Source organism: Coregonus lavaretus, assembly GCF_964263955.1.
Source record: "Coregonus lavaretus genome assembly, chromosome: 4".
Lineage (NCBI taxonomy): Eukaryota > Metazoa > Chordata > Actinopteri > Salmoniformes > Salmonidae > Coregonus > Coregonus lavaretus.
Window position 1 is genome coordinate 7,160,654 of NC_139991.1, and position 144,179 is coordinate 7,304,832.

The following is a 144,179-nucleotide window of genomic DNA, read 5'->3' on the forward strand; positions in this document are numbered from 1 at the left end:
GTTATGTTAATTACAGTCCCTTCAGAAAGTATTCACCCCCCTTCACTTTTTCCACATTTTGTTGTGTTATAGCCTGAATTTAAAATGGATTAAATTGAGTTTTTTTTGTCACTGGCCTACACACAATACCCCATAATGTCAAAGTGGAATGATGTTTTTCAAAATGTTTACAAATTAATAAAAAATGAAAAGCGTAAATGTCTGGAGTCAATAAGTATTTAACCCTTTGTTATGGCAAGCCTAAATAAGTTCAGGAGTAGAAATGTGCTTAACAAGTCACATAATAAGTTGCATGGACTCACTCTGTGTGCAATAATAGTTTTTAAAAAATTGTAATGACTACCTCATCTTTGTATCCCACACATATTATCTGTAAGGTCCTCAGTCGAGCAATGAATTACAAACACAGATTCAACCACAAAGACCAGGGAGGTTGTCCAATGCCTTCGAAAAGAATGGCACCTATTGGTTAAGTCACTGAATATCCCTTTGAGCATGGTGAAGTTATTAATTACAGTTTGGATGGTGTATCAATACACCCAGTCACTACAAAGATACAGGTGTCGTTCCTAACTCAGTTGCCGGAGGGGAAGGAAACCGCTCACGAATTTCGCCATGAGGCCAATGGTGACTTTAAAACAGTTACAGAGTTTAATGGCTGTGATAGGAGAAAACTGAGGATGGATCAACAACATTGTAGTTACTCCACAATACTAACCTAAATGACAGAGTGAAAAGAAGGAAGTCTGTACAGAATAAAAATATTCCAAAACATGCATCCTGTTTGCAACAAGGCACTAAAGTAATACTGCAAAAAATGTGGCAAAGCAATTCACTTTTTGTCCTGAACACAAAGAGCTGTGTTTGGGGCAAATCCAATACAACACATCACTGAGTACCTCTCTCCACATTTCCAAGCATAGTGGTGGCTGCATCTTGTTATGGGTGTGCTTGTAATCGTTAAGAAATGTGAAGTTTTTCAGGATAAAAAAGAAACGGAATGGCAGTATCAAAGGAATATTAAACTATTTTTTATTGTTTTACCCCTTTTTCTCCCCAATTTCGTGATATCCAATTGGTAGTTACAGTATTGTCCCATCGCTGCAACTCCCGTACGGACTCAGGAAAGGCGAAGGTTGAGAGCCATGCGTCCTCCGAAACACGACCCTGCCAAGCCGCACTGCTTCTTGACACACTGCTCGCTTAACCCGGAAGTCCGCTGCACCAATGTGTCGGAGGAAACACCTTACAACTGGCGACCGTGTCAGCGTGCATGCGCCCGGCCCGACACAGGAGTCGCTAGAGCGCCATGGGACAAGGACATTTCTGCTCAATTTAGAAGGAAAGATAAACTTGTAAAAGCTATCCCATGAGTGATATAAAAGTATCATGAAGTGTATAATGCTTGTACAATATGGTCCTCTTTCAGAATAAATTCTTATCAAATTCAAAGCTCTTATTTGTCCGATTTGATTGGGCCGCACTTTTTACCCAAAATCATCTGGTGGGATTCCCTCTGGAGTGACGCGTCCAGATCCCGCTCCTATTGGCTGAGGGCTAAAGACGAATTTTCCATTTATGGATTGTTTGGTCAGGCTGCTCAGTCAACTACCAGCCTCGAAGTTTAACTTCAGCGCTCAAACATACAGCAGCATTCAGAGCCTGAGTTCATTTACAATAGTTACAGTATGGACAGAGGAACCAGGTCCTGAGGAGAATCCGTGCGTTCCTGCTTGGAAAGCATCTGGGATCCTATTGTTTATTTGGAATTTGTCTTGTTTTTTTCTTAGAAGCCGACCAACTACGTTTTACAGGTTTTAGTAATAGACGACTACTGAGACAGCCCCTGTTCAATACGGAATAGAAGGATACATTGTAACTGTCTGGGGAAAGAGAGAGAATGGTAAGAGAATTGATCTGATACAGACTGTTTTTTCTGTATAATCATGTCATATGGATATGAAGGAACACGATATTATGTCTTCTTGAAAGGGACTTGAAAGTTCTTATAGATTCTTAAATATAAAGAGATCTAATGGATTCGTAACACTATGACGTTAAATTTCCCTCACGTCATAAAAAAAAAAAAAAGATCAACATATTCCTATTGCACAGTATAAAGGGTCAATACAAGGGGACAATGTAATTTTATGAAATATATTATTATGTTTTAGCCTAATGACCATACCATTTGTATAAATTGTAAAATAAGGTTGATATTGCATCCTGTAAATTGTCACCAGACTATTTGGAGACATTTTTAGTTTAACATGGCTAGTCATTCAACAATTTCATGTCGTCATGAGTCATAGCCTACTGAGATGCTGCAAGGGTCATTTTTAGAGGCTGATGTGAAGTTGCCTATTATTGTAACCAATAGCCATTATGTGTTTAATTGCCATAGAGAATAATAACATAGCTGGATGTAGGAGTGCCTACTTCACGGAATTATATATTTAAGGAGACAGGAATTGCAATCATATTAGGTTTTGTTTTGCTACAGTGTAAAGTTCAATTCAAAGAACAGCACTGACTAAATGCTGCTTCTAGTCTCCTTTATGTCGTTAATCCAATCTAGCAGGTTGTATGGAATGTTAAGAATGCAACAACAATCCAATCCACTATTTTCCCTCTCCTATTTGAGGAGTAGCCTACCTACCATATGTTTATGATAAAAGTTCTCTCTCACACTCTCTCCTGCTCTCCCTCTCTAACTGGGCAGGATTTTTTATGTGGACGAGAGATATAGTAAACCATTAAACATTGAACCAATAAAATGTTTTGGACAACAATGTGTATTGGATTCCAAAGCCTTAGTGAGACATGCTAAAGATGAAAATTGCGATCTAGAGGGCCCAGTTGGAAACAGTCTGCCCTGTTCATTGTTAAACTTGTTTGTTTACACTCTGTGATACAGGTGGAAAAAAGCCAATATGGCATAATGGAAAATAACATATTATTTGTAATTGTTATCTACTCAACAACTTTCATCTGACTTACCATACAATTATACATCTGTAGGGGAGGGGGAGGGGTGTTGTAAAAGAAAGGTATCCTGCAGATAGTCACTATAGCAACCACCTATATTGAGGGACACAGTCACATGCACCTCCCACTTCCTAGGTACAGTGTAGGTGCATGAGGCACGGCCCTACTTTGAATAAAACAGGTTGGTCATGGAAGAGGAGACAGAGAGCAGCGCGTGTGTGTTATCCACATGGAGACCGGTTTCTCCTGGTTACTGAATGTCATCCCAGCAGCTGAAGCGTACCGGTGAGAGTTATGGAGAAAGTTGTCCCTGTTGCATGGCCTCTTCCTTTGTGTTTAGACCACAGTTCATGAGGCCATTGCCATTGTGGCAGATATCCCACTGTGGGTGTCAGCTAAAGTACTGTTTATTGAATCCAACAAGTCATCTGCAGTATTGCATTCTCTTAAAAGGCAGAGGTTGGGTCTAATCAATGATGGATATTTTCTTTTGTTTGATTTAATTAAATGAGCAAGATTTATCACGTTGTATCATTTGTTCCACATGAATTGCCCAAATCCACTGAATGACTTTGCTTGACTTGTAATGTCCTGTACTGTACACTGAGTGTACAAAACATTAGGCACACCTGCTCTTTCCATGACACAGACTGACCAGGTGAAAGCTACAGTGAGGGAAAAAAGTATTTGATCCCCTGCTGATTTTGTAAATTTGCCCACTGACAAAGAAATGATCCGTCTATAATTTTAATGGTAGGTTTATTTGAACAGTGAGAGACAGAATAACAAAAAAATCCTGAAAAACGCATGTCAAAAATGTTATAAATTGATTTGCATTTTAATGAGGGAAATAAGTATTTGACCCCCTCTCAATCAGAAAGATTTCTGGCTCCCAAGTGTCTTTTATACAGGTAACGAGCTGAGATTAGGAGCACACTCTTAAAGGGAGTGCTCCTAATCTCAGTTTGTTACCTGTATAAAAGACACCTGTCCACAGAAGCAATCAATCAATCAGATTCAAAACTCTCCACCATGGCCAAGACCAAAGAGCTCGCCAGGATGTCAGGGACAAGATTGTAGACCTACACAAGGCTGGAATGGGCTACAAGACCATCGCCAAGCAGCTTGGTGAGAAGGTGACAACAGTTGGTGCGATTATTCGCAAATGGAAGAAACACAAAATAACTGTCAATCTCCCTCTGCCTGTGGCTCCATGCAAGATCTCACCTCGTGGAGTTGCAATGATCATGAGAACGGTGAGGAATCAGCCCAGAACTACACGGGAGGATCTTGTCAATGATCTCAAGGCAGCTGGGACCATAGTCACCAAGAAAACAATTAGTAACACACTACGCCGTGAAGGACTGAAATCCTGCAGTGCCCGCAAGGTCCCCCTGCTCAAAAAAGCACATATGCATGCCCGTCTGAAGTTTGCCAATGAACATCTGAATGATTCAGAGGAGAACTGGGTGAAAGTGTTGTGGTCAGATGAGACCAAAATGGAGCTCTTTGGCATCAATTCAACTTGCCGTGTTTGGAGGAGGAGGAATGCTGCCTATGACCCCAAGAACACCATCCCCACCGTCAAACATGGAGGTGGAAACATTATGCTTTGGGTGTGTTTTTCTGCTAAGGGGACAGGACAACTTCACCACATCAAAGGGACGATGGATGGGGCCATGTACCGTCAAATCTTGGGTGAGAACCTCCTTCCCTCAGGCAGGGCATTGAAAATGGGTAGTGGATGGGTATTCCAGCATGACAATAACCCAAAACACACGGCCAAGGCAACAAAGGAGTGGCTCAAGAAGAAGCACATTAAAGTCCTGGAGTGGCCTAGCCAGTCTCCAGACCTTAATCCCTTAGAAAATCTGTGGAGGGAGCTGAAGGTTCGAGTTGCCAAACGTCAGCCTCGAAACCTTAATGACTTGGAGAAGATCTGCAAAGAGGAGTGGGACAAAATCCCTCCTGAGATGTGTGCAAACCTGGTGGCCAACTACAAGAAACGTCTGACCTCTGTGATTGCCAACAAGGGTTTTGCCACCAAGTACTAAGTCATGTTTTGCAGAGGGGTCAAATACTTATTTCTCTCATTAAAATGCAAATCAATTTATAAAATTTTTGACATGCGTTTTTCAGGATTTTGTTGTTGTTATTCTGTCTCTCACTGTTCAAATAAACCTACCATTAAAATTATAGACTGATAATTTCTTTGTCAGTGGGCAAACGTACAAAATCAGCAGGGGATAAAATACTTTTTTCCCTCACTGTATGATCCCTTAGTGATGTCACTTTTTAAATACACTTCAATCAATGTAGATGAAGCGGAGGAGACAGGTTAAAGAAGGATTTTTAAGCCTTGAGACAACTGAGACATGGATTGTGTACGTGTGTCATTCAGAGGGTGAATGGGCAAGACAAAAGAGCCTTTGAACAGGGTTTGGTAGTAGGTGCCAGGCGCAATGCTGCTGGGTTTTTCACGCTCAACAGTTTCCTGTGTGTGTCAAGAATGGTCCACTACCCAAAGGGCATCCAGCCAATTTGACACAACTGTGGGAAGCATTGAAGTCAACATGTGCCAGCATCCATGTAGAACGCTTTCGACACCTTGTGATGTCCATGCCCCGGCGAATTGAGACTGTTCTGAGGGCAAAAGGGGGTGCAACTCAATATTGTTTTGTACACTCAGTGTATATTCTGACATTACCATCCCTGCCCTATGTCCATATCCCACGCATTATCTCTAGAACAGGTCAACCCTGTTATGCAGTCTCACTGCTCTGCTCCCAGTGCACAGTGTATGGAGCCTGTAGATCTGGTTTCCCACAAGGGAATCCAAAGAGAGAACCTTTACATAATACACACTCAGTAGCACATAAATGAGCTCTGTACCTTGGCTAACAGTCAAGCTGAGAACGTAAAGTATTTTCATGTTATATCAGAACAATGAGGTACGATTATAGGAGTTCTAAAGGAAATATTGTACGTGAGCTTCCATTGGGGTAAATCCATATGAATTTAATCACTTTTTGACAGCATCCCTTTTGATTTAAACAAAACTTTCCATACATGTTTGCCCATGGAAGAAGTGCTCAGAAAGTGACTTTTTGGGCCTGAATGCTAAAACATTCAGGAGATAGAGCCGCTCAAATTTGACCCATTTTGCATACCCCATCACTGGAAAAGAGAAACTGTTGAGTTTGATATCATTTAAAAGCTTAGGAACAGGGTTGTCAAACGATTTGATAATTTCTTAGACCCTACTTTACATCATCTGAGGTTTTTGTGTTGTGCCCGCCATCGGTTGAGACACAACATGCTCTTGAATACAGAGTGGGCGTCATTTCAATCATGGAAATATCAATCCTATCCCTTCAGACCACTGCAATTTAACTGGTACACTGTTGAAATTGGAATTGAATTGAAATTGTAACTTTTTACTACCACAAAGAGGACCGCCGGTCCACCCACCGTCCAATGTCAACATAAATGGTCATATCTATTCTACTGTCTATATTTCTATGGAGGATTATTGACAGTATAATTTAAAACAGATATTCACATTTTAAGTCAACGTTGTCTGATTTGTGGACCTCCAACCATCTTTGTGGTACCATTTGAAAGTCAACATTTTAAATTGTATTCCCATTTTAGTACATTTATCAGCTAGACCATGACACCTACCCTGTATTCAAGAGCATGTTGTGCGTCTCAACCGATGGCGGGCACAGCACAAAAACCTCATATGATGTAAAATAGGGTCTAAACTACAACATATGCAAATAATTTAGTTGTTGTTGAGTTTATGCAATTTTAGATAATTGACGTTGAAAAATATATAATCATAAAAATTTATTTTTTTACAAAGTTTGACAACCCTGTTTGCAAGCTTTTAAATTATAACAATCTCAACCGTTTATCTTTTCCAATGATTAAGATATGGATGTCTCATGGTATGGTGGGGTAATCAAAAAAGGTCAACTTTGAGCACCTTTATCTCTTGAAGCACTCTTTATCTCTTTCTGACCACTTCTACCATGGTCAATGATGTATGGAAGGTTTAGTTCAAATCAAAAGGGGTGCTGTCAAAAAGTGGTTGAATTCAAATGGATTTACCCATTGTCCTCCTGAGGGTACCATAAAAGGCATGCACCTGATGACTGGACGACTACCTCTCTGTAGGCTCATAGTGGTTTTAAAAACTTTTGTCTTTCTGTAGTAGATTCCAACGAATAAACCCAGATATGAGGATAGATTGATTCAGCATGCTGTGCACACAACATCTAGATGAGCCAGCATTAGAAAACTTTTAGCCTTGAGGCACAATCTGACTCACTTCAAAGGTAATATGCTGCAGTGAACCCAAGTCCCTTGGATCTGCTGAAGTTGGAGATATTCTTATTTAGACTAGAGCTTGTGGGCGGTTCCCTGGCATGGGTGCTGAATTTCATGCTGAATGACCAGAAGGAAATGGAGTGGTTTCCTTCTTGTGAGGTAGCTTTAATGACAGTATATACAGATCCCTTCATCAGTGACAGATTTATTGAACATAATATTCTGTAAGCAGAGAATGGAAAGGTTGAATTCAAAACAGTATGAAACTGTTGGACACAACTGAATGTATCCTTTCAATGAACCAGGTGGAATACATTTAATACGTCTTGCATCTTAGCATTTTGCACCACTGGAAAAATTGGACATGAAAGGAGCAATTGTTTTTCCAGGTTTGCTCCAAAAGTAGGTTTGCTGTTTTGTGTACAAGATCATAGTACGTGATCTGGATGTATCAGAACCTGGCTCGTCAAAAACAGAATTTCTGTCAAATAACAAACTTTCCCCAGATATTCTCCTCTCTTTAGTCTGATGATGTCAGAGTTAAAGAATGAACATTATGCACCAATGCGAAACACACTGCAGTTACTCAGTGCAAAACTCTTCATTTTGAAAGGCTTTTTGGGGCCACATTGAGGGAACTCTAATATTTGGCTTGTATGGAGAGAAGCCGTCTGTCACTCTGGAGCACCAGACGGTAGCATCACTCATAGGCCCCACTCTGCCAGATGCTGAATACTAGGTCAGTATGACAGCATATGGTTTTTATCAGCTTTTCCTGCAGGGAGGTGCATGCTCAGTAACATCCCCCCATTTCAAAGCCTGCGCTCCATTTTCCACCCTGCATTGCTGAAATGATTTTTGCAGGAATTCGAGCACTTCTCTAGAACAGGGCGAACACCCCTTCTGTAGAACTGGGGAACTCGTTAAATTTGTTCACAGAGGTCCAGTAAACCTACACTCTCCTCTTTATCAATCCCACACATATTGGTCTTTGTTAGAAAGCTCCATCTTCATGTTCGTGGCGTTCCATAAGCCATCACACAGGTTCTAAGTTCCGACTCACTGACTTCCAGAAAAGATAGCTGAATCACACTGGATCAATGCTCTGCCATTGTCCTCTGGAAGGTATAGAACCAGATTTATCCATGGATGTTAAACGCTGGTCTGGGCTATACTAGTCTGACAACGTTCTCACAGAAGCTCCTCTGAATGATATTTACTCATTAGTTGTAACCCCTTGCGGTTTGTTTGTGCAAAATGAAAAGTTAAAAGGACTAATGAAACATCAAACAGGCTAAAATGAGCATTGCTTTAATTTAGATTTTTATTGAAGGTTTAACATTTCCACTAGTTTTATAAAGAGCTGTTGTTGACCTTTCTGTCCTCAAACAGATATGCTGTCTGATGTGATGCCACATCCTGCCATGTCTGTTAAAGTGCATCACATTAGAGGATACCACTTCATGGTGACCATTCATGATGCCATTAACACAGCAACTTCCTCTGTTTGGCACTTACTTAGTATTCCTCAGTAGTTGATCATGGTGGCAGTTTGTTCTCCAAACCAAAACCCCATTGTTCTTTACTGACAAGTAAATGTTCCCTTTATGCAAACTAATACCACCTGTTAACTGTGCCATTGACGCCTTTATAATGTAGGGTTACCTGTCATTCTAGTGGTTTTGTAGCAAGCAAAAATATAGAGGATTCTCCTTTTAGATCCAATTGTATATCCATTTTCTGCCTCACTTTTGTGTAGTGAACGTTTCCATAAATCATTATTTTATTTTCTGCTTTCCTCAGTCGGTTCAGTGATGACACAGGGATAATGCAGGCCTTTGATATTCTTTGAAATCTGAAACACATCTCTCTGCATCCTGGGCCAGCCGTGAATGTGGTGGTCAGGTGAGGAACAGCCAGCTGCATTTTCCTCTCTCTGTAAAGTGATCTGGGTCTGTGTGTCCCGGCCAGCTCACTGTCAGCTCCCCTCTTCTCTTCTGGCTCGCCCAGGTTTCCTGCTGCCCAGCCCTTGGTACAGCACACCGTTTGTGAGCCTGGCTCTTGCACCACTACCCACAGGACTGGGAGCCCAGCAGGCCTCTACCCTCACTGGGGTTGCAGCCCAATGGCGAGCACAGTCTGTTCTCCCAGCGAATGTCACCCATTACCCCAGTGAGGGATGGGGAGAACTGTTCCAGGCAGCTCTTTGATCCAATGTAGTAGAGGCCACTTTTGATCAGACTTCGAGGTTGATGTGATATCTTCTCTCTCACAGACAATACTCACCTGTTCTAGTCTGGGCAACAATTAAACAGCTGCTATGTTTTATGGAGGTATCATGTGTTGTAAATGGAAACTCATGTTTTTCCCTTGAAGTATATAGGTTTGACATATTTTAGGCAATTTCATGCTGTGAGACAAAGATTTCACAACATTTGTCACCATAATTTTCATATTTTCCAAACATAGTTACCATGATATCAGCCCCATCAGCTGGAGTCTTCTGTCTGCCTCTGGATTTTTTCTGTATTGTCTGTGGGTCTGAGCTGAAGTAACAGGGTTCTGTTTGCTCACTAGCATACAGACAAACATGCCCTGAATTCAATGGATGATGACTGTGTTCCAGTAAATGGATAGCTCATCTCCCAGGTCTATCCATCTCTTTCCTGGATGCACAGATGAATCATCAGTCACATGTCAATGTTAATGTCACTTTAGTGTTACTGGTGCATAACTATAATAATTCTTATTATAAACTGGGTGGTTCGAGCTCTGAATGCTGATTGGCTGACAGATGTGGTATTTTAGGCCGTATACCACAGGTATTACAAAACCATTTCATTTACTACTCTAATTACATTAGTAACCAGTTTATAATAGCAATAAGGCACCTTGGGGGTTTGTGGTATATGGCCAATATACCACGGCTAAGGGCTGTATACAGGTACTCCGCGTTGCTTCGTGCATAAGAACAGCCCTTAGCCGTGGTATATTAGCCAGATACCACACCCCCTCGGGCCTTATTGCTTAATTATAAACAAGTAGCACCACAGTGAGAGACAAGTACATACTCTAGATGTCCTAATTTGCATTATCTGTTTTCCTTATTTTGTGGTTGGTTGCTTTACCTTTGTAATTTTCAACAGATATCCACTGTCTGTCTCCCACACTAAGGAGGTGTAACTCTGTTCAGCAAGCTCTGACCTAACAAATAACTAACCAAAGTCCTATCTAAAGCTTCTATTTGCATGTGTTTTCTCACCCGTCAGGACAGATATGGAGAGGGAAAATGTCACGCTCTGCTGGAGCTGAGTTCCCTTTATCTGTTCAGCTTGTTTCCTTCCCACTGTCGCATTATGTCAAAAGATCATAGGCCTCTGATTCAGTGTTTGGGCTCCAGCGCTGCCCCATGGAGACTTTATCAACCCATCTCAGTCTCAGTCACCGTGCCCTAGGTCACCATTGTTTTCACCCTGCATCACTTCTCAGATGAAGTCTAATGGCTCATTATGGCTTTCCTATAATCATAAACTAGCACACTATTGTGCCACACATTTTCCCACTGCATTGTGTCAGTAATACCCATAATCTCATTAGCTATATATGGCTTAACTATGCATATCACTGAACCAAACATCAACTGTAACCCTCAATGAAAATATCTAAAGGGTGTGATGTAGCTCTGCAATCTTTTAGCAATTCTATAGTGACCAAGAAAATATATGATTGTCAGAGAATCAAGAGATCGTCAGCTGGAAATAATTGAAACTGTGCTATGTTGTTCCCTCAAAGCTGGAGAGGACTACAAAAACCCTGCTGCAACATCTATCATTTTTATTCTTCTCACATTTTTACTGCACCAGAACCCTTTGAAAGAAGATTTTATATGAGAATTGTGTCCAAAGGATTGCAGTGAAATCTGGTATGTGAACAATTGCTTTGTGACAGTGAAGCTGATTGTGATTCATTAAGGTTGTCTTTGTGGAATGTAAATGTTTGTCATTGGATTCATTGTGCATATTCAGAACAGTAAGTCATGAAGCTGTATTTGGGATCACTTTTCGATGAGCGTGTGTGTGTGTCTACAGCAGTGACTGAGTTTGAGCTATTTTCCATTTCTTTTTTAGACCTGGTCAGCTGCTTGGGCTATTCAGACAGACACAAAGTAAGTCGGTGACAAAACAAAGTATTCCAAAATAAGTGTTTTCTATTAGTTCTCTCTGGGCATGTGATGTGGAAACCCAGTGACAGACAGCAGCCTCATACCCAGTCCCAGACAGACTGTAAATGGATGGGTGTGTAAAGTAAAGGTCTGTGCCAGTGTTCTGTTGGGTAGGCCAGGTTATTAGGCCATACTCGGGGAGGGTGGAATTCTTTCTGGGGAGAGGTCGTTGTTGCTGACTTCCTGAGTGTTTAACGTCAGCTCAGATGGGAGTTGTGCTGCTCTTGGTCGTCAGCCAGCACCCATTTCTCGGGGCGACTGGGAGTAAGATGCTTTAACCAGCATCGTTACTCTGGCTGTTGTCTATACCATCAGGAGTACACACAGCCCATCAGCTCTCTGATGCTACCTTCCTGTGAGCCATGCTAGATATGAGCATTTAGATTAAATTATCAGCCAATCTGGCTCTACTGTTCCCAGGACATCCCTGTTTTTCTTCATGCACCCAGTTGAATTTGAGTATGACGATGGTTAATGCTCACTTTTTATTCAGGCCAAAAATAGATGGTTGAAAGAGAGGTTGAGTTCTTGCTAGTGTTTAATCAAGCTCCCACACATGCCTGGCTTTGATTAACTTCTCAGTTATGCTTCCCTTTTGTGGGCTGCTAATATCTCTTAAAAGCTGTTGTACAGTGGGGAAAAAAAGTATTTAGTCAGCCACCAATTGTGCAAGTTCTCCCACTTAAAAAGATGAGAGAGGCCTGTAATTTTCATCATAGGTACATGTCAACTATGACAGACAAAATGAGTTTTTTTTTCTCCAGAAAATCACATTGTAGGATTTTTTATGAATTTATTTGCAAATTATGGTGGAAAATAAGTATTTGGTCAATAACAAAAGTTTCTCAATACTTTGTTATGTACCCTTTGTTGGCAATGACACAGGTCAAACGTTTTCTGTAAGTCTTCACAAGGTTTTCACACACTGTTGCTGGTATTTTGGCCCATTCCTCCATGCAGATCTCCTCTAGAGCAGTGATGTTTTGGGGCTGTCGCTGGGCAACATGGACTTTCAACTCCCTCCAAAGATTTTCTATGGGGTTGAGATCTGGAGACTGGCTAGGCCACTCCAGGACCTTGAAATGCTTCTTACGAAGCCACTCCTTCATTGCCCGGGCGGTGTGTTTGGGATCATTGTCATGCTGAAAGACCCAGCCACGTTTCATTTTCAATGCCCTTGCTGATGGAAGGAGGTTTTCACTCAAAATCTCACGATACATGGCCCCATTCATTCTTTCCTTTACACGGATCAGTCGTCCTGGTCCCTTTGCAGAAAAACAGCCCCAAAGCATGATGTTTCCACCCCCATGCTTCACAGTAGGTATGGTGTTCTTTGGATGCAACTCAGCATTCTTTGTCCTCCAAACATGACGAGTTGAGTTTTTACCAAAAAGTTATATTTTGGTTTCATCTGACCATATGACATTCTCCCAATCCTCTTCTGGATCATCCAAATGCACTCTAGCAAACTTCAGACGGGCCTGGACATGTACTGGCTTAAGCAGGGGGACACGTCTGGCACTGCAGGATTTGAGTCCCTGGCGGCGTAGTGTGTTACTGATGGTAGGCTTTGTTACTTTGGTCCCAGCTCTCTGCAGGTCATTCACTAGGTCCCCCCGTGTGGTTCTGGGATTTTTGCTCACCATTCTTGTGATCATTTTGACCCCACGGTGTGAGATCTTGTGTGGAACCCCAGATTGAGGGAGATTATCAGTGGTCTTGTATGTCTTCCATTTCCTAATAATTGCTCCCACAGTTGATTTCTTCAAACCAAGCTGCTTACCTATTGCAGATTCAGTCTTCCCAGCCTCGTGCAGGTCTACAATTTTGTTTCTGGTGTCCTTTGACAGCTCTTTGGTCTTGGCCATAGTGGAGTTTGGAGTGTGACTGTTTGAGGTTGTGGACAGGTGTCTTTTATACTGATAACAAGTTCAAACAGGTGCCATTAATACAGGTAACGAGTGGAGGACAGAGGAGCCTCTTAAAGAAGAAGTTACAGGTCTGTGAGAGCCAGAAATCTTGCTTGTTTGTAGGTGACCAAATACTTATTTTCCACCATAATTTGCAAATAAATTCATAAAAAATCCTACAATGTGATTTTCTGGAATACTTTTTTTCCCCTCTGTATATCTGTATGAGTCTGTCAAACTTTGTTTAGGCAGGGCAGTTTTATGACAGGCTGTAATTTATGCACTCTAGTAGTCGACTTACTGTACAGTTGGCACCTAGTGTGGCTTGCTCTCTGTATACGGACCCAGCAGCAGCAAGGCCCAAAAAACAAATATTGACTTGTATAGAAGTCGCTTTGTGTTCGTTCACCTCTGTCGGACAGCTTATCACACAGCTGATGTTATTGACATAGGCGATTTATGTGTCTTTGTGTCCTCTTAGCGAAATGAATGTGTTCTCTAGCGGTTGCCCTGTTGGACTGATCACTATGTCAGACATCTATTTGCCCCCTGAAAGGACTGGTTCATAAGTGGAAGAATGAACTTGGTGGCGCCAAAGGAGGAAAATGAGCCATACATCCAATGTATAAACTGGGCCCTTTTTCTATTTATACCATGAACAAGCACAAGGCATGCTTTTCTACACACCCAGCCAGCCACACCCCTTATGACAAGGTTCCTTTTCACATTTCTTTCTGACATGTCGCACCACCACCACCGCCTGTATCCCTCCTGTTCTGTCACTGTCGAAGATATCTCTCTCACTCTCCATTGCGGTGATACAAATCCAGGCACTGAAAGCACTCAACGTGTCTTAGAGAAAATACATCCGCCTCTCTTTTCTCCAGGCACATTTAACAGTATGTCTGACCTTCACAGACCTATCCCACAATAACTTGAGGCACTCTGGGCTCATTTTAGCTGTGTTGTGCCACTGCAGTACTGTACCCAGGACCCAGACAGTTTTGGGACACATTGTAAAAACAACTCCTGCTGCATTGATGTGTTTTCCAGTGAGGGGCCCTCCCACTTCTCCTTCTCCCATTCAGGAGTTCTCCCGTCCATGCCTGGGAGGTCCTTTGTCATATATCTGTTTAAATGGGCCAATTAGTCCAGACCATAACCCATGACTGCTGCTGGGCTAAAACCTCACTATTTCAGAGGAGGGTTTGCCATTTATGGCAATTGACTCTCCTCCTGGCAACAGTCTCATCACAAGAGGAGATACCAAACTTCTTACTGATGCAGGAGGTGTCTCAGACCCCGAGGATGGAGGCTTTACCATGTCATGATTTATAGAGTTGAATTCTGAAGGTCTATCTTCAAGATACCTAGTGGATATTGAAGGGTGTATTGTGTTTATGAGAAGTGGTTGGATCCTGACTAGCAGGTGATTTCACAGCTGAGAAGCAGCATTTGGCGTAATCCTTTAGTCATTTCTTTGAGAAAACATAATTTAGAGTGGTAATTTATACTATAAAAACACATTGCTAACGGGCAGTGTTGTAGCTTGTAGTTTTATTCCAATACTGACTCCTAGAGTGCTACCCATATCCCTTATGAATGAGTATGAATGTCAGACCACCCAGATGTGTTCCACAGTCCACTGAAAAGGGATATTGAATGACATCAGCTGTGGGCCATTTTTTTTTCTATCCTTGAGCGGATGGTCGGGGGGCCGGAACATAGTTATAAATCATTTGTACACTGCAAATTGACTGCAAGAATCCCAAACAGACATTTTAAACCTTGATTACATTGGGATACGATCACATATTCCTCTCTATTTTTGCTTAGGAATACTTGGGAACAGATTTCCTAAATAAAAATTACTTTGAGCTGATTTCCTGGTGACTGTACCGTCTTTTATGTCCAACAACAAAACTTTAATTTTTTTGTTCAAAACTTGGGGGGACAAATAAAATCACCCAGGGGCTGAATTTGGCCTGCGGGCTGCCTATTGGGGAACTCTGCAGTATGGTATTACTTGTTGGGAATGGGAGGGTATCCCTGCAGGTGTCACACCTCACACAATGGCATTTTCTTATCAGCCATGTTTACAGGAGATAATTGAGGTCTACCTGATTTTAGAGAGTGTGAATGTTGTTGCCACAGCAATATTAAGCAGTGCCATGGGACCCACATAGGAGATCTAGTTCAGGGAATTCTATGTGTGGCAAGCATCTACCCGGTAATGTATGGGAATCTGAAAAAGGAGGGAAGGTTCTCTCTGACAGAAAGATCCAAGGAGATATTGTCTCTGCAAAAATATATACTTTCTATTATAGGCACTGGACATTTGCAAAAATTCCCTTCCTATTGGAGGGCTCCTAGCTGGGAGCTGTGTGACTGAAACCTGAGACTGGTCTGGACAAATAGCAGCCGCTGTGTGGCACAGAAAATCATTGGTACGAATGAGAGCCCGGTGCAAATGGTTTGTTTACATTCAAGCAGCAAGAAAAATAGTGCGGCTGTTCTTAAAAAGAGTAGGCCTACCCACGTTGACATATAGCTTTTTTTAGGCTTTATAAATTCCACCCTATACCATAGCATGTGATATTACATTTAATTGTTATTTTTGTGTGGCTAGAAGTGAATCTTAACATAAATATTGTCATGTATTTGAGGGGGAATTATAAACTGTAGATGTATTCTCATGAAATGTGACATTTCACATGAGTTTCCATGGATCAGTACATAGGGGAACCTCTCTTTTGAAACCTCTCCTCCTATCTCAGCTTACACCTCTCCTTATCTCTCTGTTTGTTCTCCCTGGGGAGGACACCGGCACCCAGCTACCCAGCCCTACCTAGCCCTGCCCTGCAGGCTACAGCTCTCTCCAGCTCAAACTACCCTCCGCTACCATCTAGGGTTGATTTAGTACAATTATGTAACCAACTCTTGGAAAAATAGGGCCTTTTCTTTTCACTTGTCTTATGTAAAAGCTTATTAAACGTGTACGTCAGCCCTGGCCCAGATAAACAGTATAAGAACTTAGACAGTTAAGGAGTAGTGGTGGTTTTCTCTGCATTATTGATGTTGCTATATCTTTTCTAAGCAGGTGACTTCAGGGTAGCTGCACAGCAGAATGAGAGAAGCACTGCAGCTTGGATTCTCATGTCTACCACCTCCACCTAATAGATCTAGACCAAACTGCACGTTTACAGGTGTTCATGTCTCTCAGAAAAACACTGAATTGACTCTAATTGGTGTAAGTCATATTTTCATGCCCATGAGCTTTGGTAGCGGGGACAGTTTCCACTGGCATTAGGCTCTGGGTATTTTCATTAATGGGGAGTTATGGGTGCCAGACTAAGAGACCCAGACAGGGTCAGAAATGTTTTTAGTTATTGACGCGAGACAACTATTAGTCCAAGTCTGGGTAGTGTTCTTAGGCTCGGCATGGACGTCTCCTCTACTGGCATGGTGCTGAGCAGTGGTGAAGCTGGCTCCTCATTGGCTGTACCCTGGGTGTTGCTGCCACTCATATACATATATATATATATATATATATATATAATATTAGAGACACTACAGTAGTCTGAATCATCATCCGGGGGTTTTCAACCTCTCTTTTTGATGATTGCTGTGTTTTCTCCTCTTGACTTGTGGAAGGTTTACTCTCTGTCAGCACTCTGTTCCTGGCACTGCTCTGAAATGAGTGGTTTTTAAAAGTGCAGATTCAGCAGTTAATCCAGAGCAGTGATAGAGTACAGGTGGAAGCACTGCTTAGTGTTGGACTTGATTTAGTTATATTTAGTTTATGTCAGTTAAAGGGGCAATCAGCAGTTGAAATAATAACAAAGCGCCCCTGTTTCGGTAAAAAACTGAGGGATGGGGCTGGAGAAATTACATTTACATTTTACATTTTAGTCATTTAGCAGACGCTCTTAACCAGAGCGACTTACAGGAGCAATTAGGGTTAAGTGCCTTGCTCAAGGGCACATTAACGTCATTTAGCAGACGCTCTTAGCCAGAGCGACTCACAAATTGGTGCGTTCACCCTATAGCCAGTGGGATAACCACTTTACAATTTGGGGGGGGGGGGGGGTTAGAAGGAATACTTTAGCCTATCCCAGATATTCCTTAAAGAGGTGGGGTTTCAAATGTCTCCGGAAGGTGGTGAGTGACTCCGCTGTCCTGGCGTCGTGAGGGAGCTTGTTCCACCATTGGGGTGCCAGAGCAGCGAACAGTTTTGACTGGGCTGAGGGGGAGCTGTGCTTCCGCAGAGGAAGGGGAGCCAGCAGGCCAGAGGTGGATGAACGCAATGTCCTCGTTTGGGTGTAGGGACTGATCAGAGCCTGAAGGTACAGGGGTGCCGTTCCCCTCACTGCTCCAAAGGCAAGCACCATGGTCTTGTAGCGGATGCGAGCTTCAATTGGAAGCCAGTGGAGTGTGCGGAGGAGGGGGGTGACGTGAGAGAACTTGGGAAGGTATGTAAAAGCTTATTGTAACCACACTCAAATTCATAGACCGAGCTATGGATGCAAGGACTGACCATCCATGATATCAACATTATAGATTAGTTTTAACCATGTTTTGAGGCTATATAGTGTTTGTTTACATTTACAATGTTTACAAACATTGAAGTAAAACAAGCTTATATCTTGGGTTCTGAAGGGGTATGACAGTTGAACTAAGCTCATGAGGTATTTATAAGTTATATTCTTCAAGAATCAATTGGTACACACCAAAGATGGATGTAGCAACTTCAGATTTCCCCTTTAATTGATTGGATGTAAACAGAACCAGGAGGTATTAGTTCAGGCAACAATGGGAATTCATGTCAAATGGACAGGGCCGTGTAGTGTCGGTAGGTGATAAGTTAGAACAGAGAAATGTGTTGCTCTAGTCTAGTCAAAGGTCATAGCTGATGTATGGCTGTGTGACCTGGCAGTGACCCGGGGTCATGGAGACAGGAAGTACTAACTGACATCATGCCTTCCAGTGCTAGATATAGTATGGGTGGGGTGGAGGATCACAGATTCTTTTCTTCAAGGTTTGAGGTGGGGGGGTTGGGTTTTTTTAATCAACAAAATGCATGTTGGCATTTCATACTATAAGACTTAGTATATGTGCATCTGTCCAAAGCTTCTCAAATCTGTTTAAATTAAATCAAAAATCTGTTATAAAATCCTTCTCTGGGGAGGGAAACCTGAATCAGAATGGAGCTGCTTTCAGAAATCAGGTCAACTAAACTGCTACATGGTAGCACATGTATGCACTTATCCAACACTGGGTAAAAGCCTTGCATGAACAAAATAAATGTGTAGCCTGATCCTGGCCACATCCCAAGCAATATCCACCAAGATGTCAGCATTTTAGGACAGTTTAGCTATGGGGCATTTCCATGTAGTCCAAGACAGTACACGCAAACCGGCTTTGGACACTGCAGCTGGGTTTATGTGTCTTAGTGAGGTTTACTGTAGACTCCACGTCCAATAGCTTCTATGTCTTCATCTGGACCAAGAGGCTTGGAACAAGCTCTCTCCTGCAGTTTGCACTGAAGACCATCACTTCATTAACAAACCCTGTCTTAATCTGTTGATGACAGCCATGAGTCTTTGCTTGGTCCTGGGCCAAACCACAACATGCTGGACAGCTCAGCCTACAAGGCAGCTGTTGGAGGGGGGAGGGAGGGAGGAGGCTGCACATCAGCCTTTTATTGTTTTGTAATATGATATCACACAGTTATTCAATTTATCTTTTCAGCTGACAAAGACTATGAAAGACATATTTGAAGCTGTTTCAAATGTCATATTTTCATGTTTCAAATCTTCAAACACTCAAGTCATCAATAATCTAGGCTAGTAAAGATAATCAGATTTATCGAATGGAGGAGAGAGTTTATTCTCATAGATTCTTACTGGAAAGAGATCCAGTTCTGTAGTAGAGTGTAGCACCCAGAAAGTGGTCTGCTTAACACATGGTGGGCTCTGTGTCAAATCCAGGGTTGGAAAAGGAGAACAGAGTAAAAGAGGGGAATGGGGGGGGGGCTGTTATACTGAATCAAACCCAGCCATTTCCTGAGCTCAGCTCCGCTCGGCACTCTCCATATATGGTAATGGTATTTGCATGAAAAAAAGCCTGACATTATGAATCTGGGGCTGGTGCAGAAATTCCTCAAATGCTGTCGTGGTTAACTTTAAGGAAAAGGTCTGGTCCCAAACCTGGGAGACTTTAGGGAGTTGATTGTTATTTCCGAGAGAGAATGAGATCAAGTAAAGAATCAGGTTAATCCTAGATCTCTTTGGACAGAGGTCCCAGTCATACTTCCTGGGATCAAGGTTGTTTTGACATCTGTGAAACACATACTATGTATGTGACTGGAATTGTACAGAAGCAAAAATCATTAGTTATGACTGATGCTCTGTAGTATGTTGTTACCAAGGGCGGTCTGTGTGTAGAAGGTGGTTGTTAAGATGTGCTCAGAGGGAAGTCAATGCTGGTTCCATGTTGATGTTATTATTGGTAGCTCCCAGTCCCATCTGTCCCCCTAAGGGACTGTATGCTCTCAGACCTCCAGCACGGACTGACGCACCTCATCTTTTCCACTAACCTGGGGAATCACTTACCATAGAGAACAGCATCCAGCGCTAGGCTAGATCTCAGTCAAAACACATAGGTAGGTTTCAACCAGAGCCATATACTAGCAATCTATCTCAAAGCATCCAACAAGCAGTCAAAATGATTGGGATTATAACCACTGTGATCAATAAGCCATTATACATTCTTATCAATGTTTATAAAGATTGTGGTCCTCTGTAGCTCAGCTGGTAGAGCACGGCGCTTGTAACGCCAAGGTAGTGGGTTCGATCCCCGGGACCACCCATACACAAAAATGTATGCACGCATGACTGTAAGTCGCTTTGGATAAAAGCGTCTGCTAAATGGCATATTATTTATTATTATTTATTTATAAGTTAATTTATTGGTGCGTATTGATGATAGTTATTATAAAATGTTAGCAAATGATTGTTAACATCTCAAAGTACCCAATGTTCTCCTCTAACCCCCATGGAAAATACTCTGAACTTTTGGCTCCTGTGTTTCCGGCTTACAACCTCTCCCTCTTCAAGTAGAACATTATCATTCCCAACAAAGCAGCAACAGGATAAATATAGCACTCTAAATAGCCTAGTGTGGTACTTCATTTTCATTTTTGGATGTAGGGTTCTGTCCTACAGCATAAATGGGGCCAGCTTTAATAAGATTTGCCTGGGGTTGGGCTATAGACCTGGGCTGTTGTATGCATATTTGTGGTGGGCTCCAAACTGCGACATCTGCAGTAGATTCCAAGCACAATGCAGTTAATGTCATTGCTACTGCATTAGAGCATGATAATGAGATGAAGCCAATGTTTTGGATTTCAGATGAGTATGGAAATATAACAGAGAAGCTCATAATAATATGACATTATTATATGGAATTGATCAACTAGTCCTTTTCTTCTGAATGTTTATGAAAGCTGCCTGGAAGACTGGACTGTTTCTCCCTCACTTGGCTGTTCTTGTGTAAAGGTCTCTGTGAACCTCTGACTTGGCTCATGCTTTATCAAGAGCATGTGGAAAAGTGAGGGTGTCTGAGTGAGGGTGAGTCAGTCTCACATACTATGATTGTGATGTAGTCAATCATGGAAATACAGTATAACAAATCAGCTGTCTGTGAGCAGGTGAAAAAACCTTTCTAAGCCAAACCTTCATATCATAACCGCTCCACACAGCCTACATCGTTGTCACTGTATTAGCTAACGTCATAGTCAACATAGCTACTAGAACTAACGCGTTAGTAAACCCGCTACAATCATGCAGTACAGTCGTGGTCAAAAGTTTTGAGAATGACACAAATACAAATTTTCACAAAGTCTGCTGCCTCAGTTTTGATGATGGCAATTTGCATATACTCCAGAATGTCATGAAGAGTGATCAGATGAATTGCAATTAATTGCAGTCCCTCTTTGCCATGAAAATGAACGTAATCCCAAAAAACATTTCCACTGCATTTCAGCCCTGCCACAAAAGGACCAGCTGCCATCATGTCAGTGATTCTCTCGTTAACACAGGTGAGAGTGTTGACGTGGACAAGGCTGGAGATCACTCTGTCATGCTGATTGAGTTAGAATAACAGACTGGAAGCTTTAAAAGGAGGGTGGTGCTTGAAATCATTGTTCTTCCTCTGTTAACCATGATTACCTGCAAGGAAACACGTGCCGTCATCATTGCTTTGCACAAAAAGATATTGCTGCTAGTAAGATTGCACCTAAATCAACCATGTATCGGATCATCAAGAACTTCAAGGAGAGAGGTGCAATTGTTGTGAAGAAGGCGTCAGGGCGCCCAAGAAAGTCCAGCAAGCGCCAGGACCGTCTCCTAAAGTTGATACAGCTGCGGGATCGGGGCACCACCAGTGCAGAGCTTGCTCAGGAATGGCAGCAGGCAGATGTGAGTGCATCTGCAAGCACAGTGAGGCGAAGACTTTTGGAGGATGGCCTGGTGTCAAGAAGGGCAGCAAAGAAGCCACTTCTCTCCAGGAAAAACATCAGGGACAGACTGATATTCTGCAAAAGGTACAGGGATTGGACTGCTGAGGACAGGGGTAAAGTCATTTTCTCTGATGAATCCCCTTTCCGATTGTTTGGGGCATCCGGAAAACACCTTGTCCGGAGAAGACAAGGTGAGCGCTACCATCAGTCCTGTGTCACGCCAACAGTAAAGCATCCTGAGACCATTCATGTATGGGGTTGCTTCTCAGCCAAAGGAGTGGGCTCACTCACAATGTTGCCTAAGAACACAGCCATGAATAAAGAATGGTACCAACACATCCTCCAAGAGCAATTTCTCCCAACCATCCAAGAACAGTTTGGTGACGACCAATGCCATTTCCAGCATGATGGAGCACCTTGCCATAAGGCAAAAGTGTTAACTAAGTGGCTCGGGGAAGAAAACATTGACATTTTGGGTCCTTGGCCAGTAAACTCCCCAGACCTTAATCCCATTGAGAACTTGTGGTCGATCCTCAAGAGGCGGGTGGACAAACAAAAACCCACAAATTCTGACAAACTCCAAGCATTGATTATGCAAGAATGGGCTGCCATCAGTCAGGATGTGGCCCATAAGTTAATTGACAGCATGCCAGGGCGGATTGCAGAGGTCTTGAAAAAGAAGGGTCAACACAGCAAATATTTGTGGTCCTCTGTAGCTCAGCTGGTAGAGCACGGCGCTTGTAACACCAAGGTAGTGGGTTCGATCCCCGGGACCACCCATACACAAAAATGTATGCACGCATGACTGTAAGTCGCTTTGGATAAAAGCGTCTGCTAAATGGCATATTTATTTATTATATTTTTATTGACTCTTTGCATAAACTTAATGTAATTGTCAATAAAAGCCTTTGACACTTATGGAATGCTTGTAATTATACTATACCATAGTAACATCTGACAAAAATATCTCATAACACTGAAGCAGCACTGCACAGTCAGCAAGCAGTTTAGCAGTTACACCGGCTGGCCTCGGGGGTAATAAATTAATACAACCAAAAGTTTACCTTGACTTGGAAGCAGGGCCTAAAATTAACACCCGCCACCTGCCAAATGCGGGTATATTTTGGCATTGGTGGGTAAGATGTATATTTCATCAATGATTACAAAATAATGTACTCCATATTAGAATACGGCTGTAACGTAACAAAATGTGGAAAAGGGGAAGGGGTCTGGATACTTTCCGAATGCACTGTATATCTTCACATTCCTGAGACACCAATTTCCCAGTGTCCCATCAATATTCTCTTCATTCACACATCATCTCCATCGAGGTGTTTATGAGCTCCCAGGGTATGGAATCACATGTAATGCACCTTGCTCAGCTCGCCAATGAGAGGAGAAAGCAGCCTTTTCTTCTTCTGTTTTAAAAAACATGATAATGGGAACCGTCTGGAAAATTAATGGAGCAGTAATTTATGTCTTGGCTCCTGAGTGAAAATGCACATAGAAATAGTCTGAGAAGCTATTAACATTACTCACTATGTTCCATGCTAAGAGTGAGTCTGTAAAGAGAGGTTGTGGTATTTATTTAGTTGGTGTAAGAAAATCGAGCCACCCCTGAGAACGTTAAGGGTTCATTTGAGCAGTCTCTCTGCTTGACTTTGTACAAGTAAATTACTGAAAGTTACCATGGCTTTCCATTGCTCAGTTAAATCTACTGTGGTGTTGCTTTATTTTCCTGTAATTTCACCATGGTTTTGCTCTGTGTTGCTTTGGTAGAGAAAATCTTAGTGCAACTGTGCTTTTTGTCTTCATCCACAAATTGCCATTTAACAAGTGATTGTCACATTGCACCATTCAGTCTGTTGTAGCCTATGGAATTTGAAATATGGAAGTGTTGCTGCCATCTAATCTATGCACAAGCTCTTTCCAATCTGAACCTCTTCAAAAGTTGAATCAAAGCATTCCAGAACCAGGGAGAAAAAACAGGAGTAGAAATACAAAGCGTTCAGCTGTCTGTAAAGCTGCACTCCAGTTGAAAGGTAAACTAAAATAGAATAGGAGGAATTTAAAATGCTCTTTCTCAGTGGAATCAGGAGGCAAACAAAGCGTTAAATGGCATTGAGATGTGTCCAGTGTTGACTAATGATCTGGATCTGGTCTGTGGCTTTGATTGGTTCTCCATCCAGGAGAAAGAGACTCACTCCTCACAGCACATTGTAATCCTTTCCCCAGTAGCCAGATGACATTGACTCACAACACATGATGAATGACCTAAGCTTTCTGGAGACCCGCTCTCAGCAAAAAAAATTGGAGGGAGGGAGGAGAGGAAGAGAGAGGGAGGGGGAGGGAGCTAGGTAAAGGGAAAGATCTGACAGCAGTCAGAACACAACATCAAAGAGCCAACACACTGAAAGCACTTTTCCTGACCTTGCACCTATTAGAAATAAAAATAAATAAATAAACTCTGTCTGCATGGGTGAAAATTAGATACTCAGGGGAAAGCCCAAGTTCATTTCAGTTGTTGGACAGTTTTCTGCAGGCTAAAAGTTTTGGCTGCCTACTCCAGTACTCTCACCAAATGTGATAATTAAAATCTTAGGTAAAGGAAATCTTATGCTAATGAAGTTTCAATGAGATTATTAGGACCAGAATTTTTTCCGTTTCAGGTCACATGGTCAGGATAAACTCCGAGCCTAGATATTATTCTGTGCTTTATAGTTTGATGCGGCTGCGAGCAGTCTGAAGGCACTAGTCTGAAGGCACTAACAGATGTGTATTGTGTTCTGTGTGTTCCAGGGGAGCCGGGGCCACTACCGGTACCACTGGCAGAGCCACAATGTCAAGCAGAGTGGAGTGGACGACATGGTGCTCCTCTCCAAGATCAACGAGGACGCCATTGTGGACAACCTCAAGAAGAGATACATGGATGACTACATCTTTGTATCCTTCACATTCACACACAGTTCACACCTAGATGAAGAATGGCTAAGCCCTGCCATTGACACACTCCCACTGTTCCCAGAATAGCTGAGTGATCATTCACAGTGCTGTAATAACTCAGATTAATGATCTAGTGTTTGAGGCTCCAGATACTGGGCTACTCCCACCATGTACCGCCAGTGGAGAGGGGGAGACGGGCCTCTTTGCACCCCTATCTGGACCCCTGACTTCAGCTTCCTTCAGCTTCCTTCTCCTCCAGGCTGGAATAGATCTTAATCAGGTTTACTCTGGTTTAATCTCACCATGCAGCAATATGGAACGAGGTTGGGGGGAAAGGTTCCTGAAAGATGTACAGTACGCCTTGCACAGTGAATGTGAGCAGTGCAGCTACTTTCCTACAACTGCTGTGCTGAGAGCATTCAGGGCCAGATCTGTAAATGCCCCAGGCCCCGTAGGCCAATACAATCCCTAAAAAGACTAGCTAGAGTATTCAGCTTCACTCTTACAGACCTCAAGAATATATTGAGATTTAAAGTTTTGTTCTTGTGCCCATATAATTTATCCAAGTAGTGTTGAAATGTTTGGGTCTCTGAATAACCCTTTTGATGGAAGATGTTGAAAGTTCTCGAAGGAGCTCATTAATTAAAACCTCATCTGTGTCCTGGCAGTATTTAGGATTATAGAGTTGAGCGGATGCTGGCCATTTTAGATTGAAAACTCTGAGTCAATCCTCTGATTGTGGTCAGAAAATAGCAACAACACCCGAGTGTTCCAGCCAGTGGTGTACTGGGGCTGGGGTCACTGCAGGGCGCCCTCAATACCAGCTTTATGTGCCGGGAGCTGCTTTGGGCTGCAGGGCCAAAACCTCACATCACTACACTGCTGGGCTGTTCAGTCTGATGTGTGAACACTGTGTCTTTACAAGGCTTGGGCCCACTCACCACACACTCCAGTGCTACCACACAGATGCTTATTGCAATGACATCATGGGCCCAATTACTCACAGTTAGGTCATTTTTCTACATCTACTCCACGTCAAGATTTATAAATATGTTCTGAAACTGCATTGTCTTAAAGAGTAAAATGAGTGGAGGGTTGTCATTGGTGCTCAATGCAGATGACTAGTGAGCTCTGGGAATTCTTAATGTTATTTTGTCCTTTGACCATGTGAGTCACTGGGACCTGAACGGTTGATATTACTGGTACCTATGTGTCATTAGTATGACCCTTAACCTATAACCTCTACAGACTTACATTGGCCCTGTGCTCATCTCTGTTAACCCGTTCAAGCAGATGCCATACTTTGGGGACAAGGAAGTGGAGATGTATCAGGGCGCGGTGAGCAGCCTTTTCTCTTTAGACAGGAGTTTGAGACAGGGTACCAATACTTCGGTAAAAATACAATTCTGCTATCACTGTATTCAACTTGTATCCTAATTGTTTGCACAACGTCACCTCATACCTCATAGCAGCTTAGCGTAATTGTACTTGGAAAAGTTAAGATAAGTCATGTTTTTACGATGATAACAGTAGAAAGAACAACGTTTGAAATGAACTGGGTTAGGTGTGGTTCAAATACCTTTTCCAGCAGCACCCCTTAGTTGGAGCAGATGTAGAAACTTGCCTTACCCATTGAAAAGGCCTGGCAATACCTTCAGTACAGCCTGTTCAAGTCTGTATTATTTTAAGTGTTCTTGGCCAGCGTAGTGAAAGTGGCCTTGGCTGCCAAATCAGACGTTAACTATGCTTGATAAAAACAGTTAGCCCACTGACTTTATTACTTCATTACATGAATTACTCCTAATTCTTTACAGTCTTGCCTTTACAGTCAGTTTTCCACTTAGGACCAAGAACATCGACCCACACAGTTTTTTACGAGATATTCTTAGATCCTGATCTCTGTTGAACCCCCAGGCCCAGTATGAGAACCCTCCTCACATCTACGCCCTGGCAGACAACATGTACAGAAACATGATGATCGACAGGGAGAACCAGTGTGTCATCATCAGGTGAGTCTGCCTGCCTGCTTGTCTCGTTATGATGTCTTAGCCACCTCCTCTCCCTTTCAGTGTTTGTGTATGGGGAGAAAGGCTGACAACCATAACAACAGAGCTGGTATGTGGAAAATGCCTGTGAATGAGGGAGAAGTCGAGAGGGAGGGAGGGGTAGGGGGAGACTGCATGGTGACACAGGTGGAAGAGTGCTGCTGTTGAATATGATGATAATAGATGGGAAGGGGACAAACAGACCCAACAGGATCCACCACCTGACTGGGAGGAGTGCTGCTGACTGACAGTGCCCTGCTCAGTCTGGGTTCGTCAACCAGAGTCTTAATCCATATATCACAGCCTGCTGGGAAAGGCAGACTGGGAAAATACACCTTCAAGTCAAAATATATGGCCTCAAGGCTCTTTTCATGTGGCAGCTGGTTGATTTTAGAAAAAATTATCAGGATGTGGAATGAAAACAAAACACAGCATCTATTTATGCATTAGCTTCCTGCTTTTATAAAACAGGAATTGCACCTGCATAGTACTTTGTGGCCCATGCATGGGTCCTCTCTCAAGGAAAGGGAAGGAACTGTTCCTCTGCTGTTATGGATTGAGAGCGGAGGAGTAGTGACAATTAACACATTTGGGAGTTACACTCGGATATGGATTATTCGCCTCAGACCGAAAGAGGATCACAAGACTGTTTGAAAACTTAATGGACTCTTTGGCCATGCCCCAAATACAGCTTCCTTTCCTCTTTAGACCACTCAGCTGAAAAGACATGACAGTTGAAAGCAATATGATTGAACCAAACCAAAGTCGGTCTTACCCAGCAGTGGTCAAGAAGGAAATGTAAAGTGGCCTAACTGGCCATTAAAATGTGTTTGGTCACAGCCCTGGATTCCTGGAAGCTAGTGGTAGTCCAAAGATCCTTCCCCTGTGTTTTTGAAGCCTGTAGTGGGTAACGTTACTGTACAATGTGTTCCCATGGGAGGAGGCCTCCGAAGGGAAAAGTGTTGTCTCATAGTTGGGGCTTTATGCTGTGGGCCAGTCACCTGAGGCCCGGGGCCCGGACGGTTACTGTAGTGCTTACCTCATGGCGAATGGCCCATGGTTCAGCACTTTCATCCCGTTGTTTAGACAGCCAGCAGCTGCCAGTACAGTTTCCCACATAAAAGGAATGGAAGTGGATTTGTGATGCACTAGATCAGCAAACAAAGCCCTCCATGAAATTGCTGTCCAGGCAGTGTGGTCAGCAGTGCACTGTGTGGGACCTTTTCCTTTCCCACTTATTAAAGAAGTATTTCAACATGACATGAGTCATCTGACGTGGTCAAGTGGTGTTGACTGGGATTTCTGTCAATGTCTGACTTCGCCTATTTTTCTCCACTAAAATCGTTTATTTGTATTTTTTATTAACTAACTCCGTGAGTGGTTAAAACACAAATGATGCCATATGAAATATTGCAGTGCTTGCGCTTCTACAAACACTGACACTGCAATATTTCAAATCACATAGCACCATTTGTGTGCACAGTTTTTACTGTCCATTTCTACCAAGGCTCTGGCCAGTTTACAGCTCTATCCCTGGAAGGGTGGCTGAAATGTAGTGTCTAACGAGACACTATATTCTACCCTCTGCTCATAAAACAGTTTTCTTTTGCTTATTAATGTTACCATCATACTGAGTAGAGTAGTCCCTTGGGTCTAGTTCTGCAAAGAAGTGTGTTTTCTCCCCCACTGATATGAAAGGCTTGCTAATGGATCATTGTTTCATGGAAACAATGACATGGGAAATGGAGAATCCATCTCAGTTTTCCAGTTGTCACTGTTAATGGATGGACCCTTCAGTTGGAGGAAATGATGCTATGCAACAAGTCGAAAAGAAGCCAGACTTCAGTCACACCTCATCTCTGTGTGTGTGTGCATGCGTGCCGGCCCATTTGTTTGTGTCATACTGTAGTGGCTTGGGAACACAATGTGCCTAATCATACAAATATGCCATAACTGGTATCCAATGTTCCACATCATACTCTGCATGCATTCCATTTCACTCATAGCTGATGTCTGTAATGATTACTTCAGGTGCTTTCTTTGTCAAGCTGAGCTGTGAGTGACATCAGTGAGCCCAGTGATTCAGCGCTGAGTGTAGTACTTTACAGTAAGCCGTCTATATAGCCCACGACATGACTCTCCTTCTGTTCTTGTTTGGCCAATAAATGGGAGAGGAAGTCAACAATGTGTTTAGCATCTGAGTGCTGTGTAATTACAACAATGGGGCACACCCCTCAGGAGGGTAAAAATAGGACGTGAGTCAAAATTCAGCCCCTAGCCTGCTCCAGCTGAAAGGAACATGCCTATAGGTCCACCGTTTACAGATGTTCTCTTGAGGGTGAAGGTCCTACAAATGCTTTTTGGCAAAGATTAGGAACATTGGATCACATTTGGTCACTGTACTGACTGTATTTTGAGTGCATTGTAGTGACCATTACATCTAGAACTGTTATAGTTGTTTTGGTTTTGAATAGCTGTGTAACAAGCTAGACTGAATACTATAGAGGAGTCTAGTATCGGCCTAAGTGAGATGAATAAGCAAATAGAGTTGCTTCGATTACTTATTTTGGCTTCCTCTAACGGTCTGCAGCTGGGTCGTCTCAGAAGGGCATTACCGACATGACTCCCCTTCAAAAAATGAAATAAAAAACAGACTCCTCTGTCATCCACTGCCAAACCACATATGTCAAAATAAGTATGACCCTGGCGAAGTGAAAGGACAGGAGGAAAAATACAAGGAGAGGTTGAGGAAAGAGAAGGAAGAAAAGAAACAGAGGAAATGTGACAAAACAGGATTACCCTTCTAGAGTGTGAGGTTTACTGCTGAGCTGAGTCTGATTTTGGTTGGCATAAACCACAGAGAAGGAGAGCTGAGTGAACACAGGAATTGGAGTCTCTGTGGACAGGAAGTGAAAAGATGGTGTTTCACCTGGTAATTCTGGATGTTTGAAAAAAGTTGCTTTGAAGTGAAGAGTTTGGCTCAGCTGGGAGAATAAGAGGAAGAGCATTTAGACTGGTTCCAAACTTCTGTTCCTACAACGCACATTGATGTGACAAGAAAAAAAGCCATTTGTCAAATTGAGAAATCCCCTCCTTCAGTAGTAGGCCACCTTCATGCTAATTGGGGATAAGAAGAGGCAATAAAGGAGCATTTTGGTAAACCCCCACTGACCCTCTTAAAACCAGGCTTAGAGGAGATTTTCATGGTGTGTTATTTAACATGCTACTGTCTGGTACCATAAACCTACAACTGCCTTTTCAGCTTCGCAGTTCAGTTGAATTTCCACAGAGAAAATGTATACTCATTAACTTATTTCCAGAATTGTGTGTTGCCAAGTGTGCTAAGAGGGACGTCCTCTTGAATAACAAGGCAAGGCAAGCAGAGTAATTATAGCATCTTCTTACTGACAGCTTTTAACTGTCAACTGATACAGTTGACAAAAACGTGGGCATCCTTGAATTGTACATTGTGTTTCAGAGGAGTGCCCTGTTATATGCACCGTTCTGACCCCTCTACTTTGTGTTTCAGTGGAGAGAGTGGTGCAGGGAAGACTGTTGCAGCCAAATACATCATGGGCTATATCTCCAGAGTGTCTGGAGGAGGACCCAGAGTACAGGTGAGTCCAGAGAAGCTACTTTCATTTTACACTGTGAAACACAGCTCAACTACAGTTGTGAACATGTGATTCATCTCAGACGATCACACACACATCCACCGTCATTTACAATGTACCTTATGACATCAGTCCTTCCTAATGACCAGTTGCTGTTTCCTGTCTAAACCTCCCTTTTCCGCACCACCCAATCCATCTCCTGTTATCCCTCCCTCCCTCCAATCTCCTATTATCATTATCAGGCCATCAGCAGCCCATCCAACCCCCATATACCCTCTTTCCCAACCCCCCCCCAGCAGCCATCTGGCCCCCACACTACTCAGCAGATGTCCAGTCCCCAAGCAACCCCTCTCCACCAGCCTCCCTGGTATTATTGGCCCACTCAAAAGGGCTTGGAATTTCCAGTCTGTAGGAATATAAGCTGGATCACAAGATGCTTCCACTCAGACGCGATTGTGATGGTAGTCATTTTTTCAGTCTGATTAGTATAGTGCTTTTTCCACCCAGGAATTATTGTACTTTGGTCAAGGTTTCAAGTTCAAAGCTAATGTTAGCTATCACGCTCTCAGTGAGTCTTGTGTAAAAGGGTGTATGACTATTTACTGCACATTTTCCATGTACAGTGCATTTGGAAAGTATTCAGACCCCTTCCCTTTTTCCACATTTTGTTATGTTACAGCCTTATTCTAAAATTGATTAAATTATATTTTTTTCTCATCAATCTACACACGATACCCCATAATGACAAAGCAAAAACAGGTTTTTGGAATATTTTGCTAATTTATTACAAATAATATACATTTGACAGCGATTACAGCCTCGTCTTCCTGGGTATGATGCTACAAGCTTGGCACACCTGTATTTGGGGAGTTTCTCCCATTCTTCTCTGAAGATCCTCTCAAGCTCTGTCAGGTTGGATGGGGAGCGTCGCTGCACAGCTATTTTCAGGTCTCTCCAGAGATGTTCGATCAGGTTCAAGTCCGGGCTCCACTCAAGGACATTCAGAGACTTGTCCCGAAGTCACTCCTGCATTGTCTTGGCTGTGTGCTTAGGGTCATTGTCCTGTTGGAAGGTGAACCTTCGCCCCAGTCTGAGGTCCTGAGCACTCTGGAGCAGGTTTTCATCAAGGATCTCTCTGTACTTTGCTCCGTTAATCTTTCCCTCGATCCTGACTAGCCTCCCAGTCCCTGACGCTGAAAAACATCCCCACAGCATGATGCTGCCACCACCATGCTTCATCGTAGGGATGGTATTGGCCAGGTGATGAGCGGTGCCTGGTTTCCTCCAGAAGTGACGTTTGGCATTCAGGCCAAAAAGTTAAATCTTGGTTTCATTAGACCAGAGAATCTTGTTTCTCATGGTCTGAGAATCCTTTAGGTGCCTTTTGGCAAACTCCAAGCGGGCTGTCGTGTGCCTTTTACTGAGGAGTGGTTTCCGTCTGGCCACTCTACCATAAAGGCCTGATTGGTGGAGTGCTGCAGAGATGGTTGTCCTTCTGGAAGGTTCTCCCATCTCCACAGAGGAGCTCTGTCAGCATGACTATTGCGTTCTTGTTCACCTCCCTGACCAAGGCCCTTCTCCGCCGATTGCTCAGTTTGGCCGGGCGGTCAGCTCTAGGAAGAGTCTTGGTGGTTCCATGCTTCTTCCATTTAAGAATGATGGAGGCCACTGTGTTCTTGAGGACCTTCAATGCTGCAGACATGTTTTGGTACCCTTCCCCAGATCTGTGCCTCGACACAATCCTGTCTCAGAGCTCTACGTTTTTGCTCTGACATGCACTGTCAACTGTGGGACCTTATATAGACAGGTGTGTGCCTTTCCAAATCATGTCCAATCAATGGAATTTACCACAGGTGGACTCCAATCAAGTTGTAGAAACATCTCAAGGATGATCAATGGAAACAGGATGCACCGGAGCTCAATTTCAAGTCTCATAGCAAAGGGTCTGAATACTTATGTAAATAAGGTATTTCTGTTTTTTTATAATTAATAATAGCCATTTTAGAATAACGTAACAAAGTGAAGGGTTCTGAATACTTTCTGAGTGCACTGTACATGGTTCTGAATTGTTACTGGCTATGAGTCTTATGTGCCTTGCATCTTTTAAATCATTTTAAGATGTGTGCTTGTAATGTTTGTTGAAGAATGTGGAAAGTATCTCTATGGACTTAGAATACGTCTATGTGCGGTCTATGTAGTATATTACAGAAATTGCCCTTGGAATTTCTATTGTTTTATTGAATAAGGTCTCCATTGTGTTGGAAACCCCCTACCTCTCTCAATACCCTTCCTGCCCCATTTAGCTTTGGCCAATCCCTCTGTCCCCATGTCTCATTCACATATCCCCAACTCCTGTGTGCATGTGGGATGTGTAAGTGCTTGTGGAATGTGTGTGGGTGGGGAGGGGGTAATGTTTTGTGAGTGACTGTCACTTCACCACCCCTGTCTACTCAAACAGACATACTTCTCACCTGACTGAACAGCAGAGTTGTTGTCTCAGATTATCATCACCCTGTATCAGTTTCTGACGGAAGGATGCAAATCAGATTACCATGCCCCAGAATCATATGCATGAAAATCGATGTTAGTGACAGACACAGTATGTGTTTTTAACCTGGGAATTGTAAGTGTTTTGAAGTCTCAGGTGGCTCTCACAGAGCTGTTTGATTAGTGTCATAAATATGTAAGGTTTAACTGAGCCCTGGGGTAAGTACAAAAATCTGTTATAGTAGAACCGCCATGCTACTAATGTTTTTTCTTCATAGAGGACAATAGTTCAGGGACGCAAAAGGATTCCAAGAAATCCTACCACTCCACTTCAGCATTCAGTAATAGAGGGGATAAATAGTTCTGTCTCCACGACGCTGTGCTGATTTAAAACTCATGGTCTCCTGATATGCAGATGGCTCATGGGAAAGATAATGTGCTCCAGACGCTATGAGAGCGGAGCAACGGTGGAAAGTTCCAAAGACGGTGCATGTTGCTCTGCCAGCATGGATGTGGATAACTGCAGAGTGTAGTAGTGTCTCCCTACCCACTATCTCTATACCCTACCTGTCAGTCACTAAAACGAGCCTACTGTCTGTCTGCTCCCTCACAGCACGTCAAAGACATCATCCTCCAGTCCAACCCCCTCCTGGAGGCCTTCGGGAACGCCAAGACAGTGAGGAACAACAACTCCAGCAGATTTGTAAGGGTCCCACGTCTTTCCAAATCTCTTTTTTTATTAGCGGAATGGGGGCGCCTAACATCATATGGTTGGCACTGTGTTCTGCCCTGGATTGATTTGAAACTGCTTCACAGTCGTTTCCGGAACCAAAGAAAACACAAGGACGTCCAGTGCAAATAGAGAAGAGAAAAAAAGGAGATAGTGAATTACAGTGTGCTCCACTTTTTATAAGCCGTGTTACTGCCTTCTCCCGTCTCCTCTTGGCTGGGGATGCTAGCCTCAAGTGTGGCCTCAAGTGTGGGCTGTGGGGACACACTGTACAGAAAGAGTGGGCACTCCACTGCCAGTAAAGATGCAGATAGAAAGACACATACTATACTTTAAAGACAGTTAGTTAGCTTGGAAAGAGGTTTAAAGGCAGACTTTAGTGCTCTCTAAAGCCAGTTTACCCACTTACAGCATTCACAACAGAGCTTAGTGGTAAGTATTGTATTCAGGTTGACAGAAAAGGCAGTATTGTCTCTGTTCTTAGTTTTCCTGGTTTAGTTTGGGGAAAGTAAATGAGGTTTGACACATGGTCTGAGAAATGGTTGAGGTAGTCTCCCTGTATGAATAGTGTCTGTGTCTCAGTGCACTCTGGGCTTCAGACTGGCTAGGAATGTGATAGACATTACAGAGGACTGACCTGTCTGGAGAAAAGAGGGAAAGAGCGAGGGAGAGAGAGAAAGGGGTCAAGCCTCAGGACACACACCACTGGGCTGCAGGTGTGCACCCTAAGTACAACCTGTGTGATGGTTGTTATTTCCTGCTCGGGGAGCTCTGGGTTTCAGCTGATACTAAAGCGCCACACTCTCCTCCTTCAGGGGAAATACTTTGAGATCCAGTTCAGCTCCGGCGGCGAGCCAGATGGAGGGAAAATCTCCAACTTCCTGTTGGAGAAATCGCGCGTCGTCATGAGGAATCCTGGAGAGAGGAGCTTCCATATATTCTATCAGGTGAGGGACTCTGGTAACATGGTGTGTTTTTATCATTTTCCTGTTTAATAAGAGTGTTTTAGAACTGGGGAAATGTGGACAGGAATTGTCTCACAGTGTCCATGAGTGAAATTCAGCCTTCAGGACACTAACAGTAACAAGTGCCATTTGGCTCCTGAAAGCAGGTTGAGTTGTTCTCACTGTGAACCGCTTGAGGTCTCTGGAAGAGAGGTCCTATAATGCCACTTTCTTGACACATGAAAGGAGAATAAAGCATATAACTCTAAATTGGGTGGAAAACGTGTGGTGCTGGTCACTTAATGAGCATGCGTGTATGGTGCTGACTGTCTAAAAGACTTCTGACATGTAGAAATGTGAGGAAAGGCAATGCGAGTTCACAGGTTGAAAGCTCCTGTAGACCTTTGAGTCTAGAATGACTGTATACAGGTTCTTACTCTTACTTGAAAGTAGTGTAATCATCTAACACTGTCTTCTGTTTGTGCAGTTGATAGAGGGAGCCACTGGAGAACAGAAGAGCAGCCTCGGAATCACAAGCCTAGATTACTACAATTACCTCAATCAGTCTGGGTCCTACAAAGTGGATGACATCAACGACAAAAGCGATTTTCAGGAAACTGTGGTATGTTTACTTGGGATCATTGTTATGGTTCTCTCTCTCTCTCTTTGCCTTTCTTTCTCTTTTCTCAGTCTCTCTTCCATTCTCCTCTGTTGTTTGCATTCTGTACCCTGTACTCCACATGTTTTTGTTTTACCAGTGAAACCACAACAGGAGTAATTAGAGGACGTGGTTTGGGTACCACAGCAGTAAGTAAACACACGTTTCAGCCCTGGGTTCATGTCTCCTGTTCTGTCTCTGTTCTCTACCAGCATGCCATGGAGGTGATTGGCATCTCAGGGGAGGACCGCGGCCTGGTGCTGCAGATCGTAGCCGGAGTCCTGCATCTTGGGAACATCAACTTCAGGGAAGCAGGGAACTACGCCGCCGTTGAGAGCGAGGAGTGTACGTACCTACCCTCGTAACTTTGTTTATGTAGAGGGCTAGGTAGAGCTTGTTGCTTACACCAATCCAGTCCTTTCACGTCTGTGAGGGGAGTCAACAGGGAGTGGGAAGGGAGAAAGTGGTCATGTTGAAATGCAGTTAGACTGTCTCTGTGTGTCTCCAGCCTGCAGATTGGCATGTCCTGCTGGCGTTCCTCTCCAATGTCCTGGGCTGCCCTTTATGGGACGGTTAGGTTAGGAAGCACATTTCTCAGCACGCTGCGCTGACTGTTTTCACTCCCCAAAGCTTCATTGTGTTAATGCATGGCTGCAGCCAAGCTCCAGGCCACGCTGAATTACCAGAGAAAATAAAAAACAATTTTCAAGGTCTGGGCGTATTACATCACAAACTAAAATGACTCAGAGAAATGCAGCCTCTTCCTGCCCCACCCCTTCTCTCCCCCTGCACCTCTCTTCCCTTTCCTCCCTCCCTCCTTCTCGACATCTCCTTGCCCGCCTCACAGCCACCCATCCAGGCTGAATGATGCAATGTAGCCCCTCTGGTTAGCCAGGGTACAAAGCGGCGTTGTGTAGAGTCAGACGTTGTGTAGAGTCTCAGCGTTTCCTCTGCGTTTCCTCTCCCCCCCCCATCTCACTTCCTGTCTGACTGCAATGTGTTTCACATATCAAGTGGCGCAGTGGTCTAAGGCACTGCATCGCAGTGCTAACTGTGCCACTAGAGATCCTGGTTCGAATCCAGGCTCTGTCGCAGCCGGCCGCGACCGGGAGACTCATGGGCGGCGCACAATTGGCCCAGCGTCGTCCAGGGTAGGGGAGGGAATGGCCGGCAGGGATGTAGCTCAGTTGATAGAGCATGGCGTTTGCAACGCCAGGGTTGTGGGTTCGATTCCCACGGGGGGCCAGTATAAAAAAAAATATATATATATATATATATGTATTCACTAACTGTAAGTCGCTCTGGATAAGAGCGTCTGCTAAATGACTAAAATGTAAATGTAAGACCCCTGGTGCCCCATATAAAACCACACCAACACAAGTCCACATAAACATCTGCTCACGCTCAGCCAAACAAATCCCTACCTCAGATCCACGAGAAAGAACACTCCCTTGTACTGTACATATGAACCTCTAACCATCCATCAGACTGGTATGGATCGTTATTTTGGGTATAGATGAACTGGCTGCTTGTCATTGATGCTATATCCTCTTTGAGGAAGAGTGCATTGGCAGGCTACAATAGGAGATGCAGCACGGTCCTGAGGATAGACTTGGCCTGTGCTGTGGTATGGAGTACAGTCGGTCACACCCTCATTTCCCAAATGGGGGCTATTTGATCCATCTGATGCATTCTCAGACACCGTCAGGCCAGAGTCAGACCAAGAGGCTGAGAGCAGTTTCCTTCTTGGGAAGTGACTCAGTGTAATGAGGCAGGGAGGTGCTCTCAGGAGAGCCCTAATGGCCCTCTTCATGCTCAGGCCTCTGCTAGGAGAACCCATTTGTTGTGGCTATGGCAGGGAGGAGGGAGCAATGAGTCATCACCAGACTTGATTGCGTTCCGTTTTGTTATTGAACCCTTTGTTTTGTTGTATCCAACGTCTTCAGAATGTACTGGTGTTTTGTTTCATGAGGAGGGTGTGTGCCACACGTCTGTAGAATGTCTCTTAGTCTCTCTTTCTTCATTCTCTCTCGTCTCTCTCTCTGCAGTCCTGGCCTTCCCTGCGTTTCTGCTGGGGATTGACCAGAAGCGGCTGAAGGAGAAGTTGACCAGCAGGAAGATGGACAGCAAGTGGGGCAGTTCCATGGAGTCCATCGATGTGACACTGAATGTGGAGCAGGCGTGTTACACACGGGACGCCCTGTCCAAGGCCCTGCACTCACGAGTCTTTGACTTCCTAGTGGAGGTATGAATGGACACTCCTTCTCCATGACCTGTTGACCTTTAGAATAATACCCGGTCCTCTCCCCTCTTAAATGGCCAAATGTAACAAAGCATTTTTTTTTGTTTCAGTCCATCAACAAAGCCATCGTGAAGGTTCATCAGGAGTTTAATATTGGCGTGTTGGATATCTATGGATTTGAAATATTCCAAGTAAGTTTTATGTACATTTGCCCTTTTATATTTTGTGATTTACATATGGAAATCATAACATAAGGTGATACATGGTCACTACATCTCAATAATCATAGTAAAGTTTGGGTAGTTAAACAGCTTAAAGACAGAGGATCAGACTGATTTTGTAAAGTGTCCGGATTATGTCCCATCTCTTGATTGGGACAACAGTCTTTAATGGACCTTTCTAATCTGATTAGCTGTTTGTTTAGGTTGCATTATTGGGGGTCTCAGTGATGCCCCCTGAAAAGGACTGTCCTTGATTAAATAATGAAATGGGACAGCTTCAGTATCATAGCGTGGCTCCAGTGTTAAACCATGATGAACGTGTCCTCTGATACCTAACAGGAGCTAATGTTAAGTTGTATGTTTAGATCGCATACAACTGTTATCTAAACAGTTTGGTTGGGTGAGGTCCAGTTTGTCCATCCACAGTCCTTATGTTAATACACAGGCCTATTATTAACGAAGCACAGAGAAATGAAACCTCCTGTGTTAGTGCTCAGAGGGCCTGACAAGGGAAACAGTGGGTTTCTTTAGATAACACCATAGTCCCAGGTCCATTGTGGTGTAAAGTATTATGTAGATGTTTCCTCCAGCCATGCCAGGCTGACTGGTAAATAACCTCTCCTCATAAACAGGGCCCATTCAGGAAGCCCAGAGGATATCCCGGTCTCTCTGTGGCCATATGGATGACTTAACTCTCACAGCCTCTCTGGTTTATCACTAATACATCATCTCTTCTTGTGTAGAAAAATGGCTTTGAGCAGTTTTGCATCAACTTTGTGAATGAGAAACTGCAACAGATCTTCATTGAGCTCACACTTAAAGCTGAGCAGGTAATATTTTGGGCTTTTCACTCATTGTTCTCACACCTTTTCACCAGCAGAAGCTACTTTTCTCATGTTTAAGTAGCGAATCATCGTCTGACCAATCACTCTCCTCCCCCCTCTCTCTCTAGGAGGAGTATGTACAAGAAGGCATCCGGTGGACTCCTATCGAATACTTTAACAACAAGATCGTCTGCGATCTCATTGAGAGCAAACTGGTAAGCACAGAGTCCCCAGTGCCCACTATTCATGTAATGCACACCTTGAAGTCACATATAAATGGTATAACACGGAACAGTTGCAAGACTGCTTTAGATAGGTCTGTCAATTGTTATGCCTGCCCTCTTTATGCACCAAATAAGCACAAACACTCTGTAAATTGAGTTACAAAGGGCCACAGAAGCCTCCCCACTCTTCCCATGACCGGCAGTCTAACATCCTCAAACGTGCCGACATGCCTCTTAATTTGATTTATCCGTCCTGCTGAGGGGCTTAATCCATGAAATCCACAACAAGGGCGGCCCTTAAACAAGCTGAGATCTGAGGCAGCCAAGCAGGGAGTCTGTCAGTCTCTGACTCCTCTGTTTGTAGACCAGGCCCAGTTGGCTACATCTGTGACTATGGCAACTTTACAAGAGCTAAAGGGAAATATTTTTTTTTAAAGGATGTGTGTATATATATGTGTGTGTGTGTATGTATATATATATATATATATATATATATATATATATATATATATATATATATATATATATATATATATATATATATGCGAGAAAAAAACATATGGGGGATTGGAAGTGATGCAGACAATTACATTGATGGAAGTTTCAATCTATCTGCAATATTAAAGCTGATCTACCCCCTGGAAAAAACAACAATAATAAATAATAATTTACAAGAGCTGCATTTCCACTGGTGACAGAAACCTGTGTTCTCTCTTTGTGACTTTGCCATATCTAAAGAGCCAGAGACACTGCAACTACTGTCCCCAGTGAAGGCCACTGGCCGCCGTGTACATGGACACCGTGTGGAGCCAGATAGGGCAGCAGTTGTGTGTGTGTGTGTGTTGTGATGACATCATTCAGTGTGTGGGTGTGTGATGTTCTGGGATGCAATGTGGTAGCTAATTCTGAATTGGCTCTGCTGTTATGCTTCGAGCTGGTCGAGGACACAAACAAATAAACCACGTTCATCACTTTAGTCTATCCATGACATTGATGGATCGAAAGTTGGCATTGTCAGTTATAATCAAGATGGTCATAGGGGGCATGTTAATGTTTTAGATCTAATATCTTGGCTGAGGTTGTTCTCTGTGCTCATCTCTTTGGTTCTACTCCCAGAACCCCCCTGGCATCATGAGCATCCTGGATGACGTGTGTGCCACCATGCATGCGGTGGGCGAGGGGGCAGACCAGACCATGCTGCAGAAGCTAAGGGTGGCCATCAACTCCCATGAACACTTCAACAGCTGGAACCAAGGCTTCATCATCCACCACTACGCTGGCAAGGTCTGCAACACTGCAGTATACCTCTCTCTCCTCTCCTCTCCTCTCCTTATCCCTCTCTCCTCTCTTGCCTTGTCTCTCCCCCTATCTTTCTCTCATTCTGTCTTTCACACCGTTGTGCTCTTTCTTCTCATACCGTCTCTCTCTTTTTCCAGTCCTTTTCTCACTGCCTTTATCCATTTCTCTCACCCTTTCATTCTCATGGTCTGTGCTGTGTTTGTTCCATCTACTGCTTCAGATGTGTTTGGGTCTCAGCCTGGTACACTCTACATGCCACAGGCCTAATGAGCCATGGCATAAAGGCTTGGAGGGGTCCCAAGCCATCATGGCTTAGAACATTCCTACAGTACCACCCCAGTGGCAATAACGATGATCTATACACACTCTATGTATATGAAGCTGTAGTTGGGAAGCAAGCTTAAAAGTTGAACATTGATTAGTGGTCTTGGTGCCCTGACTTGTTTCCCCGTGTAGCTCAGTTGGTAGAGCATGGTGCTTGCAATGCCAGGGTTGTGGGTTCGATTCCCATGGCGTACCAGTATGAAAAAAGTATGAAATGTATGCACTCACTACTGTACGTCGCTCTGGATAAGAGTGTCTCTTGCAGAGAACATGTCATCAACCGATTCTCTTTTGTCAATTAATTATTTGTTATTAACATTCTCTCAGTTCATTTTGATTGGGCACCTGGACTGAGCTGAGGGTACTAACTGCTATCTGAATGGGTTAACTGTGTGCTGTGATCATCACTAACCCTCTAACATCTCTCCTCCAGGTGTCCTACGATGCAGAGGGCTTCTGTGAGAGGAACCGTGACGTCCTCTTCAGTGACCTCATCGAGTTGATGCAAAGCAGTGAAATGTAAGTCACTCATCACTTATGCAAGCATTAGAGAGCATATGCGGCTGCCTGTTCTTTCTGAGACCGGGCTGAGCATTTTGTTTAGAAATCCACAAAGAGAGATCTTCTATTATGATGTATATGAATGGATGTATCTGAATGAGACTTGCAGATTACTTGCAGCTGGAAAAGGCAGTACAATAGGAGTGTGCTGGGGGTGCTCTCCCCTGTCTGTCTGCCCCTCTCTATAGCTGTGTTTTGGGGGTTTGCTCATGACTTTTCAGGTCTGGAGAGTGTCTCACAGTCTCGCTAGAGAGCCACATTGAGGAGTAGACTCCCCTGCCCGTCTTGTGCGTTCCTGGGCCTCCTTTGAGCCGCCAGTGGCCATCTGTGCAAACAGCCCCAACAGCCTCTAAAGCCCTTTTGTGTGTAGCCTGCAGGGGGGCTGCAGGGTGGGCCACGCAAAGACCCCAAGACCCCATTCAGACACGTGCTCTCAGACACCCCCCCCCACACACACACACACTTATAGACACACAGACACAAACGTGTGGAGGGAAAGGAGCCTCATTCCTTAGCTCAGCAGGTCTGCTCAGAGAAGAAAGAAAATATAATTATAGTCAGCTGGACATTGTTAGCGTGCTGCTGGTCCATCTGCACACACAAAGCCCACTGATCCACCCTTATGTCCCCATGGCCTTGATTAAAAAGTTTAAGACCAGACAAATACTCATGCAGGGAAGATGGTAGCTCTTATGTGTAAACGTTTGCAAATGTTTTGTCCTGAAAGGCCCTGTATTTGTTTCTACTTGACTAGTATGTTTGTCAACAACAAATAAATAATTCCTCAAGCAGTAGATTTCTTGAACTTGAACCTTGTTAGTTGTTATTTACAACAGGTTTATTTGAGAACTGTAAAATGAGCACTTTGAGTACTTCAAGTGATAAACAGAAAGGTTGAGATCAGAACTGTTGAGAGGTTCCTGAGGTTCTGGAATGCTGGCAACTATGTGCTACATTCTGACCAGCACACATCCATCATGGGTTTAGAGACCATGTTGTGAGCGAGGACATTGACTAGCATGATTTAAAACGAATGAGAAAATACCATATTTGCTGGTATAACTTTCCAGTCACAGTTCAATAAAAATTCACATTTTCGAGGAAGTGAAAGTCAGTTTGGCAGGAGAGCAGATAAAAACCACAGTTATTCAAACTCCAGCTCAGTCCCTTGAAGCTAAACAACAATGTGAATTGAGTCAGTGGCAGCCAGCTCAGAGATTCCACAGACCAGAGTTTGCTGCTTCTAAGAAAAGTGGAAAACAGTCCTAGCCTGGTCTTCTATACACGTTGCCAATGTTGTCTATCAGTCCTTATTATACCCTGTGTCTGGTTCTCCTCTACAGAGCTTTCATCAGGGCCCTGTTTCCAGATAACCTCAACACCGAAAAGAAAGGCCGGCCGACGACAGCGGGGAGTAAAATCAAGGTGTGTTGAGCAGCTGTGAGACGTGTGTTTGCACGCCGTACATCTGTGACATGGGTATATCAATGGGCCACGCGCCTACCTGCCCTTATCACTCTCTGTCAGGTGCAAATCCAGAGCCTGCGGATGAAAAGCTCATTCACTCCAGTGTTGTTTTAGTGTCGTCTCTATGTAGTTCTAGTGATGACAGATTTAATCAGGGACGTGGTGCCAGGTTTTCTCTCTGACACCCATCAGTATCTCTCAAGCACAAAGATACCACCTTGTAATCAGTCTCGTCAGTGCTGTGTCCCTGAACACTACAGCTTGGAGTACAAACAGTGATTCAACAACAACATCTAGATACAGTTGATATGTTTTAAACACAAACTATTCTTCCTCCTCTTCTTCCTTCTCCGTTCAGAAACAAGCGAATGACCTGGTCCAGACGCTGATGAAGTGCACCCCTCACTACATCCGCTGCATCAAACCCAATGAGACCAAGAAGCCCAAGGACTGGGAGGAGAGCCGGTGAGTGTCTGAACACTGAAATGTCAGGGAACTGCAAAATACATAGTCTTTGAGATGTGTGTGAAAGTGTCAAACTAAACTGGTTTTTATTACATAATTTACAGTCCGTTCTGGAGATTGTCAAATGATATTGAGCAGGATATCACATTACTCAACTCAATGTTGTTAGGTCTGCTTGTTGAATCACTCACTGGTATTGTATTTAGTCCCTGTTCTGGCCTCTTTAAGACTGTGATGGAGGAAGTCTCTGAGACACTCTTACTCTAACTCCCTCTGTTTTTCCTTCCCGCTCTTTCTTCCCTGGCTGGGTACGAGATGTACTGATGCAGGGGGCTGTATTGTTCAGGCCTAATGGCCTTCCTGTTGTGAGCAGCAGTGAGCTGGGCTCAGGCTCAGGTTGGAATGCCTAATTAGCACCGGAACTGCCGTTTTCACAGGAAGCCTGGGTGCATAAAGAGATTCCTTAGTTCCTTATTTTATAGCCCCACCATAAGTTTCAACATAAAATAGAATTGATCTATTTAGATGTATCTTAGAAATGGAAGTAGATAGATGTGCTGACAGATGAACGTTTTCACCAATATATTTTTGTGGTGAAGGGTTGGTTGAGGCATCTGACCAACCTTCTTCCTACATCCCAGCCAGACTGACCCTGTATTCCCCTCTCTCTCTTTTTTCCTCAGGGTAAAGCACCAAGTGGAGTACCTGGGCCTGAAGGAGAACATCAGGGTGAGGCGTGCTGGCTACGCCTACCGCAGAGTCTTCAGGAAGTTCCTCAACAGGTAAGGCCCTTCCTTCTGGGGGAAGAGTGGCATAAAGGAATGAATTAATTCTACACTTTCAGTGTATGAGTCACTTTCATGTGACACTATCTGCCCTGCCCTCCCAGAATAAGGACAGCGGTTAGTTTTGTATGCCCCTATCCCAGTCAGCAGCATATGGTAGGGCGGCCTCTCTCTCATCTCTCTCAGGAAAAGGATATGCAGGCAATCAGGAAGTGCTCACTTTGCTAATGTTAGTTTTGGCAGGGTCGAGGGCCTGCTGATGAGAACCACTGCTATAGAACACAGGGAGAGCTCAGGGCTTCTGTTGTAGGCTTTACTGTATCATACGCATATGAGAGTCGTCAAAAAAGCACTGCTGAGTTTAGAGTTTGGTTATTCTATTGTTAGACTTGTGGTGTGGTGAATGTATTTTCTTAATGCGCCCCAGGCCTCTTCCCCCTCCCTTGCATCATATAGGGCAGGTATAGCAATAGCATACCGCTCCTTAATGCCTAGCATAGGCCTTACATTGCTCATACGCTTAACATATACAATCCCTCGCAAATGCTGCAACAACATTTCCAAAATTCAAAATGAGGGTTTGGTTGTGGATATTCTCTCTCTCTCTCTCTCTCTCTCTCTCTCTCTCTCTCTCTCTCTCTCTCTCTCTCTCTCTCTCTCTCTCTCTCTCTCTCTCTCTCTCTCTCTCTCTCTCTCTCTCTCTCTCTCTCTCTCTCTCTCTCTCTCTCTCTCTCTCTCTCTCTCTCTCTCTCTCCTGCCCTCTCTCTCCTGCCCTCTTTGTCTTCATGTAATTATCTCTCTCCCCCTCATTATGTTCCTCAGGTATGCCATCCTGACTAAGGAGTCGTGGCCTACATGGTGTGGAGATGAGAAGCAGGGTGTTCTTCATCTCCTACGTGCGGTCAACATGGACCAGGACCAGTTCCAGCTTGGACGCACAAAGGTCTTCATCAAAGCACCTGAGTCGGTAAGACCACCCCCCTCTGACCTGCCTGCATACAGTTAGACCACCCCCCTCTGACCTGCCTGCATACAGTTAGACCACCCCCCTCTGACCTGCCTGCATACAGTTAGACCACCCCTCTCTGTGACCTGCCTACATACAGTTAGACGACCCCTCTCTCTGACCTGCCTACATACAGTTAGACCACACCTCTCTCTGACCTGCCTACATACAGTTAGACCACCCCTCTCTCTGACCTGCCTACATACAGTTAGACCACCCCTCTCTCTGACCTGCCTACATACAGTTAGACCACCCCTCTCTCTGACCTGCCTACATACAGTTAGACCACCCCTCTCTCTGACCTGCCTACATACAGTTAGACCACCCCTCTCTCTGACCTGCCTACATACAGTTAGACCACCCCTCTCTCTGACCTGCCTACATACAGTTAGACCACCCCTCTCTCTGACCTGCCTACATACAGTTAGACCACCCCTCTCTCTGACCTGCCTACATACAGTTAGACCACCCCCCTCTGACCTGCCTACATACAGTTAGACCACCCCCCTCTGACCTGCCTACATACAGTTAGACCACCCCCCTCTGACCTGCCTACATACAGTTAGACCACCCCCCTCTGACCTGCCCACATACAGTTAGACCACCCCTCTCTCTGACCTGCCTACATACAGTTAGACCACCCCTCTCTCTGACCTGCCTACATACAGTTAGACCACCCCTCTCTCTGACCTGCCTACATACAGTTAGACCACCCCTCTCTCTGACCTGCCCACATACAGTTAGACCACCCCTCTCTCTGACCTGCCCACATACAGTTAGACCACCCCTCTCTCTGACCTGCCTACATACAGTTTGACCACCCCTCTCTCTGACCTGCCTACATACAGTTAGACCACCCCTCTCTCTGACCTGCCTACATACAGTTAGACCACCCCTCTCTCTGACCTGCCTACATACAGTTAGACCACCCCTCTCTCTGACCTGCCTGCATACAGTTAGACCACCCCCCTCTGACCTGCCTACATACAGTTTGACCACTCCTCTCTCTGACCTGCCTACATACAGTTAGACCACCCCTCTCTCTGACCTGCCTACATACAGTTAGACCACCCCTCTCTCTGACCTGCCTACATACAGTTAGACCACCCCTCTCTCTGACCTGCCTACATACAGTTAGACCACCCCTCTCTCTGACCTGCCTACATACAGTTAGACCACCCCTCTCTCTGACCTGCCTACATACAGTTAGACCACCCCTCTCTCTGACCTGCCTACATACAGTTAGACCACCCCTCTCTCTGACCTGCCTACATACAGTTAGACCACCCCTCTCTCTGACCTGCCTACATACAGTTAGACCACCCCCCCTGACCTGCCTACATACAGTTAGACCACCCCCCTCTGACCTGCCTACATACAGTTAGACCACCCCCCTCTGACCTGCCTACATACAGTTAGACCACCCCCCTCTGACCTGCCCACATACAGTTAGACCACCCCTCTCTCTGACCTGCCTACATACAGTTAGACCACCCCTCTCTCTGACCTGCCTACATACAGTTAGACCACCCCTCTCTCTGACCTGCCTACATACAGTTAGACCACCCCTCTCTCTGACCTGCCCACATACAGTTAGACCACCCCTCTCTCTGACCTGCCCACATACAGTTAGACCACCCCTCTCTCTGACCTGCCCACGTACTGTGAATATGTACTGTACGCCAGCCTCTTCCAGTAAGTATACATTCAAGTAACCCATTCCATGAAACTGTACCACCAACCTGCCTTCGTCCAATGAAAATACCACCTACCTAACTTTTTTCTAATAGGTTAGAACAGGCGTAGAATTAGACCTCTCATAGGCTACAGGCTGCCATGGTGTCGTTGACATGTGCGTTGGCATGCAATAATTATGTTGTCAGGGAGAGAAAAATCCAAGACTCAACACCATAAAAGGTACTAGTATGCAGGAACATGTCAGGATGTCTGTGATTGTGGAGCAGGAAGGAGGGGGTTAGACCCAGCTCTGGTGCCCATGTCAGAGCTGTTGAGTCAACACTACACTGAAACTCATACACAAGTGCGAGGCTGTGGTCAAGGAGGTGGTGGGACATTGGAAGGTGTTTTTTCCACCATAACTGCACTTTTTTTCACTGCTCCAATGAAAGCCGTGCTTGTGGCTAGCCTGTGAGATCACTTATTGACATCTGTACACGCATACATGAAGATACATTACATAGTCCTGAATCAGGCCTTGTGTGATTGCAGCAGCAGACTGCCAAGCTCCCCATCCCCCCTCCCCCCACATTGCCCTCCTGAGCCCATGTGACTGAGGTGTGCTTATGAAACACAAATATCACACAGGGGCGGCCCCTGCGATTACCCAGCCGCCAGGTTTCTCAAAACAAACCTCCCTCTCTGATAAGGCGCTGACACAAAGTCATTAGTTCATGGCTAAAGCATTTTTTTTCTCTTCATGCAATTAGATGACATAGTTTGAGTCCAGGCCAAGAGTAGAATCACTCTCTCTTCAGAGTAGACTGTCTCACAAGGTGCTAATGGGTAGCCCTGTGAGGTACTGTCTGTCAGAGGTGTCACACTGTCAGGTGCTGCTCAGAGTTAAAGGTCTGGACGACTTAAAACACTCCCAGCCCACTGGCTCCACAGTCTCTTGAAAAATTATCTTGTTCCTTTCATAGTCATTCTTATAATCAGTATTGTTTTTTCCCCATTTTATTTTAACATGTATAAAACATTCTTCATTTTGATAAATCAATCATACTTTATATTCTATTATGAACATACTACTCATACTTGATTTTATTGCAATTTCTTTCTTGAACTTGTTATTTTTGATTTATATTGTTATTGTTATTTTACTGCATTGTTGAGGAGAGTTAACAGGTAGGCATTTCACTGCACTGTGTGCATGTGACCAATAAACTTTGATTTGGCATTGGTGAAATATGTGACAGATCTAGTTTGAATGTGTTTAGTAAGTAAAGAGTAATTTGATGTAAAGTGATAGGACAAGACTGAGCCTGTGTGGCCTGTGCCAGGGATGTGGCAGTGCCAGGGCTGCATCAGGCGCGTGTGAGTGGGCATGATGTTTAGTCTGGGACAGGGCAGGGGGAGATTTGATGCTGGGTGTCTGGGGGGCCATCAGGAAATGAGGGGGAGGGAGCAGAGCCAGGGTGGGCTTAGGGCTTGATGGCCCACCCACCCATAGCACTGCTATGGGCATATGGGCCTGGACATTGGAGAAAATAGCATATTAGGCAAGGCTCCTTGCACTGGATGGCTCATTAGCCATAACCAATGAATTTAATCAAAGTGTTATCAAAACAGTCCACTTTTCACTTAGGAGAGAAAATATTATAGTGTTATGCTATTATATACTCATAGGAATCTGAAAAAACCTGACAACTTGGAATTGTGTTTGTATATTCAGATTTCTTCAGGCATTAACAGTGTGTCTGTTCAGTCATTCCTGTCATTGTATTTGGGTGTGTCTGTATACTGAGGTATGCCCAGTATGTTATGTTCAGGTATAAATGTTTTCATATCTGTGCCTCTCTCTACAGCTCTTCCTGTTGGAGGAGACAAGGGAACGTAAGTTTGACAGCCACGCCAGGGCCATCCAGAAAGCCTGGCGCAAGTATGTGGCCCGCAAGAAGTACGTACAGATGAGGGAGGAAGGTGAGTGACACTCACGTTTTTGAAAAAAACAAAATAGCCTAATCATCATGACTAATGTTCAAGCTTAGATGTCAAACAGTATCAAGGTTCTGGTCTAATGCTTCTAAAAATGAACTGAATTGAGATTGTATGTATGCATTCTTGTCTGACTGCCTGTCCCTGTGTGTCCGTCCCCAGCCTCTGACCTGCTGGTGAACAGGAAGGAGAGGAGGAGACACAGCCTCAACAGGAACTTTGTGGGGGACTACCTGGGTATGGACGACAGGCCTGAGCTACGACAGTTCCTGGCCAAGAGGGAAAAGATTGACTTCGCTGACAAAGTCACAAAATACGACCGTCGCTTCAAAGTGGGTGTCTTGAACAGCAGACTTCTCTGTTTGTTTGTTTTTGATATTGTTAGTCCAATGACCATTTGTTTCCTCTCTGTCCATATGTGTTTCCAGGGCATTAAGAGAGACTTGATCCTGACCCCGAAGTGTATGTACCTGATTGGGAGAGAAAAGGTGAAGCAGGGCCCTGAGAAAGGTCAGGTGACCGAGGTGCTGAAGAGGCGGATTGATGTGGAGAAGATCCTGGCTGTGTCTCTCAGGTAAGACCCAGATATTATGACCCAGGTCCTGGGCTCCATGAGAGGCTGGCAGGGTCTGCCTAGCCCCATACTGAGTGTTTAATGTTTATTCCCCTTAGGCAGTAAGAACACACATGACCAGCAGACTCAAGGCCTCACAAAGTCAGCTAGTTAAAGTGTAACACTTTTCACCAGCGGTCACAAATAGATAGTTGCACAATGTACTGTACATAGATACTCTTGGTCTTGTCAGTGATGTCATTATCTGTGACTTACAATCCAAACAGTTGTACGTTCATGGTATCCGGGTTTCGGTGAAAATAGGTTTGATATTTTCAAGTACAAAAGATACTACTCACTGGGTCTCAATAAGAAACTTGATAAACAGCTCCGGAATCAGCCTCCCATTACACATTAGATTATTCTTTCAGCTCACAGAAACCCACCATGTTAAGCTACAGCTATCTGCAGAAATGCAAAAGCTACAAAGTCTGGATATACGATCACTCAAGTCCCCCTGTTCCTTTAAATGTCACACATGAGATATTAAAAACATGGAAAAGATTCAAACCTCCTCTGGTATATGTCTGCTCCTGGGTGTGTAAAGGCTATATGAATACACGTTTTCACCACAACTACATAGTACATTTGCATGTAAACGCCAAACGCTTCTGAGTAATTATTTTATTCGACCTTTATTTTACCAGGCAGGTCAATTAAGAACAAATTATTATTTACAATGACAGCCATTTGTTTTGTTGAAGTCACCAGTAAAGACAAATAATACTGACAGCGTCAGCCCAGAGGTCAGGTCAGGTAAATTATTACGACCCACATTATTCTATGACCCACTAAGCTACATTTGCATTTAACCAGCGAGAGACACAAAGCAGCAGGTAACTAAGGAGAGGGAAACCTGTTCCTGTGACTCACACAGCGATGCACTGTTCCCCCCCAATGAACTAAAGTCCTCTCCAATGAGCTTTTTACAATGCCTGCTTTCCCTCCCAGCACCACCTGGTTCATATTACCCACAAACCCCCACTCACTCACAGACTCAAAAGCCATATGTCTATGCCTCTACAAAGTCTTCTACAATGTCCCCACCAAAAACAAAGCCCCCTGCAACTCATGTGCAACATTCAAACAGGTAAGTACTGGACAACAAGCTGGAGGATAATACAAGTCCTACAGTTACACTCTTAATCTAGTTGAGTGTTAAACACGGCTTTGACCAGTCAAATTTATTTTCTTTTTTTTCCTCGCTGGTTATATGCAAATGTAGCTTAGTGGGTCATAGAATAATGTGGGTCGTAATAATTTACCTGACCTGACCTCTGGGCTGACGCTGTCAGGATTATTTGTCTTTACTGGCGACTTCAACAAAACAAATGGCCGTCATTGTAAATAAGAATTTGTTCTTAATTGACCTGCCTGGTAAAATCAAGTTAAAGTAAAATAATTACTCTGAAGCGTTTGACTTTTACATGCAGATGTACTATGTTTACCTGTATCTACAATATCTAGGCCATTCAGGTATTGCACTCTGCTCTGAGTTCTGACGATAGAATAGAATGTCGAATTCACAATCACTCTCTTCTGAAATCAATATCAGATCAAACTTCAAATCAAACTTTATTCATATCTGTCACATTACAGTGCATGTACAAAGTTGCTCCCCAGTCCCCACTGATTGGTCTGTCCCTCAGCACGATGCAGGACGACCTGCTGATCCTCCATGAGCAGGAGTATGACAGCCTGCTGGAGTGCACCTTTAAGACCGAGTTCATCAGCCTGCTGACCCGCAGGTTCGAGGAGAGGACCCAGAGGAAGCTGCCGCTCAAGTTTGGCACCACGTACGTACTGTAAACACAAACATGCCTTTAAACATACATTGTGATATATGGGTGGAGCGGAAGTAGACAACGCTATGGTCAACATGCTTTACAATACTCTGGGGTTGTTCTGGAAATACTGCTTTTGATTTGGTAGAGAAATAACGGATGACATTTCTCTGGCAATTTCCAGTGGATGGTTTAAGTCAGTGGTTGTAAGGGAGATCTCTCTGCTCTGTCTCTCAGACTGGAGCTGAAGCTGAAGAAGGAGAACTGGGGTTTCCTGAGTGGAGGTGGCTCCAGACAGGTGATGTTTGTCCTGGGCCAGGGGGACGTGGCTGTCATGAAGCCCTCCAGTAAGGCGCTGCAGGTCAGCATTGGAGCTGGCCTGCCCAAGAACACACGTGAGTATTACAGGAGTAGTGTGTACCATCCCTCCGCATCAGGATTCAATAGACATGGTGTTTTCTAAGTGCTGTCTGAAATATGCTGTTTACTGACTTAGAGTCCCCTTTGTAGGTCCCACCAAGAAGAGCTTCACTCAGAGTCGCTCCAGCGTGTCCAGAACCCATCACAACACTCCCACACGGGCTGCACCTGGGCCTCCAGGTAAAATAATCATTAGCTGATGTAGGCCTTATCATCCCTGTAAATAATAAAGCAGTTAGCAACAGTTAGCTGTTTCCACTTGATGTTGACAACCATCTTCCTCTTTGTCACAGTTGCCCATCAGAATGGTGGTCCGAAAAACGCCAACAACATGGCCAATCAGAGGAACGCCTCACAGCATTCCAATCAGAGGCCTCCGTCAACAGGCAATGGGTCCCGCCCCTTCCTTCCCAACAACGTCAATCTGAAGGAGAGGGGCAGCAGCAAGCCTAAGCCCAACCAGCCAAACCTGGACTGTCTGAAGGTTCCTGACCAGGGGGCGGCAGGGTGAGTACTGGCACCAATAGCCCTGATTACCTCCCAATACAGATCCCTAAGGATTGATAACTACAATGACTTACTATACAGATAGGTTTGCTCTTACATAAACATGTAAATACTGAGGATAAGTATGGTGTGTAACATGGTGTGTATGAGGATGTGTTTGTGTCAGTATGGTGCAGTGCTGTTTCAGTGTGTGAGCACACACACACACACACACAGTGTCCTGCTGTAACTTGGATGATGTATTCCTTTATAGTAACGGAGGAGCCCGGACAGCTTCGAATGGAGGAATGTGAGTCTGAGTGTTTGCGGTGTGTTGTGGTGATGGTTCAGGCCTTAGCCAAGCCAGGCGCAGCTCACTGGCATGATGTGTATATCTCTCCCTGGCTCTCCTGTAGCTAGATGCTCTCCTTCTTGCTTGTAGACATCTCTCTAACAGCTGATGTTGAAACCTATCATCTGATTGGATGAAACTACGGAAAAAAAGTCTGAGCCCAGTAACATGCTGTCAATCATTCTGTTGTTGAAGAGTCCTTTTGCTCCAGAATTATACCTTCGAAGGCATGATATGGATTCCTGATATGGAATCTATTCTCATAAAATATCTATGATCCCACTGCTTGCAAATTACTGGGCTTAATTTTTCTCCCAAAATTGGGTCTGGTGTCAATTAACACGGAAAACATCCATTGGGTACGTCTCAATTGTTTTGAGATATCCTGGATACAAATCTTGGGGAAGCAAGATATTACTTTTTCATTGGTGATTCCTTTGGTGTGATAGTTTGCTTATTGGTTGACTTCGTGAAGGGTTGTGTGTGCGTGTTTTTCATCTCTAGCCTTCTCAAGTTAATTCACTGAATTTACAAACAACTTTCCAGTGTTTTACACCCGATAATACCATATGGTGATTTCCAATGAGACTTACCCCTTAGCTCTAGTGTTATAGTGTTTCCACAATAACAAGTCTTTAGTGTGACACTAAAGACGTGGTGAGCATAATCAACCACCTCTGCATAATATCAAAACTGTTGCTTTGTGAGAAGGTGTTAAAGTTCACTGTTAGCCATTGTTATGTACTGTAAGTGCCAGCTGAAAAGTACCCAGGGCCTTGCCTTGGCTCCAAGTCAGAGCAGGTCCGCCGGAGCCATGGCCCAGTGAGACACGGGTGCCGGCCTGCGTAGATCGGAAACAGAAAAGTCTGAGCCTTCTGGGTAAAACACTGGGGTAAATCCTAAATGGACATGCACCAGTAGTGTTGGACATAGTTGTACTGAGACAAATCTAAGGGATGGCTCGCCATCTTGTGGTAGAACTGTGTATATCAAATTCAATTCAGTCAGGTGTCTTTGAAAGAAACAATGGAGTAAGCACATACCTATCCAATAATAACTACCACACAAACTCACATGGTATGTTATTTTATCCCAATATCGATACAGCTGTAGTCTAACTTCACATCCTTTGCTAAAGCCACACAATCACCAAAAGCTTTCCTAATGACTGACTGTAGTGTTCTAGCCGGCCAGTAGAATAGTTCCACACTAATGAAGGATAGGAGACTTTCTTTTCTTTGATGACTAAGGCTCACTCCTGTTGTCTGTGTCTTTATTCCTCAGTGTCCAAAGACAGTCTGTCAGTAGACCACCCCCAGGAGGGGGGCGACCCAAACCTGCCCCCAAACCCAAGCCCCAACCCAAGCCCCAGGTGCCTCAGTGCAAAGCCCTTTATGCCTATGATGCTCAGGACACAGACGAGCTCAGCTTCAATGCAGACGACGTCATCGACATCATCAAGGAAGGTAATACACAGGAGGCAGAAATCACACCATCATCGCACAGGGAAAATTATTGGATTTTGTTTGGTGTGGGGTGCACAAAACATTTGCACTTTAACGCTTTCACATTCTTGAAAATGTAACACTCTGGTCCCACTGTAAGCTAAGTCTTCTTCTTTCTTGATCAGACGCTTCTGGCTGGTGGATGGGGAGGCTACGGGCAAAGCAAGGCCTGTTCCCCAACAACTACGTCAGCAAGATCTAGGAGCTGCATGAAGAACACCTGACTGTCAATCACCAGGAGAGAAGTACACACCTCTACTGACTGAAGGGAGGAGATAGTGCTACCAAACCAAAAAAAGAGATTTTGTGAGACAGAGAAGAGAGAAACTGACATTTTTTCTCCACTCCTGCATTGTAGCCTTCTTCTGGATGTAACTTCCTTTTATTCTGGACAGACAAGAGCGTCAGGCTTGCAATGAAGTTGTATTTTTATGGGGATCTGAGGATAATACATTGTTGTCCAGGGGCAAATCGCTACACAATCCCTGTGAGCACTGAACAAAACTATTTATTGTATTTATATAGCTTTTTATATTCTCCCTCTGTCTTTTTCACCTCGCTATGGTTTTAAGGTGATATTTTGTATGCATATAAATGATATATGCCTGATATGTGGAACCAGGTTGTAATTAAATGTTTCATATTTCTCATTTTGGAAATGAAAGGGTTTTAACATGAATTCGGGGTTGTTGCCAAGAAGCCACTGTCTCTCTGTTTTAGATCATTTTAAATAGCCTGTAGAGTTGTTCAATATAGTTTTCAATGGGGATTTGTGCTGCTAAGCTGAATTTACAGATAGTATTGGCTTTATAAATCTTTATGTTGACACATAAAATATTTACATAAAATAGACATTTAATAGTTCATTGCACTGTGATTTTATAAACCTTCGGCAATGCATTTCACTAGAAAAACAATGATTGAATGGGTTTGATAACCAAGTGTTCAAAACAATGCCAATTCTTATTGGTCAGCTAAACAGATGCAATCACTTTTGGGAAAAGGAAATGCACAGTGTGACTTTCAATAGGTAAATGTCTTCAGGAATCCCTCCCCCCTCTTTTTATTTCCAAAATGCGAGTGATATCCCCAGAACTCTAGGGCCACACAGTGTACTGTACTCTGAGTGTATTGTCTGTGGTTTTATAAGCACTTTATCAGTAGCTAAAGGTACTAACTTGGACAGACTGGTCACTCCTGCCACAGCTAGTAATCCTTGGATGTAATGAAAGATTGCCAAACTAGTGATGGGCCTAGTTACTGAAGAGGATAATTTGTTTACGTAGATCTAAAATGGCTGTATTATAATTATATGCATACTGTATGTACATCTCAACATTTTAGAATGAAGTCTGTTACAATTTAACTTAATTTTGTAGTGTATTTTCTCTGCAGGATTTAATTTGTATTCAAAATTCTCTGCTTTTGATTTTTTTTTCTTCCCATTCCATTTTATGCAGATTTAAGTGCACAGTATGGGTCATTAGACTATGGCGTTTTAGTTATTTCAGGTGAAAGTAAAGGAAGAATTCCATTGACTTCACACTTTTGGCACTATGAAGGATATTTTATGTTCTCGCTGGTTTCCACAAGTTTTTGCATTCACACATTCCTTTGCATTTTCCAGTTTTGTATCAACTATACTTTTTATACATTATCTTCAAATCATTAAGGGCTGGATTCAATCCATATCGAAGTATCGTGGAAGATCCGCGTTAAAATAAAGGTAATTTCCGTTTCAGCCGACAAAGCGTTTACCGTGAATATGGTCTCATTGCCTTTAATTGATATATAGCAGATCTTCAGCGCTATGGATTGAATAGAGCCCTAAAACAGCTGGGATTTCTTTCACAGGCTTGAACTGTGGCATAGTTAATTGTTTGGTCCTGTATGGTGTAAAAGACATGTGCAATATCAAAAGTGGCAGGAGTCTTAAAGCATGTACTATGTAGTTCTCCTGTGCATTGTATTTCATGAAATTAAAGACATGTTAGTGATTTTTGCATAAATGCACAAAACTGGCCTCTTTCTCCTGTTCTGCTTATGCCCTAGCTGGTCAGGAAATACTCCTGTCCCTACTAGTTATCCATAGCCTGGTTCCAGTTGGTCATAGGCAAGACCGTCTAATGCTCCCAGGGCAGCTTGATATAAAAAGGTGCAGCCGTTTCAGTGTTCAGGAACACTGGGCTGTAAATCCTACAGTATGATCAATTAACAAGCTGATTATACTGTACTTAATTTAGCTGAGTAGAGGTCAAGTTATGAAATGTATAGTGCCTTAAAGATAAAAATGGCTGGCCCATACAGTTACTGCAGCACAAGCAGAACTATTAGTGGTGTATGAAAAGCATTCTACTTCTGTTTAGGTTTGTGGAATAAGACTTAGTACTTTGACTACAGGTGGCGTTTTACCCTTCGATATTCCATTAGGAAAAATAAAATTGAAACAACCAGGCTGTGTGGCTTCTTTGGATTTTGATGACTGCAACATCCAGACTAAAATGTAGCAAATAATTGATACACAGCAATGTTTTAAAGCATATAAAGTATAATTTTGTAAAGACCATATTTAAAATGGTTCAAAACTGCGTTTATTTGTACAAAGCAAAATATTTACATGTACTAAAAAGCAGCAGGCCAAAAAGGCCATCTCATGACAGATTTTCTTAAAGACAAAGAAAATAACGTTTTAAAAAAATAAAGTGCAGCAGATTAAAATTCAGTCCGTATTCACAACATATGAGATCAAGGTTTAGGTCCCGGGAGCAGAGCGGCAGCCATGCCATCTACAACAGCAGACTTCAGCTGAGGGATGAGACTGATCCGCATTAGTCTGCTGCTTGCATACTTGTTCTTGACAGCCTGGAACAAAGTTAATCAATGTTACTGGTTCTTTCCAAGATCTGACATTTAACCCAAAGCCAATGGTACAAGATTAGATCACTACAGCAAGGTCAAGCTATCAGAGGACAAATTACCTGAAGCTTTGTTCGCCCTTCATTGACAGAGACAACATTTTTGGCAATGTGCTGCATGATTGGCTTGAGGTGGTTCTCATCATAGGTAGAGTAATGCTGCTGTGTTGGAGTCTGCACAGGGAGTGGAAACAATTGTAAAAACATTGACCATATGTTGCTAGCGCCAAAACAGTTTGACAAACTAGGTTGAATTTTGTAATTTCTTTCTGATACACTTTGAGTGGACATATCCCATACACATCCCAATAATTGCCAAGAGACAGCAGCTTACCCAGTTGAGCTCATCAATCAGCAGCTGGGAGAGGCACAAGGCAGCAGCAGCAATCTCAGAAGGGTGGTAGTGCACCATGTCATAGTCAAGGAGGGTCAGTTCCATGAGGTACTTGGCTAGGGTGTGCTTCTCAACATCAGCCTGAAAATACAACCACTGGTTGAGTCACTGCATGCAAGTAACACTGTAACCTTCTGGTAACCCATCAGTTGTTGATGGCTTTTCCATCTAACAATTTAATAATTGCAGTTCATGTTGATGGGTCAATTTGAATAACTACAATAGTATGAAAACGTGCATGTCATTGAGTAACTTACATTGCCAGCCTTGGAGGCTCTCCTGAGAAAGTGTAGGGGTAGAGGCCGTCCAAGCTCAAAGTTCAGACTCTGCAGAATCAGCTGCTCCATCTCCCGAATATGGGCCTTGGTGAATGTATTGTCTGTGATGTAAACGAAATCACAAATCTCCGGGGAATACATCTCTTCGTACTTGGACGCTACCAACATGGCAGTCACCCCAACCAGCTGGAGCTTCTTGCGGCCGATAGGTTGCACCTACATAGTAGAAAGAAGTAAAAAATATATATCTATACACATACACACACTACCGTTCAAAAGTTTGTGGTCAATTAGAAATTGTTTTTGAAAAGCAATTTTTGTCCATTCAAATTGATCAGAAATACAGTGCAGACATTGTTAATGACTATTGTAGCTGGAAACGGCTGATTTTTTATGGAATATCTACATAGGCGTACAGAGGCCCATTATCAGCAACCATCAGTCCTGTGTTCCAATGGCACGTTGTGTTTGCTAATCCAAGTTTATCATTTTAAAAAGGCTAATTGACATTAGAACACCCTTTTGCAATTATGTTAGGACAGCTGAAAACGGTTGTGCTGATTAAAGCAGCAAGAAAAATAAAATAAAACTGGCCTTCTTGAGACTAGTTGAGTATCTGGAGCATCAACAGTTGTGGGTTCGATTACAGGCTCAAAATGGCCAGAAACAAAAAAAAACTATTGTGAAACTCGTCAGTCTATTCTTGTTCTGAGAAATTAAAGCTATTCCATGCGAGAAACTGCCAAGAAACTGAAGATCTTGTACAACGCTGTGTACTACTCCCGTCACAGAACAGCGTAAACTGGCTGAAGGTAGGAAACAACATCTCCACTTCTCTGACCCTCAACACTGGGACCCCACAAGGGTGCGTGCTCAGCCCCCTCCTGTCCTCCCATGACTGCGTGGCCATGCACACCTCCAAATCAATCAAGTTTGCAGACGACACAACAGTAGTAGGCTTGATTACCAACAATGACGAGACTGCCTACAGGGAGGAGGTGATAAACTCTCACTCAACATTAACAAAACAGATTATTGTGGACTTCAGGAAACAGCAGAGGTGCACCCCCCTATCCACATCGACGGGACCACAGTGGAGAAGGTGGAAAGCTTCAAGTTCCTTGGTGTACACATCACCGTCAAACTGAAGTGGTCCACCCACGCAGACAGTGGCGAAGCAGGCGCAACAGAGCCTCTTCAACCTCAGGAGGCTGAAGAAATTTGGCCTAGCACCTAAAACCCTCAAACCTTTACAGATGCACAATTGAGAGCATCCTTTCAGGCTGTATCGCCGCCTGCACCCCCCGCAACCGCAGGGCTCTCCAGAGGGTGGTGCGGTCTGCCGAACGCATTACCGGGGGCAAACTACCCACCATCTAAGACAAATACAGCACCCAATGTCACAGGAAGGCCAAAAAGATCAACCACCCGAGCCACTGCCTGTTCACCCAGCTATCATCCAGAAGGCGAGGTCAGTACAGGTGCATTAAAGCTGGGACTGAGAATCAAAAACAGCTTCTATCTCAAGGCCATCAGACTGTTAAATAGCCATCACTAGCACATTAGAGGCTGCTGCCTATTTAAAATCACTGGCCACTAAGAAATAGAACACTAGTCACTTTAATTATGTTTACATATCTTGCACTACTCATCTCATGTATATACTGTATTCTATAATATTATACTGCATCTTAGTCCATGCCGCTCCGTCATTGCTTGTCCATATATATTCTTAAATCCCATTCCTTACTAGTTGTGTGTGGATTGGGTATATGTTGAGAAATTGTTAGATATTCCTGCACTGTCGGAGCTAGAAGCACAAGCATTTTGCTACACTCGCTATAACATCTGCTAAACACGTATGTGACAAATAAAATTGTATTTCTAGGTGACCCCAATCTTTTGAACGGTAATAAATATAAAATTTCACGAGGCTTACCTGAAGAAAGCGATCCAGGATGGCCACAGTCAGATACAGAGTCTCCTGCAGTAGCTGGAACCTGGAGTGCACCTGAATCAGCCAGTCAATCAGGAGAGCACGCATGCGTTCATTGATCTCATAGCCCTCCATGTACTTGGGCCGGACAGACTGCTGGGTCTGTTGAGAAAGGAAGACATTTCAAGATTCATGTAGAGTGAGTCCCATTACAAAATATTTAACGCGTCAGCACCATGTTAGCATAGAGAGAAAGCACAAGTAACCTCAAGGCGCAGCAGATATCCATAGATATCCTTTATATATTCAGAGCACAGTTGTGGCATGTCTGAATCCCCTTCGTCAATGTCTTCTACAGCAAGCAGAGCTTCTGAGAACGCATGGCACAATTCCTCTTCTTTCATGGACACGTTAGCAGACTCTTCAGGCTGAGGAACTTGAGGCACTGGGGAACGTTTAGGGCGAACAGCTGCTGGCTGGCCTTTTTGGTTCATAGATTGTTTGGTTGAAGCCTTGGCATGAACAGTCTTCTGTAGAGAGTATAGAGAAACATGTTTGAGAAAGATCTGGATGAGTAGTTAGTGAAATCACAGACAATGGACCAAACAATGCCGTGCAAGACAACATACCTTGGACGGCACGGCTTTGCTGGCATTGGGAAAGTTGGACAGCTCTCCAAGTACAGCCCTTCTTACGCCAGTTACGTTTGCTTTTCCCATTAGTGCTGGGTTCTCTGCGTTCCTTAACTGTTGAAGACAAAATTAGCCTTCAACAAACCAACCATTTGAAAAAAAAATAAAAATAGCTAATTAAGTTAGTCGGCAGTTTCTTTGCTATGTTAGCTGGGTAGCTAGCAAGCAATGGCTAACGTCAGCTAATGACAAAAGGTTCAATTTAGCCATGCGAAATTACATTAGGTAGCTAACGTTAAGTATACGCCGGTTAAGTAACTTTATTTTAGGCAAAGCACATGCTCGTTTGCCAGTGTTTTATTTTCTAGTTGCTTACCTACAAGCTAGTAAATTGGCTAGGTAACTAAAGAAAGCAAGGTGAAAGCAGACAGCTAGGGAAGCTAACTAGCTCCGGTAACGTTAACTGTGTGAGTAACATGCACACAAAAAACACATTAGCTAGTCAATATTGTAAAAACTCACCGCAGCACGAACTTCTAATGCCATCTTCAAGCTTTGTTAAAAACAAGGCAGCTAAATAGCCAGCTATAATCGGCAAAATGACGCTTTTAGATGCGTTGTTTGCTCGCTAACTTCACAGACATAAGGCCCAAGTAAACAAACGTCCAAGGACAATTCCGCAGTCATTCAAATACCGCTCTGTTGATTCTAATTGGATACCACTTCATAGAATGCACCTCTTTCATTGGTTGCCAAAGAGGAATCACGAATGACGTCGCACAGTCACAATCAGAATGGATCTCTATGATAAGAACCCCAATCAAAGGGGTTTCCACTAGTTACCACAGCCACAAGGTCAGAATTGGCTATACGGCAAAAATTAATGAATACAAAAATTTGATTTTTGGTGTTAATTTAAGGTTAGGGTTAGGCATACGGTTAGGAGTGTGGTTAAAGTTAGGGTTAAGGTTATGTTTCAAATTATATTTTAAGCAGTGGTGTAAAGTACTTAAGTAAAAATACTTTAAAGTACTACTTAAGTAGTTTGTTGGGGTATCTGTACTTTTCTTTACTTTTTATATTTTTGCCAACTTTTACTTTTACTTCACTAGATACCTAAAGAAATGTGGTACTTTTTACTCCATACATTTTCCCTGAGACCCAAAAGTACTCATTACATTTTGATAGGAAAATGGTCCAATTCACACACTTATCAAGAGAACATTCCTGGTCATCCCTACTGCCTCTGATCTGGTGGACTCACTAAACACAAATGCTTCATTTGTAAATTATGTCTGAGTGTTGGAGTTTGCCCCTGGCTATCAATCAATTTTTAAAAAAACAAGAAAATTGTGCCGTCTGGTTTGCTTAATATAAGGAATTTGAAATGATTTATACTTTTACTTTTAGTTTTGATACTTAAGCATATTTAAAACCAAATACTTTTATACTTTTGCTCAAGTATTATTTTACTGGGTGACTTTCACTTGAGTCATTTTCTATTAAGGTATCTTTACTTTTACTCAAGTATGACAATTGAGTACTTTTTCCACCACTGATTTTAAGAAGATAAATGGTAGAAATAGGTGGGTTTTATGACTTTGTGGCTAGTGAGGACCCAATCAAAGAGATATTTACACTCCTCATCCAAAAACAACACATTCCTTTTAAATTACAAAAAGCAATGCATATTGACATTTGAAGAAAATAGAGAAAAGAGTTGCATTAATGTTTGCAACACACACCATACCATTTACACAACCTTAGGCCCCATGACTGCAGCATGGATTTACTGCTCCACAGAGGCCACATCTCAATATTGCTGATAAATCCACTTGGCCAAAATAACATATATTTTATGAATTTACCAAAATGCTAATCTTGGCTACTCTAATTAAGAAACACTATACATGGTCTTCACTGATTGATGAGTAGTAATAAGTAAGGGGAATATTCAAAAATCTACATAGAACGCATAAAAGAAAATGTATATTCTTTCTGCAGGCTCTTTGGATACTTGGATGGATACTTCAGTTAATCTTAACTTGATGCTTCGCCATTAGGCCTACATATTATAAACAGTTTGTACACATTTTACTGTCATGACACAAACCATTTTTTTTTTTGGGGGGGGGGGGGGGGGGTGAGCTGAATAGGCATTTTTACTACTGCTATATCACATCTACAGTGCCTTCAGAAAGTATTCATACCCCTTGACTTATTCCACATTTTGTTGTGTTACAGCCTGAATTCCAAATGGATTAAGTAGATTGTTTTTCTCTCACCCATCTAGTGAAAACATATTTTTAGAATTTTTTGCTAGTTTACTGAAAATGAAATACATAAATATCTAATTTATATAACTATTCACACCCTGTCAATACGTTACAGTCACCTTTGGCAGCCTTTAAGGCAGCAATTACGGAGTCTTTCTGGGTAAGTCTCTAAGAGCTTTGCACAACTGGAGTGTACAATATTTGCCCATTGTTATTTTCTGAATTCTTCAAACTGTCATATTGGTTGTTGATCAATGCTAAACAACCATTTTCAAGTCTTGCCATAGATTTTCAAGCAGATTTAAGTCAAAACTGTGACTCGCCCACTCAGGAACATTTACTGTCTTCTTTGTAAGCAACTGTGTTTTAGGTTATTGTCCTGCTGAAAGGTGAATTAATCTCCCAGTGTCTGGTGGAAAGGAGACTTAACCAGGTTTTCCTGTAGTATTTTGCCTGTGCTTAGCTCCATTCCGTTTATTTTTTATCCTGAAAAACTCCACAGTCCTTAACGATTACAAGCATACCCATAACATGATGCAGCCGCCACCATGCTTGAAAATATGGAGAGTGGTACTCAGTAATGTGTTGTATTGGATTTGCCCCAAACATAACACTTTGTATTCAGGACATAAAGTGAATTGCTTTGTCACATCTTTTGCAGTATTACTTTAGTGCCTTGCTGCAAACAGGATACATGTTTTGGAATATTTGTATTCTGTACAGGCTTCCTTCTTTTCACTCTGCCAATTAGGTTAGTATTGTGGAGTAACTACATTGTTGATCCATCCTCAGTTTTCTCCTATCACAGCCATTAAACTCTGTAACTGTTTTAAAGTCACCATTGGCCTCATGGTGAAATTCCTGAGCGGTTTCCTTCCTCTCCAGCAACTGAGTTAGGAAGGACGCCTGTATCTTTGTAGTGACTGGGTGTATTGATACACCATCCAAAGTGTAATTAATATCTTCACCATGCTCAAAGGGATATTCAATGTCTGCTCTTTTTATTTTACCCATCTACCAATAGGTGCCCTTCTTAGCAAGGCATTGGAAAACCTTCCTGGTCTTTGTGGTTGAATTTGTGTTTGAAATCCACTGCTCGACTGAGGGACCTTACAGATAATTGTATGTGTGGGGTACAGAGATGAGGTAGTCATTCAAAAATCATATTAAACACTATTATTGCACACAGAGTCCATGCAACTTATGTGACTTAAGTACATTTTTACTCCTGAACTTTAGGCTTGCCATAACAAAAGGGTTGAATACTTATTGACTCAAGACATTTCAGCTTTTCATTTTTAATTAAATTGTAAAAATGTAAATAAATGTAATTCCACTTTGATATTATCGGGTATTGTGTGTAGGCCAGTGACAAAAAAATCTAAATGTAATCCATTTTAAATTCAGGCTGTAACAACAAAATTAGGAAAAAGTCTAGGGGTGTGAATATCAAGTGTTACCAATATTTTTTGTCAGTAGTAGATACAGTGAGGGAAAAAAGTATTTAATCCCCTGCTGATTTTGTACGTTTGCCCACTGACAAAGACATGATCAGTCTATAATTTTAATGGTAGGTTTATTTGAACAGTGAGAGACAGAATAACAACAACAAAATTCCAGAAAAACGCATGTCAAAAATGTTATAAATTGATTTGCATTTTAATGAGGGAAATAAGTATTGACCCCTCTGCAAAACATGACTTAGTACTTGGTGGCAAAACCCTTGTTGGCAATCACAGAGGTCAGACGTTTCTTGTAGTTGGCCACCAGGTTTGCACACATCTCAGGAGGGATTTGGTCCCACTCCTCTTTGCAGATCTTCTCCAAGTCATTAAGGTTTCGAGGCTGACATTTGGCAACTCGAACCTTCAGCTCCCTCCACAGATTTTCTATGGGATTAAGGTCTGGAGACTGGCTAGGCCACTCCAGGACCTTAATGTGCTTCTTATTGAGCCACTCCTTTGTTACTTGGCCATGTGTTTTGGGTCATTGTCATGCTGGAATACCCATCCACAACCCATTTTCAATGCCCTGGCTGAGGGAAGGAGGTTCTTACCCAAGATTTGATGGTACATGGCCCCGTCCATCGTCCCTTTGATGCAGTGAAGTTGTCCTGTCCCCTTAGCAGAACCCCCCCCCCCCCCCCCCCCAAAGCATAATGTTTCCACCTCCATGTTTGACGGTGGGGATGGTGTTCTTGGGGTCATAGGCAGTATTCCTCCTCCTCCAAACATGGCGAGTTGAGTTGATGCCAAAGAGCTCGAATTTGGTCTCATCTGACCACAACACATTCACCCAGTTCTCCTCTGAATCATTCAGATGTTAATTGGCAACCTTCAGACGGGCCTGTATATGTGCTTTCTTGAGCAGGGGGACCTTGCGGGCACTGCAGGATTTCAGTCCTTCACGGCGTAGTGTGTTACCAATTGTTTTCTTGGTGACTATGGTCCCAGCTGCCTAGAGATCATTGACAAGATCCTCCCGTGTAGTTCTGGGCTGATTCCTCACCGTTCTCATGATCATTGCAACTCCACAAGGTGAGATCTTGCATGGAGCCCCAGGCCGAGGGAGATTGACAGTTATTTTGTGTTTCTTCCATTTGCGAATAATCGCACCAACTGTTGTCACCTTCTCACCAAGCTGCTTGGCGATGGTCTTGTAGCCCATTCCAGCCTTGTGTAGGTCTACAATCTTGTCCCTGACATCATTGGAGAGCTCTTTGGTCTTGGCCATGGTGGAGAGTTTGGAATCTGATTGATTGATTGCTTCTGTGGACAGGTGTCTTTTATACAGGTAACAAGCTGAGATTAGGAGCACTCCCTTTAAGCGTGTGCTCCTAATCTCAGCTCGTTACCTGTATAAAAGACACCTGGGAGCCAGAACTCTTTCTGATTGAGAGGGGGTCAAATACTTATTTCCCTCATTAAAATGCAAATCAATTTATAACATTTTTGACATGCGTTTTTCTGGAATTTTGTTGTTGTTATTCTGTCTCTCACTGTTCAAATAAACCTACCATTAACATTATAGACTGATCATTTCTTTGTCAGTGGGCAAATGTACAAAATCAGCAGGGGATCAAATATTTTTTTCCCTCACTGTACCTCTGAACGTGCGGTTGTGAAATATGGACCAACATGCATAAGTGAATGGTAAGAGGACACAAATAAACAGACACAGGAAAGAGTAGTCTAACTTTATTAATATTATTTTAAAACTAATATAAATCCCATGGAATATCATCCTGGTGCCATTAAGTCTATGAATGCATGGATACCTGCCATAAGTACTGCATTCCAACACTCCATTCAAAATTATTTATTTTTTCCAAAATTCAGCAATCAGAGTGGAAATACATGGCCTCAGCACACTCTCTTTAAAACACTCCTGTCTTTTCTCTCCTGTGCAAGTATATGCAAGTTAGCTAGGCGAGAATAATATTAGTGTTATCTTTTCAATGGCAGCAAAGAGGGATTGCTGCTGCACAGCTACAGAAAGAGAAAGAGAGAGAGAGAGAGTGGGTAAGAACAATGATCTGGGTTGTAAGAATAATCAGTTACTTTTTTATTATTCTGAGCTGAGCGCTGTGTATTTCCCTCTAAAGAAAAACAGGGATAAACAAAAAGCAAGGATAAACCAATGCCATTCCCAGCTTCCAAACAACAGATTTCCCCAGGTTGCAGGCTCATGTGAAACTGGTTGCATCTGTGGGCCTGAGATCCCCTTATAGAACCCAGTTTACCATCTGGGGCCTGTCTGAGGGAGAAATCCAAACAGAACACAGAGACTGTATCCTCAGCAGACCTCAACAATCACTCCAATGAAAAAGAACAGCCAAGAGACAAATGTGACATTCATTTTCATTTTCTCTAAAATACATTAGATGACGTGTGAATGGTGTTTAGTCAAATCAAGGTGGTGCAGGGGATGTGTAAGATGGCAGACACGCATCTGTATTTTCTGGGAGGTGAGGTGCAGTTTGAGTTTATTCCCAATCTAGAAATACTGGGTGAACACGAATACAGCAGCTGATCTGTTTAACATGATATTTTCCTAATTAAGGAATGTCTTGATTTACCTTCTTAGAAACTAAACGTCTTCCACTAGCAAACCACATTGTCTAAACATAAACTAATCAATACAATGATCGGTAAAATGAGTCCTGCAATGTTTTTAAATGGAGGTTGACATTCTATTCCAGTAAAGCAAGGCATTAGGTATATAGAAATGCTTCTTTACTAGAGCAGCTATCCTCACCTGCAAGTTGTTAGGCCATGAGAAGCCCACAATATATGTGCAAAGAAATGCATTGCGAGGAGCCATGCAAAAAAAAAAAAAGTATGACACAAGGAAACAATCAAAAGCTACATAAAAGCTTTATAAATACAATAACATTTTAAATCCTTAATGGAGATGTCAATTCTAGCAGTATTGTACTATGTGATAGCTGGCACTCTAGGCTCAATGTTTTTTTAGCCTGATGTTTTTTTTTCTCATAGTGGATCTGCGCAGGTATTTCATGCCCTCTTTGGTTGACTGCAGTACTGAAGAAAACTTAAAACAATAAACAACAATGAAAGAAAATTCCAACAAAGGGTTGTTAGAAAAACAGCATCAACTCTCAACGGCAGACAACTGCGCCTCGATGTCCACTCTGCAGATGGGGCACTTCTTATTGGTGAGGAGCCATTGGTCCACACACAGTTGATGGAAGAGATGCATACAAGGTAGACGTCTGTGGAAGAGAGAATATATTGTTAGACAGACTTTGAATTCCATCTTCATAATGAAAAGATCCCGTATGGAATGAAATGACAATGAATAAAATGATTTCAATTTGATTTGTTGAAAGATGGAAAATTAACATTCACATATTACAGTTCTCACATTACACCAACAGAAGGCAGAAACTCTAAAACTCACTTGATCACATGAGCACATATGTTGAGCTCCAGAAACGTCCTCTGAGACCAGTCGTTTTCAGGCACTCAGAGGATTGGCTTTTCTACTGATTACTATACTTTTGGGTGTTGAGAAAATCGCTACGGCATATCAACAGAAAATGTGGGAAAGGAGCGGTCGTTCTCACACAAAAACAGCCCCACATTAAAACACACTTGCACGCCACAGTATAACTGTACCTGACGTCCTCCCCTTCCTCCAGTATTGACAGACAGATGGTGCATTTCTCCTCTGTGTCTTCGTCCGCCCCCTCATCTTCATCTTGCTTCCCATGCAGCTTTCTCTGTTCATGGAAACATTGGAAAACACCATTATAGATACACCGCACCAAAAACAAAGTTTGCACAAAGACAACTCTTATTCACATTATAAAGATGTATTACAAACACGGAAGGCTGAGTCCATTTTATGGGGGTTACTGTCAAACACAAGAAATGTATTCAGTGTTCACAGGGTGTTAACATTACAGGTACAGACCAACTTGTGAATAAACTATCCTTTATGAATGCTAGAGGGCTTACTGTATACAGTACAAGCATTATGAGGGTTAACACATATCCCTATGAGGACAGAGATAATGGTCATTTTGTCCTGGCATCCCTATGGATCAAGGTAATATGGATTTGAAAAAATATATTTAAATCAATATTGCTAAAAATCTATCAAATGTTTCTACTGCCGAATCCCCTTGCCCCCAACACGACTACCGTTAACAACTATAAATGAGCAGAGACACGTTTCCAAATTGAATTAGTTCATTTTTTTCTCACCGAGTCTGAGGTTGCGTGCATATTTTTCCCAATAGTTGCCCATGCTTCAGGGGTTAACTGTTCGTCAATGTCTCTCTCAGTCTCCAACACCTTCTGTATTGGGCAGCAGGTTATTAGGTTACTTATTTAAATACATTTGGAAAACTAGATGGAATCTTTCCCTACAATGTTTTCTAAGGCTGCAACTTTTGTTGAAAGGGACACTTTCCAGTTTCTACAGCATCTGGCTTAAGGATAGCAATACATTCATATTTTGAAAGGAGCACAAAATAACCACTGTGAATGTGCACTCTGTCCCAGAATAAGATCTTGTGCAGACATGCACAAAATACATCACAGCAAACTACATTAAATAGGATATGTTCTGAAACACACACACACACGTTTATAGGAGTGCTCTCACCTTTTTGTACTTGTGTGGGTAAGTGCACCTCTCTATGGTTCCCTGAGAGGCCCCTCGGTTCACAGTCCCCAATCTCTCCTCTAAATGCAGCAGATCCTGAGGAAATAGGGAAGGTAAACAAACCCAACATGAGAGACTGAGCTAACTCACTTACACACAGCTCATAAGCCACAGCCATAAGATGCTCTTAGCTCCATCATAACTAATTACCAGGGCCAGGAGTGTTTCCTCACCACATGACCCGAGCAGGAAAAACTCCTGGCCCTAGTTACTATCTCTTTACTAATCAAGTGTTACCTCATAAGTTCGTCCAAATCCAGTCATTCTGGATGAGATGTAGCGAATGTGCGGGTAGGTTACTTCAGACATGCCAGTGTGCTGTGAGGGAGGAGGCAAAACAATTCCATTCAAATATGTTCACTTCTGTGGAGTACAGTCATTTGTTTCTGTGAGCTGCAGTTCATGAAGCACATATAGGGATATAGCATGATCAATTAAGTCTGCTGACACTGCTTGACTTGGGTATAAACTCTGGCTAGCATTGCCGAAAACTGCATTTTTGATAACCACAGAAGTCTCACAACTTCATATTTTCTGACATTGTGCATTAACTTTTAACATCTTTTCAAAGGGGCTTCTATTGATTTCAGGCCGCTGGTTATGTTGAATATGCACTTGAAATGCCTTATTGCCAATGCATTATTCATGTGGCCCAACAAACCATCCTTGAAATAACAGATGTTATAAATAGAGGGCTACCATCATTAATCTACACCATGCTTCAAATAAAAGCATTTATTTCTCATTTATGCTAATGTGGAACGTGTGCTTAGAGTGAGGGTGCCAGTCGTGCACTCACCATGAAGGGGATAGGGAAGTGGTGCAGTCTTGGCGGAGGGTGGTAGTGGGGCAGGTGAGGGTGCAGGTGTCCTGAAGGATACGGCGCCACGGTCACTCCAGCCTCGATACCCAGCTCCCTACAGAAGAGAACCAGACCAACACAACAGTCATCATTAACTCATAGACATTGACATCACAGGTGCCATTTCAACAGTGAAGATGAGGGCATACATGACTGACTATATCCATAGTGCACAGCAGGCCACATATACGTCAGTTCATAAACTCCTGGCTCTCCACTGCTCTAAATGGTACTGACCATGCAGTCCTCTGCTCAGGTTGGCGTGGGTGGGACGACATGGTCTGGGGCACGTGGATGTGGTGGCCATGGCCGTAGTTGGGGTGCATTCTGTGGGGGTGTGGAGGGGGGCGCTCATGTGCTCGTCTGGAGAAAGGAGGAGAAAGCGAGAGCGAGGTTTATCAGAAACACTAGAGGGAAAATACTATAATATTGTCCCTGTAATCAGACAATTGGATGCTACAGTTGTGTTGCTGCCAGGACAGGGGACAGAGGCTACACTCACGTGGGGTGCTGCATCATCCTGCGTCTCTGGACCTCCATCCTCTGCAGCATCTCGTGCTGGTGCAGCCTCTGCACAGAGGTCCCCAGGGCGGGCATGTGGTGCTGCAGGGCCTGGTGCTCCGCGGGCAGGTGTTGGGGGGCACTGGAACCTGGGAGGTGGTGGGGCAGAGGGGCAGGAGGGGGCGGGGGCACGGCGTGGCCAGGGGGGAGGGAAGGCAGGGGCGTGTGGAAGGGATGGACGGTGTGGGGGTTGACGTAGTCAACCTGTGGAGTGGGCTGAGGAGGGGGAGGAGGGTTACCATGGGAATGGGGGCAGGTGTTAGAGGGCTGGTGGTGCAGGGAGCGTGCCAGGGGGGCGTCTGGGTATCAGAGAGACAGCGAGAGAGTGTGGTGGGAGAGAGTTGAGAAGTAGTTAGTAACGCCTTACCAGATCCCCTTTAAGTCCCCTTCCTAATGAGGACACCTGATCATCATCAGTTATGACTCTCCTCACTGAAACATGCTGCCTGGCTGGCTGTTCCCTGTGCTGAGCAGGTCTCCCAACTGAGACCCCAGACAGACCCAGCCTCTGTCTGTCTGTCTGTCTCCCTACTGCAGAGAGAAGGGGTCCGGAGCATTGCTGACTGTCTGACGTGACTGAGTGTAGGCACTAGACCGGTGCGCCAAACAGCTCCAATTATCCCTCTAAATATGGCCCCACCAGGGAGCCCCGCCACACTCATTCTCATTCCACACAGAGCTATTCTGAGGAGAATCAGCAATTAACAGGGCCTGTTTGGTAGCACACCCGCAGCACTTAGCACATTAAACATCAGGTGTTTCTCTTAATTACTATTAGCACTGGGTTTCAAGACTGCCGTTGTCGGCATAATCATTCAAGCATTGGTGGTAAGTTACTGTATATAGCCTAAAGGATCACGTGTTTAGTTGAGTGGTATGCAGGTTCTGCATGGGAATAATACACTATAGTTACTACTGCAGCATTTCATTTTCCTATCAAATCAACACTTAAACAAAAGAAACCACACAAAAATCTAACCACAAAATAACTTCATCTACCAAAATAAAAGGCCATCTCCCTTTTGGTGCAGAGGTATCTCTACTCACAGGAGGGGTGCATGAAGTGCCTGCAGGTGGATAGCTGTGGCTGTGGCTGAGGCTGGGCCACCATGGCTGAGCTGAAGGAGTCCACCACTGCGCTTGACTGGCTGGGCCCTGGCCCCGTTGCATTCTGGGAGTTGTAGGCTGCGGGCCGCGACGTGGAGCCTGGGCAGCACGGGTCAAAGGCTGAGGTACCATGGAAACTACCGGCCCCGCTGCTCCGCAAGCCACTGTTGCTCAGGTCCACCGGCAGAGTCTGCTTAGGAGGGGAGAGACAGAGATAGGAGGGTTAGAGAGGAGAGGAGGGGAATGAAAAGGAAAGAATAAGGGAGAGATGTATGGAGAGAGTAGAACCAGACTATGATGTTATGGTGCTACTGTCTGACTTTGATCTCTGTAGTGACAGAATATATAAATAACCAGTAAAACACTCAACTAAAACCACAGGGCTTCATGGTCCAGCCAGCACAAAGCACAAGATAAAAGTACAAGACAATGGGCTACACAGTTTAGACTGCAGTAAACCGGCGGAGAAAATTCAATCTAAGTGATGGAGTTTCAAATCATAGCAGCAGCCCTCCCTCGTTGAATTATAAAAATAAATTATAATATTTAGACTGATGAATAAAACAGGACTTATTCACCTTATTCAGGCAGTATGTCTCCTTTCTCTGAGCTGTAGCTGAGGGCAGTATCTACATGTAGGCCAATCATCAAAGGGCACAGCATTTTGCCTAAACCATGCAACATGTTAACTACTTCCTCATTTTCATGGTAGAGACCTGATGGCCCAGTTTTGAATACTTGCCCCAGCCCTGCATGAATTACGTAGGAATCAGAGCATCCAGACAAAGAGACGGAGGTCTAGGGAGCCCCTAACCTGACCTGCAGACACAGCACTCTCAACCTCAACCCAACTACACTCATTACACTTTAACCACACAATGCTCCACTTTGATGGTAAATAATACAATTCAGCAGCTCCCAACAATTAGCAGAATTTGAATTATTCAGTGGTGAATCTGACTTCAAGGGAGGCTGCCAGCTAGATCCTTTGTAACGTTTTTGTTAAGATACCAGTTATTTGTCTGTATCAGTTCCTATTCTGTTTTTTCCTTCTTAATCCTTCTTAATCACCTTGAATCTGAGTCATTGGCTGGTGCAGATATTGATGGAGCCTTTTGTTAAGATACACAAAGATTTAGTCAAAGACACATTTGAATGCGATGGTGCCATCTGCCATGGAGAACATGGCTTGCATAGTTAACTAAAACTATAAATTATTTCTAATTTATCACCAGCTATTGTGGGAGGAAAAGGTAGCCTTATGTCTCCCCAGACTCTATTCAGTTAGCCTACTTTTATAGATTTTGGGTAAAAAAAGAAAATGATCAAATACTTTCAAAGATTAAAAAAAATCTCATTTCTAATATGGACTAGATTTATAAAATGTTACTGTTATAAGAAATGCATAAACTCTCTCTACCGGTCTGGTCGATATATTAAAGTTGTGGAAACTAAAACAGGAAGCAGAAGTAACAGCCAAACCTCCATCAATGCTGCAATGTAAAAAAACACAGGCCTACCTGGTCGTGGTACTGGGTGGAGCTGCTGCTGCTGACCCCTCCCCCTCTGCATGGTGCAGGCAGGGCGGTGGGCCTCTCCAGGGGGCAGCTGGGCTCAGGAAAGGGCAGAGTGGGTGGAGGTGGGTGCTGAGGCGCGTGGTGATGGTGGTGGTGGAAGTGGTGGGCGTGGTTGTGCTGCTGGGAGCCCGGCTGCTGGGAGGGCTGGGTCTGCAGGCAGCTGGAATGGCTCATGGTCATGTGACCAGGAGAGGGCCCTCCGCAGGGGGAGTGCTGCGGGCAGCAGGAGGGTAACCTGGGCATGGCCGTGACCCCACTCTCTCCTGCCACACCGGACGAGCCTCTTCTGCTCTCATCTGATAGAGAGAGATGGAAAACACCTTCAATCATTATTCATAGATGACCCACAGGGAAGATTACTAAACTTATAAAGGCACACAAGGTTGACATCATGGCTTCCTGGAGAGTCTATGGTCTGTCTTACCCTCTGTGCCTGCGGTACCCCTTGGCCCCTGTGCCAGCGTGCTGTCTGGGGCTGGGCCTTGACCGGGGCAGCTGGTGGAGGGGCCCGGGGCATCGTGGGGCTCTGAGGTAGAGGCATGATGAGTGGAGGATGAAGAGGAGGAGCTGACAGTCTGAGGGTGAAGGCTGTCAGAGGTGGATGGCACGACAGAGAGATCTGAGGTAGGGAAAAGAGACCGGTAAACAGAGTAAATAGGTGGGAATTCATTACGTAGCACACATATCCATCTGTGTGTGTGTAGCAGGGTTTCCGGATATTTGACAGGCAGCATTTTAATTTACCGGACATTTGAGAAATGTACTGGACCCATATGCATTGGTTGTGTAACCTGATTAGGGCGTTCACCCACGGTGCTCAGAATGACATAACTCACATTTCGATTATGGTAATTCATATTAACAGAACATGCAAGTCGAGGATGCAATGATGTGCAGTCCATCTTACCAAATTCTGATGTGCACTTTAAAGATGTTCGAATAACTGTCCACATTTACTTTTCCTCAGCCAACAAGACGAGTATCGAACAGCAAAATCACTATCCTATGTCAATTTACTACAGTATAGTAGAAACGTTTAGGCTACCTATTCTATTGGTCAGCTTGTAGAGAAAGAAATAGCCTATTCCAAACTGACTCTGGGACAGGTGTGGGACGATAAATCCCAAAATCATCCAACCAGTAGGCCGAGGCTACATAAAAAAAGCAATGAGTCTGATGCAACAGATCAGAACGTTTAGCTTAAAACGTTGATAAACTATTATTTCTTCACATTATATGCGCACCAATGTGCACAAGGAAGTAGACTATGTATGAATGTTAGTTCCATAACGCAGTTAGCAGGAAAACACTTGTCAGAACGGCACCGCACACCTGATTGCGGAAATGTAGAAAGAGGGGAGATCTAACATGCAACAACCTGCATGGGTTGCTAATATGAATAGGATTGTGCCTTCGACTACTGGACAATGAAAGAAAGGTGATATAAAATAATTGCCTCCACAGATATGGTCTGATTTTGGCTAGGCTACTTTGAAGCAAGGTAAGACTTGCCTGATAATATGTAGATTAACATTCAGGTTTCAAACAATTAACTATGTTTTAAAAATGCATACTGCCTCCAGCTCCTTGCAAAGTGGTGTGTGACGCGCGGATGTAGCCTACCTTCCACTGACTATGCATTTGCTGTTTGAGATGCTGTAGCAGCAGCAGCTCTCGCGCTGTCTGACAGATTTTCAGCTCAAAGGCTCTGTATCTGTATGCTGTAGGCATGTGATAAATAAGATATGCCTACATAACAAATATACACGGAGTGAACAAAACATGCTCTTTCCATGACAGACTGGCCAGGTGAATCCAGGTGAAAGCTATGATGGCACTTGTTAAATCCACTTCAAATCAGTGTAGATGGGGAGGAGACAGGTTTAAGAAGGATTTTTAAGCCTTGAGACAATTGAGACATGGATTGTGTATGTTTGCCATTCAGAGGGTGAATGGGCAAGACAAAATATTTAAGTGCCATTGAACAGGATATGGTAGTAGGTGCTAGGCGCACTGGTTTGAGTGTGTCAAGAACTGCAACGCTGCTGGGTTTTTCACACTCAACAGTTTCCTGTGTGTATCAAGAATGGTCCACCACCCAAATGACATCCAGCCAACTTGAAACAACTGTGGGAAGCATTGGAGTCAACATGGGCCAGCATCCCTGTGGAACGCTTTCGACACCTTGTAGAGTCCATGCCCCGACGAATTGAGGCTGTTCTGAGGGCAAAAGGGGGTGCAACTGAATATTAAGAAGGTGTTCCTAATGTTTTGTACACTCAGTGTAGGCCTTCTATACACACAGCAATTTTATTTATCTGCTTTTCTATTTATTTATTTTAAAATCAGCCAAAAGCTAATGGAAACCCTGGTGTGTAGACTGACTGCAGTGGCTTGGCAGCCAGGGAGAAGAAGAGCTCATTAGCATTCCAGAGTGTGCACTCCATCTGCTTTTAATACTCACAAATTAATTTTTCCTCCTCCTCAAAAGAAATGTAAATGCACTCATATCTCACATTGCTCTGCTATTCTGTTATCATTCACACGGCGCGAGACCATAAAGAGAATGCACCAAATTGGACTTTTAAGTCACATTAATGCTTTGGTCTGGTTTACTAATGCCTCAGGTTAGAGGGCAAACTGTTCCGGCAAAACATAGCCATTAGCCAGAGATATGTAGGATGTTGGAATTTTAAAGCCATTACAAAAACAGTCAGTCAACACCTGATACATAATAATAATAATAATAATAATACATTGAATTTATAATGCGCTTTTCATTGAAAAACTATCTCATAGAAATAAATCAAAAATAATAACAATAATAATAATAATAATAATAATAAGCCATTTAGCAGACGCTTTTATCCAAAGCGACTTACAGTCATGCGTGCATACATATTTTTTGTGTATGGGTGGTCCCGGGGATCGAACCCACTACCTTGGCGTTACAAGCGCCGTGCTCTACCAGCTGAGCTACAGTGGGGGAAAAAAGTATTTAGTCAGCCACCAATTGTGCAAGTTCTCCGACTTAAAAAGATGAGAGAGGCCTGTAATTTTCATCATAGGTACACGTCAACTATGACAGACAAATTGAGATTTTTTTTCTCCAGAAAATCACATTGTAGGATTTTTTATGAATTTATTTGCAAATTATGGTGGAAAATAAGTATTTGGTCACCTACAAACAAGCAAGTTTTCTGGCTCTCACAGACCTGTAACTTCTTCTTTAAGAGGCTCCTCTGTCCTCCACTCGTTACCTGTATTAATGGCACCTGTTTGAACTTGTTATCAGTATAAAAGACACCTGTCCACAACCTCAAACAGTCACACTCCAAACTCCACTATGACCAAGACCAAAGAGCTGTCAAAGGACACCAGAAACAAAAATGTAGACCTGCACCAGGCTGGGAAGACTGAATCTGCAATAGGTAAGCAGCTTGGTTTGAAGAAATCAACTGCGGGAGCAATTATTAGGAAATGGAAGACATACAAGACCACTGATAATCTCCCTCGATCTGGGGCTCCACGCAAGATCTCACCCCGTGGGGTCAAAATGATCACAAGAACGGTGAGCAAATATCCCAGAACCACACGGGGGGACCTAGTGAATGACCTGCAGAGAGCTGGGACCAAAGTAACAAAGCCTACCATCAGTAACACACTACGCCGCCAGGGACTCAAATCCTGCAGTGCCAGACGTGTCCCCCTGCTTAAGCCAGTACATGTCCAGGCCCGTCTGAAGTTTGCTAGAGTGCATTTGGATGATCCAGAAGAGGATTGGGAGAATGTCATATGGTCAGATGAAACCAAAATATAACTTTTTGGTAAAAACTCAACTCGTCGTTTTTGGAGGACAAAGAATGTTGAGTTGCATCCAAAGAACACCATACCTACTGTGAAGCATGGGGTGGAAACATCATGCTTTGGGGCTGTTTTTCTGTAAAGGGACCAGGACGACTGATCCGTGTAAAGGAAAGAATGAATGGGGCCATGTATCGTGAGATTTTGAGTGAAAACCTCCTTCCATCAGCAAGGGCATTGAAGATGAAACGTGGCTGGGTCTTTCAGCATGACAATGATCCCAAACACACCGCCCGGGCAACGAAGGAGTGGCTTCGTAAGAAGCATTTCAAGGTCCTGGAGTGGCCTAGCCAGTCTCCAGATCTCAACCCCATAGAAAATCTTTGGAGGGAGTTGAAAGTCCGTGTTGCCCAGCGACAGCCCCAAAACATCACTGCTCTAGAGGAGATCTGCATGGAGGAATGGGCCAAAATACCAGCAACAGTGTGTGAAAACCTTGTGAAGACTTACAGAAAACGTTTGACCTGTGTCATTGCCAACAAAGGGTATATAACAAAGTATTGAGAAACTTTTGTTATTGACCAAATACTTATTTTCCACCATAATTTGCAAATAAATTCATAAAAAATACTACAATGTGATTTTCTTGAATTGTTTTTCTCATTTTGTCTGTCATAGTTGACGTGTACCTATGATGAAAATTACAGGCCTCTCTCATCTTTTTAAGTGGGAGAACTTGCACAATTGGTGGCTGACTAAATACTTTTTTCCCCCACTGTACAGAGGACCACAAACACAAAACAAACACAACTAGACAGGGCAACTGAAACAAAGAACCCAGTTGACACTACAAGGAAAATGGGGAACACAGCTATATCTAACAGAGGACCTTCCTAAAGTGGAGGGTTTTTAGGTCATTTTTAAAAGGTGTATATAGGTGAAGCTCAATAAATTAGAATATTGTGGAAAAGTTAAGTAATTTAAATAATTCAATTGACAAAGTGAAACACATATATATCATGGATTAATTACACAAAAAGTGAAATAGTTTAAGCCTGTATTTGTTTTAATCTTGATGATTACGGCTTACAGCTCATGAACACCCCAAATTCAGTATCTCCGAAAATTGGAATATGACATAAGACCAGTGAAAAAAGGAAATGTAATACAGACATGTCAGCCTTCTGAAAAGTATGTTCTTGTACATGCAGGCAGTACTTGGTTGGGGCTCCTTTTGCATGAATCACTGCATCTATGTGGCGTGGCATGGAGTCGATCAGCCTGTGGCACTGCTGTGGTGTTATGGAAGCCCAGGTTGCTTCGATAGCGGCCTTCAGCTCGTCTGCATTGTTGGATCTCGTGTCTCTCATCTTCCTCTTGACAACACCCCATAAATTCTCTATGGGGTTCAGATCAGGCGAGTTTGCTGGCCAATCAAGCACAGTAATCCCATGGTCATTGAACCAGGTATTGGTACCTTTGGCAGTGTGGGCAGGTGCCAAGTCCTGCTGGAAAATTAGATCAGCATCTCCATAAAGCTTGTCAGCAGAAGGAAGCATGAAGTGCTCTAACATTTCCTGGTAGACAGCTGAGTTGACTTTGGACTTGATGAAACACAGTGGACCAACACCAGAAGATGACATGGCTCCCCAAATCATCACTGACTGTAGAAACTTCACACTGGACTTCAAGCAACTTGGATTCTGTGCCTCTCCACTCTTCCTCCAGACTCTGGGACCTTGATTGGCAAATGAATTGCAAAATGTACTTTCATCTGAAAAGAGGACTTTGGACCACTGAGCGACAGACCAGTTCTTTTTCTCCTTAGCCCAGGTAAGACGCTTCTGCCGTTGCCTCTGGTTCAGGAGTGGCTTGACACGAGGAATGCGACAGTTGTAGCCCATTTCCTGGATACGTCTGTGCGTGGTGGCTCTTGATGCACTGACTCCTGCCTCAGTCCACTCCTTGTGAAGCTCCCCCACATTTTTGAATGGCCTTTGCTTGACAATCCTCTCAAGGCTCCGGTTATCCCTGTTGCTTGTGCACCTTTTCCTACCACACTTCTTCCTTCCACTCGACTTTCCATGAATACGCTTGGATACAGCACTCTGAACAGCCAGCTTCTTTAGCAATGATCTTTTGAGCCTTTCCCTCCTTGTGGAGGGTGTTGATGACTGTCTTCTGCACAACTGTCAAGTCAGCAGTCTTCCCCATGATTGTGAAGCCTACTGAACTGGACTGAGAGACCATTTAAAGGCTCAGGAAACCTTTGCAGGTGTTTTGAGTTAGTTAGCTGATTAGAGTGTGACACCTTGAGTCTTCAATATTGAACTTTTTCACAATATTCAAATTTTCTGAGATACTGAATTTTGGGTTTTCATGAGCTGTAAGCCATAATCATCAAGATTAAAACAAATACAGCTTTGAACTATTTCACTTTTTGTGTAATTAATCCACGATATATATGAGTTTCACTTTGTCAATTTAATTATTGAAAATATTTAACCTTTCCACAATATTCTAATTTATTGAACAGCACCTATATGCAATGGCTTGGGGCTGTCATGAATGAATGAACTGCACTGGAGTAGGCCTATACGTCTGGTGAGAATAATGTACGTATTTGAATTGGGGATGATTAAATATACAGCTCTTCAATGGACTTTGTAATTCAATGTAGGCTATACTCATCAGGAGTCGGCTGTAGTTCCCCTGAATCCAGAGTGAAACCCTTAACCCACATAAGCTTTAATACTGCCAGGTGTATTTCATTCATTGTGCCTAATGCCTATACAGTTACAATGAAGAGCATGCTTATGGCTACTGCTCCAGGTGGCTGGCATTACTGGGACATTTTATCAAGTTACAAACATGATAGGATTTACAGTATGAAACGACATTGGGTTGATGTGTTAAACCAACCAATGAAAGAGAAGTCGCTCTCAGGGGCACGGTCGCTATTAATATTCCTCCATTTGATGAAAAGATAGATTCATCATTATTAAACGGTGCTCGCTTACGGGAACATTTCAAATTGAATTGTGATGACCGGACAATTCTTATTCAAGTTAGCGACACCCACTCGCTCCCAAGTTTGGATAGATGTGTGGAAGAAGCTAGATAATCCTATTAAACAATAGCGTGTAAATGAGAGTATTTAAATTTGACATGTCATATTTCCCAACCCCCTACGCAGTGTTGAGCCAGATCATGTAAGAAAGCATTAAACTCATCTAAATCCTAGTATTGGATGGCCACATTCATATGCTGTGCGACAGGCCGGCTATCGTATGCAGCATCTATGAAAAAGCTGTTCCCAATGTAATTGATTTTTACACATATAATCACCAGATCTATTTTCTTTCTGCCTCAAGAGTAAACTTGCTTCTCTGTATCTGTGTGTGTGTGTGTGTGTGTGTGTGTGAGAGAGTGTGAGAGACACACACACACACAGTATATGCAACCCTTGTATATGTTGTTCATAGGAAAATGACTTTGTCCTTCTTAAGAGGACAAATGCCTCAAAGGACTACTGTAAACTCGCCTTTGTGTTGAAAGACGAATGAGCCTAGCTTTGAAAGAAAAGACAGTGGAAAAACAGAGGCCTGAGTCTAAGTCTAGGAGCTCTATGTGGCTGTTATATCATATAGTCCATCTCAGAGTGGTATTGGGGGTCGTTGCGTCCTCATGCTCACCATCCTCGTCCACTGTGAGGTCCACCACCTCCCCGGCGCTCTGGCGCAGAGGCTGGATGACGGTAGAGAGGCGGTGGCGGCCGCGTGACTCCTGGGGCCGGTTCTGGGAGCAGCTGGGGCCCCAGTACATCCTGCCATGGCCTCCCACCGAGCGAGGCCTGTGGACACAAACACAGCCAGTTAGAGATGGAGGAGAGGAGAGAAGAGGGGGGCAAACAACCAGATTAAACAAGGCTTTAGTTTTCAGACTGACTGGGATCAAGCTGATAATGCCAGGTTATATGGGCCCTGGGCTTGGGCTATGATATTGTAACAATTCTATGATATTGATGACCACACAGTGGATGAGATCCAGTCCATAGGACTTCATGGAGAAGAGTGAAAATCCAGACAATTCAGCCCGTTTTTCCTCCCGAAGCAAATCTCTTGTATAAATAAATATATGAAGAACGGATCATTTTATATGATGTCATTTATCATGTAGTAAAAGGAAAGTTGAAGCGTTGTCATTTGGAGGTGGGGGATGGGCCACACTGCTCTTTCTGTGTGTTGAGCACAATCAGGCTCACTTTGGGAGCTGCTGGAACGCTCGGTGGAATGTAAATAAGAGCCAGCTGACATGAGAGCTGGAGCTGCAGCTAATTCAAAAAGACATAGGTTACACACAGCCGTGTGCATGAGAGAGACACACACACAGCTGTGCACACCTTTGAGAACCACACAGAAATATCACGTTTGTTTTAAACACGTGGCTTCATCCACCACACCCACTAACAAACTGCAAAACAACCTTGTGGAAAACACAATTCAACATCCAACACATCTACCTCATTTAACCTCATCTACCACGCACATTTGCTCAAGTCACAACCATTGTGAATAATTGACTGTGCTCTCTCTTTCTCTCTCCCTTTTGCAGTCTCCCCCCCCCCCCCCCCCCCCATCTCACTGCCTCACTCTTTCCTCCTCCCTCTCTCTCTCGGAGTGATGTGGGAGTCCAGAGAGTATCAGTGTGTCGTAAAGCAGGATGAGGGGGGGAGGAGCCTAGGGGATCGAGTGCCTGCCGTAAAGCAGCCCGTCATGGAGAGATGAGGCTGGGGAACAGCAGTGTTTTTCCCAGAGAGAGAACAGTAAACCAGGCTAAGGGAAGGGGAGTGCCAAGAGAAGAGAGACCCCTGCTCCTCTCAACACAGGGCTGCTGCTGGACCCCCTTAACCACAGGTTGCATCATTAAAACCGCCAAACAATACGATTACAGACAAGCATGGTGGGCTGCTGATATTCCAGTGAGACCAGTGTTTGTGTGCACACAACAATAGCAAGGCCATACACACACAAGGCCATGTAGGCCTAAGAAGTCCTTATAATAAGCAGGCATGGGAGAGAGTGCTGTGAGAGTGTCCACTCACACCATTCAGCAGAGGAAATGCCATTCTCACTGCTGTGGGCTGCATCGGTGCTGTGCTGTGGGGGGATTCCCATTAGCTCATACTGCAGCCCATTCCATTTCCTGTCAGACGGACAAGCTTCACAACAAAGGAAAAGGAACGGAAGGCAACAAAAACCTATTAGTGCAATTTCTGACGGCATGTCCCATGGGGCAGTTCACACTCGCACACACACCATGTGGAGCAGTGAGGGTGGTACACACAGATAACCAGTAGAGATGTGGCTTGATTGCAGTGTAATTGGCACCTGCTCCTCCTCTCTCCCACCTCTGGGCCCAGGGAACAGGCCAGCCCACCTCCTCCTCTCTCCCACCTCTGGGCCCAGGGAACAGGCCAGCCCACCTCCTCCTGTCTCCCTCCTCGGGGCCTAGGGAGCAGGCCAGCCCACCAGGGACAAGCACCTAATTACCCACAACGTAGACCTGGGATTATTTTGTAAATACCTGTTTACCACCGTGGCCTCTGAGGGGTGGAGGCGAGGGGAAAACAGAACACAGTAAACATGAACACAGTGGGAACTGGGGGCTTGGCAGGACCAGGTTTTTGACATCTCCACGCACTCTCTGCCAAATGCCTGGGGGCTTAAAGAACGCTCGACAGTGCGCTAATGTTGGGCTAACTGCAGGGACGGGATCTATGGACTGTGTACAAAGGCTATGGTAGTGGGGGGAGGGGGAGGGGCAACACAATTAAGGGACTAAATGGACTGTGTGGAAACCATAAACAATAGGAAACATCTGGCACTACATCGCAGCAAGACGGAAGAGTGAGCTGCATGTTCTGCACCAAAATCCAAAGCCTTCGCTGATACTGAATATGGCACACATGCATACAGACACATACACACACCCTCTATCCCACCCATTGGCCTCTGCACTGTAAACAAAGAATCTTTCAGCGGAAAACCGTCATTGCTCATCCTGCTGCCCTTTGACCCCCACACCTAGTGCTCCTCGCTAGCCCTCCCCCTTCAGAAACGGCCCTTCTCTGCATTCTCCTGCAAGCCAGAGCATCTCTGGGAGGTGCAGGCAGAGATGGGGAGATAAAAACACACACACACAACCTCCCCTATCTACACTCTGCTCATTCACTTCCCGGAAATACCTAGGGAGAATATGGTCAACCTAGCATGAAGAGAGAGGGAGAGAATGAAGATAGAGGAGGGAGAGAGCGAGAGAAGTGGCGAGAGAGAGCCATGGGAGGGAGGGAGATAAATGGAGAGAGAAAGAGAGAAATAGAGAGCGGAGGGAGGGAGATTAAGGGAGAGCGAGAGGGTGAGGGAGGAAGAGTGATAGAGCAAGTGAGGAAGCACCAGAGAGGGAGGATGGAGATTGAGAGAGAGGGATGGGGTGCCAGGGAAGACCAAGATATTGAGGGAGAGAGAGAGCAATGCTTACGTAAACCCATCTGTATCACACTCCAAATATTTAGAAGTTCTCAGAAAGAGACAGCCTTTTTTCATTTCTTGAAGGCCCTTACTGATCTCTTCCCCCCTGAATATTTCTGAAAAGGCCAGGCACGTTTTGCCTTATCAACTCCTGGATAACGACGTTTAAAATAAGTCACTCTGCACAACCTGAATTAATCTACAGAGGAGCACTGTCAGGGAACAATCAATCACGGGCAAGCTAATCGCGTGTCTGTGGGACAGAGGGAACATGGGGAGAGAGAGAATGAAGAGAGAGAGGAGAGAGAGAATGGGAGAAATTAACAGGGCCACTCCAGTCAGTCAAGCCAAGTGGGTGAAATTCTCCATTGGGGTTCCAGACCTGCAGAATGGGCTCACTGAGATGGTGGGCCCAGAAAGAGTGGTCAGATGAGCTGGCCTCTGGAAGGGGGGGGGGGGGGTACTTGGCTTCACTGCTAAAAACAACCGGAGGCATGTGGTCTGCTCCCCAGTGCTGCTCTTCTCTGGGTATGCTATGCACTATGCAGAGCTATGGAGAGACCCTGCATGGCCCCCTGTTATTCCACTCCACAGCAGCCTTAACTAGTCTCTAAACCTGTTCTTTAACTGCTCATTCAGAAGGCCTCACACTTCCTCAACACTACTAACCAACAGTATGTTATTACTCTTCTTGTTCCTGCTCTGGTCCCCCCCCACCCCGCTTTCACCCACTCCCTGCATTCCATTCACAGCACACAGCAAACAGAGCACAGTCCAAACACACAGAACACAAAGTCCACACACACACGCACATACACAGAGAGCTGGGAGCCTTGAGATGAGTCACATCGACAGTCAGAGCCTGAGAGAGGGAGCACCACCACTGACCTTAGGTTTCACACAGAGGGCCCCATTCTGGGAACCAGACACTACTCAACACTTCATTGCACTGCCCTACATACAGAACAAATATCCTACATCTAAAAACCTACGCTTGAAAACAACATGATCACTTTCCTTGCAGACACAATGTATTATATTATATTTTAGTGTTGTCTGTAGAGTGAGGAGGGGGCTCCTCATCCTGAAAATAATGGGGAGTGATGCCACATGACTGGTCATACCAGAGAGACTGAGAGGCTTCTAGAACCTTCTCTGGCCCCAACGGGCCTGTTTACACAGAACACTCCATGACATGGCTGTGCTGTGTATCTCCTCTCTAGCCAGCAGAGAGGAGGCCATATTTGGATGATTGTCTTCCTGAAAGCATAATGACGGGGCTTAACAAAACATAACATAAGCTTATGGCTAACAATGCTAGTATGCTATGCCATGGATTACATTAGTTAGGAGCATAATTACACAAGGTGGATTAGCTAGCAAGTTAACACACTATACAGCGACAGGAACCAACCAATCCCCTAACATGCAAGTGAATGACAGCCTCATTAAGTTAGCATTAATGTAGTTAGCTGAGTATTTACTGAAGCAAATTAGTGTCTCAGTCAAGGACACAGCAGCTTGGAGGCTCACCTGGGATTACTAGCAGCCTCTCTCTCTCTCCTCTCCTCTCCTCTCCTCTCCTCTCCAGTCAGCCATCCATTCCCCTCATCAATAGGCCTTACTACCACCCTGAACATCTGAATACCATTCAGATTCAATGGAAAACACATTCAAATGCACTGGGCTCAGTGGACTGGCCACTCCTGATCTTTAGGCCTATGGTATGCTTTGTGGACATCTAGAGATTTGTGACAGGCACAGCGTTGAGATAATTTGCCTATTCAGTAAACATGCACGATGTTGCTTGTTCAAGTATTTTTAAGTGTCAGAACAGTATTTTGACCAGCAATGGGCTAAAAAGGATAAAGAAAATCACCTATGCAGGTTTATTTGTTTACTTTACTCCCCTGATATCTAGCTATCACATACAACATAAACGCTACAGTAACTGAAACTGACCCTTTGATTGGAATTCTGCTCATTTGTCTCACGAGAGACAACGCATATCACAAACAGAGAGCAATTCATTTGGGTTGACAGAGTGACTTTGCTGGCAGGAGTGAAATTCACAGGCCTTGCTATTTCTGGCAGCAGAGGGTGGGATAATGGAATCAAGCTGGTGGAAATGACTCTCAGCGCTATGCACCAAGGCACCTCAATAACAATTAAAGAGAGGAGAGGGGTTCAAGGAGAAAAAAGACACGGGGAACGACAATAAACAGAAACAACTCAGAGAGGAACGCCACTATAACAGTGAAACAGAACAGATATACCGTAGCATAGCGCACTCATACTTGCACTGCTGTAAAAGTCCCAATGCATGAGATCAACTCACCTCAGGTCATGGCAGAGAGCATTTTCAGAAGACATCTCACAGGAGTCAGATAGAGAAATCATGTAGGCCAAGGTCTATGTAGAAAGACTACACTCTGGGATTTGACTAGAGGCCTCTGACGGTACCCACTTCACAAAGCCTGCCAAAAGCCCTGGTAACCTGTAACCAGCTGGCATTTATTTCCCATGTTTTAGTAATCATATTGGTTCAGGAGAGCGTGCCGCGAGGAGAGGAGAAAAGCAAATCCACCTGGATCTGATGTCCTGGTTCTCTAGATCAGACTGTACCAGAGAGACCCTTGAACTGGACCTGGAGTTCCCTGACAGGGGGATCAGAGGTAACTGGGCCTGGATCAGAGTGAACTGAGGGTTAGATGAGAATGCCCTGGGGGGTGAGAGGGTCTCTCGTTAGATTTGGATGGGGAGAGAGCTTGTGTATTACTGTCTGGAAGCCTTGCCCTTGAAAAAGACACCGATAGCAACAGCTTGGAGAGCTGTGGAATGCCAGCGCAATGATGCAGCCTGCCAGCTTCACGGCCAATCCCAGATGTGCAATATCTCCCCTGCCATAGTTATACAAGCAGCTTCTCCATAGGGGCCAAACAACACTGAGAGCCTACACGGCATTTCTGAGGTACCCTGGAAAACACTACCCCAGCCCTATTCAGCAGTCTCAGTAAATGTTATGACACTTGATGAGAAGCCAGTGCTCAGCAAGCCTCTACTAGACCCACCACAGTTGACTGTGATTATATCGACAGAGCCACGGTGATAAAGTACTGTCAATACTGCAGGGCCAGGCTGTCTCAGGACACCAATGAAGGCTGCTGCCATTTTGACTGCTTTCACAGCTTAAAAGCGGGGAAATATTGAGATGGATGTTTTTTCTCCCGAGAAAGAGGATTTCACAGCCAAATTACTTTACCATCTCACTTCATTCGATTTTCCACTGTGGTTCATTATCTCTGTACAGCGTTGATCTCCTCAGAGAGGAGACAGGGGAAGGTGCTCACCTGAAGCCATCTCCTACGTTGACTATCTCCACCTCGCTGTCGGTGGAGGTGACGTTGATCTCCTCGCTGGCTGGGACAGGGGGTGCAGGGGTCGCCTCGATCACCACCACGTCCTCATCCAGAGAACCTGGAACACAACACACAGTCAAATCACATTTTATTAAATCACATGCGCCGGATACAACTGGTGTAGACTTTATAGTGAAATGCTTGCTTAAGAACCTTTCCCAACGAGGCAGAGTAAAATAGAAAAATAAATAGTAACTAACACGAGGAATAAAATTAAAATACACAAGAATGGATCTATATACAGGGAGTACCAGTACCAGATCAATGTGCTGGGGTACGAGGTACTTGAGGTAGATACACTATATATACACAAAAGTATGTGGACACCCCTTCAAATTAGTGGATTCGGGTATTTCAGCCACACCCGTTGCTGACAGGTGTATAAAATCGAGCACACAGCCATGCAATCTCCATAGACAAACACTGGCAGTAGAATAGCCTTACTGAAGAGCTCAGTGACTTTCAACGTGGCACCGTCATAGGATGCCACCTTTCCAACAAGTCAGTTCGTCAAATTTCTGCCCTGCTAGAGCTGCCCCGGTCAACTGTGAGCGCTGTTATTATGAAGTGGAAACGTCTAGGAGCAACAACGACTCAGCCGCGAAGTGGTAGGCCACACAAACTCACAGAACGGGACTGCCGAGAGTTTAAGCGCGTAGCGCGTAAAAATCGCCTGTCCTCAGTTGAGACACTCACTACAGAGTTCCAAACTGCCTCTGGAAGCAACGTAAACACAAAAACTGTTCTTCGGGAGCTTCATGAAATGGGTTTCCATGGCACAGCAGCCGCACACAAGCCTAAGATCACCATGCGCAATGCCAAGCGTCGGCTAGAGTGGTGTAAAGCTCACTGCCACTGGACTCTGGAGTGATGAATTACGCTTCACTATCTGGATGCCAGGAGAACGCTACCTGCCCGAATGCATAATGCCAACTGTAAAGTTTGGTGGAGGAGGAATAATGGTCTGGGGTTTTTCACAGTTTGGGCTAGGCCCCTTAGTTCCAGTAAAGGGAAATCTTAACGCTACAGCATACAATGACATTCTAGACGATTCTGTGCTTTCAAATTCGTGGCAACAGTTTGGGGAAGGCCCATTCCTGTTTCAGCATGACAATGCCCCGTGCACAAAGCGAGGTCCATACAGAAATGGTTTGTCGAGATCGGTTTAGAAGAACTTGACTGGCCTGCACAAAGCCCTGACCTCAACCTTATCAAACACCTTTGGGATGAATTGGAACGCCGACTGCGAGCCAGGCCTAATCGCCCAACATCAGTAACCACCCTCACTATTGCTCATGGCTGAATGGAAGCAAGTCTCCGCAGCAATCTAGTGGAAAGCCTTCAAAGAAGAGTGGAGGCTGTTATAGCAGCAAAGGGGGGACCAACATATTAATGGCCATGATTTTGGAATGAGATGTTCGACGAGCAGGTGTCCACAGCCCACATACTTTTGGTCATGTAGTGTATCTACATGAAGGCAGGGTAAAGTGACTAGGCATCCAGATAGATAATAATAAGAGTATACTGCGGAGAGAGATCCGTCAATTTGACCTGTAACTTCTGATGTAGACATTTTTGAACTGATAATGATCAAATAACATTCTTTGCTACCTGAGAACCTTGGACTGTATTCATATAAAGTGGCCGGAAATTCACTTCACTTAAATACAATTTTAGCCGTTTTAGTATGCAGTTAATTCCAGAGAGGTTAGACATGTCTGTAGCTGTATATAGCAGGCTCTGTTGCTAAGATGGCTGGTTGACAACGCATCAGCTCATGTGTTCCACAACAACATAAACAACCTCCACCAGCATCCTCTGGTGTTTCTTCCTCACCAGGGGAGAAACACACCCAAAGCTAAATAGGAAGGAGTATCAGTATCAGTATAAATGAATAGTGATTGTGGCGTCTGTGTGCAGGCTAACAGTCTGTGTACTGGGCCTGTGTGAAATGTAGGTCAGTAAATGCTGCTCCGCTATCCACTGTTTGCAGGATTGGGGATTTGCAGTGCAATCTCTGCATCTGCACTTTGATTGGTCCCCCTTCCAGTATCTCTCGTTCCAGTTCTCATTCCAGCCATGCCTGACCTGTCCTCACTGTCAGGAAGAGGCCCGGGTGTGTTCAATACACTTAACATTTCATCACGTTGCAACCAGGAAGGCAAGAGGCTTGTTGTTTGTCACACCACCCCAAACAGCTAGTTCTAAATGTGACCCTTATACTCACTGTCTGTTTAATCTACAGCCATATCTTTACAGATTAAAAATAATTCATTCTAGTCCACTGTGTATTATTTACATTAGGTTCAACTGTGCCATGTATTGCCTCATTGATGCTGTGTTGTTTGTGTGTCTCTGTGCAGTGAGCAGTGCTTTGTTGCTCTAGTGAACATCAGTACTCCCCTGAGTGAGTTCTATTGCAGTGGTCCAGTGGGTGCAGCAACCCTCTCCTAGCCTAGCTACCCCTCTCCCTCATGAAACATACAGCTCTACACAAACACTTCCTGGTTCAGGGAATGTAAATAAGAAGACTATATGACCTCACATCTAAACTGAACAATGGCCGATGTGACTATTGACATGGACAAATAAGAGAAATGTCCTGGCTGCTTGCTTTGAATAGAGATTGATTTCAGTGTGTAGTGTTTGTATTCTCCATTTTGCAGTTGAGAGAAGGCAGATTGTGACCTCAGGGGTGTATGCAGTTTAGCGTAACACAAAGTATGATCAGTTGCCGATAGAAATGTCATGTATAGAACTGTCATGATTTTTGTACCCTACTGCAGGGCATATGTCTATATTGTGACATGAATACAGGAATTACAGTACTAAAACACTCCTGTCATGACCGGGAGACCCATGGGGCGGCGCACAATTGGCCCAGCGTTGTCCAGGGTAGGGGAGGGAATGGCCGGCAGGGATGTAGCTCAGTTGGTAGAGCATGGCGTTTGCAACGCCAGGGTTGTGGGTTCGATAAAATAATGTATGCGCTAACTGTAAGTCGCTCTGGATAAGAGCGTCTGCTAAATGACTAAAATGTAAAATGTAAATGTAATGTCCATGTATTTGAAGTCTGATGACTATAGGCAGCTCTGTGATTGGGCCTTTATATGTCCATTACATTCATCCCCTCCTCTAGCCAATAGAGAGCCATCTCTACCGACTGCCTCCTTCCTCTCCTCTGCTATAAACATTGGCATAGTTTCTCCTCTGAGAGCCCTTGTTGTTTCCAAGCAGGCTACAGTGGGGCTTAGAGCTCAGTGCTTGTCAGTCCTCTCCACCCACCTACTTCCCATAGCAAAGACTCTCCCCATGACCCCGTCGATCCTTCCCCAGGGCCACTTAGTGGAAACACTATTACAGCTTAGGTACATGAAGACATTCAACTGAGAGAGGGGAAAGAGGGGAAAGTAGGAATGGAAAATTAAGAGTTTCTTGAAAAAGTACATTCTTTGTCAAGTGTTGTAGCGGTGCAGCTCAGGAAACAGCAGGTGGTTGTCAGAGGCGTGCTGTGCTCCTCTCCTCTGCTGTACTGTGGTGTGATATGGGAAGACAAGCTGGGTGCATAAACCCAGACACCTGCAGCTCAGACACAGGTTTCTGGGCTGCCTGGGTTGGAGCTCCGGGTAGCAGAGCGGGGACGTGGACATTGCCCTTTTGGTGCGAGGTCGGTTATCCCCCATCAGCAATACCTACCCACCTTGCATGCAAAGTCTATTTTCCACAGGTATTCACAGGTCAGGGTGACTCAGAGGTGTGATCGAGAGGAGCCAGTGAGTGACCTTGGTAGAACAAAGCGAATGTGCTACATAATAATGAGTGAGATATGTGGGAGGGAAGGTGCTATTGCTACTCAACAGGAAATTCAAATGTGCATACATAGTCTGAAACTTGAAATGTGCGTGTGCAGCGCCGGACCATTCTATAGCGAGCGACGCACAGCCCTCATTTGTAAGTCTCAAAGTGAAACACATACATTAGAGCTCCATCAAAGCATGTATGTTCATGGTAACTGCTGAAGAGCTGGCCTCAGAGGTTCATAAAGAGGTATATGAATATGAGAGGAAAAAACTGAAATGTCTCTTGAACATAGCCCTCTTTGTTTCAGGCATTTTCAGCCTAAAAGGCTTGGCCATGGCCCAGGGGTCATATTCCAGCAAACCCTTGGGCTTAACTTGTCTGTGTGTATTCCACTGCACAAGAGCTATGAAGCAGATGCTAAGCTACAAGACTGTTTCGCTAGCACAGACTGGAATATGTTCCGGGATTCTTCCGATGGCATAGAGGAGTACACCACGTCGTCCCCACAGTGACTGTACGTACATACCCCAAACAGAAGCCATGGATTACAGGCAACATCCGCACTGAGCTAAAGGGTAGAGCTGCCGCTTTCAAGGAGCGGGACTCTAACCTGGACGCTTATAAGAAATCCCGCTATGCCCTCCGACGAACCATCAAACAGGCAAAGCGTCAATACAGGACTAAGATCGAATCGTACTACACCGGCTCCGACGCTCGTCGGATGTGGCAGGGCTTGCAAACTATTACAGACTACAAAGGGAAACACAGCCGCGAGCTGCCCAGTGACACGAGCCTACCAGAGATAAATTACTTCTATGCTCGCTTCGAGGCAAGTAACACTGAAAAATGCATGAGAGCATCTGCTGTTCCGGACGACTGTATGATCACGCTCTCCGTAGCGGATGTGAGTAAGACCTTTAAACAGGTCAACATTCACAAGGCCGCAGGGCCAGACGGATTACCAGGACGTGTACTCAGAGCATGCTCTGACCAACCCTAGACCCACTCCAATTTGCATACCGCCCCAACAGATCCATAGATGATGCAATCTCTATTGCGCTCCACACTGCCCTTTCACACCTGGACAAAAGGAACACCTATGTGAGAATGCTATTCATTGACTACAGCTCAGCGTTCAACACCATAGTGCCCTCAAAGCTCATCACCAAGCTAAGGACCCTGGGACTAAACACCTCCCTCTGTAACTGGATGCTGGACTTCCTGACGGGCCGCCCCCAGGTGGTAAGGGTAGGTAACAACACATCCGCCACGCTGATCCTCAACACTGGGGCCCCTCAGGGGTGCGTGCTCAGTCCCCTCCTGTACTCCCTGTTCACTCATGACTGCATGGCCAGGCACGACTCCAACACCATCATTAAGTTTGTTGATGATACAACAGTGGTAGGCCTGATCACCGACAACGACGAGGTCAGAGAACTGGCCGTGTGATGCCAGGACAACAACCTCTCCCTCAACGTGATCAAGACAAAGGAGATGATTGTGGACTACAGGAAAAACAAGAGGACCGAGCACGCCCCCATTCTCATCGACAGGGCTGTAGTGGAGCAGGTTGAGAGCTTCAAGTGCCTTGGTGTCCACATCACCAACAAACTAACATGGTCGAAGCACACCAAGATAGTCGTGAAGAGGGCACAACAAAACCTATTCCCCCTAAGGAGACTGAAAAGATTTGGCATCAAAAGGTTCTACAGCTGCACCATCGAGAGCATCCTGACTGATTGCATCACTGCCTGGTATGGCAACTGCTCGGCCTCCAACCACAAGGCACTACAGAGGGTAGTGCGTACGGCTCAGTACATCACTGGGGCCAAGCTTCCTGCCATCCAGGACCTCTATACCAGGCGGTGTCAGAGGAAGGCCCTAAAAATTGTCAAAGACTCCAGCCACCCTAGTCATTGAATGTTCTCTCTGCTACCGCACGGCAAGTGGTACCGGTGCGCCAAGTCTAGGTCCAAGAGGCTTCTAAACAGCTTCTACCCCCAAGCCATAAGACTCCTGAACATCTAATCCAGTACCCAGACTATTTTCATAGAGGGGGGGGGGGGTATTCTTTCTTAAAACTGCATTGTTGGTTAAGGGCTTGTAAATAAGCATTTCACTGTAAGGTCTACACCTGTTGTATTCGGCGCATGTGATACATAAAAATTGGATTTGATTTTTGATTTGAAAATAATGGAAAATGCTGGACTTTTCACTAACCCTGGCGCCTACAAAGCTGCACAGAGCTCAAACACTGTGGATAGAATCTAAAAATAAAAAAAACTGATTATTCAATCTTCACAGATACACCCACAGATATACCCACACCCATCCTAGTCCTGTGATATTGTGCTTTGTTCATAAAATAGCCTAACTCTGACTGAGCTAATTCAATCAATCAATATTTAGGCAGCTTTTCTCATTGCTGTTGTGCACACAGAGCAGGGAAGGACTGGCACAACCCAAACTAGGCTCAGGGATTAAAATGTCTCTTCCACGATCAGAGGAGGAATGTATCTTTTGATCATTTTCTCTGAACAACGTAACATTTTACTGTAGTCATGTGTTTTAGAGTGTAACGAACATTCGGTTGATGTTCACTGCCAAATCAAGTGTTTTTCCAAATAATGGAGGAGAGGGGGACAGCAAACAAAACACAGTTCTGGCTAGAGAGAGAGACAGCGAAAGTGCTGCTGGCCTGGTGAAAGAAACCAAATTAAAAACGAAATCCCAATTCTTAGTGTCTTCAAATAGCCCTGGTAGGACATCTTTCAGCAAGATGGAACAAAAACATTTTAATGGTTGCTTGGCCCCCAGGCTACACATCTCACTTCCAGAGAATAATAACAGAGAATAATAACACAAAGGCCAAATACACTGCTCAAAAAAATTAAGGGAACACTAAAATAACACATCCTAGATCTGAATGAATGAAATAATCTTATTAAATACTTTTTTCTTTACATAGTTGAATGTGCTGACAACAAAAATCACACAAAAATTATCAATGGAAATCAAATTTATCAACCCATGGAGGTCTGGATTTGGAGTCACCCTCAAAATTAAAGTGGAAAACCACACTACAGGCTGATCCAACTTTGATGTAATGTCCTTAAAACAAGTCAAAATGAGGCTCAGTAGTGTGTGTGGCCTCCACGTGCCTGTATGACCTCCCTACAACGCCTGGGCATGCTCCTGATGAGGTGGCGGATGGTCTCCTGAGGGATCTCCTCCCAGACCTGGACTAAAGCATCCGCCAACTCCTGGACAGTCTGTGGTGCAACGTGGCGTTGGTGGATGGAGCGAGACATGATGTCCCAGATGTGCTCAATTGGATTCAGGTCTGGGGAACGGGCGGGCCAGTCCATAGCATCAATGCCTTCCTCTTGCAGGAACTGCTGACACACTCCAGCCACATGAGGTCTAGCATTGTCTTGCATTAGGAGGAACCCAGGGCCAACCGCACCAGCATATGGTCTCACAAGGGGTCTGAGGATCTCATCTCGGTACCTAATGGCAGTCAGGCTACCTCTGGCGAGCACATGGAGGGCTGTGCGGCCCCCCAAAGAAATGCCACCACACACCATGACTGACCCACCGCCAAACCGGTCATGCTGGAGGATGTTGCAGGCAGCAGAATGTTCTCCACGGCATCTCCAGACTCTGTCACGTGCTCAGTGTGAACCTGTTTTCATCTGTGAAGAGCACAGGGCGCCAGTGGCGAATTTGCCAATCTTGGTGTTCTCTGGCAAATGCCAAACGTCCTGCACAGTGTTGGGCTGTAAGCACAACCCCCACCTGTGGACGTCGGGCCCTCATACCACCCTCATGGAGTCTGTTTCTGACCGTTTGAGCAGACACATGCACATTTGTGGCCTGCTGGAGGTCATTTTGCAGGGCTCTGGCAGTGCTCCTCCTGCTCCTCCTTGCACAAAGGCGGAGGTAGCATTCGTGCTGCTGGGTTGTTGCCCTCCTACGGCCTCCTCCACGTCTCCTGATGTACTGGCCTGTCTCCTGGTAGCGCCTCCATGCTCTGGACACTACGCTAACAGACACAGCAAACCTTCTTGCCACAGCTTGCATTGATGTGCCATCCTGGATGAGCTGCACTACCTGAGCCACTTGTGTGGGTTGTAGACTCCGTCTCATGCTACCACTAGAGTGAAAGCACCGCCAGCATTCAAAAGTGACCAAAACATCAGCCAGGAAGCATAGGAACTGAGAAGTGGTCTGTGGTCACCACCTGCAAAACCAGTCCTTTATTGGGGGTGTCTTGCTATTTGCCTATAATTTCCACCTGTTGTCTATTCCATTTGCACAACAGCATGTGAAATATATTGTCAATCAGTGTTGCTTCCTAAGTGGACAGTTTGATTTCACAGAAGTGTGATTGACTTGGAGTTACATTGTGTTGTTTAAGTGTTCCCTTTCTTTTTTTTTGCAGTGTATATTCCCCCCAATACAGTTACAGTGAGACTGAATAAAACTATAGGACTAGGCTGTGTACACATTGTAAATGTACATTCTGAAGGCCATTCATGCATTCCTTTGCTCAGTCTTTTCTCTGAGACTAAAAATATCAACTGATCTCAATTCTGAGCAAAGTGGATTCACAGAAATTAGCTTGCATTATATTCATTTGACATGAATGAATTTGACAACACATATTACTGTGGTGTGATGCAACACAGACTCTTACTAATGTGGACAAAAGTATGAGATGTTTGTCTCTGCAACATCATAAGTGTCCATATACCCATGACCTATGAAATGTTTGACTACATCTCGACTGTAATGCGTAATTCAAATAAAGTATTTAAAATGTGTGTGTGCAAGAGAAAAGGTCTGAAGCACGGATGGTGAGTTTACCTGTGGCCACAGCTGCGCTGCTTGGCTGGCTGCTGCTACTGCTGCTGATGTCCACATACAGCTCGTCCTCTGCCTCTGTGGACGAGGGCGAGGATGACTCGCTGGTCAGCTCCTCACTGGAGCTGCTTGTGCTGTGGAGCAGCGCGTACTTCTGGCGAGCGATTACCTCCCGCTTCTTCCTCTGGAGAAGCAGGCGCTCCTTCTGCTTCTGAGTCCGCTGGATGCCGCCGGGCCCAGCCTTCACAAACCGCTTCCTATGCAGTGGCCGCCGCCCGCTCAGACATGGCCGCTTCAGCAGCACCGGCACCGGCTCCGCCTCTGACCGTGCCCACTTATGAGAGCGGCTTCCCCGAGTCCGACCCAGAATGGTGCGCAGCCCCACCCCTGTCCCTCCCCCTGTGGTGGAGACCGGCGCCTGCTGTGGGGGCTGTGGTCCCCCTGCTGATCCCGTCCCTCCAGCCTCCACCTCTTCCTCTGAGCTCAGAGTGTCCGAGTCCCTGAAGCGCAGGCTGGAGGAGGGAGAGGAGGCACAGTCACTGAACGAGGACTCTGGGTTGCGTTCATCCTCGCTGCGGCGCTCCAAGAGATCTGGCTGGTGGCGCTGAAGGGGAAGAGAGCCCTCACTGACACGACCCTCCTTCAGGGAGCAGTCCGAGGGCCCTGGCTGTTGGCTCTTGCGCTTTTTGCGTCCGGGCAGGCCCCTGTCTGGGTCTCTGCGGGCCACTGTGTCCCTCAGGGGCCGGTGCCTGGTCTCGGCACACAGCGGTGCAAACTCGCTGCCTGCCTTGCCGATCACCTCCATGTTGGCAGGGAAGCTCTTGGCTGTCTCCATGGGCTCTGGGTTGGCCAGCGGACCCTTCAGGTGCTCCTGTCTGCCCTGGGCCTCAGAGGGCACCTCGCTCTTCATGCTGCCTGGTCCACGCAGACGCAACGCCAAGTAAACTTCCACTAGCTCCTATAGGTCCATTGGCGGCACTGCAACTAACCTAGTGCTGTGAAACAAGAGAAGATAAACGTTAGACACACATCACAAAGTGTAATCATTATTTTTCAATGGAGGCAATTTATAAACAGAAAGATGGGCTAAATGTATTATGATAATAATTACATGCTGTGGTAATATAGAGGTGCTCGCTATCTCGTTGTGTACGAGGAGAAAGGCAAAAACAGTGCACCATGGTTTGTTTGTGAGAGCAAATGAATTGAGGCCTTGGGCTGAGTCAGTTGTGTAGCATTTGTTTTATTATCCATTCCTGGCAGTGCATGACTCAGACTGGATGGTAATCTAGGACTAATCACAGTACGCTCGCTAGGCTTGATGCTGTAATGAAGGAAACTGATGAGCAGAGTAAGGTCATGCAGCCTGGCAATATGGAAAAGGGGGGGAAAAAACACTAGAGCATCTATTTTACCAGTTTAATGTCTCCAGCTCAACTCTCTATTGTAGAATGATAAAACCATGGGAAGGCTGCGTGGGGAGATTAGGAGACATTTTCATAATGGCATTACCGGAACAGAATGGACCGGAGAACTCGCTAATCTATATCTTCAGAATGTACCAGGTTACAAGCAACCAATGCTAAGCATGCATCCCTTTGATATAGATCTTGTAAATAAAAACAAGCATGCTGACGTCAAAGCACTAGCCTAGCACAAACTCTTACCAAAATGCCAGATTCTAGGCCTAAAATCGTATAGGCCTAATCTCACCGCTTTCCCCCCTCTTCATTTATCATGCTTCCCCTCTCCATCCCTCACCATTTATCACACATCCTCTTTTCCTAAAATGGTCTAGTCTAATCACACTGTTTCTACTTCAAAAAAGAAGCCTTTCACCAAGGGGAGGACTAAATAAAATGTCTTCTGCTTCAGTGCAGTGACCTCAAGTCCTTTCCTTTGAATTATGAAAGCAGCCATCTGTTTAAAAAGGCACGTTGGCTCCGTTCATTAGCCTACTTCTTGGTGTGGTGGAGTGGTATAACGTGCACACACAGCTGGCAGTGTGGTGTTTTCCTATACTTGAGCCACCAGTAAACACCTCAAACTAAGATTCTGAATAAAATCCCATTTTATGAGATGTATTTTATTTACTGACACAAGTGAACTGAATTGGACATTGTAAGCTATCCTTTAGAAGCCTTATAATGGTTGGCCTAATGAAGCCGTACTGATTAAACAGTAATGTGTAAAGACATACTAATTGCCATTCTCCAGCCTGCAATATCCTGTGTATTGACACAAGGCTCAGTATGAAAACAATGAACTCTACGTTGTAAAGCCTTGTTCACACTGCAGGCCTTAACGCTCAAATCAGTTTTGTTTTTCAAAACCACTTTGGAATACTGACTGTCCAAACAGCAAGTTACAAGTGACCAAATCGGATGTGTGGGAGTTCAGTCAAAATTATTTTGCTGACATGATCCAACTTTCAAAACAAGTCTTTTTAGGCTCGCCACAGCAGTCAACTAGCTAGCCATTTAGCTTTCTAGCACATTCACTAATTTGTTTGTGTTGTTGTCAAACTAACATGTTCTTGTCAAACTGTCAGAGTAGCTAGCAAGCAACAAGAAGGCCCTCAAAATTGTCAAAGACTCCAGCCACCCTAGTCATAGACTGTTCTCTCTGCTACTGCACGGCAAGCGGTACCGGAGTGCCAAGTCTAGGTCCAAAAGACTTCTCAACAGCTTCTACCCCCAAGCCATAAGACTCCTGAACAGCTAATCATGGCTACCCGGACTATTTGCACTGCCCACCCCCATCTTTTTATGCTGCTGCTATTCTGTTAATTATTTATGCATAGTCACTTTAACTCTACCCACATGTACATATTACTTCAAATACCTCAACTAGCCGGTGCCCCCGCACATTGACTCTGCACCGGTACCCCCTGTATATATAGCCTCCCTACTGTTATTTTATTTTACTTCTGCTCTTTTTTTCTCAACACTTTTTTGTTTTATTTTACTTTTTTATTAAAAATAAATGCACTGTTGGTTAAGGGCTGTAAGTAAGCATTTCACTGTAATGTCTGCACCTGTTGTATTCGGCGCATGTGGCCAATAACATTTGATTTGATTTGAGATATGCCAAATAGCAGTCTAAATACCACTTGAGGGCAAATAAATCAGATTTGACCGTTCAGACAAGTCGCAAGGCCAGGAATCAGATTTGTATCAGATTTCAAACCACATACGAAGGTGACTTGTAATATCAGATTCCATGTCCTTTTTGGCTGTTCAGAATGCAGGAAAATGACAGATTCGAATCGGAGATGCAAAAGAAATTGGATTTGAATCACTTCAAACTGCCAATGTGAACACGGCTTTAGTGGCATAGGCTATAAGAATGCACCCACAACACACAAGCACACATTCTAGTAAGTGAAGGTTCTGTTCTGTCTAAGCATCAAACCCATGTATTTGCTGTTAGTCGGGCCCTATAAAATCCACGATGTGGAGAATGATGGCGGAATCACCGAATCCAGACATCAAAACGCAATTCAACAATATTCAAAAACGTATTGAATTTAGTAGGGAATCAAGTAAATGTATTGAAAAGTAATACATTTGCCCAAGTTTATCATAAGACATGAACAGAATGCATCAATGATTTGTATTTCCTGCAACTTTCTGAAGAGGCAACGAGAATGCCCGTCTGTGTGAGGTGCGAGCGTCTACCACTTTGTGTTGCCGTTAGCGATGATGCTAATGAAAACCTGTCTTCTGATAGATGGAAAGGCTTTCCCAAACTTTCTCAATTAATGTTAACTACAAAGTAGCCTATGCTTACCTGGCCGAATGATATCATGAGTATTTGTTGAGCAAACTCTATCATCATGTCTACTACAAAAACAACATTCTCTTGGTAGGTGCTGTTAGATTAATTTGGATTTTAAGAATAATGACTAAAGAATTTCACCCCAAACACAGTATAAATGTTAGAATTATCATGTAGTGTCAACCCACTAACAGAGGGGGCGTTACTAACCATTCAAGGGGGAAGGCGGGAACTGTTTAAGAAAGCCACCTAAAGGTGGGAGGAGCATAGTGTCTTTGTTTGTCAAGGGGTATAAAAAACAGGATATTTGTGTTTTTGAGCAGAGCTCTCCTTGAATAAAATTTACCGATAATTACTTGTGGATTGTGGACCTTGAATCATTGATGATTAAAACCAGAGCTTTACAACCTCTGGTAATGATTCAAGCTTATGTTGAATTAGAGATAGAAATTCACTTGACAGATTGGTCCTTCTGAGCGGAGCTTAATACATCTTTATCGTTCTAAAGACACCGAAGTCCGTGCACGGCCGGGTGATTACATCCGTGGAGAATAGTCCTGGCCTTCGACGTTAAGGTTATAAAACAGGCCGGTGATTACTCTTTATGAACGATAAAGACGTTAACAAGTTTGAAAAAGCATTTTAATCCAGACTGCGAGGAAAAGGTCAGTAATTTTTATTCATGGATTTTAGTAAAATGAGTTGAACTTAGTTACCAAAGTCAAAGGAAGTAATAATTATTACGAAACAGGGATGGTCCGCAATTGACCCTAGGTAAATAGCTATTACCAGAATAATCTAGTCCGAAATGACAAGGGGTGAAGGCCATCACCAATGTAAACTAGTTTTTTATTGAGACTGTATTGGGTACAGTACTACGATAAACAGGGAAAGGGATGATTTTCGTCGTGTGCTATGGATGGACGGTTCAAAAGTCGCGTATACGGCTGGGGATTTGCTAGAACTCTGTGTGTTTCATGAAACTAGAGCAGTTACGACCTCTAGGTTACAAATAGGTTTAGCAAATGATTGTATAATGTTGTGTACGTGTGAGACTTAAGAATCCATCAGTATACGTGATAATTATTTATAGGAAGGAGCTAAAAAAATAGGTCGCGTGAGAAAAAATGGTTATCGACCCCTTTCATGAAACCGGAGTTTTAAATAAAAGCTCTGGGTTAGGGGTTAAATAATTTTAAATGGTTAATTACAAAAGCAAATCATACGTTGGCTCAAAAGACGCACTAAAATAATAGCTCCTAGAACAATAATTCTGGGAATTATTACTAAAGGGAGGATTTTTATTTCTCCACCGTGGGAAATAAAACTTCTAAGGAGATCGAAGAAATATGTGTTATGGAACATTTGGGAGAAGAGGTATGAATTTATTGGGCATCTCGAAGTAAAAAAGTTAGTAGGCAGATGCATATCAAATGAATTTGAAAAATAAAACATCGAAAGGAGGGGCTAGAGACAGCGAGTGTGTTTTTTTTAAGCGCGAAAATGCTTTAACGGGGACAAAGGAATATTTAACCATCGTGACTGCAGGGGAAAAGGAGGATGACAGTCAATATATTTGGTTCAACGGGTAAAATGTTTGAAAAAATGATTCGTGTCAATTAAGAATTGGCTAAAAACACCACAAAGCGATTATTTGAGAGGTACCTATAAAGTCCAACGATGTGGTCCTCTGTAGCTCAGCTGGTAGAGCACGGCGCTTGTAACGCCAAGGTAGTGGGTTCGATCCCCGGGACCACCCATAATAAAAAATTTATGCACGCATGACTGTAAGTCGCTTTGGATAGAAGCGTCTGCTAGATGGCATATTATTATGCATGTGTCTGAACTTTCGCACTCAAAACGTAGACGTACGTAATGGGTGAGAAGGTGGAGAATATTTGCGTTTTTGGTCAGTTGGCAGACGCTCTGGTCCGGAGCGACTTGAAAAACCAATAGAGAGTTGAATTGAACTATTCTGTTGTGTTGGGCATTTGAATGGCATAAGGTGAAATATGTGTGTATGAGGAAATTCAACGGCGGGTATAAATAATAACCGGATACTACTTAGTATTTGGTTGGTTAAATGCTAAATAAAAGATTTGAGGCGTGGTTATGGGGTAACTAGGAAGACGCACTTATTCAATAGAGAATGGGTGGAGAGAGAGTTTTTACGTGTATTAAAAGTTGCATAAGATAACTAGTAGTATTCTAAATAATCTATGAAAATATGTTACAAGTACGAATGACATTATTTCCTAAGAAGGTAGATTGTAGGGAAGTTTCCCGCGCCTCCCCCATAATGTAGGAAGGAGCAGGAGAGGGGGGGGAGTGAGAGACAGGAAAATACAAATGGTTGGAAGATTTTAAAACGATAATTTATTTTCGTTACAGGGAAGCAAGTGGCATTGGCTGTTGTGCTGGGGGAATAGCGCCAGCCTGTGGTGGGTTCTGGATTTGTTATAAATAACTTTATATTTTAAACTAAAATGAATAGACTACAATTGGAACATCAGAAAAAGGACAATATAATTCGTAATAGTTATTATAATTATTATTGATAGTTATTGCAGTTATTATTATCCTGAGTGGCGCAGTGGTCTGAGGCACTGCATCGCAGGGCTAACTGTGCCACTAGAGATCCTGGTTCGGATCCAGGCTCTGTCGCAGCCGACAGCGACCGGGAGACTCATGGGCGGCGCACAATTGGCCCAGCGTCATCCAGGGTAGGGGGGAAAATGGCCGGCAGGGATGGAGCTCAGTTGATAGAGCATGGTGTTTGCAACGCCAGGGTTATGGGTTCGATTCCCACGGGGGGAGGCCAGTAAAAAAAAATATATAAAGATAAAAATAATAAAAATGTAGTCACTAGGTTTCTCTGGATAGGAGCGTCTGCTGGGTGACTAGAATGTAAATGTATTATCATTGATTCAGTAATGATAGGAGGGAAGTAGCAATAGAGCTGTGAGGGTTGAGTTAAGGACAAGGAGAATGATTTGTGGCTCTGGTTGGCGGGAAAAAGGAGAGGCAGAGACAGACTTAGAGAGACAGAGGAAGTTAGAGAGGGAGAGAATAAAAGAAAAAGAGAGAAGGAAACTGTTTAGGTTTGAAAAACAAGCAGGCTGAGAGACAGAGATAACAGTTTCTGGAGCTTGAAAAGCAGAGACTAACAGAGTAAGAAAAGGAACAGACGAGAGCAGAGTATTTAATGGCCACTAGGGGAAATAGCTGGGAGAGGTAGAACTCCAGGATAGAAGAGGAGAGAGATTTTACTAGGGGGTGGATCAAATAATTGATAATGGATCATTTGAATGAGATCACATGTAGCAGATTTAGAGTAATCAATTAAATAATCATTGTATACTCGAGAAATTTTGAGGGATTTTATGAAGTTAGGCAGTATTTAGGTCATAAGAGGGAGCTACCAAATTAAGTTGAGCCTAACTATCTTTGATTGTTATTATTCAATTGGGTTTTTCAAATAAAATAAAAACACACCCAGCATGATGTTTATAAAGGGTTGTTATGTTGAATTTAGGGAATTTTCAACAGTTCATAGGTGGTGTTTACTATGCTGTGGGATGGAACGGTTTATTGGGTGATATTTGAAACTAAATTCATGGAATAAGCTGCAGTAATCAGAAGAATGTACAATCTAAGGCGAGACAACTATTGCCTAGATCATTGATTTAGCAATAGGGTCAGGTAGATAAGGACTAGAAAAAAAAATAAAAAAAATTAGATGAAGAATGATGAGCTTTTTGGTAAGGATAGACTGCTGTAAAGCTTGGGTCGTCATTATGTACTGCATACGGGTAAATCAAGTGATCTTATCTATGGGAAGGCAATGGCAGCCCATGGTAAAATCATTTGGAACTCTGAGGAGGAAGAACAGGTTATGTTGTTGCTCTCTTCCCAAACAGTCTTAGCTTTTCATAAATATAGCAGGGATGTTACCCAAATGGTAGAGAGTAAAGAGGGATGACATTGGTCGTGGTTTAAAGATGATGGGTTTTTTTGGTGGGCTATTAGAGATAACTGGGTTAATCACGAACATAGAGGTTTTTATTCTTTGTTGCTAGGCAGAATACTTAGGTGACCTAAAAAAAAAAAAATGGACTTGTCATGTCCAACAATCAGTCTTCAGGTCAAGCCCGGGAGAGCCGGGGTAGAACAGAGGTTGAACTAAACATAAGTGTTTTTACAAGATAAGAGATTGTTTGATTGGATTACTAATTGATTCTGAACTGAATGAAAGTCGAATTTAGCCGCCATAAAGACAAAGGAAGTGGGAGGAGCAATAAAGAAGCAAAAGACAATCTCAAAAATGAAAGGCATGGCAATTGGTTGATAAATAACCTAAGGGAATGTTTAGGAAGGTGGAAAAAATTGACACATAAGCAGAACTATGTGTCAAGAGGGGGGAAGAGGCTAATTGTATTAGATAATATACGAAGGAGAGGACAAAATACTTTAAAAAAGTCAGAAATTGTTACATTAATCTGAACATGTGTGAAGATAGTTTATTAACCACACCCGTATGTCAGAGGTTTTGTGCCCCACAGGTGAACTAAAGGAGAAGGTGACCCACTATCTAACCAGGTGACTGGTGAGCATCCAGTCACTAGAAGGAAAACTGGAAGCAGGCCTGTTGGGAAGGGCCCTATCAGGTTATGTTGGTAACCACCTTGGCCATTAGAATAGCAGAGAGAGGAACCTGGGTCCATGTTACCCACTGCAAGAAGGTAGGACCACATACAAGCACCGCTTAGCACACGCAGAGTTGACGAGCGGAACTGCGCCACAGGGTGCGGGGGTCATCTCTGTCAACGAAGATCTCCTACCCAGACCTATCATCACTGTAGTGTGTTCCTAGGGTGTGAGTATGGGGTGGTACCGAGCAGAAGGACTCAAGACAGGAGAGGGTTGGCGGTTTTTGGGAATATGGGTGACCCTGAGCTGCATCATAGTCTCGGCAATAGTCGTGGTAGGTCAAAATCCACCACCACCTCGCACCAATTACGCTATGGCCTTACAACATTTTTAAGAAATAAAGGGAAGCGACCCGACATACTGACCGTCAAGGGCGAGTGATCTACAAAATAGGAGTCAGAGAGGGGTGGGGAGTAAGATTCAAAATTAGGATTAGGGATCTTATCAGAGCGGATAAGCAAGCAACAGGGGATTATAAGATCCCGTTGTATTTATGTTCAGCTCCCTCGGCAGATTGTTCCTGGGCTCAGGTATTTAGATATACTGGGGGACGGAGAGATGAGACGGGGGGGGGGGGGCTGGACGTCAAGATGGAGGATAAGAAGGTATAACGACATCCCCACGGAAATGGTAGTAACAATAGTAAAAGTCACTAAAGAGGACATGAGAAGAACTTACTGGGCTTGCGCGGACGTATACGGACGGGATACTTGTCTAAGATTATATTTGATGGAGTCAAAAGATATAGAGGGAGCAGGTACTGTCATTAATCCACTAACAGCAATAGACCGAGTAAATCAGTCAAGGGATGACGGAGTCAATTCAACTAACCCATCCACTATGAAAGATTTTCTCCTCCAAGAATGGAACAATGGGGAAGTGGAGGGGGTCCCTGATGAGAATCTCTGGTTAAAGTGGATGAAATACACCGCTAGGGCCTTGGGGGAGACCAATTGTTATGCATGCTCCATTGGGCGACCAACAATGTTGACCGCCCCAATGCCAAAGGCAATGTTTCCCTGTGTATTAGACCTGGGGTCCAATCAAAAAGAGCCAAATTGCACAGGGATTGGGCTGGCAAAATTGACATACTCGGCCAGCCCACCTAGATTCACTTTAACTCCTGGCGAATACCAGTGTTACAGACATAGAAATGGCACCCGTAACTTGGGTGATTTTGATGGCTGTAAGGAGATAATTAATGTGACTGATTTAGATAAGGAAGGAAGGGAAAAAAAATTAGGAACCTAACCATCCCTTTGACTGATGTGTGGTGGGCATGCACTAAAAAAGGGAGCATTCGGCAGACATTACCAGAGGGATGCGTGGGTACTTGTGCACCAGTATTGTTGGTCCAACCTGTAAGAATTGGTCATCAAAGACCAGTGACAGGAAGAATAATTAGGAGAAAAATAAATAAGTCAGGAAGGAAATAGCCCAATTTGGATAGATGGTATAGGCATCCCCAGGGGTGTTCCAGACGAATACAAAGCTATAAATCAAATATGGGAGAGTTTTACTACAACATTTTTCTGGTGGGGGACAAACAAAAATATGGATTGGATAAATTATATCTATTACAACCAACAACGATTTATTGACCAGACTAGAGATGCAGTAAAGGGGATCTCTGAGCGATTATCCGCCATCCTGCTCATAACTTAGTAGAGGTTGGTTCTAGATCAGGCAGAAAGGGCCGGTGTCTATAGAAAGATAAGCCATTGTTGCACATTTATCCCTAACAACACCACACTGGATGGGACAGTCACCAGAGCTCTTACAGATTTAACTGCACTAAGTGAAGGATGAACTGAACTCAGAAGTTAGTACATTGTGGATAGGGTGGTTTGATTAAATATTTGGTAAATGGAAAACCCTAGCAGCCACCATCTTAGGAGCGATCAGTGTTTGTATGGGTATTCTTGTATTATGTGGTTGTTGTCTTGTTCCCTGTGTCCGAGGATTGGTGAGTCAGGCGTTGGTGAAATGCAGTATCTAAACAATGATGAGAGATGGACTGACTCCGGACTCTGACCAGGGGAATGTGAAAAACAATCCTCCAGGCTTGGTGGATGACGAGGATTTGGACCCTGAAAGACCGCAATTGGATGAAATGTTTATTAGTTCTGATGTGATCTCTGAGATTAATCATGCTTGAAAAATACATTTATCCTGAATGTGGGAATATTTAGTCAAAGGGGTGGATTGTTAGATTAATTTGGATTTTAAGAATAATGACTAAAGAATTTCACCCCAAACACAGTATAAATGTTAGAATGATCATGTAGTGTCAACCCACTAACAGAGGGGGCGTTACTAACCATTCAAGGGGGAAGGCGGGAACTGTTTAAGAAAGCCACCTAAAGGTGGGAGGAGCATAGTGTCTTTGTTTGTCAAGGGGTATAAAAAACAGGATATTTGTGTTTTTGAGCAGAGCTCTCCTTGAATAAAATTTACCGATAATTACTTGTGGATTGTGGACCTTGAATCATTGATGATTAAAACCAGAGCTTTACAACCTCTGGTAATGATTCAAGCTTAGGTTGAATTAGAGCTAGAAATTCACTTGACAGGTGCTCACTTGAATTAAAATCTAAATATCTTACGATTTTTCCCAGACTCCTGGTGTGATTTAAGCATTGTTGTGGACTTAGAACATCCAATTTTGTTGTTTTTCTATTAGAAAGTGTGGTTTTGAAAGCGAAAACCTGACAAAACAGGAAAAACTCAGAAACCTGGAAAAACTCAGAGAAAACAGAATTTGGTAGAGAATTTTTTTTATCCCAAACATGAACTGATTTTATGGGGCCCTATGTTAGCACATCTCAGGCAAAGAAAAAGAAAAGCACCAAGCAACTGTGGTCAGGTCACACTGTTTTCACCGTAGCTATAGCAAATACTGCAATACTATCCAGTCTGTTGCATTCCATTCGTTGACCCTGAGATCTTGATGTTACACAACACCACAAGACATGAGCATGCAGCACTATTAGCTTATTTAATGATCGTAAAGTGTGTGAAAGCCTGCACCAGGGAAGTAGTGCAGTGTGTAATTTGGTGTGTTCATGAGCATGCACTAGAATGCAAACCTACTGCAAAACCCAGTCAGTCAGTGAGTGCCTGGGGTGGAAGCCACTTCCCCCACCCATTGCTTGGACAAGAGTGATTCCAGAGCTATGGATGTTACATTTGCATGCAAAACCACAACTTTAAATGTCTCACAGAATGGACAAACAAAATAGAAATGAAATGTTTGATGTGTGTGTCTATAGTACCCCTTGGGGGGAGAGTATACAATATTGCCATTTTGGTATCACTTTAAAATGAAAAAATAATTGTTTTATAAGGTTGACCTTACGCTGGAATTATCCATATGCATATTAAACCCCAGTGACCCATAAGTAGGTTGAGGCCTGCAGGAAACATAAGGATTGTGTGGGTGCTTGTCTTCAAACTGCAACTGAACCCTGAGTGGGTAAAAATCACTAGGGATCATCACAGTAGGTAGCAAAGCACTTAAAACCTGCATTTACCCAATATAAACTGAGCAGACCTTCCAGCCAAAGTAAGCACAGGTTGGTGTAGAAACACTGCCATGTATGCTGGCTGAGGACTGAAGTCAGTTAATGCCGGTAGGTCTGGAATCCGAACTGACAAGTTTCCTCACGAATCCTCCACAGCTAGGCTCGAAAAACAAGTGTAGCCCGGAGTTGACTACCATGAAAACATGATATCCACCTCACAAACTAGACAACAGGAGAGGGTATCTGGCGACAAGACATCAACAACTTCATACGAAAACAGAGCATGGCCATTGTCTGCTCACCAGAAATAGAATAACAGGAGCCCTCAATGTGTAGCCTAGCCTACATCCATACTAAAGCAAACAAACATTGAGAGAAGCACTGAACAAATACCTGATACAGTATTCATGAAAACACTAATGTATCATGTCTGTGTTTTCATCTCATGAGCAAAGAGAAGGAAGAGGATGCCACAGGTGGAGACTTCTGGGAACAGGGGCTAGGGGGGGAAGGGGGTGGGGGCGTTCTGAGATGCCCCCTCCCTGGGTTCCGATGTAGAACTGCTGCCAGGGAATCAAAGCCCCAACCCATGATCCTCTGGGGCTCCCCCTGTGAGCCACTGATGAGCCCCTGTGCCACAGAGCGAGCAGCGCCATGACACAAAGCAGCCTCAGAGGACAGCCACCTTGGCAATCAATCCCCCCTGGCACCAAGGTGGAGACATTTCAAAAGAGGAGAGGGCGTTTATGGGAAACTGCTTTAATTCATTCCTTGAGGAGGACAACACAGACCTATCTTGAGCTTCACAGCACACAGTTTCAGCAATGGCTGCAGAAAAACCAAATCTACCACCTACGCAAGGACACACATTAACTATTAACCTATCCCAAACCTTTACCTAATTTAGCTTTTTCTATTTTGAGTGCAGGTTTGTCAATGTGTTCTGTTACACATTCTTGTCTCTACAAAAAGGTATCCAACATGTTAGCCAAGATACCAAAAAGCTCACAGCTTTGAGTAAGCAAGCACAGTGCTTCATACATTGCCGCTATGATAACAGGCCCTTCTGAGAAGCGAAGATGTCATCCTCATCACAGGGATTCTTCAATCTAATGCCTTATGAACCAACCAGCACCGCTAACATTGACAGCATTACATACTAGAAAGGGGATGAAAATCCCCTAATGCACTCACAGGAATGGCCATTTGTTTAAACTAATTTCTGCATACAAAGAAGATGGAACACCTAGACAACAACCTTTGAGGGATTAAGCATTGGTTTCCTATTAGCGCTCGGTACTATATACTACATCCTTGATAAAAAGGTTTTGACATCTCAAATACAGGCTTGAGAGAATAGTGCCATGATGTAGGCCTATTTCAATACAACTACAATTCTGTGGGCAGAACAGACGTGATTACTTCTGATGAACAGTCATATCACTGTTTTTATCAAGTCAAACTAAAACTGACAAAAACCACAAAAAAACATGCTAATGTGCTGAGGGGAAATGCTGAAATGGGCCCCACTATTATCATTCTATAACTGTGCCACTGCTCTGCAATATGGCATCCTGTGGGTTGTAGAAGCTGCCATAGTTACAAGGGAATGTGTGTAACTACAATTAAGTTTATTTCTAGCTCATATCATTTTAAAGGTGCTCTGACATTTCCTAAAATTATAATAGTTCGCCTAATTTCAGTTTATGTGAAAAAACAAGCAAGTATAGTGTAGAGAATCATTGTACTATCTAAACCGCTGTGAAATATATTTTCCATAACCAAAACTATAGTATTTTCAGCTGCTTGAAGCTGGTGTACAAAACCGATAATTAAAAGATGCAAGAACTAAATTTAAGAACGGGAAGCATAGAAATAGAACACATAGATCAGAGCTACTGCATCCAAAGCCACATTTCCACTGGCAATTAAAATGTGGGCCTAATTTAAGCGGGCTCGAATTGAATTCACAAATTCGAGCTGGGTCGACAGAAACCAGGGCAAGCGCAGCCCAGTTACACAATTGGTGTCAGCTCAATTCGAATTGGGGCTGGTGACGCCGTTACTATGCAACCACCATGCTGATCACTGCTGGATGCTGATACAACGTTTAGCTAGCTGGTCTGGGCTTGCTGCTGTTAGCTAGCACATGGACAAGCAGTACTGCAGTAGCCAGACATGACACGAATTACCACCATAGCTGGATCCTTCATTCATTTTTGCACTACACAATAAACTTTTATGAGAACTGTCAGCCCTCAAATGCTAGCTACCTAACCTTAGCTAGCAAATCAGAGTTGAAACATCCTAGCTAACGTAAGCGAGCAGGAATTTTTGCTGGCCCGGTCGTATTGAAAGCTAGCTACATTATATCAAACCTGTCGTATGGTTTGCTAGGTTAGCTGGCTAATAGCCAATGCCATGGCAATCAATGTAGGAATTAAGCCACTGTAACTAGCTAGCCTAAACGTTAGCGAACGTCAGCAAGCTAAATACATGGCTCTGAGTCTGGCTGGCACTATGGGGTAATGTTAGTTACAGCATGGTGAGGGTGAATTAAATTCTTCAACATCTTGCTAGCTAGCAACATTAGCGAAGCCAGCTGCAGTCACATTTGGCTCCCTAGCAACATTACATCATTTCTAATTTCTGGAGGCAGCGGACACGCAATTTGAGCTAGCCCACCAAGGCCAGCCCAGCCTAGGTTGACTTCAAAGTGCCAATTGAAACGGGGCTTTAGTCTCGCTTTCAATGAGAATGACAGATCTACAACTCACATTTCTATGTGAATTTGTTCAGGTCGCCCAAAAAGTTACATATTGCAGCTTTAAATCAATCCAGTGATGTGTTATTGTTCTCCAAATTGTGACTATGAGATGGGGTGTCTTCTATCATAGATAAAGAGTGGTATCCACGCAAAATTAGTGGCATCAACATCGTGAACACAAATCAAAACATTTCATGAGGGAAGAATTATGGGTGCTTATACTGGAACAGTACAGAGAATTTAGGGCAGGATAACGATTGACTGGTCCCAAGTGTACACATTAAGTTTCCTAATAAGGAGTCATTTGGTTGACAATGTTCTCCTTCATGAAATAAAATAATAAAATACAACCATTGTGACAGCAAGCCTATTTGCCTAATGTTTTCTGGCTTGTACTAGGCCTCAGTCTGAGATATTTCCTCATTTGGTCTCTGGCTCTTTTAGGTACGTAACCCTACTAATTTTCCAAGCCTGTCTATTTCATCTTTATTAGCAATGCATAAAGATAGTAACCAAAGCCATACCAAATTTGAAATAGACTGCTGCAAGTGTCTTCAGCAGTTTGTTTTCTTCTCTAGCAATATTAACTTAAGTCAACAAACCCAACACGCTCCCAGGCTGATTTGACAGCGCAGTTTCATTACTTGAAAATAATGTGATGAACATTCATCATCATCATCATCATCACCCTCTCTGATGTGTCAGTCACAAATTAAAAATATTTTGATGTTGCCCAACGTTAGCCAGCACTAGTAAGCTAACGTTTAATTAAGTAAGTTTAACATGGAATGGTCGTATTTGGTTAACTTAGCTATTTGGGTTACGTCAGAGTTCATCGTAAAATGTAATAAATAAACGGCTATAGCTACATGGCCTTGGCTAACTAGCTAGCTAACTAGTTTACTTAGTTAGCAAGATGGCAGGGCTGCAAGGCTTCACATTCAAAGGTTGGGTTTCTAATGAACTCGCTGATGAGATCCTATTTGTTAATAACCAATGTAGCTAGCTACCTAGTTCGTTAGTTAGCCAACCCCAAAATGGCTCACAACAATTAGCTACCACCACAGATTAGCTCCCACCACACTACCGTACCAAGCTAACTTGGCTAGCTAACGTTAACTACTGAATCTTCAGAGCAAACAATAGCTTGCTAGCTACAGTACGCTGGCTACTGCCTGGCCGTGTTAGCCAGCTAACGTTGAGAGAAAAACAAAGACAGTTAACTAGCTAGCTCTATTGACTCAACACATACCTGTACTCTCTTGGAAATGGGCTTCTGTGTTATTTCTTGGCTCCCGTTGAATTGCATATGCCCTGGATGAACTTAAATAATAGACACAAGTAAATCGCGATCGACCGACAGTCACCGGGTTGTGAAACTGACAACAGGAACAAAATCGAAGTGGGCCCGTCGCAATAACCAACGTCGTTACAAATAAGCGCCTGGCTAAAAACCCGAGAGAGAAAAAAAATAATACTATTTTTCTTGGCTTTATGTGGCATATTAACACGCTAGGCAATACATACTGTTTTTTCTACGATAAAACACAAATCCCATTCCCCATCAGGGCCCTCGATGAAGTCCCCATTCCTGCCTCTTCGAGGCGTCCACTCTTGTTTACCCAGGTCGAGTCGTCCGTCTACTCTCGCTGGCACCTAGGTTGGGTTGCTGGACCTGTGTGAAGCTAGCCACAATAAGGATTAGCCACACTAGTGCCTGGAATTTGCGGTTCGCCTTCAAAATAAAAGTTCCCCATTGACACATGAAAACTGATAAAATTGTGGAATAATTCCATATTTGGAATAGATACTGCTAAACAAGGTTGGAATGTTGTTAATTAAATTCAACAAAAGACAATAAGTACTTAATTTGACACAAAAAAATGTAAGTCGCGCTGTGGATGTATTAGACTTCAGAATTGCGTTGGGTGCATACGTATATGCTCTGCACAGCCTTACCTATTGATCTTGTGTCCATGAAATGGGGTATCAGCCTACTCGTGACACCCACAGAACACTTTTTTTTTGTAGTAAAATTAACTACTTATTGTCTTTTGTAAGCTGATATCCCATTTAATGGAACCCTAGGTAAGGGTGTACCGTGCAATATGAATGTCAATACACATAGTAGGTTGACTGGTGAGCTAATGTGGCTCAGTCCACACTGGTGTCAAAGTCCCGCAATAAGTGCTATGACGCTAAAATATGTGTACACTCTTTACAGTGGTGTTTTGATTGGTGTCACCGAGTAGGCTGATACCCCATTTCATGGACCCAAGATCCATAGGTAAGGCTGTAGGCTACATTGCAATATGAATGTCCAATACGCACAATAGACTGACTGGGGAGGTGATTTCACACAGTCAAAGTCCTGCAATAATATTTGTGTAAACTCTTCACAGTCGTGTTCTGTGGGTGTCACTGAGTAGGCTGATACCCCATTTCATGGACCCAAGACGATGATCCACAGGTAAGGCTGTACATAGCAATATGAATGTCAATACACAGTAGGTGTCGAAGTCCCTATTTCAGTCCAAGTCAAGCACAGTCTACATTCATACAGTTTGACTGTCCTGCTCGCTAATATTCACCAAAATGAAAGCTAGACAGTCAGGGAGCATCGACATTTTCAAAAATGATGGATAGAGGACTATCTTTTACAAATTTGGATGGCAAGGAAATATATACAATTTTCAGTGCGGGCTTCCGGACCTCATTCAAGACCAAATCTGGCCCCCGGGGGCAAAATGAGTTTGATACCCCTGTATTAGAGGAAGGTTTCTATACCGCCTCTGGTTAACTTTCTGCAATTATGCGTGGTAATATATACAGATATTGGTGATAATGCACGATAGCTACGTCAACATTGCGAGCCGTGAGGAGTAATGGCGGCTGGTAGAGCTTTTTGAGTCGAAGCGACATGGCGGCAAATTCAAGATACAAGAACCATTTAAACAGTTTGCTATGATAGCGGATGAAGGAGCGGAAAAAGCATGGAGATGTGGAAATGGATAGCGAGGAAGAAAGAAAGCAGTTGAGTGTAGAAGGAAGCTGTGTGGTGAGGAAGATTGGCGTCAAGTACAAAAAGAAAAAAATGCACTCCAGTAACTCAGAAAGGATGAATTACCTGCGGTGGCAGGTGCGGTGAAGACGCAGAGTACTGGCCTCTTCTCGATGATGACAAGGATGATTCTGGCCCAGTGGGAGTGAGATTTTTGGAGCGAATGGATCCTTGCCTTCTGGCTGAACCATATGTGGTGTCAGGATGGGTGGAGAGGAGGTTGGAGACTGTTGAATCAGTGAAAGTAACTCGAAGTGGACTGGTGATGATTTACTGTGTGTCTTCTGTCCAGAGGGAGTGGGCCCTCCGCACCACGCGCCTCAGGACAACACCTGTGACTTGCTTTGCTCTCTGGAGCAGGGTACCGTCGAAAGGAGTGCTAACTGGAGTTAAGTGTTGAGGAGGACCAACTGAAATGTAAGATTCCCAGTGTCTGAGACAACTGCCGTTTGGTGCGACACAGACCCGGTGGAGAGCGTGGTGAAACAGAGAAGACACTGTCTGTCCTGCTGAGTTTTGATGCCAAGTCAAGTTAGGATGTGTCAGTTATCCCGTGAGAGCTTTTGTCCCAAACCCATTACTGTGTTTTAGGTGCCAAGCTTATGGTCATGTTGCAGCAGTATGTAGGAGGGAGATTCCTAAATGTGAAAGTGTGCAGGAGGGCATGAGACAAAGGAATGTGTAGTATCGGTGGAAAAAGCTGTATGTTATCTGTAGGGGTACCCATGGTGCTGGAGATCAGAAGTGTCTGGTGAGAGAAAGGCAGGTCGAGGTAGTACAGAAGGTGTTGTATGCTGAGGCAGTGAAGAGAGTAGTAGATGAAGATGGGTCCAGCGCAAGGGATCCTAAGAGGCTCCCTGTGAGTAGGCTGACCCCAATAGAGTGATAGGCAGAACCCCCACTCCTACACCCACCCAAGCCCCATCCTGCGACCTAAGAGGCATGTATCAGATGCTCAGCATGCTCTGCTCACAACTATTGGTCCAAGCCTAAACCACACAAATAACAACACTGGACACTATGGACCACAAAGCTTTTACTATCTCATCCTGGAATATACAAGGTCTGAGGTAATCTGCTTTTGGCCTAAAGAGCAGGAACCCAGACTTCACCAAAGAAATCAGAAATACAGACATTGTCATCCTGCAAGAAACATGGTATAGAGGAGATGGACCCACAGGTTGCCCTCTAGGTAACAGGGAGCTGGTAGTGCCATCCACCAAACTACCAGGTGTTACACAGGGAAGAGACTCGTGTGGTATGCTAATTTTGTAAAGATCAGACTTAACCCACTCCATTAAATTAATCAAAACAGGAACATTTTACATTTGGCTAGAAATTCTAAAGGAAATTATCTCAACAGAGTAAAATGTCCTCCTGTGTGCTACCTATATCCCCCCACTAGAATCCCCATACTTTATTTTTATTTTTATTTTATTTCACCTTTATTTAACCAGGTAAGCCAGTTGAGAACAAGTTCTCATTTACAACTGCGACCTGGCCAAGATAAAGCAAAGCAGTGCGGTAAAAACAACAACAACACAGAGTTACATATGGAATAAACAAAACGTACAGTCAATAACACAATAGAAAATCTATATAGAGTGTGTGCAAATGTAGTAAGTTATGGAGGTAAGGCAATAAATAGACCATAGTGCAAAATAATTACAATTACAATTTAGTATTAACAATGGAGTGATAGATGTACAGAAGATGATGTGCAAATAGAGATACTGGGGTGCAAATGAGCAAAATAAATAACAATGTAAATAACAATATGGGGATGAGGTAGTTGGGTGGGCTAATTACAGATGGGCTGTGTACAGGTGCAGTGACCGGTAAGCTGCTCTGACAACTGATGCTTAAAGATAGTGAGGGAGATAAGTGTCTCCAGCTTCAGAGATTTTTGCAGTTCGTTCCAGTCATTTGCAGCAGAGAACTGGAAGGAATGGCGACCAAAGGAGGTGTTGGCTTTGGGGATGACCAGTGAGATATACAGTGAGGGAAAAAAGTATTTGATCCCCTGCTGATTTTGTACGTTTGCCCACTGACAAAGACATGATCAGTCTATAATTTCAATGGTAGGTTTATTTGAACAGTGACAGACAGAATAACAACAAAAAAATCCAGAAAAAAACACATGTCAAAAATGTTATGAATTGATTTGCATTTTAATGAGGGAAATAAGTATTTGACCCCCTCTCAATGAGAAAGATTTCTGGCTCCCAGGTGTCTTTTATACAGGTAACGAGCTGAGATTAGGAGCACACTCTTAAAGGGATTGCTCCTAATCTTAGCTGGTTACCTGTATAAAAGACACCTGTCCACAGAAGCAATCAATCAAGATTCCAAACTCTCCACCATGGCCAAGACCAAAGAGCTCTCCAAGGATGTCAGGGACAAGATTGTAGACCTACACAAGGCTGGAATGGGCTACAAGACCATTGCCAAGCAGCTTGGTGAGAAGGTGACAACAGTTGGTGCGATTATTCGCAAATGGAAGAAACATAAAATAACTGTCAATCTCCCTCGGCCTGGGGCTCCATGCAAGATCTCACCTCGTGGAGTTGCAATGATCATGAGAACGGCAAGGAATCAACCCAGAACTACACGGGAGGATCTTGTCAATGATCTCAAGGCAGCTGGGACCATAGTCACCAAGAAAACAATTGGTAACACACTACGCCGTGAAGGACTGAAATCCTGCAGCGCCCGCAAGTTCCCCCTGCTCAAGAAAGCACATATACAGGCCCGTCTGAAGTTTGCCAATGAACATCTGAATGATTCAGAGGAGAACTGGGTGAAAGTGTTGTGGTCAGATGAGACCAAAATCGAGCTCTTTGGCATCAACTCAACTCGCCGTGTTTGGAGGAGGAGGAATGCTGCCTATGACCCCAAGAACACCATCCCACCATCAAACATGGAGGTGGAAACATTATGCTTTGGGGGTGTTTTTCTGCTAAAGGGACAGGACAACTTCACCGCATCAAAGGGATGATGGACGGCGCCATGTACCGTCAAATCTTGGGTGAGAACCTCCTTCCCTCAGCCAGGGCATTGAAAATGGGTCGTGGATGGGTATTCCAGCATGACAATGACCCAAAACACACGGCCAAGGCAACAAAGGAGTGGCTCAAGAAGAAGCACATTAAGGTCCTGGAGTGGCCTAGCCAGTCTCCAGACCGTAATCCCATAGGAAATCTGTGGAGGGAGCTGAAGGTTCGAGTTGCCAAACGTCAGGCTCGAAACTTAATGACTTGGAGAAGATCTGCAAAGAGGAGTGGGACAAAATCCCTCCTGAGATGTGTGCAAACCAGGTGGCCAACTACAAGAAACGTCTGACGTCTGTGATTGCCAACAAGGGTTTTGCCACCAAGTACTAAGTAATGTTTTGCAGAGGGGTCAAATACTTATTTCCCTCATTAAAATGCAAATCAATTTATAAAATTTTTGACATGGGATTCGAAATGGTCGGTGATCTGTTTGTTAACTTGGCTTTCAAATACTTTTGAAAGGCAGGGCAGGATGGGGGGGGGGGGGGGGGGGCATGGACAATTTGCAGCGGAGGGTGCAGAGCTGGTGGCCAGGGTAGGGGTAGCCAGGTGGAAAGCATGGCCAGCCGTAGCAAAATGCTTGTTGAAATTTTCGATTATCGTAGATTTATCAGTAGTGACAGTGTTTCCTAGCCTCAGTGCAGTGGGCAGCTGGGAGGAGGTGCTCTTATTCTCCATGGACTTTACAGTGTCCCAAAACTTTTTGGAGTTAGTGCTACAGGATGCACATTTCTGTTAAAAAAAATTTGCCTTTGCTTTCCTAATTGATTGTGTATATTGGTTCCTGACTTCCCTGAAAAGTTGCATATCACGGGGGATGTTCGATGCTAATGCAGTACGCAACAGGATGTTTTTGTGCTGGTCAAGGGCAGTCAAGTCTGGGGTGAACCAGGGGCTATATCTGATCTTAGTTCTGATTTTTTTGAGTGGGGCATGCTTATTTAAGATGGAGAGGAAAGCACTTTTAAAGAACAACCAGGCATCCTCTACTGACGGAATGAGGTCAATATCCATCCAGGATACCCGGGCCAGGTCAATTAGAAAGGCCTGCTCGCTGAAGTGTTTTAGGGAGCGTTTGACAGTGATGAGGGGTGGTCGTTTGACCGCGGACCCATTACGGACGCAGGCAATGAGGCAGTGATCGCTGAGATCCTGGTTAAAGACAGCGGAGGTGTATTTAGAGGGTAAATTAGTCAGGATGATATCTATGAGGGTGCTCATGTTAATGGATTTAGGAGTGTACCTGGTAGGTTCCATGATAATTTGTGTTAGATTGAGGGCATCTAGTTTAGATTGTAGGATGGCCGGGGTGTTATGCATATCCCAGTTTAGGTCACCAAGCAATACGAACTCTGAGGATAGACGGGGGGCAATCAATTCACATATGGTGTTCAGGGCACAGCTGGGGGCTGAGGGGGGGCTGTAGCAAGCGGCAACAGTGAGAGACTTATTTCTGGAAAGGTGGATTTTTAGAAGTAGAAGCTCAAACTGTTTGGGCACAGACCTGGATAGTATGATAGCGCTCTGCAGGCTATCTCTACAACTCCGCCCCCTTTGGCAGTTCTATCTAGACGGAAAATGTTGTAGTTGGGAATGGACATTTCAGAATCTTTGGTGGCCTTCCTAAGCCAGGATTCAGACACTGCTAGAACATCAGGGTTGGCGGAGTGTGCTAACGCAGTGAATAACTCAAACTTAGGGAGGAGGCTTCTGATGTTAACATGCAAGAAACCAAGGCTTTTGCGGTTACAGAAGTCAACAAATGATAGCGCCTGGGGAGCAGGAGTGATACTGGGGGCTACAGGGCCTGGGTTAGCCTCTACATCACCAGAGGAACAGAGGAGGAGTAGAATAAGGATACGGCTAAAGGCTTTAAGAACTGGTCTTCTAGTGCGTTGGGTACAGAGAAAAAAAGGGGCAGATTTCCGGGCGTTGTAGAATAGATTCAGGGCATTATGTACAGACAAGGATATGGAAGGATATGAGTACAGTGGAGGTAAACCTAAGCGTTGGGTACAGATGAAAGAGATAGCATCACTGGAGGCACCGATTGACCCGGTCTCCGCGTGTGTGGGGGGTGGGACAAAGGAGCTATCTGAGACAGGTTGAGCAGGACTGGGGGCTCTACATTGAAAAAGTACAGTTAGAACTAACCGAAACAGCAATAGGCAAGGCATATTGACATGGGAGAGAGGCATAAAGTAGTCACAGGTGTTATTCGAGAGAGCTAAGACTATTCTATTTTGGTTTCATCTGACCATATGACATTCTCCCAATCCTCTTCTGGATCATCCAAATGCACTCTAGCAAACTTCAGACGGGCCTGGACATGTACTGGCTTAAGCAGGGGGACACGTCTGGCACTGCAGGATTTGAGTCCCTGGCGGCGTAGTGTGTTACTGATGGTAGGGTTTGTTACTTTGGTCCCAGCTCTCTGCAGGTCATTCACTAGGTCCCCCCGTGTGGTTCTGGGATTTTTGCTCACCGTTCTTGTGATCATTTTGACCCCACGGGGTGAGATCTTGCGTGGAGCCCCAGATCGAGGGAGATTATCAGTGGTCTTGTATGTCTTCCTTTTCCTAATAATTGCTCCCAGAGTTGATTTCTTCAAACCAAGCTGCTTACCTATTGCAGATTCAGTCTTCCCAGCCTCGTGCAGGTCTACAATTTTGTTTCTGGTGTCCTTTGACAGCTCTTTGGTCGTGGCCATAGTGGCCATAGTGGAGTTTGGAGTGTGACTGTTTGAGGTTGTGGACAGGTGTCTTTTATACTGATAACAAGTTCAAACAGGTGCCATTAATACAGGTAACGAGTGGAGGACAGAGGAGCCTCTTAAAGAAGAAGTTACAGGTCTGTGAGAGCCAGAAATCTTGCTTGTTTGTAGGTGACCAAATACTTATTTTTCACCATAATTTGCAAATAAATTCATTAAAAATCCTACAATGTGATTTCCTGGATTTTATTTCCTCAATTTGTCTGTCATAGTTGACGTGTACCTATGATGAAAAATATAGGCCTCTCTCATCTTTTTAAGTGGGAGAACTTGCACAATTGGTGGCTGACTAAATAATTTTTTCCCCCACTGTATCCAACCAAAAGCACAGAGACCCAGAAAACCTGAGCCTATGCCTTCAAACACTAAAACAATACAGAACACTAAAACAATACATTTTTACATTTTACATTTTAGTCATTTAGCAGACGCTCTTATCCAGAGCGACTTACAGTTAGTGAGTGCATACCTTTTTCTTTATTTTCATACAATACAGAAATACACTAAGAAAAAAATAAGGAAAAGCACGTCAGTAATCAGCTCAATGTAATTTAAGAATCCATAGAATCTAACCACATCTTGGAAAATTGAAACACACTAAACCAACAACAAGAAGAGCTACCTATCCTAAATGGAGATGTATGGATAAACCACTTCTCAAATCTTTTTGGCTCTATACCAAAGAACAAACAGCAAAAACATAAGTACATGATCAACTACAAATCTTAGAATCAGCTATTAAAGATGACCAGAACACACTGGATTCTCCAATTACATGGAATGATTTACAGGACAAAATACAAACCCTCCAACCCAAAAAGGCCTGTGGTGTTGATGGTATCCTAAATGAAATTATAAAACATACAGACCACAAATTCCAACTGGCTATACTTAAACTCGTTAACATCATCCTCAGCTCTGGCATCTTCCCCAATATTTGGAACCAAGGACTGATCACCCCAATCCACAAAAGTGGAGACAGATTTTACCCCAATAATTACAGTGGAATCTGCGTCAACAGCAATCTCTGAAAAATCCTCTGCAATATCATCAACAGCAGACATTTTCTCAGTGAAACAATGTCCTGAGCAAATGTTAAATTGGATTCTTACCAAAATACCGTATGACAGACCACGTATACACCCTGCACACCCTTATTGACAAACAAACAAAACAAAAGCAAAGTCTTCTCATGCTTTGTTGATTTCAAAAAAGCTTTTGACTCAATTTGGCATGAGACTCTGCTATACAAATGGATAGAAAGCAGTGTTGGAAGAAAAAAATTGGACATTATAAAATCAATGTACACAAACAAGTGTGCAGTTAAAATTGGCAATATACACACAGATTTCTTTCCTCAGGGCCGTGGGGTGAGACAGGGATGCACCTTGAGCCCCACCCTCTTCAGTGTACAAAACATTAGACATTTCCATGACAGACTGACCAGGTGAATCCAGGGGAAAGCTATGATCCCTTATTGATGTCACTTGTTAAATCCACTTCAATCAGTGTAAATGAACGGGAGGAGACAGGTTACAGGAGGATTTTTAAGCCTTGAGACATAGATTGTGTATGTGTGCCATTCAGAGGGTGAATGGGCAAGACAAAATATTTAAGTGCCTTTGAACGGGGTATGGTAGTAGGTGACAGGCACACCGGTTTGAATGTGTCAAGAACTGCAACGCTGCTGGATATTTCCTGCTCAACAGTTTCCTGTGTGTATCAAGAATGGTCCACCACCCAAAGGACATCCAGCCAACTTGACACAACTGTGGGAAGCATTGGAGTCAACATGGGCCAGCATCCCTGTAGAACGCTTTCGGCACCTTGTAGAGTCCATGCCCCAACGAATTGAGGCTGTTCTGAGGGCATAAGTGAGTGCAGCTCAATATTAGGAAGGTGTTCATAAAGTTTTGTACACACAGTGTATTTATCAATGAATTGGCGAGGGCACTAGAACAGTCTGCAGCACCTGGCCTCACCCTACTGGACTCGGTTATCAAATGTCTACTGTTTGCAGATGATGTGGTACTTCTGTCCCCAACCAAGGAGGGCCTAAAGCAGCACCTAAATCTTCTGCACAGATTTTGTCAGACTTGAGCCCTGAAAGTGAATCTCAGTAAGACAAAAATAATTGTGCTCCAAAAAAGGTCCAATAGCCAGGACAACAAATACAAATTATATCTAGACACCGTTGCCCTAGAGCACACAAATAACTATACCTACCTCGGCCTAAACATCAACACTGCAGGTAACTTCCACAAGGCTGTGAACAATCTAATAGACAAGGTAAGAAGGGCCTTCTACGCCATCAAAAGGAACATAAACTGTACTGCAGGAATGGAACGTAAATCACAGAAAATAGATGTTGGGGTGGCAGCTGCAGAGAAGTACTTGGGTGTACAAGACTTTGTTGCAGAGGAGTTACAAGGTGTGTTGAACGATAGTGTCCAGTCCTCCCAGGCTGCCAGCCTGGTGTAGGATCAGATAGGGCAAAGTAGTGGAATAGTGGTACGTTTTTAATGGGTGTAGGGTTAGTTTGTAGTGCGATTTTTCTTCCCTTTTGCCCTTCCCTTTTGTGTCACAAAGTGTAATGAATTCACACTCCAGAACAGTAGGTGGAAACAAAGGGCTAGATAAGAGCAATAGACGAATAAGGTGGCAGCATGCACTTTAAACGTTTGTTTGCGGACCGCCAAGATATCATAGAAGAAGAAGAAAGATGAATAAGGAGGCGGTGACCAGCCTCACACTCCAGTACAGTAGGTGGCAGTGTACGCATCTTTCAGTTGGCTGCGATCCGCCAATACAAATCTTAAGAAGAATAACTTTTGGGGCATTGCGTGCTTCCCTTCTGCACATACAAGTTCACAACAACACATCCAGGCAGCGAGGTAAAATGGCGTCGGGTGCCATTTCAATGGAGTCAAAGAGAATAACAGATTTACGAGTTATAGATCTCAAATCTGAACTCAAGCGAAGGAATTTAGATGTCGCTGGTGTGAAGAATGTTCTAATTGCCAGACTGAAACAGGTAACGAGCTTAATTTATTTTTACATGGCGAACTCAAAGCTGACGACCGCTAGCTAATGTTAGCTACCAAACAGTTGTGGTACGAATTTGATTGAGGCCGTCCCCAACGGCTGCCAGCTAGATAGTTTAGTTACTGGTTTGCTATTCAACTTGTTATGGAATTAATATGTATCTATGAACAGCTTGCTATTTTCGTAGTTGCCAACTAAGACAGTAAGCCTGCTAGCTAACGTTACCGTTGGCTGCTGACTTGTTTTCCAACTGCGGTACTGCGTGCACGCGGCCTGGCTTTGTTTCGTCAGGTTAACAAGGTAGCCCACAATCCTGCATCGATGCAGCCGATGTGGGGGCGTTGCAAGCTAGCTGGCCATGACATCGATCGCATTCAGGAAGTGCACAGCTAACTAGCTGCTTACATGTCTCCTTTAGAAAACTAGGTTACTTTAGGCCCACGCGCATCCCAACGTTAACTAGCTAACTAATTTCGCGAAATACCTTAATCAGAGTTAACTAACGTTTATAATTCAAATCAAAAATCTAATTGTATTTGTCACATGCGCCGAATAAAACAGGTGTAGACCTTACCGTGAAATGCTTACTTACAAGGAAGGCCTTAACCAACAATTCAGTTTTAAGAAAAATAAGAGTTAAGAAAATATTTACTAAATAAACTAAAGTATTATTATTTTTTACATATAATTAACTATAATCTGGCTTTACAGGCGACGTTGATATGGCAAATCTCCTTTAAACCCAGGAAGCAGCCATTCAACTTGCAATCACCAGCTTCTCAAGTTAAATGATGTCAAAATACGGTAGTTACTCACGAAATAAGCCGGTATGTAGGTTTCCGCTAGATAGCACAGCCACAAAATGGTATATATCATAAACATTAATGAAAACAAAAATGATATTTTTGGTCTTAATTTAGAGCAGTGGAGGTTCCTCAAAGGAGGAAGGGGAGGGCCATCCAAAGTGAATTTCATAAAAATAGTGAAACATTAGTTATCATTTTTAAGTAAAACTATACTAAATATATTCACATGTCACCAAATAATTGATTAAAACACATTGTTTTGGAATGGTCTACAGTAGCTTCAACAGCACTCTGTAGGGTAGCACTATGGTGTTGCCTTTCCGTCCTCATCTGGGTACATTGACTTCAATACAAAACCTAGGAGGCTCATGGTTCTCACCCCCTTCCATAAACCTACACGTCATCCAACTTATCAGAGCTCTTACAGCATGAAGTGACATGTTGTCCATCCAATCAAAGGATCAGAGAATGAATCTAGTACTGAAAGCGTAAGCTACATCTAGCTAGCTTTGCAGTGCATAACATGTGGTGAGAAGTTGACTCAGAGAGAGCGACAACAGTTGAACAGTTAACAAATTAATTTCTTAAAGTTAAGGAGACGGAAGTGCGAGAGCTAGCTATATTTCGTAGTGTTTTTTTCTCACTTTAACTTAGCTAGCGAATGCAGCTAGCTAATTTAGCCTACTCAAACACCCGCCACAAACAGAGGGATGTTATGTTAGCTGGCTATGGCTATCCAACACTAGAAAACTTCCAAGCAGGGCATCAAATTGATTTTTTGGTCCACCAAAAAAATCTACCCGGGCAAAATATTTTTGCTGCTAAAATAAAACACAAAACGGATGAGCATGCTTTGTAATGTTTCTAAAACAATAAATGTATTACTAGTAAGAAGTAGTGTTATATTGTTTAATTTCATTTTTGAACAAAAATATCACAGATGAGACAAATGTTAAGGGCGGGATGTTACCGTGGTAACGCGACTCGTCATGTTTGTGCCTGTGAGATTGAGTCTGACTAGTAGAAGCGTTGTCTACTCCATCAGTTGAAACTCAAACATAGAAAAACAACCTAGCTTGTGAATGAAACAATGGAAATGGCCAAGAAACACAAGGACAAAGTCCCACTTCAGTAGACTTTCATTTTAAATAATTTAGACCCATTTTTATATCTGTGTGTAGCGCTTCTAAAAAAGTAATCTTTCACAGCCCCCAGCCAGGCAGTGTTGCAGCGTGAGGTGGAATAGGCTATTTTTGATTCGTAGTTCTTTGACTTTGTGTGATTTAATTTACCAGCTATGAAAGTAAACAGCAGAAATGTTTTAAAAACAGCTAATGCAGCATTTATTTTACTTGACTATTTTAATTTTTAAAAAATGCGAGTGAAATGCTTGCACTTTGGAGCCCAGACCACCGGCGGGTGTTAATTTTATGTCCTGCTTCCAAGTCAAGGTCAACTTTAGGTTTTATTAATTTATTACCCCCGAGGTCCGCCGAGAAGGAATTATGTGATCATGCTGTTTGTATGTGGCTGTATTCATTCCTCCGATTCTATTGAAGAAAAAAAAGTTTCTTGAACAGAAACAAACGAAACATACCTGAATAGAAACTATTGTTTGTAACTGTTGGACTAATGATTACACCCTAGATCAGCTAGATGCAGGCAAGAGTGTGCAAGGCGGTGTTGAATGTGTCACTGTCTGTCATCTTGATTACTCAATTTTGACTGATCCTGTGCACCTACATTGAAAACTTTCATTCATAGGTTAGGTTGTAGCAACCTCATGATGGATATAGGGACAATTCAAGTATCATGTAGTAGCCTAAACCTATCGATGTTACATTGAGCTGGGTGAATGGAATATGAATGACCGTCATCAAATATGCTGTAATAGAAATAAGGCCTTGCTCATTTAAACATTTTTCCTCCCTCACCTTAAACAGCACCGACCACCACTGATTTAGGGTTAGGCATAAGGTTAGCGGTGTGGTTAGGGTTAGCTGCTAGGTTTTAAATACGATTTAAAGAAGTTAAATTGTAGAAATAGGCGGGGCTTATGACTTTGTGCCTGTGGTAACTAGTGACAACCAGGTATGTAGGCCTAAACAATACCTCTTCGGCAGCTCCAATGTGTTGAGCCGATGTAGACTTCCGACCTGTCCATGGCAGTAAGGTTAGTGCTATCCGGGATCCTTGGGACGTGAGTGATTTACATTGGAGGTAGAGCGGTGTTTGAGACATGGGTGGATCCCGAAGGTGCCCAGGGCCGGGTCTTTTTACAAAAACGTCTGTAGAGTCCGAATGGTTTGAGCTACAAACTATTATCTATAAAAAGGTGAGACTCTCACGAACATGCACATGTAACATGTTTTGCACTATGACGCTCACAAGCTACACGAGTCGTTAAAGGTAAGGGGTACCTACCTAGAATATCATAGTGACATGGTGTAATAATACTGTAATAAGCTCACATAGTTGCTGTCACAAACTCCACACAGTTGTCACTGACTAGTTGGATATTCATTTCCCATTGAGCAAACAATTTCTGTACTTACAGCATTCATATACATTTATTTTAATCAAGTTTATGCTTTGGCGGACCATTTTTTTTGACATTTGTCAGTAAAACTTATGAATGCAACGGTTTTATGTCAATTTGTTTTGTGTTCTACTTGTAGCCCTGGTTGTCCTGAAAATAAAATGGTAAAACACTTCATTGTGAGACTAAATAGGTCTGGACATGCAGCTAAATGAAAGTCAGATAAATGACTAACTACAATCAAGTGATTTATTTATATTTTTTACTTTCTCAGGCCATTGAGGAGGAAGGTGGAGATCCAGAGACCATTGAAATTCCACTCCCAGCAGACACACCTACTAGAAAAAATGCAAATGCAAAAACCAAAGGTAATTTGACATTCCTAATATTTAAATTACTGTTCAATATTTCTGTTTCCAGTTTGGATGATATGACACCATTACTTCTTTAGGAAAGAAAGTGGACTCTGACACTGACAATCCCATGGAAGATGAGTCCTTCTCCAAGGAAGATGAGTCCTTCTCAAAGGAAGAAGAATCTCCTACCAAGGAAGAAGAATCTCCTACCAAGGAAGAAGAATCTCCTACCAAGGAAGAAGAATCTCCTACCAAGGAAGAAGAATCTCCTACCAAGGAAGAAGACACTCAAACCAAGGCAGAGGACGCTACCACCAAGGAAGAGGAATCTGCTACTAAGAAAGATGAAGCTTTTTCCAAGGAAGACCAATCTCTTTCCAAGGTGAGTCACATGAATAGGTTTACGTTTGTGTTAGGTTTGTGTATACCCCACTCTCACAGTAGACTAGAGATCATTAGGTTACCATAACATGATCAGATATTGTTTTAAAAATTAAATGTTGGTATTCAGATCGGTTAACCCGGTTTTAGTAAGGCATTAGACTAAAACTATCTTTGTATTTACTTTTCTTGTTGGTCTTTTTCAGGAGGGCGACGAGGATGACGTTGAAAAAGGTATGTTTGTGCACACACCCTATTCAATTGATGACTTTTTTTGGGGGGGGGTTTGCAGGTAGCCCCCTTTGTGTGAAGGTAAGAATCTTCTATGTCCCCTCTCTCCTTTATGCCTTCCATTTCTTTTGTCTGCTGGCTAGACACTCAGCCAGCCAGCCACCTATTCAGGACTCATAGTTCATGAATACAACATAGAAGGGACATCCTGTTTGTGGAGGACTCTTGCTTCTTTTTGTCACAGTATTTTTTTGAGGGTGGGATGTTACCTACCCTTCCAGGCCTGAGATGCAAGAGGGCTCCATCAACCATACAGACGGCATGGTACATTCCCTCAAGATAAAAAGCTCTGGAATCAACAGGCTTCTTCAAGGTGAGGGAAAGGTATGCACTGAAGATGGAAAGCTGAGTGAGAGGGAGATCCAGTGTGTGCTGAGGAGACCATGGGGGACTTCTGCCCATCGGGGCCCATCCTCCTGTAGCACCCCAACTGCATTACAGATGTCTCAGACGGAGAGAAGAAATCATCACTGAGAATGCTCAAAGACCAACCAGGACATGATGTTCAGACTAGAGGACACATTTGCTAAGGACTTGAGCCAGTCACTACAGTCACAAGGACGATTAAAGATGACATCTATTTTTTTTGTCCAACCATCCCAAGTCACTTAAGACATTTTTACAAGGGAAAGAAGACATGAGAGAGCCCTGGGCAGTAGAACGGCCATAAAATTAGACTGAATTTGAACTCCATGGCTTTGTGCACAGATGTGTTTTGGTTACGGAAGAAGTTGGACAGATGCTCTTTTCCTTTCATTTGAACAAATGCCCTCTATTCAAACTGAAGAACGGGAATGGAGCTCCAAATGACAGGCGCATTGAAGAGTAACTTCACTGTACAGTACTCATAACTGTAAGGATCGCAAAAGAAGTATTGGTGTTGAAAATGACATGAAGATTATTGAACCGCACAACCATTTTTCAATGAGGAATGTATGTTTTGTGTGTTCCTGTGGTCTTCAACCCTTCGATGACCACTAATACTAAACTTGCTTTCTATTCTACTTTCTAGGTCAAGTAACAGACATGTCAATGTTAAACATTGTGTTTTTTGCCATGTTTTATCCTTATTAAATCCCTCAGATGTAACTGATACAGATGATGGTACTCGCGAAAATTCTAAACCTCCACCCAGTGAGGACGGCCTCCCAGAGGCCGAGATTGAGGCAGAAGCCGAGGCGGAGGCCGAACAAGTGGAGGAGATCGAAACTGAAGTTGCCGTCTCCGCTAAAGAAGACGAGGACGATAACATATCCGTCACACTCCAGAATGAAGATGCGATCACGCTGGATGTTGATGGCGATGACCTCCTGGAAACAGGTAAACATGTGAAACTTCCAGATTCAGAGGCAGACAAGGGCTGTGACGATCCAGAGGCCTCTGCTAAGACGAGCCCCAAGGATGCCATGAAGATGGAAGTGGAAGGCCATAAAGATGGTAAGAAGGATGACGGGACGAAGGTTGACTCCTCTAAGAAGGAAAGCAGAGAGGCCTCGAAGAAAGCTGAAATGGGAGACAAAGACAAGGATTCTGGGAAGAAAGGCCCCTCGTCTACTGGGGCATCAGGTCAAGGAAAGAGGTTTGTCTTTCTAGCTATGTCAGTTCTTTAAGATACTACTACCAAGTTCCAGCTCACTGTGAACACAGCATTGTGGGTAGCCTCAAGAATTTTTTAATTTTTTTCCCTAATGAGAAATGTTCGTTGATGTACCTAATGAGCCTCCCATTTGTTACTTTCATTTGGTTGTTTTTCTGAAGTTGGGTAATTTGTGTCATTAACCAGGAGCTGAAAACAGATGTTACTTTCACCTTTCCAGCACGTTTGCCTTTTCCAGTTTCCACGTAGGACTTTTTAAAAGGGCAGTTGTCCCTGTGATGTCAGTTTGTCAGAAAATATGAAATGGTTCGCTGTGAAGTCGAACGCAATACTGAAGATTTCATTGGTCCAGGGAGTAAATTGGCTGAGAACATGACCCATATCACCCGTGGAAAAGCAATGAAAAAAGCCATTAAGGGAGTTTTGTCCAAATGCAAGCCTTGCCTGTGGGGATTTTTTTATAAAAAATGTTATACATAAAGCAAAAAAAGTTGTTTGACCTGGTGTACGTCATATTCCGCAGGGGCTTTCATATACTGGCACTCATTTCTTGTTTCTTTTTATTTGTTTGCGAAATCTGCTTTGTAGTTCTTCAAAGGACAGAGATGGAAAGGCCACAAAAGATGACAAAGGTAAGCATTTTACAAATGCATTTCTCGAGATGTCACTACTAATGATCAGACAATGATGGTCAAGCATAGCTCTTTATGTAGTGCATATAAGCAATGTGCAGTATTGACTGGACAGCCAAAATGGCATTATTTTCTCAAGCATCAGAAAAAATAGAATTGATCTTGGAATATTAGTACCACTGGTGTAATCTGCGTATCTAAAAAGTACATTTCTTTGGCATTTAAAGGTGTCTGAAATGATTTCATTTTGTCAAAAGCACCTGCATTTTAACATGTAACCGTTAAGTAACATTAGGCTCTTAGAGATATGTTTGTTACAATGTGTAGACATTTTTTTCATGTAAAAGCCCCTACAGTGCATGCATGTATGTTTTGAAACTACCCTATTTCAGGAAGTATCAGCAGTAGTAGTGCAAGCAGCTCCACTCGAAACATATGGGTGAGCGGCCTGTCCTCCAACACCAAAGCAGCTGATTTGAAGAACCTCTTTGGCAAATATGGGAAGGTAAGCCTAGAGCTTAAAGCATCCATAAATTGTTTCTTGTGGTGGGGTACTGGGGTTTGAATGGTTTGATGTTTCTTACTGTATGGGCGTCATGGTTTTGCTTTGACTTATTGGAAACAATTTACTGGTTCACTACAAGCAGCATGTAGATGCTCCGCCTCTAAACAAATTCCTGTCTCCACAGGTTTTTAGTGCCAAAGTGGTTACTAATGCTCGCAGTCCTGGAGCCAAATGTTATGGCTTGGTGACAATGTCTTCCAGTGCAGAGGTGGGAAGGTGCATCTCCCACCTGGACCGCACAGAACTCCACAGCCAGCAGATATCTGTTGAAAGGGTAAGCTGACAAAGAAACAGTTGTTTTGCACATTGTTCAGCTAGAATGTTCAGAGCAGGATTACAATTTTACGGTTCAGAATCTTGTCTCTGACATCTATCTTTTGTGACGTCATAAAACCTCCAGAACTCTTGACGATTCTAAGATTCCATTTTGAGAGTTTTCTGCAGAACAACATTGGCTGACATTCTCCTCTGAACCATTGAGCCAACATGCGCTCTGTAATTTTCATTGTAGAGAGAAAAAAGGTTCAGGGTCCTTTTTGTTCAATTAATTGAAATTACATTGCTTCAGAATTGTGACGGAGCCTTTAAATACTGTGACGGAGTATTTATGTTGTCTTTTCAGGTTAAAAGTGATCCCTTCAAGAAAGAACCTTCAAAGAAGGAAGCGGATGACAGAACCAGCTCCAGCAAATCATCGAGTGACAAACGTAGTGCGTTTGTGTCGACAAGCAAGACTAGCACTAGCAAGTAAGTGAGGAAGAAACACAATCTGTCTTTTTCAGAATGGGGAAATTTGAAAGAAATGTTCATTTATGTGCCTGCTCTTTCCCCCCTAAAGAACCCAGCCATCCTCCAAAAAAGAGGAGAAGAAGTCCGACAAGCCATCAGACAAAGACAGCAAGGATTCATCCAAGAAGCAGGAGTCTAAAAGCACAACATCCAGCTCAGGCCCAGATGCCTCCAAGAAAGATGATAAAAAGCATGGAGGAAGTATGAATGCTCCCTCTCTCAGGTTCCTTTTTCTGTATTGTGTTGTAGGGTAGTAAAAATTAAAATATCTGTCCTGTTGTGTAGGGACCAAGAGTCCTGGCAAGATGGTGGTGATTGATCATGCCAAAGGAGACCTCAACAAAGTGAGACCGCCTTTCAGGAGGGGGAGATTTGACAAGCCGGGTTTCACCAACAACAACATGATGCAGCGGAGACCCAGATATTTCATGCCTCCCGAAGAGGTTTGTTGCAGTTTTTTCTATCCGACAAAGTTTGATCATGGAACTTTCTTTTTTCAATGTTCACGTCTACATGCTTGTCTCTCCTAGATGGAGATGAATAGAGGGAGCGTTTTCCCCAACAAGGGAGGCAGCAAAGACATCCTCCCCTTTCATCTTATCAAAGAGCAGAGGTTGCGTGTGCGTATGGTCCGGCTGGAGCGCGTCCGCAGAACTATGGAGCTTCGCAGGTCAGCCTGAAACACAAACTTGTACTGTAATTGTTGTTCTCTGTAGTACTGTGAGGATGCTGGGTACTAATGTTTCTGTGACTTCCTGTCCCGTCAGGCGGCGTGAGATAGCTGAGCGGGAACGCCGGGAGCGTGAGCGTATCAGTCTGATTCGGGAGCGGGAGGAGAGGGAGAACCTGCTCAGGGAACGCCAGAGGCTGGAGATGGAGAGGCAGAAACTGGAGAGGGAGCGCATGGAGAGGGAAAGGCTGGAGAGAGAAAGGATCCGCATAGAGCAGGTACTTGGGCTGTGCTTGGATTCAAATCATTAAGGATGTTTAGCCAACTAGGCTGTACCTTAGTTTATTGCTGTAAAAACGAAAGGAGGAAGGTGACAGTTGTCTACTCATTGTTCGTTCTGGTGATCTTTCAAAAGATCTCAGGAGCATTTTGAGCAGCTAATGGTGCGCAAACCATTTAGTGGATTGATAATGTAATGCCAACGTTATCTCTGTGATGCAGGAGCGGCGTAAAGAGGCAGAGCGTATGGCTCGTGAGCGGGAGGAGCTGAGGAGGCAGCAAGAGCAGCTCCGCTACGAGCAGGAGAAGAGAAACAACCTGAAGAGAGGCCGTGATGTGGACCACAGGTACACAAGGCCACACTGTGGATGGGGATGGGATGTTTGTCTGGGTTTTGCTCTGTGTAGTTGAGGCTCTGATCGTGGACAACCAGCTTCCACCATTATGTCCATGAAGTTGTAGGATAAGTTAGAGCAGCTTGTGCAGTACTGCTTTGCCGTCCCCCATGCACACAGACTTGTCTCTCATACTATCCTGGTCTGTCTGCATCCCATAGCAGGCAGGAATGCTTGGTCTCAGACATGACCAGCAGATGTCAATTTGACCATCAACTGAAAAGTGAAAGATACATTTTGGTATCATATCTGACCAAGCTCAAAAAGTGGTATTCCATGCCAGTTTCCTTGTTGCCCAGTTAAAACATGTTCTCCATTGAATGTTTCAGCCGGAGGGATGATCCCTACTGGAATGGCAACAAGAAGATTCAGACTGAGTCTGAGGGCCGTCTCAACCAAGGCTCGGACTACAACCGCCAGCAGAACCGTTTCACTGAGTTCAGCCCCCGAGAGAGAGGCAGAGGCTTCCCCGAGGCTGCAGCCGCGGAGCCCAACACTATTGAGAGGTAGGCCCTCTTATTTATATAGTGCTTTTTGCAAATACAGCAACCTGGACCTAAACTGGCAAAGGGCAAGCTGCACACAGCCCACATAGCAGTTTAGCAAGTCTATCCCCCCACCCAGTAACAGTCAGCTCTTGACAGAATCTGACAATCCATTTTGGGTGGGGGGGTTTTCAGACGTAACCGCTTCAACAGTGAGCCTGAGGCAAAGAAGGCCCGCCCCGCTGCTCGCAGGGACAGCTCTGGGTTTGAGCGCTACCCCAAGAACTTTGAGACTGTCCGCAGGGCCGAGCCTCCTCCAACTCCACGCGCAGACATCCGTGACACAGACCGCAGAGAGATCCGAGACAGGGACGAGCGGCGAGCCGTGCCCATGACCGAGCGGCGAGCCGTGCCCATGACCGAGCGGCGGGCCGTGCCCATGACCGAGCGCCCAGCCGGGGGCAGAGCACCCATGCCTGGCATGTCTCATACCGGCCGCTCCCCCAGAGGCACCGGGCACGCTGGTCATGCTACTCATACTGGGCATGCAGGATGGAAGAATGACGGCGGCATGAGTGCACCTAAGGGGGACATACGGTGAGAATGGATGGATGCCTAGTGTGCTTGTTTGATTAAAGTTGTAGACAACGGCCTTTTGTTGTAATCCGTGTGGTAATAATCCTGTCTCTGTGGTTGTGGTGTGTAGTGGAGCTGTGCGTACTGGGGGTATGCGTCCAGAGCGTTCAGGCAGAGATGGCCAGGGGCCTGCCCTCAGAGGAGGCTCCACAGCTAGCCGAGGAAGATCCAACTTCAGTGGCCGAGATGGAGGAAGACCCATGGTCATAGCAGACCAGGTCAGCACCTCACAAATCCCCCATAACTAAATCTACACATGCAATACCCTCCATTTCCTCTATTTTTGTTACATTTCAGATAGGGAATTCATAACTACAATCTCCCCTGTTCTCTACCCAGCATTTCAGCTCTGGCCGCCAGGTGGTGGTGGAGCGGCATGGCCGGGACCAGCCGGCCCCCAGGAAGGAGTGGCACGGTGGGGCTGGATCCCAGGGAGGGGGCTTCCCAGACAGCCGCAGGATGGGAGACAGCCGTGGCAGCATGATGGCCCCACACGCAAGGTATTCACTGCAGTTGCATTGACTGTGTGCTTTTCTCTTCATCCAGATTGCAACCTCTCACTTTCAGTTAATTGAAACTGGAACCTTTTTCTAAATATCGCCCTTTTCTAAAACAAGCCATACAAAGCTGGTTGCAATTCCAGTTTCATCCTCCAGAAAAGACAGAACAAATATTACAACACATATTATGGCTAAACTGAAATATACTAATTGATTAAAAAATTAAATAAAAATCTGGGGAAAAGATATTTGTTAATGAAATTATGAATAAGAAAGGTAGTTATGTCACATGTGCAGTTAACATAAATATATGGAATTGTTAGCTCTATCCAAAATTATAGTCAACTGATTGGTGCATTACCGCAAAAATGGAGGAGGCAAGTGGAAGGGGGAGAAAAAGGGGAAGTGGTTTGTCTGGCCTTTGGAGAGAAAAAAATTGTGATAAATAGAAAAATATTTCATTTGAGGACCAAAATGCGGTGCCATACAGGTTGCAAAATACTATAGATTTTCGATGTGCTGATTCCATGGCACATGGTTTATAAACAGATACACAAAACAACGCTTGACTCAAAACATACTTTTTCAATGTAAATTATTATACAAAATTCTTGCCACCAAAATAAGAATGTTATGTATATGGGGCATACAACCATGTCAGCTATGCAGATTTAGCTGCGAAGAGACAATCATTCGACCACTTATTCTGGTATTGCTCCTATGTAGCTTGTTTCTGGTCACAGGTTCAGGAGTGGCTAAACGGTCATAACATTGTTCCAAAATGGACCCTACAAATAGCACTGTTGGGCGATCAGGAAAGCCATAGTCAATCAATCAACAACAAAATATATATTTTTAAATCACATCTATTGATAATATCCCATTTAGAAAGGTTTGAGAATCTGTGTAAGACATCACAGAACAGTTGAAAAATAAATGGCACAAGGAAATCAAGAGAGGGTGGTCTATGGAGATCGGTGGGATGGGGTGAGAGAAGCCGAGGGGTGGATTTAATCTGTAATAGTTGTGACTAAAATTAATATATATATAATGTGTACCGGACTTGTCTGAGCACTATGAATTAGGCTTGGGCAGTATCCAGATTTTCATACCGACATTGTGCCAAGCCTGAATATTCCGTAATACCGGCACTGAACACCAAGTGCACTATTTTCAAAACCCACTGATCCTCTGAAATCCTAAGGTTAGCAATGCTAACAAGTACATTTAACATCCCATAGAGAACGCTAACTAAATACTAAAGAGGACATTGTGAACATCTTATACGGTCTCTGACCTAAAGTATTTGCAGGACAGACATCCCAGCTCAAAGTTATACAAGTAACTCAAAAATGCTACTCACAGTTTGCTGCATGCACAAAACAAATATTAGACAGCAAGGCTCTTGATCCAGGAAGGGATTCTCTGCTGTTACCAAGCAAAGCTTGATTTTGGATGAAGCTAACCACTTAGCTAGATGGCTAACTAGCTACTAAATTAGCAAACCAAATGCACAACTACAGAGCATTTAGCACATTTTAGACAGTTAATAGGTATACGATAACTAACTAGATCACTTGGCATGTGCTGCACAACGGTGAGTGACTCATAAGGCTCCGGTCTCCCGTTGTTGTGTGCTTGTAAACAAACACCACGTGACTGGGGACTACCGGTAAGCTTCATAATGAAAAATTGTGACAGGTGAAATGACCACGTTCTTCGTTCTCATAATTGATTGCACAAGTTGACTGCAGGTATTTACTTAAAGTAGGTACAAATATTAAAATTCAACTGTATTGGCGGTATGGAAAAACCATCCCGTGGCTATTTCCATATACCCCGGTATACGGTATTATCCCAAGCCAACTATGAAACCAAATGTAAAAAATTCCAATGAATCCAAATGTGTATATCAAATAAAAATGTTGTGATATTATGTAAATAAAAAGTACAATGTATGTATAAAAGAAATGTTTTGGGATTATAGTGAAGCCATATTTGAGTTTGAGTCTTTACTCATTTACTGTATGCTACAGTATGTTTTAGGCAGAAATGTTTCTTTTTGTTTCTCCAGCCACTCTTCGTCTGCAATGAACAGAATCGTGCAGATCACGAACAGTTCCATGTCCAGTGTTGGTGGATTCAAGCCCTTCAAAGGAGCACCTAGAAGGTTCTAACTGCCTCTCCCCAGATCAGTTTAAGCTTATTTTTCAAAAATACATTTTTTTAAAACATCATTTCTTTCAATTGAGTATTGTTTTAAGAGGCTGGTTTCTAGCCTTAAGGTTGATATAGACTTGTTTTGTATAGATTACCTCAATGTATGGTTTCCTAACAGTTCTGCTGTGACTTAAACAACCTTGTGCACATAATGTTCAACTTACCTTTAGGATAGAATTGTACAGCTTTAGTTACCGGTATTTGTATTAGTTTGATGTTAACTGCTCTTCCCCTAACTGAAACTCTAACCCTAACTGAAACTCATGTACAATGTCAGCAGATCAATGTATTCTTTAACCATCATTTTTAGTTATGCTCCTGGTGCTTCTGAAGGTTATTAAATTATACATGTTGCTAATTTGTCTTCGCGCCTACATTTGACTCATGAAGTGCACATACAAGACATCACACAAATTGAGTGGTTGTGAAAAGAAAACCCACTTTTTTTTTTATTGTCCAGGTACTTTAATAATCAGGCTAAATGTCCCTTGTCTAAGGCATTCTGTTTCAGAAGAAACCCCATCTACATTTTGCAACGGTACTGTGATAGGCTACATACATTATTTGGTCATACAGTGGGTTGAACAAGTATTTGATACACTGCCGATTTTGCAGGTTTTCCTACTTACAAAGCATGTAGAGGTCTGTAATTTTTTTATCATAGGTACACTTCAACTGTGAGAGACGGAATCTAAAACAAAAATCCAGAAAATCACATTGTATGATTTTTAAGTAATTAATTTGCATTTTATTACATGATAAGTATTTGATCACCTACCAACCAGTAAGAATTCCGGCTCTCACAGACCTGTTAGTTTTTCTTTAAGAAGCCCTCCTGTTCTCCACTCATTACCTGTATTAACTGCACCTGTTTTGAACTCGTTACCTGTATAAAAGACACCTGTCCACACACTCAATCAAACAGACTCCAACCTCTCCACAATGGCCAAGACCAGAGAGCTGTGTAAGGACATCAGGGATAAAATTGTAGACCTGCACAAGGCTGGGATGGTCTACAGGACAATAGGCAAGCAGCTTGGTGAGAAGGCAACAACTGTTGGCGCAATTATTAGAAAATGGAAGAAGTTCAAGATGACGGTCAATCAACCTCGGTCTGGGGCTCCATGCAAGATCTCACCTCGTGGGGCATCAATGATCATGAGGAAGGTGAGGGATCAGCCCAGAACTACACGGCAGGACCTGAAGAGAGCTGGGACCACAGTCTCAAAGAAAACCATTAGTAACACACTACGCCGTCATGGATTAAAATCCTGCAGCGCACGCAAGGTCCCCCTGCTCAAGCCAGCGCATGTCCAGGCCCGTCTGAAGTTTGCCAATGACCATCTGGATGATCCAGAGGAGGAATGGGAGAAGGTCATGTGGTCTGATGAGACAAAAATAGAGCTTTTTGGTCTAAACTCCACTCGCCGTGTTTGGAGGAAGAAGAATGATGAGTACAACCCCAAGAACACCATCCCAACCGTGAAGCATGGAGGTGGAAAAATCATTCTTTGGGGATGCTTTTCTGCAAAGGGGACAGGACGACTGCACCGTATTGAGGGGAGGATGGAAGGGGCCATGTATTGTGAGATCTTGGCCAACAACCTCCTTCCCTCAGTAAGAGCATTGAAGATGGGTCGTGGCTGGGTCTTCCAGCATGACAACGACCCAAAACACACAGCCAGGGCAACTAAGGAGTGGCTCTGTAAGAAGCATCTCAAGGTCCTGGAGTGGCCTAGCCAGTCTCCAGACCTGAACCCAATAGAAAATCATTGGAGGGAGCTGAAAGTCTGTATTGCCCAGCGACAGCCCCAAAACCTGAAGGATCTGGAGAAGGTCTGTATGGAGGAGTGGGCCAAAATCCCTGCTGCAGTGTGTGCAAACCTGGTCAAGACCAACAGGAAACGTATGATCTCTGTAATTGCAAACAGGTTTCTGTACCAAATATTAAGTTCTGCTTTTCTGATGTATCACATACTTATGTCATGCAATAAAAAGCAAATGAATTACTTAAAAATCATACAATGTGATTTTCTGGATTTTTGTTTTAGATTCCGTCTCTCACAGTTGAAGTGTACCTATGATAAAAATGACAGACCTCTACATGCTTTGTAAGTAGGAAAACCTGCAAAATCGGCAGTGTATCAAATACTTCTGTTCTCCCCACTGTATGTATATAGAAAAACATTTGAACCTTCCAACACGAGGATTTACCTTTTTCATATTCACAATTTAACAGGTGGTTCCTTTGTGCGTGTGGTTAAACATAAGTGAAAATATTAACATAATTGAAATTATACTCCGCTAAATGTCATTAGTATGCCTTTGTTTCATTCAGCATTACATGCATCACAATAACATTGGGATTAATACAATTGCATTTAATCTCAACAGAACAAAGGGAAACCTATACAGAACATTCAATCAATATGAGAAATTGCATTCATGTTCTGTGCTCCAGAATATTTCCTGTAGAATATCTGCTCTTACACATTTCCCATATGAAACTACTAGGGAATTAACAATTTTCTCCAATCTATACAGTATGAATGTCAAAATAGCCAAGTTTTAACTTTAAATCCCTTCAGTTTCCCTCTAGATTACCAGCCAGTGGCATTTACTGTACACCTTAGCGGCATATTAGTGACATTTTTATTAGTGTGAAAAGCTACGCAAATGCAATAAAACAATTATGGCCTTAGCAGATAAATGGGGGAACAGCTACCTGAAGTTCAAGTTGCATGAACTTTTATTGAAAGGGGCTACACAGTACTTAATGTACTTTTAGCCAAAATATTTAACCAGCCCTTTCATACCATAAAGAAACAATTGAGTATTTCATTTTCAACTGACTGTTGAAGAGCTACTGTTATAGCAATTCCAGGCATTATTGACAGTATTCCATTTTTACAAGGTACCCAAAGAACAATAGCACTCAAGCAAAATTTCTAATTCTGTATAAAATGAGGTATTTTCTCTTCTCTTAGGTTGCGTTTACACAGGCAGACCAATTCTGAACATTTTCTTTCACTAATGTCTTTTGACCAATCAGATGTGATTGATCAAAAGACCAATTAGTGGAAAGAATATCAGAATTATGCCTGTCCAAACGCAGCCTTAGTAGTGCATATCAATGTAACAGTGCAAAACCAATTACAATGACTATGTTCAAGGAATACCTTGTTAACAGACTATTGTTTGTACAGTATTTACCCCACAAGCACTATAACAAGGCTTACAAATATTCACTTGAGGCATTCCACAAACAAAATCCTTATCAATTAATTTGAGGAACAACATTGAAGCTGAAACACAAAACAAAATGTCTAGATACTGGCAAATAATGCAATGTAAATTACTCCAAAAGCAAGCTTATGCACTATAAAAAAGTGTGTGTGGCATACATGAAACATCTTGTTGCTCCCCCAAAAACCTCAAAGTAATTAGATAGTGGCCCTATGTGAGGTTCTGTTCATAATACTCACTACTAGTTGCCTTTTGAATGTCATTATGTATGGGGTTTAGGCCATTGGGAAGGTTGACCACATTAACAAGTAATTCTAGCTGTAGTGTGACGGGTAACTTTAAATTGACGTTATTTTACAAAATAAACAACAGAGTATGGATTGTGTCCCTGACACTCAAAGGGACATGGTCCTTCGCCTATCCCCCAAACTTTCACAAAATCACTCTAGTCATTCATGTAAAGGAATCCTGTAGCACACCATACACAGGATGTACACGCTCGCTTCAACATAGGTGTTTCTCTTTAAACCCTGTCATTTCAGTCATATATTACTTTTTGGATAGTCATTGTGAACATAAAAGCAGCAGCAGCTTAATTCACTTTCTAAAAGGAGCCTTGAATTCCGTTACAAGGGGCAAACTTATTCTAGTGTAAAGTCATAGTGAATTCCTATGACTTGGTAGGCCTGAAAGAAGCTCAGAAACCCATCGTGTTATGCCATTTCTGAGAGAGAATTATATCCATGAACATACACTACCAGTCAAAAGTTTGGACACACCTACTCATTCAAGGGTTTTTCTTTATTTTTACTATTTTCTACATTGTACAATAATAGTGAAGACAAACTATGAAATAACACATATGGAATCATGTAGTAACCAAAAAAGTGGTAAACAAATCAAAATATATTTTATATTTGAGATTCTTCAAATAGCCACCCTTTGCCTTGATGACAGCTTTGCACACCTTGGCATTCTCAACCAGCTTCATGAGGTAGTCACCTGTAATGCATTTCAATTAACAGGTGTGCCTTAAGTTAATTTGTGGAATTAACTTAATGCGTTTGAGCCAATCAGTTGTGTTGTGACAAGGTAAGGGGATATACAGAAGATAGTCCTATTTGGTAAAAGACCAACTCCATATTATGGCAAGAACAGCTCAAATAGCAAAGAGAAACGACAGTCCATCATTACTTTAAGACATGAACGTCAGTCAATACGGAACATTTCAAGAACTTTGAAAGTTTCTTCAAGTGCAGTCACAAAAAACATCAAGCGCTACGATGAAACTGGCTCTCATGAGGACCACCACAGGAATGGAAGACCCAGAGTTACCTCTGCTGCAGAGGATAAGTTCATTAGTTACCAGCCTCAGAAATTGCAGCCCAAATAAATGCTTCACAGAGTTCAAGTCACAGACACATCTCAACATCAACTGTTCAGAGTGACTGTGTGAATCAGGCCTTCATGGTCGAATTGCTGCAAATAAACCACTACTAAAGTACACCAATAAGAAGAGACCTGCTTGGGCCAAGAAACACAAGCAATTGACATTAGACCGGTGGAAATTTGACCTTTGGTCTGGAGTCCAAATCTGAGATTTCTGGTTCCAAACACCGTGTCTTTGTGAGACGCGGTGTGGGTGAACGGATGATCTTCGCATGTGTAGTTCCCACCGTAAAGCATGGAGTAGGAGGTGTTAGGGTGTGGGGGTTCTTTGCTGGTGACACTGTGTGATTTATTTAGAATTCAAGGCACACTTAACCAGCATGGCTACCACAGCATTCTGCAGCGATACGCCTTCCCATCTGGTTTGGGCTTAGTGGGACTATCATTTGTTTTTCAACAGGACAATGACCCAACAAACCTCCAGGCGGTGTAAGGGCTATTTTACCAAGAAGGAGAGTGATGGAGTGCTGCATCAGATGACCTGACCTCCACAATCCCCCGACCTCAACCCAATTGAGATGGTTTGGGATGAGTCTGACGGAAGGAAAAGCAGCCAAAAAGTGCTAAGCATATGTGGGAACTCCTTCAAGACTATTGGAAAAGCATTCCAGGTGAAACTGCTTGAGAAAATGCCAAGAGTGTGCAAAGCTGTCATCAAGGTAAAGGGTGGCTATTTGAAGAATCTCAAATATAAAATATATTTTGATTTGTTTAACACTTTTTTGGTTACTACATGATTCCATATGTGTTATTTCATAGTTTTGATGTCTTCACTATTATTCTACAATGTAGAAAATAGTAAAAATAAAGAAAAACCCTTGAATGAGTAGGTGTCCAAACTTTTGACTGGTAATGTAACTAACTAGCAATAATTATGCACAGCCTGATAATATGAAGTTGACCTAGTTAGATACCATGTGTTGAAATAAGTTGTTACTGATACCTATATGTGGTTACACATTTACATTACAACACATTCTCGAGGGAGTTACTACAGGGTATATTAAATACTTTTACAATGGTATATATATCAATCATTGCTGTTGCCAAGACAGCAAATACACATCAAACAATTTACAAAAGACACTCAAGAATATGTCCCTTCAGAGAAGGCCTGAGAGTATTTCTGATGTCTAGGTTCAAATCTACAGATTGTCTCATTCTGGTAATACACCTGTTTCCGTTCATCCTTATAAAATATATTGTAAATGTTGTAAGGCATTTTATATACAGAGTAAGTGTGGCCTCGTGAGGGCCCTATAGACAGGCTGAGCTAACCCCAGTCCTCAAGTCCAGCCAGCAGATAAGCCTTACTACTGATTAGTCAGGTAGCCTACTGCTCCAAGATGCAGCCAGTTGCCAGGCAAAAATAAATACTAAGTACTGGACTTGTCCTTGAAGGCTGGGGTTGTCAATTTCTGGACAATGAGAACAAAATGTAACAGATAAAAATGGGAGACCCCTTAACTAGCAGCACTACAAAGAGTCTCCCCTGTAACTGTGTTTCTAAGTCTGACGTACAACACAAGGCTTGAGTCAAGGCATCCAGCTGGAATGTATAGATAGAAAACTGTTAATTTCTCAGGAGGTGGCAGTACCATAGTAGGACAATGGCACAAACTACTAGCTAGCTCTGTCATAAATGCGCATTAGGTATGTATACAATGTATATAAATTTGTCTGAAAGTCAGATATTGTAGGAGGAGCACATGGATTCAAACATGGCTACAGTAGAAAATCTTACTTCCATAACTCAACTAGGAGGTCATGAGGCTTCCCATATTGACACCATCTCTGTCAACTTTTTATGGTGTGTGACCAGCAGTTAAACTGCCGGCAGAGCTGTGTGACATTGGGCACTTCAGACTATTAGTGTGGGATCCTACTATCACTCTGCCTCTGCAGCCAATAACCAATAACCAGCCAAGTCTCTCAGGGACAGCGTAAGAGTGAGCGACAGAAGTCAAATTAGGTCAGGTGCACTGTCCTGTGTTTCCATGGTTATGTCTGTGTGATTGTACTGGATGTGAAGCATAGAAAGGAAATATGAGAAATTAAATACATGGCATATCTTTCAATCCAACTGCTCATATACATCGTACAACTTTTTTGTTGTTGATAATGTTAGGTTATTTCCAAGTTGAAATTAAGAGCATAAATCAATGCAGCTGAGCATATCAGCCACACATACACGCTGTAGACACCAATGCCATACACACACACACCAGAATTCAACACTGCCATACTCTGGTACGGTCAATCTGGATAGGGCGAGTATTAATGGCAGATGAGGGTTGGCAGACACAGCACTTACCAGAGTATGGCACTGTGACTTCCAGGCCTCTCAGGAAGAACAGGCATGTGGTTAGTGTTTAGTGGGATATAAAAAAGGCTTGTCACAACAGGGTCTTACATTAATTTCTAACTGGCAAAAACATAAATGAATCCCTTTCAATTTAATTATATACCTAAATAAAATCTCTAAAATAATCTCACACACGCAAAAACACACTTAAAGTAGTAATTTGGCATCCATTAATGTGGCGAAGAGACAGGTGTGCTTAGATATTACACTCACTGATGTCCCCATCACCTCATCTCTATCCCAATAGGAGTCTGACCAAACTGTTGATTATCTCCAATTGGAAGGAGCTAATTGACCCCCACCAACCAACAAACCAGCAAACGTTACGTGTTTTCAGTAAAAAGTCTAATGCTCAAAAACGGAACTGAATCAAAGCAGGCATATCTACACATATGTGCTGTAAAAAAAAAAAAAATAGCTTATCAACTGCAAGAATAATGAAAATGAAAAATGGTTTCCTTGAAAAAAGTTGGTGCTATGAGAGGAGATATTTCAGATTCTGAATTCTTTCCGACCCAGAATCCTGTTTCTGGGATTTCTCATTTTGCTATAAAATCACCCCCAATAACCTTGACCTCAGATCACAAATATAGTGCACTGTGCGACTTGTAACAAAGTTTGGCCAACTGTACGAAATATTAGTGGTAGTTGTCATAGCGTCCCTTCCTCTGTTGTCCGGGCCCACTGAGGGTAGAGGATGGCAGGCACCAGTGGCTTGGGAACGGCTACTCCTCAGTTTGTCTCGTCGCTATCTCTCGCTCTTAAAAAGGGGCTGTGCGTAGGTGTCAGGTCAATGTGAAAAGAAATGCGGCCCCCCTCTTTCTCTCTCTCTCTCACACAAACACACACCCATCCTCTGTTACAATATAACACATTTGTCTTTATCCTTGGGCTCTTTTTTGGGTTTGCGCTCCCCGGCAGAGGGCTGCTTCCCAGGGCTGGGCGTGGCTCCAGCTGCTCTTGATGATGCTGCTGCCGATGATGATGATGCTGCTTCTGCTGCTGCTCTGTCTGCTTCGTCACTGCCCTCTGCTGGCTGCTGCACAACAGACAGGAGCGTCAACCATAATACCTACCTGTGGCTCATTCATAATACCTACCTGTGGCTCATCCATAATACCTACCTGTGGCTCATCCATAATACCTACCTGTGGCTCATTCATAATACCTACCTGTGGCTCATTCATAATACCTACCTGTGGCTCAACCATAATACCTACCTGTGGCTCAACCATAATACCTACCTGTGGCTCATTCAAGCGGGTGAATAAGCAACATTACATCACAACAACATTACATTAAACATAGAGATACATTCAGATAGAACATGTACTGTGTCCAACAGATTCATGTCAGCTATAGATTTCATTTCTATCTGACTAAACCCCTGACTCTGCTATATCTATATAAACTGACAACCCTTACCCTTTTTCTCATTCTCATTCCTCATTTTTCCCTACGCATCTTTCTCTCATCATGTTGCTCATTCAATTCCACTCCTCCCATCTTCCCTCCCTCCTTCTCACAAGCTCCCCTCCCTCCCTCCCTCCCTCCCTCCCTCCCTTCCTTCTTTCCTTCGTGGCTCCTTCCCTGACCTGTGCTCGTGCTGCGGCAGCCTGCTCCTGCTCCTGTTCCTGGTAGTACTGGGAGGCTCGGCGGTCCTCCTCCTCCTGCAGCTTCTTTGCCAGCTCCAGGTCACTGATGCCCTCGGGGAGCTGCTCCCACTGCAGGTCCTGACTCTGCTGCAGCGACAACGCCATCAGGTAGTCCTGCATTCAGAGAGAGAGAGAGAGAGAGAGAAAATAGGACCAGGTCAATGCGTTTCACTTCATGGTGTTTACACTGTTACCAGAGTGATATGCCACTGCCAAGTGGTTAAGTAAGCCTAGTTGTAAGCTACAAAACACCACCCATTTTAAAGCCAGGGCTAAACACCTCTTTATTCATTTATAACCCTCATGTAGAGTGAAACCAATCTTTTCCTGAGTGCAGCAGCAGATTGTCTTAATTGTTGGCGCTATGATATGCCCTCTCAAGCATAAGAGTGTCTGGGTCTGAGTGGATGAGTGTGTGAGTAGAGATGACTCCCTCCCTCTCTGTACTGGGTGAGGGTGGTGATGTGGACCCTGGCAGACGAACAAGCTGCTGGGCAGCCCTGCCACCAGGCCTAACGGGACAGCCAATCAGCTGTCGGCTGCACAGGGGACACAAACCACATCATGCATTATTAAACAGCCAATCGAAGTGCAGCGTGATGCAGCACAGTACAGAGAGAGGCGCCACATGTCACGGTCATCTCCTGATCAGGCATTCAGACATCAAAACCCTGAGTGTGTGTGGGGGGTTAACGGGAGAGCAGGGGAGCTTTGAACATCTATTATTGGACATCTTTCCCCTGCTACTTCTCCAGGGTAGAGCTGAGTGCAGATGGAGCAGGCTAGGAAGCCACGGGGAAAACAGAG

The 144,179-nt window shown here is 43.6% G+C and overlaps 5 protein-coding genes across 10 annotated transcripts in view; 2 read left to right on the forward strand and 3 right to left on the reverse strand.

Moving 5' to 3' along the window:
* The first annotated feature begins 1,624 nt into the window (after positions 1-1,624).
* LOC311128188 (unconventional myosin-Ie-like) lies at positions 1,625-56,103 on the forward strand. 2 transcript variants are annotated; one of them, XM_084160195.1, is made up of 29 exons: positions 1,625-1,903; positions 24,776-24,919; positions 26,168-26,257; positions 26,834-26,928; positions 30,494-30,581; positions 33,679-33,768; positions 34,611-34,742; positions 35,227-35,361; positions 35,610-35,742; positions 37,446-37,642; positions 37,750-37,830; positions 38,604-38,690; positions 38,813-38,899; positions 40,025-40,192; positions 40,965-41,050; positions 42,436-42,517; positions 42,918-43,024; positions 43,708-43,806; positions 44,632-44,776; positions 48,361-48,475; positions 48,653-48,822; positions 48,919-49,064; positions 50,753-50,899; positions 51,125-51,282; positions 51,398-51,487; positions 51,601-51,814; positions 52,068-52,103; positions 53,430-53,611; positions 53,776-56,103. In XM_084160195.1, the coding sequence occupies exons 1-29, from the start codon at positions 1,901-1,903 to the stop codon at positions 53,850-53,852; spliced, it is 3,384 nt and encodes a 1,127-aa protein (XP_084016321.1). In that variant the 5' UTR covers positions 1,625-1,900; the 3' UTR covers positions 53,853-56,103. The 2 variants fall into 2 exon arrangements, with proteins under 2 accessions (XP_084016321.1, XP_084016322.1); XM_084160196.1 differs by lacking the exon at positions 52,068-52,103.
* Positions 56,104-56,193: 90 nt separating this feature from the next.
* Positions 56,194-60,478, reverse strand: LOC311127692 (G2/mitotic-specific cyclin-B2-like). Its single transcript, XM_084159562.1, has 8 exons — positions 60,328-60,478; positions 59,803-59,919; positions 59,440-59,703; positions 59,177-59,335; positions 57,217-57,453; positions 56,900-57,040; positions 56,629-56,739; positions 56,194-56,512 (listed from the first exon to the last, which is right to left on the reverse strand). Exons 1-8 carry the CDS (start codon positions 60,349-60,351, stop codon positions 56,396-56,398), a joined length of 1,170 nt encoding a protein of 389 aa, XP_084015688.1. The 5' UTR covers positions 60,352-60,478; the 3' UTR covers positions 56,194-56,395.
* A 4,785-nt stretch (positions 60,479-65,263) lies between these two features.
* LOC311128612 (E3 ubiquitin-protein ligase arkadia-C-like) lies at positions 65,264-111,225 on the reverse strand. 4 transcript variants are annotated; one of them, XM_084160789.1, is made up of 15 exons: positions 110,837-111,225; positions 94,807-95,798; positions 86,068-86,194; positions 79,883-80,040; positions 72,808-73,002; positions 72,327-72,679; positions 70,747-70,996; positions 69,641-69,998; positions 69,376-69,501; positions 69,076-69,193; positions 68,514-68,594; positions 68,217-68,312; positions 67,814-67,906; positions 67,223-67,326; positions 65,264-66,816 (listed from the first exon to the last, which is right to left on the reverse strand). In XM_084160789.1, the coding sequence occupies exons 2-15, from the start codon at positions 95,711-95,713 to the stop codon at positions 66,696-66,698; spliced, it is 3,087 nt and encodes a 1,028-aa protein (XP_084016915.1). In that variant the 5' UTR covers positions 95,714-95,798; positions 110,837-111,225; the 3' UTR covers positions 65,264-66,695. The 4 variants fall into 4 exon arrangements, with proteins under 4 accessions (XP_084016915.1, XP_084016914.1, XP_084016916.1 ...); XM_084160788.1 differs by having other exon boundaries at positions 70,747-70,999; positions 110,837-111,221; XM_084160790.1 differs by lacking the exon at positions 67,814-67,906 and having other exon boundaries at positions 70,747-70,999; positions 110,837-111,221.
* Positions 111,226-121,335: 10,110 nt separating this feature from the next.
* On the forward strand, positions 121,336-135,015 carry LOC311128053 (SAFB-like transcription modulator). 2 transcript variants are annotated; one of them, XM_084160002.1, is made up of 19 exons: positions 121,336-121,505; positions 125,136-125,229; positions 125,313-125,599; positions 125,805-125,832; positions 126,973-127,468; positions 128,075-128,118; positions 128,511-128,623; positions 128,808-128,957; positions 129,306-129,430; positions 129,522-129,673; positions 129,758-129,915; positions 130,003-130,142; positions 130,240-130,420; positions 130,644-130,768; positions 131,146-131,322; positions 131,497-131,898; positions 132,008-132,155; positions 132,277-132,437; positions 134,512-135,015. In XM_084160002.1, the coding sequence occupies exons 1-19, from the start codon at positions 121,371-121,373 to the stop codon at positions 134,612-134,614; spliced, it is 3,219 nt and encodes a 1,072-aa protein (XP_084016128.1). In that variant the 5' UTR covers positions 121,336-121,370; the 3' UTR covers positions 134,615-135,015. The 2 variants fall into 2 exon arrangements, with proteins under 2 accessions (XP_084016128.1, XP_084016129.1); XM_084160003.1 differs by having other exon boundaries at positions 121,344-121,505; positions 125,313-125,576; positions 125,803-125,832.
* A 7,471-nt stretch (positions 135,016-142,486) lies between these two features.
* The window catches only part of LOC311128007 (ubiquitin carboxyl-terminal hydrolase MINDY-2-like), a 22,796-nt gene continuing 21,103 nt past the window's right edge, over positions 142,487-144,179 (reverse strand). The window contains exons 8-9 of the mRNA XM_084159936.1: positions 143,313-143,486; positions 142,487-142,756 (exon numbers count right to left, since the gene is read on the reverse strand). Coding sequence (XP_084016062.1) covers positions 142,577-142,756; positions 143,313-143,486 — 354 coding nt within the window. The 3' untranslated portion in view covers positions 142,487-142,576. The remainder of the gene's footprint in view (positions 142,757-143,312; positions 143,487-144,179) is intronic.

Coding starts and splice junctions, on each gene's coding strand:
- LOC311128188 (XM_084160195.1), top strand. Junction 26,258..26,833: donor TGGAGATGTATCAGGGCGCG/GTGAGCAGCCTT, acceptor TTGAACCCCCAG/GCCCAGTATGAGAACCCTCC. Junction 37,643..37,749: donor TCTTTGACTTCCTAGTGGAG/GTATGAATGGAC, acceptor TTTTTGTTTCAG/TCCATCAACAAAGCCATCGT.
- LOC311127692 (XM_084159562.1), bottom strand. CDS start 60,351: ATGGCATTAGAAGTTCGTGCTGCG. Junction 59,920..60,327: donor CATTAGAAGTTCGTGCTGCG/GTGAGTTTTTAC, acceptor TGTCTTCAACAG/TTAAGGAACGCAGAGAACCC. Junction 57,454..59,176: donor TCCTGGATCGCTTTCTTCAG/GTAAGCCTCGTG, acceptor TCTACTATGTAG/GTGCAACCTATCGGCCGCAA.
- LOC311128612 (XM_084160788.1), bottom strand. CDS start 95,713: ATGAAGAGCGAGGTGCCCTCTGAGGCCCAGGGCAGACAGGAGCACCTG. Junction 69,999..70,746: donor GCACTTCATGCACCCCTCCT/GTGAGTAGAGAT, acceptor TCTGATACCCAG/ACGCCCCCCTGGCACGCTCC. Junction 69,502..69,640: donor AGGATGATGCAGCACCCCAC/GTGAGTGTAGCC, acceptor TCCTTTCTCCAG/ACGAGCACATGAGCGCCCCC.
- LOC311128053 (XM_084160002.1), top strand. CDS start 121,371: ATGGCGTCGGGTGCCATTTCAATGGAGTCAAAGAGAATAACAGATTTA. Junction 127,469..128,074: donor GCATCAGGTCAAGGAAAGAG/GTTTGTCTTTCT, acceptor TCTGCTTTGTAG/TTCTTCAAAGGACAGAGATG. Junction 131,899..132,007: donor GCACCTAAGGGGGACATACG/GTGAGAATGGAT, acceptor TGTGGTGTGTAG/TGGAGCTGTGCGTACTGGGG.